This window comes from Bos indicus, chromosome 7 (assembly GCF_029378745.1).
Source record: "Bos indicus isolate NIAB-ARS_2022 breed Sahiwal x Tharparkar chromosome 7, NIAB-ARS_B.indTharparkar_mat_pri_1.0, whole genome shotgun sequence".
Lineage (NCBI taxonomy): Eukaryota > Metazoa > Chordata > Mammalia > Artiodactyla > Bovidae > Bos > Bos indicus.
The window spans coordinates 4,485,638-4,612,751 of NC_091766.1; the positions used below are offsets into that span (position 1 = coordinate 4,485,638).

The 127,114-nt window shown below is 53.9% G+C and overlaps 7 protein-coding genes, 1 long non-coding RNA gene and 1 pseudogene across 21 annotated transcripts; 4 read left to right on the forward strand and 5 right to left on the reverse strand.

Annotated features, from left to right (window-relative positions):
• Window positions 1-1,261: 1,261 nt before the first annotated feature.
• KLHL26 (kelch like family member 26) lies at window positions 1,262-28,133 on the reverse strand. 6 transcript variants are annotated; one of them, XM_019963817.2, is made up of 5 exons: window positions 28,003-28,095; window positions 8,958-9,133; window positions 6,481-6,663; window positions 2,474-4,051; window positions 1,262-1,451 (listed from the first exon to the last, which is right to left on the reverse strand). In XM_019963817.2, the coding sequence occupies exons 3-5, from the start codon at window positions 6,660-6,662 to the stop codon at window positions 1,400-1,402; spliced, it is 1,812 nt and encodes a 603-aa protein (XP_019819376.2). In that variant the 5' UTR covers window position 6,663; window positions 8,958-9,133; window positions 28,003-28,095; the 3' UTR covers window positions 1,262-1,399. The 6 variants fall into 6 exon arrangements, with proteins under 6 accessions (XP_019819376.2, XP_019819379.2, XP_019819378.2 ...); XM_019963820.2 differs by having other exon boundaries at window positions 9,010-9,133; window positions 28,003-28,089; XM_019963819.2 differs by lacking the exon at window positions 8,958-9,133 and having other exon boundaries at window positions 2,474-3,949; window positions 28,003-28,133.
• Window positions 25,405-25,504, forward strand: LOC139184270 (U6 spliceosomal RNA; annotated as a pseudogene).
• Window positions 28,134-49,289: 21,156 nt separating the features above from the next.
• On the reverse strand, window positions 49,290-55,082 carry TMEM59L (transmembrane protein 59 like). 2 transcript variants are annotated; one of them, XM_019963821.2, is made up of 8 exons: window positions 54,841-55,081; window positions 53,763-53,922; window positions 53,576-53,679; window positions 51,999-52,151; window positions 51,321-51,423; window positions 50,373-50,490; window positions 50,155-50,272; window positions 49,290-49,913 (listed from the first exon to the last, which is right to left on the reverse strand). In XM_019963821.2, exons 1-8 carry the CDS (start codon window positions 55,003-55,005, stop codon window positions 49,785-49,787), a joined length of 1,050 nt encoding a protein of 349 aa, XP_019819380.2. In that variant the 5' UTR covers window positions 55,006-55,081; the 3' UTR covers window positions 49,290-49,784. The 2 variants fall into 2 exon arrangements, with proteins under 2 accessions (XP_019819380.2, XP_070648581.1); XM_070792480.1 differs by lacking the exon at window positions 51,999-52,151 and having other exon boundaries at window positions 54,841-55,082.
• Window positions 55,083-61,101: 6,019 nt separating this feature from the next.
• CRLF1 (cytokine receptor like factor 1) lies at window positions 61,102-71,951 on the forward strand. Of its 2 annotated transcripts, none has more exons than XM_070792481.1 (9): window positions 61,102-61,329; window positions 66,412-66,693; window positions 67,014-67,143; window positions 67,294-67,463; window positions 68,455-68,612; window positions 68,703-68,871; window positions 70,782-70,969; window positions 71,079-71,126; window positions 71,621-71,951. In XM_070792481.1, the coding sequence occupies exons 1-9, from the start codon at window positions 61,218-61,220 to the stop codon at window positions 71,639-71,641; spliced, it is 1,278 nt and encodes a 425-aa protein (XP_070648582.1). In that variant the 5' UTR covers window positions 61,102-61,217; the 3' UTR covers window positions 71,642-71,951. The 2 variants fall into 2 exon arrangements, with proteins under 2 accessions (XP_070648582.1, XP_070648583.1); XM_070792482.1 differs by having other exon boundaries at window positions 71,084-71,126.
• A 306-nt stretch (window positions 71,952-72,257) lies between these two features.
• Window positions 72,258-75,016, reverse strand: REX1BD (required for excision 1-B domain containing). Of its 2 annotated transcripts, none has more exons than XM_019963824.2 (5): window positions 74,802-75,016; window positions 74,625-74,707; window positions 74,125-74,329; window positions 73,117-73,196; window positions 72,258-72,498 (listed from the first exon to the last, which is right to left on the reverse strand). In XM_019963824.2, exons 1-5 carry the CDS (start codon window positions 74,901-74,903, stop codon window positions 72,480-72,482), a joined length of 489 nt encoding a protein of 162 aa, XP_019819383.1. In that variant the 5' UTR covers window positions 74,904-75,016; the 3' UTR covers window positions 72,258-72,479. The 2 variants fall into 2 exon arrangements, with proteins under 2 accessions (XP_019819383.1, XP_019819381.1); XM_019963822.2 differs by having other exon boundaries at window positions 72,258-72,479; window positions 74,802-75,015.
• Window positions 75,017-76,514: 1,498 nt separating this feature from the next.
• Window positions 76,515-78,991, reverse strand: UBA52 (ubiquitin A-52 residue ribosomal protein fusion product 1). Its single transcript, XM_019963827.2, has 5 exons — window positions 78,885-78,991; window positions 77,854-77,967; window positions 77,487-77,573; window positions 76,793-76,895; window positions 76,515-76,711 (listed from the first exon to the last, which is right to left on the reverse strand). Exons 2-5 carry the CDS (start codon window positions 77,954-77,956, stop codon window positions 76,618-76,620), a joined length of 387 nt encoding a protein of 128 aa, XP_019819386.1. The 5' UTR covers window positions 77,957-77,967; window positions 78,885-78,991; the 3' UTR covers window positions 76,515-76,617.
• A 12-nt stretch (window positions 78,992-79,003) lies between these two features.
• Window positions 79,004-82,382, forward strand: LOC139184029 (uncharacterized). 2 transcript variants are annotated; one of them, XR_011567448.1, is made up of 3 exons: window positions 79,004-79,341; window positions 81,207-81,284; window positions 81,669-82,382. It is a non-coding gene; the product is annotated as an uncharacterized lncRNA (long non-coding RNA). The 2 variants fall into 2 exon arrangements; XR_011567449.1 differs by lacking the exon at window positions 81,207-81,284.
• Window positions 80,141-87,732, reverse strand: KXD1 (KxDL motif containing 1). Of its 3 annotated transcripts, none has more exons than XM_019963825.2 (5): window positions 87,581-87,732; window positions 84,906-85,027; window positions 83,748-83,900; window positions 81,929-81,975; window positions 80,141-81,100 (listed from the first exon to the last, which is right to left on the reverse strand). In XM_019963825.2, exons 2-5 carry the CDS (start codon window positions 85,004-85,006, stop codon window positions 80,871-80,873), a joined length of 531 nt encoding a protein of 176 aa, XP_019819384.1. In that variant the 5' UTR covers window positions 85,007-85,027; window positions 87,581-87,732; the 3' UTR covers window positions 80,141-80,870. The 3 variants fall into 3 exon arrangements, with proteins under 3 accessions (XP_019819384.1, XP_070648584.1, XP_019819385.1); XM_070792483.1 differs by lacking the exon at window positions 87,581-87,732 and adding an exon at window positions 86,873-86,896; XM_019963826.2 differs by lacking the exon at window positions 87,581-87,732 and adding an exon at window positions 86,481-86,728.
• Window positions 87,733-105,816: 18,084 nt separating this feature from the next.
• On the forward strand, window positions 105,817-116,067 carry FKBP8 (FKBP prolyl isomerase 8). 3 transcript variants are annotated; one of them, XM_070792484.1, is made up of 9 exons: window positions 105,817-105,912; window positions 107,266-107,576; window positions 110,508-110,677; window positions 110,798-110,886; window positions 111,184-111,404; window positions 112,223-112,395; window positions 114,406-114,483; window positions 114,982-115,113; window positions 115,548-116,067. In XM_070792484.1, the coding sequence occupies exons 2-9, from the start codon at window positions 107,291-107,293 to the stop codon at window positions 115,632-115,634; spliced, it is 1,236 nt and encodes a 411-aa protein (XP_070648585.1). In that variant the 5' UTR covers window positions 105,817-105,912; window positions 107,266-107,290; the 3' UTR covers window positions 115,635-116,067. The 3 variants fall into 3 exon arrangements, with proteins under 3 accessions (XP_070648585.1, XP_070648587.1, XP_019819388.2); XM_070792486.1 differs by having other exon boundaries at window positions 105,878-106,016; XM_019963829.2 differs by lacking the exon at window positions 105,817-105,912 and having other exon boundaries at window positions 111,187-111,404.
• The last annotated feature ends 11,047 nt before the right edge of the window (window positions 116,068-127,114 follow it).

Below are 127,114 nucleotides of genomic sequence, written 5' to 3' on the forward strand. Positions count from 1 at the left end.
TTTTCCTTTCTTTGGGGATGGGGGGGTCCGTGGGTGGGTGTGGAGAGGGAGGGGCAGGGGGCCCCGGAACATTCCACGAACCAGCCCAGACGGTTATGCACAATCGACCCGGTTAGATACGGCAGCCCCCCAGCCCACCCCCTGCTCCGTGCCGGCACCCCTGCCAGCTCGCTGGGGACAAGATGTTCTAAGGTGTGAGCTGAGCTAGGGGGGACTTGAAGCTGGCAAAGGCTTCTCCCTGCCCCCCTGAAGGGGCCGTGCCTCTAGCAAAGAAGGGTTCTCTTTGGGGGAAGCTCAGGTTGGGGGGTGGGGATGAGAAAGGGCTGGAATGTTCTGGTAAATCCCCGAGGGCTGCTCTTTTCATTTCTACGCCACTGGCAGTGTGGACTCATTACAGGTTCCCAATCAAGTTTCTATTTCAACCCTGTCCCCCGACCCCTACACAGACTCAGCTTCACCCCCGGACCCTGATGGCCATGGCACAGGAGAACCAGGCCTGTGGATACATTTTGAGGGTGATCCCAGAAGCCGGCCCTTTCAGAAGGCTGTCAGAAAACTACATTCTCCACAATGCAGCAGTGGGGTTTGCAGCAAGGCCTGCTATAGGAGCTGGGACTGGGGGTTAATTCACGGAGCTCTGGGGCCCACACGATCATTCCTTGAGGACCCGCCCTGCTTCTCCCCTATCCCAGCCTCTGGGGTGAGGGCTCCTGGCTGCCCACCCTGGAGTCCTGCGACTGAGTGGATGGAAACAGAACCGCCAGGAGCTCTGGGGCTGGCTGATGGCAGGGGGCTGGGCTACAGGCACAAGGAGCAACATGGACAGAGTCTCTCCAAGGCTGCCCCTCCTGGGCCGGGTTTGCCCTCTGTCTTCCCCACTGGAAGTGGGAGTCCTGGCTGCACGCCCACATCCGCTCAGTCGTGTCCGACTCTGCGACCCCATGGACTATAGCCCTCCAGGCAGCCTCTGTCCATGGGATTCTCCAGGCAAGAATCCTGGAGCAGGCTGCCATTTCCTCCTCCAGGGATTTTCCCGACAGGGATCAAACCTACGTCTCCTGCATCTCCTGCACGGGCAGGCGAGTTCTTTGCCACTGCTCCACCTGGGAAGCCCACTGCCCCCTGGCTCTGAGCCGAAGGCTGGTCCTGCTCCTCTGCAAGGCTGGAAAACGGGGAGTGGAGAGAGAAGCCCCAGACACGCAAGGCCACGAGGAACCTGCGAGCCGTCACGCCCCACAAGCTCAACACTGGGCCCACTCCATCTTTTTACCATAACATTTTTATTAAATATAAGGAAAATAGGCGATGACGTCTGCTAAGGTCTGAGGTTAATTCTTCACATGGTGCGAGGGTCACAGAGACACGACATCAATCGTCCATTAGCAGCAGAAGAGACACTTTAAGTTGCCCCGAGGGTACAAATCTCGTTTATAAGACAGCAGTGCTGGCCTCTTAAGAAAAAGCAAAAGAGAACCAAACAAAAAAAAAGGTTTTGAGGTTTAGACTCCAAAACAAACGTGGCCACAGATGCCACAAATCCCTCGCAGGGAGCAGCCTCACAGCCTGCCTGACTCCCCGCACCAAGTGGGCACAGGCCTGGCGGCACGTCAACCTGCACACAGGGCGGGGGTGGGGGAGCAGAGGGCTAGAAAGGGGCAGAACTAAAATCACTGGACGGGCCTGCAGAATGCGGATGCGCTGTGAGATTCCAAGGCCAGCGTCCCCGCTCATTCATGGGACAGGGCCGGGGACGAGGAGCCTCACCCCCATTCTTGTTACAGCCCTGCACGTCACCCAGAGCCAAGTGGAAGGCCTAAGGCCCCTAAGGACCACCTCTGGGAGGTGGCTGTGGTTTTCCCTCCTGAGAGCAGACGATCACACACCCTGAAGGTGCCAGGACCCAGGTCAGGAATGGAGATGAGCACTGGGCCCCTCCCACTCAGCAGCTCGGGCTCACTGGGGAGGCAGAAACATGCCCTTCTGGCCCCAGTCAGGTGGTGCCCCAGTCAGGCACCTCCCAGCCACCGCTCCTGCTCCTGTGTGTCACAGAGATCTGGGGTGTGTTTTTTTAAAAAAAGACACATGCAACTCAGAAAGGGTGGGGGGGAATTGGAGGATCAAATGAGTTCACATCTGAACGTCTCAGACCTCCAGGCAAAGGGAGGGGAGAGAGGGGAGACCCCAACTCCCACCCACCAGGGGGAATACGAGGTGGGCAAGAAAACCGCGTTGGATGTGAGCTGGCAGCCACAGCACATCAGCCACGCTGCTGGCAGGCTCCCCCCGAGGGCGTGGAGCCAGAATCTGCTTCAGGAAGGAAGCAGGGGCGCAGAGGGTGCCGGACCCACATGGCAGGCCCCAGGAGGCCGGCCCAGGGGTAGGGTGGCCCAGCTCTCTGCGGGGACCCGCGCCCACCGAGCCCCTGGCAGAAACAGCAGACAGCCAAGCCGGTAACCGGGGTCCGGGGAGCTACCTGCGGGGCCCGGCCCGGGGCAGCAGCACGGGGGCACAGGCAATGCCGGCAAAGGACTCGGGAAAGTGCAGGTCGCGCTCCCACTCGTCTGTCTCGGTGTTGTACACCTGCACGAGGCCAGTCACGTTGTTGAGACGCCAGTTGTAGCCCCCAACAATGTAGATCTTCCTGTCCAGCAGGCAGCAGCCAGCCTCGGACTGGCCAGCCCGCATGGGGGTGACGCTGGTCCACTGGTCTGTCTCGGGCACATAGTACTCCACGGCCAGCACGTCGAAGCAGCGGTCCACGTGGTCCATGCGGCCGCCGAGAGCGTAGATGCGGCCGCCGGCGCCCACCATGGCGTGGAGCACTCGGGGCTCGCTCATGGGCGCCTTGAACTCCCACTGGTCGGCCTCAGGGTCGTAGCAGTGCAGGGCCTTCTTGTCCTCCACCGAGATGCCATAGCCACCCGAGATGTACAGGCGGCCCCCCACCGAGGCGCCCGCGTGGCCCCACGTGCGGCGCTTGAGCGAGCAGGCGTAGCCCCACTCGTTGCGCCGCGGGCAGTACCGCTCCACTGAGGCCAGGCTGCCGGCCCGGTTGCGCCCGCCCGTGGCGTATACCATGCCGCACAGCACGTTCAGCTGGAACTGGATCCGGCTCTCCTGCATGGCTTGCAGGCGCAGCCAGCGGTTGAGGTGGGGGTCGTAGCGGTAGCAGGCGTCCACAGCGCCCTCGCCACTGCGGTACTGCAGGTGCTGGCCCCCGGCCACATACACGAAGTTGTCCAGCACCGCCACGCACGTGTGGCTGCAGCCCACCTCCATCTCCGTCAGCTCACGGAAGTGGCGGGCGCCCGGCTCGGGCAGCTGGTACACCTTGCTGCTGACGGAACGGTCACTGTCGGTGTACGGGGTGCCCCCGAAGGCCACCAGCGAGGGCACGTCTGAGCGCACGGCGGTGCGTGACGACTGCATCTCGTGCTGCCGGAAGGGCAGCACTTGGTAGCTGAAAGCCTCCAGCAGGTATTGGCGGCACAGCACGTCCTCCACCATGATGTCCAGCGTCTGCACGCTGTCCACCAGGTCCGAGGACCGCATGAGTGGGAAGCGGATGTGGCAGAGCACATGGCTGGCACGCAGGCGCCGGGCTGGGTCATGCTGCAGCCAGCGCACGGCCGCCCGGAACAGGTCAATCTCAGCGCAGCTCTGCAGCCGGTTGCTCTGCAGGAAAAAGACCAGGCGCTCGAGCGGCAGGTGCAGGAAGTCCTCCTCCTCGGCTATCTGCAGGAAGTGCCGGAAGGTGAAGGCATCCACCGATTCCTTGAGCGAGGCCAGGCTGAAGGTGGTGGCCATGTGGCCGATGTGCAGGCAGGTCTCGACGCTCATGGCGGCCTTGAGGAACTCCTCGCACAGCTCCACCACGGGCAGCATCTGCAGGAACACGGCGGCGCCCAGCACATCCTGCACGCAGTCCAGGTCCAGGGTCACCTCAGCGCTGTAGGCGAAGTCGATGATGTGCCTCAGGCCGCGGGCCGACACGCCCTTCAGCTCAATGACGTCCTGGCTCGCCTCCCGCATGCCACCCGTGAACATGGCCCTGAAGGTCGGAAACACAGCGTGGGGCCTCAGGCCAGCCAGGGGCTGTGTGCTGCCCAGGAAGGCCTGGCCCCCTACACCCCGGACACTGCAAGCAGAGCATGACCAGTTGGGGGAAAGCAGGCTGGATGTTCATCAAAGACACGCAGAAAGGAAAAGAAAGATTTTTAATCTACCCCCTAGTCACGTATCTTCCTACAAACGGCAGCTCCCCACGAGGGGCCCTGCCAGCCTAACCCAGAGGTTAGCAGTGCTAGGGCCCACGGACTCAGAGGGTGAAGACCATGGGTTGTGTGCTGCGGGGTGGGTGCAGTTCCCCAAGAGGAGACCAAATCTTGGGTTTGGCTTTGACTCTGAGGACAGGACTTTCATCGGAAGGACTGATGCTGAAGCTGAAACTCCAATACTTTGGCCACCTGATGCAAAGAACTGACTCATTGGAAAAGACCCTGATGCTGGGAAAGATTGAAGGCAGGAGGAGAAGGGGACAACAGAGGATGAGATGGTTGGATGGCATCCCCAACTCAATGGACGTCAGTTTGAATAAGCTCCGGGAGTTGGTGATGGACAGGGAGGCCTGGGGTGCTGCAGTCCATGGGGTCACAAAGAGTCAGACACGACTGAGCGACTGAACTGACTGAGGACAGGTTCCCCTGGCCCACCTTAACACCCAGCCCTGGGAGAGCTCCCCCACGGCAAGTTCCGGAGACAAAGCAAGGTCTCCCAAGGCAGTATGCACCGTGGTTCACGGACAGCCTGGCCCACCAGGGCAGGAGGCTCCACCTTCCCCAGCCTGGGTCTTGGGTCACTGTCACAGGGGTTGGAGAGGGTGAGGGTCCCCAGGTCAGAGGGCCCGTCAGGAAGCTATGCTAGAGTCCGTGTCATCTCCAGAGGCCTAGGTGATCAGGGAAGCCCCCTGAGAATGGCCTAAAGGAACACCAGTCCATTGTGAGCCCCACCCCAGCAGCAAGTGACCCCGGCTGTCAGCCACGCGCTTCTGTCCCGAGAAGCGGTGTTCACGTGAGTGCTGGTGAGACACACGGGCCCTGGGTCCCAGCCCCACAAGGCTCCAGAGGGTCCCCTACCAGGAAGAGGGGTGAGAACCCCAGTGCCTGCTCAGGGCTCCTGGCAAGTTCTAGAAGATGGAGAGTGGCAGGGTCCTTTCATGGGACCAGCTGGCACCTCATCAGAGTTGTAACTCCCATCAGCACACATTCGTGACAGCCGCCTGAGGGGAGAACTTCAGACACCGCCTGGCAGATGCGCATCCCCTAGTCCCCCGCTGGGTGGGCCCAGCTCAGGCCAGGAGCAGAGACAGCCGAGCTGGGGGCAGCTGGGGGCCACCGACTAATCACCACCCAACCCTTGGCAGCAGCACTCCACCAGCCCCCAGACCCCGCTTCTTCTTGTCCCCACGAGTCCCATCAGCCCATCGAAGGCAGAAGTGATCACGGCGATGGGAGGGAGCGTTGCCTTTTAAGGCCTCTCGGACTGCAGTGCCAGCGCAGAGGAGCCTTTAAAGGGCATTTCTGGCTCGGCCGGCCCGCCCGTCCCCAAATCCAGAATAAAAATAGAAGCGGCGCCCCAGATGGCTTGGCTGCTCCAGCTCCCCAGAACGGCCTCTGTGAGACCATGGGGCGGGCAGCCAGGGGGCGCACCAGGCAAGGCACCCCAGTTGCAAGGACCATGAGACCTAGGGTGGGCACCTGGGCTGGGACTCTGAGAGACGGCCGGCAAAGTGGGGCTGAAGAACCACCCCCAAGTGGCACCCCAGCTCTCTCAGGCGGCAGGAGGAAGCTGACCAGTTGGTCACTGAGGGAATGAGGGAGACTGTCCCTGAGCTGTGATAGCTTCCCACGGGTGAGAATGGTTGGGTGGGACCCTCACTCCCCTGCGCAGCCGAGCTCTTCAGGAAAGAGTCTTTGGGCAGAGAGACCCGGACACCCAGCAAGGCCTCACTCATAACACGGCGTCTTGGACAGAGCCTGGTACCCACAGGGGCTGCCGACTAGGTCTACCATCCATCCCCCGGCCTGCACACAGGCTTGCAAGGGCAGAACTCGTGCCTTTGATCACCACCAAATTTCCAAGGCCCAGAACAGCGTTAGGCACAAGCAGGCATCAGACAGAATGAAAACCCAATGGCGCCCTGCCGCCTTCGCAGGGCACAAGCTGCTAAGCGGGCTCCCACCTCTGCCCCCAGGCATGCCCGGCTTGTCTGCTCCGTGTCCCCCAGGGTTGAAAAAGCAGCAAACCTGGTAAAACCTGTGGGCTTACTGGACATCTGGCTTCTCTCTAAATCCAGAGATAGGCGAACCTCAGCCTCTTTCCCTCAAAGCCATCCTGGGCTGGATGCAGCTGGAGGCACAGCCCTGGGATGGTCCCTCTGGGACAGGCGGTGCCCCCACTCCACCCCGGGGCCCTGCACACCTGAAGTAGTCGCTGCAGGCAGCCAGGACCACCTTGTGCGCATGGAAGGTCTCTCGGTTGACGGTGAGCACGACGTCCAGGAGCTGGCCCTGGGCGCGGAGCGCAGCGAGGCCCTGCAGGAGGCTGGTGCTGTGGCCGGGGGCCGAGAAGGTGCACTTGAGGGCCCCGTTCTTGTCAGCCATGCTGTGAGGGAGCAGAGGTGGGCAGGCAGCTGAGCGGCCGTGGAGCCATCTGCTCTCCACCCAGGGGCCCTGAGCAGGCTTGGCAGGAAGCTGCCCCTGGGTGGAGGTGAAGTTGCCAGAACCCATCCCCGAGAAGCGGAAGCCGGACCTGGGTCCCAGTGGTGACTGCCACCTGCCCGCTGGCTGGCCTTGGCAGCGGAGGCACATGTACAGACTCCAACTGTCACCTATGAAATAGGCGAGGTTTCATGCAAGACCCACAGAGGCTCCCACATAGCCTTTTCTTTCTAACTGAGGTGAGATTCATATAACAGTCATCATTTTGCAGTGTACAATTCAGTGGCATAAACTCCACTCACAAAGTTATGCAACCATCACGGCTATCAGCAAGGTGAAAGCAGACCCATACCCATTGCCAGTCACCCCCCAGGCCCTTCCCCAGCCCCCAGTCACCACTACTCTGCTTCCTGTAGCCATCTGCCTGCTCAGACCAGGGATCAAACTCGGGCCCCCTCCAGTGGGAGCGTGGAGTTCTGATCACTGGACCAACTGGGGCGTCCCAACCTCATGGCCCCAGGGCTGTGGAGGACACAGGAGGACTGAACCCGAGGAAACAGCAGGTTGCATGGGATCTTCCTGTCACCCTGGGGCCAATATAAAGAAGCAATAAAACCAAGTATAACTCCCTTCAAGAAGATGGATTTACCTGTGGGGGCAGCTTGCTAGGGGGATGGGAGAAGGAAGACACATTCTGGCACATCCCATCAAAATAAGGATGCACAAGGCAAAGGCTGTCTTACAATAAAAATAAAGTTTTGAAAAGGAGAGGGGTGGCCACAACCCAAATGCCCACCAGTGGATGAATGGATAAATGAAATGTGTATGCATGTGATGGAATATTACTCAGTCATGACAAAGAATGGAGCTGATTCAGGCTACCATAGGGAAGAAACTTGAAGACCTCAGGCTAAGTGAAAGAAGCCAGACACAAAAGGTCACATGTTGCATGATTCCATTTATATGAATTGTCCAGAAATCCACAGACAGAAAGCAGATCAGTGGTTGCCAGGGGCTGGGGGTGGAGGGTGGGGAGTGACTGCCCATCCAGGCTTCCCTTTGGGGTGATGAAAATGTTCTGGAACCAGAAAGACATGATGGTTGCACAACACTGTCAAAGCACTAAATGCCACTGAATTATACACTTGAAAATGGGGACTTTTATGTTACGTGAACTTCACCCCAAAAAACAAAACAAAACTCAAGGTCCTTGGAGCCTTCTCAGGGCCTGTGTGAAATGAGCCATGACCTTCAGGGCCTCACAGTACACGAGGTCCTCTGTGGCTCAGTCCCTATTGTTCCTACTCATTCCCCTTCATCCCCTACCTCCTAGCCACTGTCCCCTTTGCTATTTCATCTTGGAAAACTTTTGCAGAAATGCATCAATAAATGAAGAGTTTATAGAGAAGGAAATGGCAACCCACTCCAGTATTCTTGCCTGGGAAATCCCACGGACAGAGGAGCCTGGAGGGCTGCAGTCTATGGAGTCTCAAAAGAGTCAGACACAATTTAACAACTAAACAACAGTAAAGTAAAAAAAAATAAATAAGAGTTTAGGAGGCCCTAATGTATCACTTCATCTCCAAATGCAACAGAAACAGACAAGGCCTGGACTTCCCTGGCTAAGACTTTGAGCTCCCAATGCAGGGGGCCCACGTTGATCCCTGGTCAGGGAAGTAGGCCTGCATGCCACAACTAAAAGAAAGTTCACCTGTCACGTGCTGCAAGGAAGATCGGAGATCCTGCACGCCGCAACTAAGACCCGGCGCAGTCAAATAAATACATACATATTTTTAAAAACTCCAAACTTATAAAAAAGAAAGAAAGGCACATGCCCCTCAGCCTCCATGGACTCAATAACCTTCCCAGGACTCTCCCAGCACCCCCCGACCCAGGCAAAGGCCAGCGTCCCCAGTCCTCTGCTCACTCCCCATGGCCTCCAGCTCTCTGGAACGTGCTTTCCCATTCCTGGGACGGACGCCTGCCCACAAATGAGGGCCAGGAATGTGGGCACTGGTCTTTCCAAGAATGCAGGAGGAGAAAGAAGGATTCTTGGCTCCCACTGCCCACCAGCTCCCCAACCAGGGGTCAAGCACACGGCATTCAGTTGCTGCCGACAGGAGGTCCCCGACTCACACAGGCTGCCCACCTCAGTGGCCCTTCTAGAAGCCTCAAGAAAGGAGGTGAACTAAGTCAATGGGCAGAGGGGCTGCAGGGCCCTGAGCGCTGCCCACAGACCTGCAAGGTGCTCAGGACTCCAAAGGTGTGGGGATGTGTCGGGGGACACCACCTGCACTGAGTGGAAAGCCGTCCTGTCCCCGGAGGCAGGAACGCGTGCGACTCAGAGCATCTGCGCCGGAGAGGCCAGGGGGCCAGTGGCACCAGGAACCGGAGCTGGAGGCTGGGTGTGCAGACTGTGGAAGGAGGGAAGGAAAGGGGCCCAGGAGGACCATGAGTCTCTAGCCTGGCTGAATGGAGTGGACGCCCACCTCAGATGCCCCCCCGCCTCTCCCCAGTGCTGCTGCATCCAGGCTATCCTTCCTGGACGGGCCACTGCTAGGACCCAAGTCTCTGTTCTTTTGGTTTCCCAAGACCCGCGAGTGACCCCCATTCTGAAGATTACGGATCCTCGGGATTCAGAGGACCTCAAGCTGCACCCATCCCCTGGCCAGGACATCTCCAGGGACAGGGTCTCACTGTGTCCTCTCGCCGACACTCCACAATGGGCTCTGGATCGCCAAAGCCAACACTGTCCCACAGGAGCCTCCAAGTATCCTTGAGGTGCTCGGGTCCATCCCGAGATCCTCAGGGCTTTCTGTCAGCCCCATGGCCCCCTCCCAAGGCTGGGAGGACACAGTATGAATGAGACAGAGCAGCCGGCCCTTGCCAGGCACACAGTCAGGGAAACGGGGGCCCAACATGGTCAAATTATCCAGAACAGGCATGTCAGTGTCCCGTGGGAGGGAACAGGAGCTGGGAAAAGAGAGGGGCAGAGGCCAGAAAGTGGAGATGTCCTCAGCTTCTTCTCCTCCCAGCTCTGCCACCCCTGAGGTTAGACAGGGGCGCCCAGCCTCTCCCTGGGAGCAGAGGGGTTGGTAGCATCCTGGGTGTTGGCCCTATAGCCTGGCTTCCATCAGGGCCATCCCTGTGTGGGGTCACCTTCCAGCCCGCAACGGGCCTCCTCCTGCCTGGGGCCAGGCGCCCCCATCTTCCCTGCACAGCACAGCGGCCTAGGATCAGAGACGGCTGGTGGGAACCTCCCTCCTGGGGCCCGGCGGTGGAGAAGAGGCCCACCTCAAACCAGGGACGGTGTTAAGATGTCGACGCACACTCTGCTGGTCTGGGTGACCCCGGGGACGGCAGAGCCACTCTGCACAGACGCCACTCAGTGTGCACAGCGGGGCTGCGGGGTGAAAGGTGACGTGCAGGTGGCACCAGCACGCCACACGCACTGCCAGGGCCTCCTAGTCATCCAACCGGAGCCTGGCCCTGGGCAGTGTCTGGAGCGCGGGGCCAGGACCCAGAGCCCGGGAGCTCATCTCAGCCAGACCCACTCTAAAAGCCTGCTGGGCTGCACCCAGCATCTGCCACTCCAGGCCCCGGCACCTGGAGTGAGGCGCAGAGGGCAGGACTCCGAGGCCGCCCTGCTACCTGCCAGCCACGCAACTCAGGCACATTCCTCAGTCCTCTGAGTCTTGATTTTTCTCAGCTCTCAAATGGGGCAGAGGGCTGCCAAGAGGCTCCCGGGCCGCCATCACCTCCCAGGAAACGAGGGATGGCAGACTCCCTATTTTCCCCAGCTTCACTTTGGGCTGGCCAGGCCCAGTGGGGGGCTGCACCCTGCCACCACCCCTACAAGCTGCCCGCCGGCCTTTGAATGGGGCCAAGTGCTTGGGAACTTGAAGCTTGGAACCACCCACAGAGCACTGGCTCATGGCAGGTGCCAACTGAGCCTGGCTGGCCTCTCCACGGACACCTCGCCTCACACATTTTTACACTCCCACTACCCAGCCTTTGCCATTTTGCTTTTAGCCGGCCTTAGTTTTTTCTTCGAAGTTCCTCTGAGAGTGTGAGGCAAGGTGGGAGGATTTCCTGTGTCCACTGAGCCCTGGGAACTGGTACACCCATGCGTGTTTTCACCAGAAGAAAAATCTCACACCTGAGGTAACTTCACCCTGGGGCTGCTTGGTCCCTGAGTATATATTTACTGTGGTCCTTAATATATAAAGAGCACCAAGAAATCAATACAAAGCCAGCAATGTCACAGAAAGATGTGCAAAGGTTGTGGGCTGACGGTTCATGGGAAAGGAAGCACATCTCGTTGGAAGGACCTCAGAGCCAGCTTCACTTATGATAAGAAAAGTGTGCTTGTCAAAGGACTGGCTTCGCCCCTCAGGTGGACAGAGTCATCAGGCAGGCCATCTGTCAGCAGACACTCCTGTCTATTTCCAGATGGAGTTTGAAATGGGTCAACACCCAGGAAGGTAGTTTGAGAGACCTAGCAAAATTCTAATGGCTCATCTTCTCAACCTAGCAAGTCTGCTTCCGGGATTTTTCTGAGATACACTTACTTGCGCAAGTTGAGAGATGTGTTGAGGATATTCACTGGGGGCTGGAGATGGGAAACAAACTAAATACCCTTTAAGAGAGTACAAAGGGCTGCCCTCCAGCTGAGCATGGAGGCCGTGCATACTCTGAGCATTAAAAAGCTCCTATAGGGCTTCCCTGGTGGTTCAGAGGTAAAGAATCCGCCTGCCAATACAGAAGATGCAGGTTTGATCCCTGGGTCAGGAAGATCTCCTGGAGAAGGAAATGGCAACCCCCTCCAGTATTCTTGCCTGGGAAACCCCATGGACAGGGAAGCCTGGCGGGCTACAGTCCATAGGGTCGCAAAGAGTCGGCCACAACTGAGGAACTAAGCAACAACAACAATGTGGGGTTTAGGGCACCCCAGCCCAGAACACCCCTACCAAGCCCAGAGCACTGCCCCTTACAGGGTGTGGAGCCTACGCTGCGCCACGTGGGCAGGAAGCAGCCCCTCTCTGCGCATGCCTCGCCCTCCCCAGGCCCGCCTCCGTGTGCCGCCAGCAAGGCGCCCAGCACCTCAGGAGGCCGTTTTCCTCCTCCCATCTCAGAAATGGGACAACTGTCTCTGAAGCCCTGACATCTACCCCCACACACACCTCGCAGCCTCTGGGGAGCTCGGGGAGGGAGAGAGGCAGCCGGCCTGGACAGACAGGCAGGCGTGGCTGGGCGGAGGTGGGCAGCAGGAGGAGGGAGGGCCGGAGCCTGGGCCCGATGACTAAGGGAAGGCCCGTTACTCAGGCCGGCCCAGACAGGGGGCGGCGGCGAGGCGGGGCCACGGCCCCCAGGAAGGCGGCGGCGGCAGGCCTTGAGCTGGTCCGAGCCTCCAGACAGCCACCCGAGCCACGGTCACCCGTGCTGAGTCATCGGAGCCAGTGCGTCAGCAGCCGGGTCAGGGCGTCTCTGCAGGCCACCCCGGCTGCACCCTCAGCCTGGATCTGGCCACGGAGGGCATGCCCCTTGCTGTCCCGACCCCAGCCCGCACACCATGTCCCCCTGGCACTGTCATCGGGCGCCCTCGGGCATGTGCAGGCCCAGGCATGACACGGGACACGGCGGCTGCCTCCCTAAGGGTGTCCCTGCCCAGGGCTGACGGCTGGTGGGACTGCGTGGGGGAAGCCCCCCCAGGACACCCATGGCAGGATCCCAGGGCCTCCCCAGCCGGCCAAGCCCACCGCCCGCACCGTCACCAGATCCTGGCTAGCACCCCCTGCATGGGCTCCTTCCTTCCTCCTTAGTTGTTCATGAGGTCGACACCCCAAAATACACCATGGGCTAGAGCCATTGCCTCAGAACCTGCTTTGAGGGGACCCAAGTCCAAGGCAGAATGGCCTAGTGAGGGGCGGCCGTGTGAGGTGCGGGGCCACGTGAACAGTGACGGCCCCCCGGGGGCACTGAGAGCTGTGAGGAGCAGCACTCGGCACGGTGGGTGCTCCCCACCTCCTGCCCTCACCCGCCTGCTGGCCCTGGTCTCCACGATCGGTTTCCCAAGCTCACAGGAGAGATCTGAAGCCCCGGAAAGTTCTTTTCATTGGAATGTCCAAAAAAAAAAAGAGAGAGAGAGAAAGAAGAGGCAAGAACAAGAAAGAATTTCATGGAAACATTTCTTTGGGGTTTTGTAAAATCCTTTCCCACCCCCACATGGAGCCCAAAACTCAGGCCAGAACAGAGTCTGACGGTATTGCCCCTTTAACATACTGTTCTGACATGCAAATTCCCTCACTTCCCCTCAAAACGGAGAGCACTTCCACTTTCAAAGCCAATTTTGGTTTTATTGTCCATGTGGCTCGATGGAGCGCAGCAGCGCAGCACAGCTGGTTGGCTCGCGCCCCGGCCGACGCAGTACCAGGGAGTTCCAGGCCACTCCGCCCCAGGGTCCTGGGTACAGCAGCAGGAAGACGCTGCACTTGGTGGGGGACACAGGGGGCCAGAGACCCCGAGAGGGAGTCAGAAACACACAGAGAGAGACAGAGGCCAGAGAGAGAGAGAGAGAGACCCAGAGAGAGACAGAGACCAGAAAGAGACCCAGAGAAGAAGACAGAGACCAGGGAGAGAGAAAGCAACCAGAGAGAAAGAGAGAGCCCCAGAAATGGGGGAACAGAGACCCAGAGAGAAAGAGAGACCCAGAGATGGGGGACAGAGACCAGAGATGGGGATGGGGGTTGGGGACGGGGCTGGGCTGTGGACGGAGAAGCATCGGCTACCCGCTTGCCACTTCTCTGGCCTGGCTCTCACACCACCACCCCTGGCCTCCTGTCCAGCCATACTGGAAGCTTCTCTGGCTCGCTCCTCCTGCCCGCTTGACTCCTCACACAGCAGGCTCGTTGACAGAGCACATGGGCACAGCCCAGGAGGGCAGTGTGGCAAGTGTCCTCTTCAAGATGGTGAAACTGAGGCCCAGAGTGCCCCCCACCCCCACATCTGCAGGCTGCTCCCACTTCCTGCTCCTCTGCAACTGCTGACTCGGCCAAGGCCACTGTGCTGACCCCTGGGGTCGCAGCGCCACGGATAAAAGGTGCGTCTGAGCCAGGGTCCCACATGGCCCCCAAAGGCAGACACTCGCAAGCTGCTGTTGCTGTGGTTACCACAATATTTCACAGCTCTGGGTCCTGCGCCCCCAGCCCGAAGGATGGAGTCACCGTGTTTTGGCACCTGGCAGCAGCCCTCAGACGCGCGGGCTGGCCTGCGGCCCCCATGCTAACGTCAGTTCCTTCCCTCCTGGGACCACTCGCCCCAGGCCAGCTCCGCCCGCCTCACCCCCAGGCAGCCGCAGGCCAGCAGTAAGGGGCAGCCTGCGGTCCTCTGGCAGAGCTGGAGCCCCAGCCTCTTTGGGCAGCGGACCAAGGAGCAGGGCTGCTGGGTGGACAAGTGGAGAACCCAGGAGCAGATGAAGGTCCTGAAAGCAGTGTCCCAGCAGGCCGGGATGCCAAACCTCTGAGAGAGACGGTGCGGGGACAGAGATCCAGAGAGAAAGAAAATCTGGCCAGGGCCCAAGACCCCATGTGCCCCTGAGCCTGGGCGCTCTCCACAGCATTAGCAGTTATGTTGTTTATTTCTCCCTGCTGGTCATCATGCTCGTTATTTCCTACATCTTCTGCTGTAATTCCAATCAGGATGCCCAGTGCCAAGGCGGATCTGTGCACCCTGCGGGAGGCCAGGCGGGCCAGGCAGGGGCACAGACTCATCACGGCTTCCCACCTGTTCTGCCTCCTCCAAGAGCCAGGCCATGGGCACAACTGGGGCCCCTGTGAGCTCAGCTTGGGAGCACGGCACCCCCAGAGATGCTCGCCCTGAGCCCCGCAAAGCAGTGCCAGGCCACACCTGCCCACCTGGCCTTCAGGGCATCAGCGTGCAGGGCCACCCCCGCCACGTCTGTCCATGGCTCCTCCCTGCCCATGCCTGCGGGACAACGCTGAGGTGACAGAAGAGAGGCGCTGCTGGGGCGTGCAGGCAGGAGGGAACCAGGCAACCTGCGGGCACCTGGGACTGGTGACCCTTGAGGGCCCTCACGTGACAGCCAGGAAGGCTGGGGGTTGAGCCCGTGGCTGGGCAGGCAGATGGGTTCTAGAACCCACGTCCACCGCAAAAGAAACATCATGACTCCTCCCAAAGACCCAGGCAAGTAAAAAGAAGCAAATTTCCAGGGGCTTGGAGCAGAGGTGGGGGTCTGTGCGGCCCCACAAGTCACCAGCCTCGAGAGACCCTGGCGAGATCCCACGCAGAGCCTGGCGCCAGACGGCCTCACTCGGTGCTGGCTCTGTTCCAGGCTGAGGGGAACGTGCTGCCAACACCGTCCTCCTGCCCTTCTGTGGCAGGGACACACTGCGTGGGTCCCTGCACTCCCCCGGCACTCACTGGGGTGTCGCCGAGAGCCCCGCAGACACGGCCCACTCTCCCACCAGCAGCAGGCGACGCCGACGTTCAAGGTGACTCCCTGCGGCTCCCCACGCTTTGCTCCTCAGGGCCACAGTGCGTGCAGGGCCCCCCAAGTCCCGCTGTGCCTCCTGCTCAGGCCCTCTGGCCTCAGCCCAGCCTCTCAGTGGTGCCGCAGGGAGCCCAGGACGTGTGGGGTCTGGCCACTGCTGATGGACCAAAGGACCCTGTGGGCAGCAGTTCCTCAATCCCAGACCGGCCCAACTTCAGCAACTTCTCAAGGCGACACATAGACCACCCCCTTCCCTCACCAGCAGCAAGCACTCTGCCTACAAGGTACCCCCCTCCCCCTCCTGGCAAGCAAGCACCCACTCTATGCAGGCTGGAGAAGTGCCGACCCGGGTCCCAGCTCATCTCTTGGTGGGCAGCCTGGAGAGGGATCCACCACGACTGCCCCATCTTATAGATAGGGACACTGAGGCACAGAGAGGTTCAAGCACCCACCCAAGGCCACACGGCACATAAGAGGTCAGTGTCAGCCTCTCTGCAGCCCCAGATGGATGGCCCCCTGATCATCTCCATGATGCAGATGGGAAACTGAGGCTTGGAGAGCAGGGACCACTCACCAGGAAGGCCGAGCCAGGAGGTGCATGTGGAGCCAGACACCAAGGAGGGCAGGACACAGCTCCTGGGTGGCAGCCGGGGCAAGGGGGTGGACGAGCCTGTTAACTCCCCAGCTGTTATGAGGGGGGAACCCCACTCTGCCAGGTCACCAGTAGCAAAGCCCCACCCAAGCCTGCACACCACTCTGACCCCCCAACCCAGCTCTTTTTGTCTTGCCTGCCCATCACACCATCCAGTAAACCATCCGTTTCCAGTCTGTCTGTCTCCTCCAGTCTGAGTCAGGAGTCTCAACAGGCAGGGCAAGGTGGGCTCTGTCTCCTGCTGTGTTCCAGCACCTGGCACCGTGCCCAGCATGTGTTCAGAGCTCGGTCATGCCTGTTGATTAGATGGCCGGATGGCTGAGTGCATGGATGGATGGATAGATGGGTAGATGGATGATAGATAATGAGGGACGTGGTAAATTAATTAGACGAACGAGCAGATGGATAGATGGCTGGATGGATGAGTGGATGGAAGGGTGGGTGGGTGGAAGGCTGGCTAGATGGAGAGATGGACGGACGGATAGATGATGAATGGGTAAGGGGGCAGGTAGACGGCTGCTAGGTGGCAGCAGTGGCTGGGGCCTGACTCCCATCTCTGCCTGTCCCATATACCTGCTGCTATCCCCTCCACTCAACCCCCTGGTCCAACTCCTGGGAACGGGTATGTTATCCTTGACTGGGCTCAACCAGGAAGCCCTCAGCAGGCTTTTCTCTGGGATGTCGTACCTGCACACTTTGCTCATGCTATGCCCTGAGCAAACAGCCAGCTCCTTCCGTCCCCTTCACCCTTCCTCCCCATGCTGCACTCTCCAGCCCACCAGCTCTGCCACGCTCCTCCAGCATCCACCCTTCCAAGCCTTCTCGAAGGAGAAGGTCTCCCCCAAGGCTTTCCTTGCCCTCACGGCCTGGGCAGGGCTCCCTACAGCCTCCACGACCCCTCAAAGCTCAGCCAGGGCCCCCATGCCAGGGACGGAAAGGGTGGCTAATAAGCAGATCTCGGGCTGAAGCTTCACTTGTTTTGTTCCCACCCACTGACAAGAGGCTGATCCCAGTAAGTCCCCATCCCCCCACATTATCCCTGCTGCCCTGGGCTTGGAGATGTGGCCACATGAATGAGCACAACCTCTTCCCTCTACACATCAGGCAAGTAGGCACAAGACTGCCTGGCCCCAGAACCCTGCTGGGAAATCCCGTGAGATTCCAGCACTGAAAATTCCAACATCTCAGGACCCAGCCCAGCTGCCTCCCCTGGCAGGGAAGGTGTGAGGCTCTGAAAGGGACAGTTCTGCCAAATGGCACATGCTCATGCCCAGTGATGCTAGGTCATATACAAGCAGACAAAGATACAGGTGTGGCTCAGCAAGGATCTTCTAATAGCAGCATAGACTTAGGCAAGAAAAGGGGCCAATCATGAATATCTTCATTTGGGGTGGGGGAGTGCAATATCCCTTCCTTCCTCTAATAAGGAACCCCTGATTTCCTCCTTCACTCTCAGCCCCAGCGGTAAGGATAAGCAGACCCACCCCTGAGCTGAAAAGGGAGACTCACAACCCACCCTGGCCAACCAGAGCCTCCCAGGACCCAGCCTGGTCCCAGGAGAGGGGGTGTGACCCATCTGACCCAATCAGAGCCTTCCCTGGGACTTTTGCTGCAGCCACCAGGATGGAAGGCTGTCTTCCCCCTAGGGTTGCCAGGATGGTGGGAAGCAAAGTCACCTTGCCCAACCAGGAAGGAAGTCAGAGAGCTGAGGGACGGGAGACACAGATTGCAGGGGAATCATCTGAGGCCTGTATGTAATGTACCTAAAACTGGAATTCTCCCTGAACTTATTTTTTACATGAACGATGAGCTTTTATTTTTTAACTGAAGGCAGTGAGCTGAGGTTTTGGCTCCTGGAACAAACGGGGGCCTTTGATGTCAGAAGTTTCAAATCCGGGGCTTGAACTCCAGACGAGCCTCTGGAAAAACCACTGTGGAGTCAACACTTTTCCAGCTACCATCTCTCCCTGCCATGCACACAGCTTTCCTGCCCTGGGAGTGGAGGCGAGAATGCCTCGCGGCTCTGCGGGCCAGTGAGCGGTGACCAAACAGACAGCCCAAGCCCCGCCTGCCTGGAAGGACACAGCCAAGGTCAGCAAGCTCCCCGTGCCCCTTCTGTGAAAGTTCAGCAACTCTAAACGCTAAACTGCGGAAAGCATGCCTAAGGCCGGAGCTGCAGGGCCGCCCGATGCCATCAACCTCAGCAGGGAAAACACCACTCAGAGCTTCTGCAAGTGACTCACGTGGAGCATAAACACTTGTTCCCAGCCTCCCCACCTTACGGGCACAGGGGCTGCCATTACCCCTCGCATGACAGCAGCGGGGAGAAAAAAGACCACAAGAAGCCCTCCGGGACCAGACTCCACCACGGCAAGCACACAGTTATGGCTTTCGATGACAGTCCTGGAAGTTTTTTAAGTGGAGTCTGCCTCAGGGTCTACAGTGGGCCCCCTAGATGCCTGCTGCTTCGTGGGCACTTTGTCACCACCCCCCCAGATGCCCCACTCTTAGCTCCAGCCGTGGAAGATTCTGGGTGACCATGTCTGCCTGCTCCCGCTTCCTCCAGCAGACTGTTTCAAATTCTAACATCCCTTTGAGAGGCAAGCTCTCCGGATATCCAGCCCAGCCCAGCCCAGCCCCGCTCGGATCCCGTCTTTGACCCCTGTGGAATTTTGCAGTTGTGGCGTCAGAAAACGTCTTCGGCGCTCGATCCTCGGGTGACCCCCCCTTGAGGCCTTTAAAAGCCCAGAGGTCCACCCCTCAAGATTTCCTCCAGGCCGAGTGTGTTCAATTCCGGAAGCTGCTTCCCTCACAGGAAAGGTCTGTGATTCCCCCCAGGTGCCGGTTACTTCCTCCCGAATCACAATATTTTCAGTGTGTGGCGAGGTGGTCCACGGGAAGAGCTCAACGGCTGGGCTGCTCGGCGAGGGGTCTGAAATCACCCTGGATGCGCCCCAAAACCCACTCCGCAGAGGAATGTTAGGGAAACGCTCTCCTGGCCATGGGGGGATGAGCTGTGAGAGTCCTGAGCAGCCCTCTCTGGAGGGAGACGGGGAGGGGCGGGGGAGGAGGAAGGGACTGGAGACTCGGGGTTAACAAGTGTTAAGAGCCGTCTGCACAGCTGTGGAGCGGCTACCACAGGAGGAGGAGGAGGGCCCCAGCCCCCCACTTCCCCCTGCAGGCAGCTGGACACGGAGAGCGGCGGGACGTTTTCTCGTCTTCAGCGCAGCACTGTGACTCTGGCTGTGAACCCCATGAAGCACATGCACAAGGGTACTGCCCACTGGCTGCTCTCTAATGGAGGCGGATTCCCTGACCGCACGCCCGTGACTTTCTGTTTCTCTGCCTGAACCATGGCGCCACCGACCCAACAGACATGAGTCTGAGCGAACTCCGGGGGATAGTGGAGGACAGGGAAGCCCAGCCCGCTGCAGTCCATGGGGTCGCAAAGAGTCGGACACGACTGAGCGACTGAACAACAACATTCCTGCCATTAACTCAAATCAGGAGAAGCAGAGTGATCCTGGCTCAGCCGGAGTGGAGGGCTGTTCCAGGAGCCTCCAGTCAGGCCAGCTCCTCTGGCAAGTCCATCGCAGACTGTGGGGAGAATACCTGCTAGGCTGTATCAGGGCCTCCACCATGAAGCCCTGCCCTCAGGGAGCGCACATTCCAGGGGACACAGAATGGACCACAAGCAAGGGCCAGAGAACAAAGGGGCAGGCAGCGGGGTCACAGTGGGCAGAGTGGCCAGGCCCCGAGGAGGCAACCCTGGAGCTGTGCAAAGCCCTGGGACAGGTCACTCCAGCCAAGGGAGGGCGAGGTCAAAGGCCAGGAGGGGTGCCAGTGTGCGGTTGGAGACGCAAGCTCTGGAAGTCTGGGGAGCAGTGGCAGGGGCCAAGGGGCTCACGTGGAGAAGCGGACTTTGTTCTGACATTGTTCTGAGAGTTAGGAAGCCCCTGGCACGTGTCAGGCAAGGGAGCAGCCCAGTCTGATGCCCGCCTTGGGAGGGTGCCACCAGCGGGAGTCGGGGGACAGGAAGCAGGAGGGCAAGTCAGTGGGGGCTCAGGGCAGGATGAGGAGAAGGTGGAAGAAAGGGCCGGAACTAGATGTGGCTCAAAGGTGGAAACATCACCGTGTGTCAATAGATTAAAGGAAGAAAGAGCAAATCAGTGCATGCCTGGTGAGTGCTCTTAAGGAGGAGGTCAGAGTGGAGGCGGGAACCAAACTGGGAAGGACCAGGTCCTGGTTGGTGGGAGAGCAGAAGCCCTTGAGCAAGGAGAGGTGTGAGGACTTTCCAGGAGAGGGGGGGGGACCTTGAGCCATCCAGGCCAGATGTCTGTCTCTGCTCCCTGCCTCCTCCGGTTGCTCTCAGACAGCAGAGACTCTCAAGCCAAGTGGGGCCTCCTCCTGCCTGAGGGGTACCCCTCAGCACTCACTCCTTGGTCCATGGCAGAAGCCTGAGAACTGGTGATGCCCCGCCTGGCTGTCACCGTGGGTCAGCATGTCACACAAGACTTTCCACCTTGAATCCTCCCCAAACCCATTCACAACTCACCATCTCCACGGCCTCCCGCCTTGGCTCATCTCTCGCCAGAAGGATCCTTCCGAAACATGAATCTGACCCAGGCACCCCCTCACCCTAACCCTACGCCCGTGCCTCTGTCTCCCCCTCCTCCCTCTCACCCTCTCCAGTTCCTCTCTGCCCTCAGGAACCCTAACAAGCCAGGCTCCTCCACCTTTAGAATCTACACGTGCCACTTGCCTGTACCCAGAAAACAGTCCACCTCCGGAGCCTCCCTTCCCCCAAGCTGATGGCCCTAACCTTGAGCCTCTGGTCCACCTCATTTGTAAGGGGGTTCCCAGAACCTTCTGGAGAAGACAGGAATCTCCAACTCGGCCTCGGGATCATTTATGGCAACTGTGGGGAAATGATGGCCCAAGAGTTCCACATGCTGGGGTGTGAGCAACCCACATGGGCCCACACCCTCTGTCCAGGGGCCCGTATGTCCAACACCACACAAAGCGGTGGGGACACAGGAGGCAGGTGACGACTGCCGGCAGAACAAACAGGCGCCAGATGAGTGCTGAGTGCTGTCCGCAAGAGAAAGGACGTGCTGAGAAGCCGCCCTCCCTGCTCCCTTCTCCAGGGCCTTCAACCCCGAGCCTGAAACATGCCCAAAGACCACAGGGCGGGAGTGCAGAGAAGCCCCTCCTTAAAGTGGGCGGGGAGACAGGCACAAACCTCCGACCTGGCCTCACTGAGCTCTCCCATGAGGATCAGTAATAAAAAAATAACCAGTTAAGGAAAGTTAAGGATACTGAGCCCACTCCCTAGAGACGGCACAATGATAGCGGAGGCTAATAAAACCTTCCTACCCCATAAGAATGGCCGACGAGAAGGCTGTCCCCTGGGGGTTGCAGCTACCGGCTGGAAGCAGTCCAGCTGTGAGATAATCGGGCTGCACAATTCGGGGCGAAGTGTGCAGCGTTCAGAGCTATTTCACATCATGAGCTCAAGGGACCCTGCCGGCCAGAAGGTGAGGAAAGGGCGCCTCACTCTCAGAGGCGGCCCTGCGCGCCTCCAGCTCCGCGTTCCCTCCCTCGCCCCAGACTCAACTGCCCCCACCCTTGTACTCTGCCAAGGCCCACCAGCTCAGGCTCCACTCTGTTTCCAGCGGTAGGCTCACGTGCTGCCATCTGCACTCGTGCTGCTGCAGAAGCAGCTCAGACTTGACGCGTTCCGTTCTCCCACTGACCCTGCTACGTGGCCACCAAGTAAACATATGAGTGTCCTTCAAACTGCTCAAGCCAACTACCAAAGACTGAAAATTCATATGTGGAGACCTATGTGATGGTCTAAGGTGATGGTATCAGAAGGCAGGGCCTTTGGGGGGTGATTAATTAGGTCATGAGTACGAGGCCCTCATGAATGGGATTAGTGCCCTTATAAAGTGACCCCAGAGAACGGCGTAGAGCACAGCAAGGAAACTGTGTCTATGAACCAGGAAGTGGCCTCTCCAGACACCAAATCTGTCGGCACCTTGATCTTGGACTTCTCAGGCTCCAGAACTTTGAGAAATAAATCTCCGCTGCTTAAAAGCCACCCAGTCTATGACATTCTGTGTGGCAGCCTAGACTAAGAGACCAGCTTTCTCTTCCCAACCTGCCACCCCAGCTCAGTAACAAAACCAGCAAACACCCCAGGGTCCCTTTGTGGCCACGTGGGCCGTGCACAGAATGCTAACGGCACGAGGACTGCAGGACAACCCTGCCACCTGCACACTCACACACACACGTGCAATATGCCGGGTGCCCTTGAACACTTCCCAAATGAAGGCTCTAACACCCAGAGGGTTGCAGACATGCCCAAGGCAGGCAACAAGCAAGCGGGTCTCACAAGGTGCCTGACGCTGCCACATTCCCAGAACTCCTAGGAGCCCCTGTCCCTGGAGGGTCAGACTCCTGCCTCTCCCTCTCAGCTGAAAAGATGACGAGGCCAAAGGAACAAGAACCTTCTCAGAAGGCCAAATGATCTCCAGTCTTTCACACAGGGGTTGGGGGGGCTGGCTCTCCCAGAGCCTTGGGGATATGTGGAGAAGATCTAGGGTGCACCCAGAGAGGGCTGGTGAAGGACGTTTAAACAAGCAAAAACCACCAAGCCAGGAGCAGATGCCGCAACTGAACCGTGCCAAACCCACTCTCGCGGTACCCCAGGTATGGCTTCCCAGGGAAACAGCTGTGGCTGGCGTGGCCCTCTACAGATGCTTCTGCCTTGTCCCCCAGAAGCCGCGTGAGTCAGGGAGACCGGGCCCCATCCAGACACCTGTAGGAAAGACGGGCTGAGGAAAGAGGAACGCCAAAGGCCCAGCATCTGAAGAGCCTCTGTGGCGAGAAGGCTCCTCCTGAATAAGCCAGCCGGGTTCCTCACAGCAATGGAATTTTAGTTGTGGTGGTGCAACTCCCAGGAGAGTTCCCCCTCCTTCTCACAACACCCCACAAACGTCCTCTCTCTCTAGGAGTCTAGACTCCCGTCACAGGCCTGAGGTGGAGCTGGGAGGGGGCTGCCGCAGAACAAGGATCTTTGGTGTGACGGAGCCTTGGAGCTAGGATCCAAGGCTGAGCTAGGATCCCCTCAGCAAGCCCCCAGCTAAGGCGGCCACGCTCTGTCCATCCTGGAGGTTCGGCTTGGTCATTAACGACCATCTCTACTAGGCAACGGGTTTTTTTGTTGATCCCTCGAGATAGGAAGGAAAGAGAATAAGCTTTTCTCTTTCTTTTTCCTCCCCACTGGTTGCAGAAAAGTGAACTCGGAACAAACAAGTTACGTAATGCTGGGGGTGTTGTTGGGTGGAGGGGGAACGCCATCACTCCTAAGGACAGTTCTCTGAGTTGTGGGACTGCTGGAAGGGCTAAGGGAAACACAGGAACCGCCCCCACCCCTGGCCAAGTGACAAAACCCTTCACGGGACAACAAGGCAGATGCAGGCACCACCTGGAAGGCTGGGAAACCAACCACCCTCACAGACAGGGCCAGCCTCCCCCCAGTCCTTGGCAGCCTCACAAGTCTCCCCAAGAAGACAAGGGACAGACGTGACCACCTAGTAGGGACTTCAACCAGCCAGACTGCAAGCCCTAGAGAGCTTTTCCACACTCCACTCATTCATCCATTCGTCCCGCCCCATCCCTCCCTCCCAACCATATTTTTTGAACACTTCCTTCCTCTGGGCTGCCCCTGCTCCAGGCATACAAGACCAAGAGTGGACAAGACAGACATGTTCTCCACCCTCAAGGCATTTCCACTAACAAGCACACCAAGTAGTGTTGGGTGGTGAGTGCACGTTCCAGGACACACAGCAGCCGCAGGACCCAGCAATTCCACTTCTGGTACAGACCCCCAAAGAAGTGAACACAGGTGTTCAGGCAAAAACCTGTATATGCATGTGCACAGCAGCATTATCCAAACCAGCCAAAAGGTGGAACCAACCTAAACGTCCTTCCACCTAGTAAGTGGATAAACAAAATATGTCCACACAATGGAATGGTACACAGCCATAAAAAGAAATGAAGTACTTATACATACGACCTTGTGAATGAACTGCAACCCACTGCTAATGGGAAAAAGATGTCCTTTTCGGCTGATGGAGGTGTTCTGGAACTAGACAGAGGTGATGGTTGCACAACACTGTGAATATGCTGGATACCACTGAATGGTACACTTTAAATTGGTGAGTTTTATGTTACATAAATTTTACCCCAAAAAGCCAACACAACAAAGTGACCAGAAAAAGTGTTCCCGGGGCTAGCTGAGCTCAGGGGAGTCAGGCAGGTGCCTCTAAGGGGCCATGATCTTAGAATGGAAGGATGAAGAGGTATGAGGTACAGGCAGGTCATGTACTGGTATGGTTGGTTTGGAATAAATGAAGGAATGAATAAATGACCAACCCTACAAGGGCCTCTACATCTCAGAAGGATCCTCGGGAGAATCTTGTGTGCAATCTCTCTCCAATTCTGATCTCCATCTCACCATATGAAGGATTCTTGCTCTTTTCCCGCATGAGCATCTAAGGGATAAGACCCTCCCCGCGTCAGCTGCTCCAGACAACAGATTTTTCATTGGGATGGATGGTAGGAGGCAAATGAACATCTGAGAGATGAGGGAGATATCTTTTAATAAAATGACTCCAGGGGACTCACCTGGTGGTCCAGTGGCTAAGACTTCGCCTTCCAATGCAGGGGGTGTGGGTTCAATCCCTGGTTGGGCAACTAAGATCCCCCATGCCCCAGAGCAACTAAGCCTGAAGGTTCTTTAACATCCAAAATTAAATAATAAATATTTTTAAAAAGAAAATGCCTCCAGGACTTCCCTGGTGGTCCAATGGCTATGCCACTGCACTCCCCACGCAGGGGGCCCAGTTTGACTAAAAGAGCCTGTGTGCCATAATGAAGGACCAATGATTCCACGTGCTGCAACTATGACCCAGCACAGCCCAACAAGTAAACATTAAAAAAAAAAAAGAAAATGCCTCTGTTTAGAAAAAATTTCTTAGATATGAAACTAGAAACAAGATCCATAATGCAGAACTAGATAAAGGAGACCTCCTCAAGATGATAAAACTTTTGCCCGATAAGAGATACCATTAAAAAAACAAAAAGGCAAGCTACAGGCTGGGAGACAATAGTTGCAAATAGTACATCTGATAAAGGACTTGTATCCAGAACACGAAAAGAAGTCCAAGTCAAGAAGACAAGCCAAGGAAACAATGAACAAAAGACTGGAAAAGACACTTTATCAAAGACCTGCGTGGCCACTGAGACCAAGAAAAGATATCCCACATCATGAGTTAATAAGGATATGCAAATAAAACCAAAATAAGATACCAACGTACACTTAGAATGGCTAAAATTAAAGACTGGCTATGTCAGGTATTGGGAGCAACTGGAACTCTTGCACATCACTGGGAGGAGTACAGTCAGGGTGCAGCCACTCTGGAAAACAACTTGTCAGTTCCTTAAACCTACAAGAGCTGCTTTGGTAACACATGTACTAAAACTGGAACAATATTGAAATTCACATGGCTCCTGAACAAGGATGACACTCAAATTTGTGAAGCATTCTGTACTTTTTAATCTAATCTCAAAAAAAGGAAACAAAAGTACAAAGATGTGATGAACTATTTTTTACATTTTTCTGGGATACAAAGGCCCTGCTTGTCAAGGACCTCAGTTGTTAAGGTGAAGGGCTGCACCACAGAGTGCTTCATGGATTCCTCTGCCATTTTGCTCTGTTTTATTACCACTCCTATTTGTTCATCACTCTAGTATTTGTGGAAAGATGTTCTGTATTTTGCCACATCATGATAATAATAGTCCTAGTCTGACTGGTTGGTTTATAAGTTTAAGTACAAATAAATAAAAGACCCATTTTACCTTGAAGAAAAAGAAAAAAATACTTAACCCTGCACCTACCATAGGACCCAGACATTCCACTCCTAGAGGATGAAAGTGTATGTCCACACAGGGACTTTCCTGGTGGCCCACAGGCTAAGACTCTACACTCTCAGGGCAAGGAGGCTGGGTTCCATCCCTGGTCAGGGAACTACATCCCACGTCACAACTAAAACATCCCGCATGCTGCAACTAAGGCCCACTGTAGTCAAACAAATAAAAATAAATGTTTTTAAGAAAATTTTTTTAAAAAAAGAATGTGTATGTCCACACAAAGACGCATACCCAGATGTTCACCACAACTTTATTTGCAATTGTCAAAATGGAAACCACTCAAATGTCCATCAGCCAGTAAATGGACAAACAAATCATGTCCATCAGTACAATGGAATACTAGGCAGCAGTGAAAAAGAATGAACTTCTGATACTTGGGACACATATGAAACTTCAAAAATGTTCTGTTAGGGGACAGAAGCCAGACACAAGAAGCTACATATTACATGATTCCATTCATATAAAATTTCTAAAAAGACAAAACTACAGGGAGTGACAGCAGATCAGAGTGTACCTGGGGCCACAGCTGGGAGAAGGATTGACTGCAAGGGGCTTGAAGGAATTCATTGTGGTGATGGACACCTTCTGAAAACTTGGATTGTGTTCATGGATACATAACTCTATAAATTATTAAAACTCAATGAGCTGTTCAGGTAAAATGAGTGAACTGTACAGCATGTTACTAATTATACCTTGGTTTTGCCCCAGGTTATCTTTACTCAGGGCCCAAAGCAGGGACTAGGGTTCATGTTACCTCTTATCTGTCCATTACATGCCACCTCCTGCTGGTCACCAAGTCCTATCCACTCTACCCCCCAGAATGTCTTCCCAAATCTACTGATTTCTCCCTGCTCCCCACTACAGGCCTCTAAAGCCCAACTCAAGCACCCAGGTCCCCACAACGAGGACTGACTCTGTAACACACCAGTATTAACCACTTTATCATTTATCACGTTGGCTGAAATTATTTGCTCCCATAAGCTCACAAGCGAGAAAAAGGCCAAATTACTTGCTCGGCCAGCCAGTGGTAGTAGGCTGTCCTGGTGGGCCTGGATGAAGAGATCTAGACCATGCTGGCCTTGGGCAATGGAAAGACAGAGGAAGGTCTTGCATCGTAACACAGGTGTTCTTTCCCTCTGAGAACCCAGAACAATGCATATAAATACCTTCAATTACTACGCCAATTCTGGGGTTCAAACAACCATTCTTAGGACTCGGCCAAAGATAAAGGGGGCCTCTCTCAGACCAAAAGGGGTGAATTCTTCCACCATGATCTGAAGGCAAGACCTTGCTTCAAGTTTTTTGCCCTAGGGAGTGGGAATTTACACCCCAAGAGGATTAGAGGGAGGAGCCCCAAGATGGACCCTCCTCATATATTTTTTTTAAAAACCTTCAGGCTTTTTAAACCATTCTCAGGCTTCCCAAGACCCACTTCAGCCCCTTAGGATCTCCAGAACCCCCAGACCCCTCCCTGCCCATCAGAACTCACTGGGACCACCAGCTTCCACTTTCAGATTCTCCCAGATCCCTTGGGTCTCTTTCAGGCCCTCAGGTTCACTTGCACCTCCTACTCCCAACCTTCTACAGTCCTCACCCACCCCAAATCCCCTCAGCACGTTCTCAGGACCTCAGGACCTCAGGTTCTTAGAAACCTCAGGGTCCTTCAGCACCCTCCAGGAAGCCCTGGGCCTCAGCCCTCCAAGCTCCCCCAGTCCCCTCTTCACAGTCCCCAGGACAGCCTCAACAACTGCAAGATTGCCTATGGCCCCTACTCAGGACCTCCCTGCCTCCCAGACCTCTTGGCATCCTCAGTTACTCATGGCCATATCACAATCAGGAACCCCTGGGATTCCCTTCAGATCTCCATGTCCCTCAAAGCCCTCTCTGGCCCCTAAGGACACATGCAGATGCCTGGAGGTCCGGGGGCCCCCAAGCCGCCATCAAATGCCCCATGAATAGCCCTCAGTCCCCCCAGTACTCCATGGCCACCTAAAGCCCGCAGCCCCCGTAAAGATCCTCGAGCTGGTCCAAGCCATCCCGCACCTCTCAGGACCCCCAGGACTCCTCATAGGCCACTCTTGCCCTGGGGCAGGTGCAGGTCCACCCTGCGGGCTGGGTCTCACCTGCTCGGGCGCTCGGGGCCCGGACCGGCGCCAAAGCCGCCGCCACCAGCGCCACCGCTGCCGCCGGACTCCGCCATCTTCCCGCCGCCGCCACCGCGCGTGCTAGTGACGGGAACCGCGCGCGCCGGCTCGGGAGACCAAATCGCGGGGGGTGGGGCGGGGCCTGCTCTGCGGAAGGGCGGGGCCCTAGGCGAGGGGCGGGGCCGGGTCTGAGAAGGGAGCGGGTCCTGGCCCGGGAGGGGGCGGGGTCTGAGAATGGGCGGGGGGGGCAAAGGCAGGAGCCGGTACTGCTCTGGGACAGGAGGGGCGGGGCCTGGGGAAAGGGGCGGAGTCTGGGAAGAGGTGCAGGCATGGGTCTGAGGAGGGACGAGAGATTGGTGGGCCAGGGAAGGGGCGGGGGGCACGGTCTACGAAGAGGCGTGGCCCGGGTAGGGGGAGGGGCCTATCTTGGAGGGGCGGGGCGAAGGCAACCTGTGCGTGTCCTGGAGTAGCCTCTCGGGAGGAGTGAGGCGACAGTGGGATGCGGGAGAAGTGGGTGGAGAGGGAGAGTTCACTCACAGGAGTAGGAGCTGCCCGATGGTGAAACACTGCACTTCAGAAGCGGGGTCTGTTCTGGGAAAGGCGAGTGGCGGGCCCCGAGCCAAGATGAGAGGAGGAACTTGGAGAAACTGATCTAAGAAAATCTGAGACCCGCTTTCTCTTTCCTTCCAGGGTCACTCCCTCCCCGAGACCTCCCTAGGTCTCAGGAACTCACCTAGAGCCCAGGCATCAGACTTCCAACCCAGCTTTGGGTCCCAATCCTCCCCCATCTTCCCAGAGCCACCTCTCCCACACCCGAGAATCTCCACCCTCGGATTGCGCTCAGATCACCAAACCTCCTGCTGAACCCTCAGTTCTGGTTCCTATACCCCCAAACCCCTGCCCTCAAGTTATCTCCCCCATCCTCCACTCAAATCCCACTCCCTCCCCCAGATCCTTGCCTACAGACCCTTCAAACCCACACTTACACCCCCAAAGTCCATTTCACCAGACCAAGCCCGCTTGGACCTCCCAGCTCGAGAGGCCCAAAAACCCTAGTCTTCAGCCAGGGTGCAAAGACCTGCATCTGTTTCCTTCCTTTTTCTCTTTGTTATTCTTTTTTCTTGCCTTCCTTTCCTCTCCTCCTTTCTGAACCCCATGGAGCTGAAAGCCAAGAAGGCTTCTGTAAAGCTTCCAGAGATTTCAAGGCCACTGAAAGCCTAGAATCTTCACCCTGAAGGGGTCCAAGCTTCCAGAATTTTCTTTTCAGGGTTGAACCCATTTATTTTTTCACCTTCTGAGTTAGAAAGCTCTTCCTTGTGCAGCCACAGGCAGGGTTGTTGCTGTTGTTCAGTTGCTAAGTCATGTCTGACTCTTTGTGACTTTATGGACTGCAGCACACCAGGCTTTCTTGTCCTCCACTATCTCCTGGAGTTTGCGAAGATTCATGTCCACTGAGTCAATGATGCTGTCTAATAACCATCTCATCCTCTGCCTCCCCCTTCTCCTTTTATGCTCAATCTTTCCCAGCATCAGGGTCTTTTCCAATGAACTGGCTCTTTGCATCAAGTGACCAAAGTATTAGAGCTTCAGCATCAGTCCTTCCAATGAATATTTAGGGTTGATTTCCTTTAAGATTGACTGCTTTGAACTCCTTGCAATCCAAGGGGCTCTCAAGAGTCTTCTTTAGTACTACAATTTGAAAGCATCTGTTCTTTGGTGCTCATACTTCTTTCATGGTCCTGCTCTCACATCCGTACATGACTACTGGAAAAACCATAGCCTTGACTATACAGACCTTTGTCAGCAAAGTGATGTCTCTGATTTTTAATATGCTAAGTTTGTCAAAGCTTTCCTTTCAAAGTGCAAGCGTCTTTTAACTTCATAGCTGCAGGCACCATTTGCAATGGCTTTGGAGCCCAAGAAAATAAAATCTGTCACTGCTTCCACTTTTTCCCCTTCTATTTGCCATGAAATGATGGGACCAATGCCATGATCTTAGTTTTTTGAATGTTGAATTTTAAACCAGCTTTTTCACTCTCCTCTTTCACCCTCATCAAGAGGCTCTTTAGTTCCTCTTCACTTTCTGCCATTAGAGTGGTATCATCTGCATATCTGAGGTTGTTATTGTTTCTCCCAACGATCTTGATTCCAGCTTGTTATTCATCCAGGCCAGTATTTCAAATCATGTACTCTGAATATATTAATAAGTTGGGTAAGCAGGGTGACAACATACAGCCTTGTCATACTCCTTTCCCAATTTTGAAAGGGAAAGTAACACCTGTGTCCGGTTCTAACTGTTGTTTCTTGACCCACATGCAGGTTTCTCAGGAGACAAGCAAAGTGTTCTGATAGTCCCATCTCTAAGAATTTTCCACAGTTTATTGTGGTCCACACAGTCAGCGGCTTTCGTGTAGTCAATGAAGCAGAAGCAGAAGTTTTTCCGGAATTCCTTGTTTTCTCTATGATCCAGCAGATGCTGGCAGTTTGGTCTCTGGATCCTCTGCCTTTTCTAAACCCCGCTTGTACATCTGGCAATTCTCAGTTTACTGCTGAAGCCTAGCTTGAAAGATTTTGAGCATAATCTTACTAGCATGTGCAATGAGAACAACTGTACAGTAGTTGGAACATTCTTTGGCATTGCCCTTCTTTGGGATTGAAACGAAAACTGACCTTTTTCAGTCCTGTGGCCACTGCTGAGTTTTCCAAATTTGCTGATATATTGAATGCAGCACTTTAACAGCATCATATTTTAGGATTTGAAATAGCTCAACTGGAATTCCATCACCTCCTAGCTTTATTCATAGTAATGCTTCCTAAGGCCCACTTGACTTCACACTCCAGAATGTCTGTCTCTAGGTGAGTGATTACACCATCATGATTATCTGGGTCATTAAGAACTTTTTTGTACAGTTCTTACATATATTCTTGCCACCTCTTCTTAATCTCTTCTGCTTCTGTTAGGTCCTTAGCATTTCTGTCCTTTATCGTGCCCATCCTTGCATTAAATGTTCCACTGATAGCTCCAATTTTCTTGAGGAGATCTCTAGTCTCTTCCAGTCTATTGTTTTCTTTTTTTTTTTTTTGTATTGTTAACTTAAGAAGGCCTTCTTATCTGTCCTTGCTATTCTCTGGAATTCTGCATCCAGTTAGGTATATCTTTCCCTTTATCTCTTGCCTTTCGTGTCTCTTCTTTTCTCAGCTATTTGTAAGACCTCCTCAGACAACCACTTGGCCTTTTTGCATTTGTTTTTCTTTGGGATGGTTTTGGTCACTGCATCCTGTGCAATGTTGTGAACCTCTGTCCATTGTTTAGGCAGGGTCCAGGGGTCCAAATGGGGCTCAGAGCCTTCCTGCAGTCAGTGCTGGGGAAAGACAGTGGACACAGGGTTGGAGGTCCCAGAGGTAGAACCAGACGGAACCGATCCATCTCTAGCAGAGGGTCTGTACGCAGTGGGTACTCAATCATTTGTGTGTGAAGTGTTCAGGAGTTGACACTGTGAACGTTGATAGATACCAGGTGCTGAAGGGCCTTGCTGACCCCCACAGCACACAATAAGCACTCAAATAAATACTGAATGTGTGGGGGCATGAGCAGCTCACGTTCCTGCTAGCTCTGTACACACCCCCTCACCCTCCCGTGGTCTGCCTGCCACTTGAGCCTTTGTTCCAGATCAACCACATGCAGGCGTCAAACCCCACTCAGCAGAGACCTACAGCTCACACGCCTGACACACATACAGCTGCAGTCAATGGCATCCAGATGCTCGCACACTTCATAAACACCCAGATTTGACCCATATGTCAGACCCACAGTTGAAGATAAGCACGAAGAGGTTTGCTGGGCCCCTGGCTGTGTACTCACACGTAGCACACTGCAGACACGTGATCTGTGGGCACACTAGGTACTTCAAGATCACATAGCACAGGAGAGTCGGTGCAAAGGCCCTGGGGTAGCATGCCCAAAGTATTGCATGTTGGGAAAGGGGGAGGGAGAGGGGAGGAGAAGATGGGGTGGGCAGCAACGAGGGGTGCCCTAGGTCATGGAGAGGCCTATGGACCACAGTGGAGGCATTTCCCCTGCGTGAAATGAGGGTGGGATGGGGGCACTTGTGAGCAGAGGGAGTATAACCAACACTGCAGTTGAGGCAGTATCTTAAATTAGAGACATTATTTAGGAAGCAAGATTTCCTGGCCAGAAATGGTGCTCATCCCAGGCTGGTGGCCAGGGAGGAATGGGATCCTAGCCAAGATGTACTTTGCAGGTGGAGCCAACAGGAGATACAGCAGGTGGGATGTGGCAGGGAGGCAGAGCAAGGCCACAGATCTCTCCAAGGTTCTTGGCCTGGCTGTGATACCTGGAATGAGACACAGGCAACTTCGGACAGAAAGGACCCAGGAAGGTTACTGCTCAAGTGCTCAGTCACTCAGTCGTGTTGGACTGTGTGACCCTATGGACTGTAGCCCACCACGCTCCTCTGTCCATGGGATTCTCCAGGCAAGAATACTGGAGTGGATTGCCATTTCCTCCCTCAGGGGATCATCCCAACCCAGGGATCAAACCCATGTCTCCTGCATCTCCTGCGTTGCAGGCGGATTCTTTACCACTGAGGCACTAAGGAACCCCAGGTTACTGCACACCATGGTCCAAAAATGATGACCTGTGGTCTGGCAGAGTCCACAGGCAGGGACATGGCAGGCAGCGTCCGCAGGCCTGGCCGCCATCTGGCCCACAGCTGGCACGGCTCTCCCAGAGGCAAGGGCCTCACCACCTGCTCCCCGCTCCAGACCAGCTGTAGAACTCACGGTCCCAGGTCTGAGCTGGGAGGCCTCCTTATAACCCCCAGGTGTTCCAGAGGAGGAAATTGAAGCCTGGGACCTAGGGGATGTGTTGGTTTCCTCCAGCCACATGCTGAGGCCTTATCCACCCTGTCTGCCCTTCACCGCTGAGTCGTCTCAGAGCCTGCTGCTGGAACTCCTGGCATCACCTTCTGTTTCTCTATAAACTAGACGTGTGTGTGTGTGTGTGTGTGTGTGTGACTCAGTTGTGTCCAACTGTTTGCAACTCCATGGACTGTAGCCTGCCAGGCTCCTTTGTCCATGGAATTCTCCAGGCAAGAATACTAGAGTGGGTAGCTATTCCCTTCTCTAGAGGATCTTCCCGACCCAGGGATCGAACCCAGGTCTTCTGCATTGCGGGCAGATTCTTTACCATCTGAGCCACCAGGGAAGCCCAGAAACTAGAGAGGTAACCATGAAATCGGAGAAGGCAACGGCACCCCACTCCAGTACTCTTGCCTGGAAAATCCCATGGACGGAGGAGCCTGGAAGGCTGCAGTCCATGGGGTCGCTAAGAGTTGGACACGACTGAGCGACTTCACTTTCAGTTTTCACTTTCCTGCATTGGAGAAGGAAATGGCAACCCACTCCAGTGTTCTTGCCTGGAGAATCCCAGGGACGGGGGAGCCTGGTGGGCTGCCGTCTATGGGGTCGCACCGAGTCGGACACGACTGAAGCGACTTAGCAGCAGCGGCAGCACAACCATGAAATAAATGCTCTTGATGTTTGTTGCTACTGCCTTTAGTTCTGCACCCACTGCTGGTTTTTTGATGAAGTATTTTTTATGAATTTTCTCTTCTTTTGGCTGCACTCGGTCTTTGTTGCTGTGCAGGATTTCTCTAGTTGCAGTGAGCAGGGGCTACTCGTTGCAGTACACAGGCTTCTCACTGCAATGGCTTCTCTTACTGCAGAACGTGGGCTCTAGGTGCAGAGGCTCAGTAGTTGTGATTCAGGCCCTTATTTGCTCTAAGGCATGTGGGATCTTGCTTGCTCCTTGGAAGAAAAGCTATGACAAACCTAGAAAGCATATTAAAAAGCAGAGACATCACTTTACCAACAAAGGTCCATCTAGTCAAAGTTATGATTTTTCCAGGAGTCATGTATGGATGTGAGAGTTGAACCATAAAGAAATCTGAGTGCCCAAGAATTGAGGCTTTCAAACTGTGGTGCTGGCGAAGATTCTTGACAGTCCCCTGGACAGCAAGGAGATCTAATCAATTAATCCTAAAGGAAATCAACCCTGATTATTCACTGGAAGGACTGATGCTGAAGCTGAAGCTGAAGCTGAAGCTGCAATACGTTGGCCACCTGATTCGAGGAGCCGACTCAATGGAAAAAAAGACCCTGATGCTGGGAAAGATTGAAGGCAAAAGGAGAAGGGGGTGGCAGAGGATGAGATGGCTAGACAGCATCACCAACTCAATGCATATGAATTTAAGGAAGCATCAGAAGACAGTGGAGGACAGAGAAGCCTGGCGTGCTGCAGTTCATGGAGTGACAGAGTCAGGCATGACTTAATGAATGAACAAAAACAACAATATATGGGCTATTCCTAGACCAGGGGTTGAGCCTGCATCCCCTGCAATGGCAGGGGTATCCTTAAGCACTGGACCCCCCCAGGGAAGTCCTGCATCTACTTCTTATCAGTCTTCATGCCTTGAGTGGGTTGCTCCAGCTCTACACATTCGTTTTTCCATCTTTAAAATGTCCTTGAGGGACTTCCCTGGCCATCCACTGGTTAAGACTCCATGCTTCCAAGGCAAGAGGCATGGGTTCTATCCTTGGACGGGGAATTAAGATGCCACAATACCATGGAGCACAGGAAAGGGTGTTCCTGTAACTGTGTTGGTCGCTCAGTCATGTACGACTCTTTGTGTCCCCATGGACTGTAGCCTACTAGGCTCCTCTGTCCATGGGATTCTCCAGGCCAGAATACTGGAGTGAGTGAAAGTGAAGTTGTTTAGTCGTGTCCAACTCTTTTCGACCCTATGGATTGCAGCCCGCCAGGCTCCTCCTCCGTCCATAGGATTTTCCAAGCAAGAATACTGGAGTAGGTTGCCATTTTCTTCTCCAGGGTATCTGCCCGACCCAGGGACCAAATTCAGGTCTCCCACATTGCAGGAAGACTCTTTACCTTCTGAGCCACCAGGGAAGCTGGCAGGAGTGGGTGAGGAACCCATATATAAAATGTCTTTGTGAGACAGAGCAGGGGCCATGATGAAACAAACATATACAACACTCAGGGCAGTTCAGGTCGTAGGCCCTCACTCCAAGTCAGCTGTGGGCATTTCCTCTCTCCCACACCTGCCCTTTGACCTCCTAGCCCTGCTTGATTTTTCTATCTAACAAACTCTGTATTTTAGGTTCCTTTTTTTTAAAATTCAGATACAATTCCCATACCATAAAACTCATCATTTTACAGTATACAATTCAATGGCATTTAGTGCATTCGTGGTGTTATGCAATCAACACCTCTGCGTAAGTGTGTGCTAAGTTGATTCAGTCTGTCTGACTCTTTGCAACCTTATGGACTATAGCCCGCCAGACTTCCCTGTTTACGGGATTCTCCAGGCAAGAACTTTGGAGTGGGTTGCCACACCCTCCTCCAGGGGATCTTCCAGACCCAGGGATCGAACCCGCATCTCCTGCATTGGCAGGCAGGTTCTTTATCACTAATGCCACCTGGGAAGCCCAATCAGCACCTCTGTCTAGTTCCAAGACATTTCCATCACCCCAAAAGGAAACTCCATCCTCATTAGCGATCACTCCCCTTTCCCTGCCCCAGCCCCTGGTAATCACTAATGTTTCCCGTCCCTATGGATTTACCTATTCTGAACATTTCATATAAATGGAATCACATATGTCCTTCTGGCTTATACTTATCAGCATGATGTTTTCGAGGGCCATCCGCGTTGTAGAATGTGTCAGTGCTTCATTTCTTTTTATGACTGGCTCATATTCCATAGTACGGATGGATCACATTTTATTTATTCACTCATCCATTGATGGGCATTTCAGTAGTTCCTCTTTTGGCAACTGTGACTAGTGTTGCTGTGAACACACGTGTACAAGTGTCTGTCAGGCCTCTGTGCTCACTTTTGTAGGGGCACATACCTGGGAGTGGGCTTCCCGAGTGGCGCTAGTGGTAAAGAATCCCCCTGCCAGTGCAAGAGACATAAGAGATGGGGGTTTGAGTAGAATTGCTTGATGAGGAATTTTTTGAGGAACTGTCCTGCCTTTTCTTTGTATTTTTTTTTGTTTGTTTTTACCATGCCTTGTGGGATCTTATCTCCCCCACCAGGGATTAAACCCCAGGCCCTTGGCGGTGAAAGCCAAGAGTCCTAACCACTAGACTGCCAGGGAATTTCCTGCAATTTCTTTTCTTCCTTGTCATCTGTCATCTCCACAAGGGACAGGGACTTTCTTTTCTTCCTGGTCACTCCACGGAGCCCTGGGCAGCACCCAGCACGTTAAGTAAACACACAATGCATAAACAAATCATCATGACTCTCGGCTGAACAATAAGTCTTAGGTTCTCCGGGATCTCAGTTTCCATATCTGCGAAGTGAGTATGAACACAGTCCTTCCCTTGGTAAGAATTAGTCCCCTCTTCCTCCAAAAAAGGCTCTGAGCCTATTACTCAGATGTCCTCAGAGTAAGCACCACGGGCTGCTAACTGTCCCCGAGCAAAGAATCACCAGTTCTGCATTTCTTCCTCCCACTCCTGCCTCCACTGATGCCCATGGCTGGGATCCGAATGGCCGAGAAGGTCAAGGGCAGAGAGGGTGAGGGAGCGCTGCAGTCACCCAGGGAGGGCTTTGGGCTCTGCACCCTTAGGGAGTGGCCCATATGGCAAGCTGAGGCAGAGGCGGCTCTGGGGACCCCCACCTCGGTTGGAACGCTGGGGACAGATGCCAGTCCACAGCCAGGACTGCTGCCTGGAGGTGAGCCAGCCCCTGGGGACCTCATGGAGGGTGGGCAAAACAGGCCCCAGTAACTGATCCCAGTGGCCTCTGGGTGAGGGAGGAGGTGGGGATCTCAGTTTTCCCTGCTGTTTTTTTAAAGACTTTTGATATGGACTTTTTTTTTTTTTTTGGTCTTTATTGAATTTGTTACAATATTGCTTCTGTTTTCTGTTTTGTTTTTTTGGCCCAGAGGGCATGTGGGAATCCTAGCTCCCCAGTCAGGGATTGAACCTGCACCCCCTGCATTGTGAAGCAAAGTCTTACCCACAGGATCACCAGGGAAGTCCCCTCCTCCACTGTCACTATTAATAACGCAGTGGCCAATATGGACCAAGCATTGTGACAGGTCCTTCCAGAAGCTTCTTCCTATGAGCTAGGGGTCCCAGTAAATCCCCCAGCCCAAAGTCACATGTGAGTCCCCCGCAGAGCCCTGCCTGAAGCCAGATCCAAATCTCACTTCATTCCAAATCCACACTCTTCACTGCTGACTCATCCTCTCCTAGCCTCAGTTTTCCCATCTGTATAATTGGCTTACACCCAAGAGAAGTGAAATCAGATGTTTAAACAGATACACATGCACACAAGTTCGCAGCGGCATTAGTCACAATCGCCAAACAGAGGAACCAGCCCAAGTGTCCATCCAGTGATGAATGGGTAAGCACAACGCTCTCCATCCAAACAATGGACTATTGCTCAGCCGAGAGAAGGAGTGAAGCTCTGACACATGCTATTAATACAACGAGATGAACCTAGAAAACATGCCGAGTGAAAGGAGCCAGACACAAAAGGTCCCCTTTTGTATGATTCCATCTATAAGAAATGTCCAGAACAGGCCAATCCATAGAGACAGAAAGCAGATTAGCAGTTGCCAGGGGCTGGAGGAGGGGGTGTAGGGAGTGGCTGCTAATGGGAACAGGGATGGAAGTGTTCTGGAACTAAACAGAGGTGATGGTTACACAACATTCTGAATGTACTAAATGCCACTGAGTTGTTCATTTTAAAGTGGTTAATTTTAGGGAATTCCCTGGCAGTCCAGTGGTTAGCAGCTTCCCTGGTGGCTTAGTGGTAAAGAATTCACCTGCAATGCAGGAGACATGGGAGAGGTGGGTTCGATCCCTGGGTCAGGAAGATCCCCTAGAGGAGGAAATGGCAACCCAGTCCAGTACTCTTGCCTGGAAAATTCCATGGACAGAGAAGGCTGGCGGGCTGCAGTCCATGGGGTTGCAAAGAGTCAGACATGACTGAACGACTCACCCACTCACGCACCAGTGATTAGGACTCCACCCTTTCACTGCCGAGAGCCCAGGTTCAATACCCAGGTGGGGAAATAAGATTCTACAAGCCGCAAGGAGAGACCAAGAAAAAAAAAAAATGCTAATTTTATATTATGTGGTTCTCACATCAATGAAAAAAAAAAAAAGAAAGAAGGGGCATATAGACCACTTCCTTCCAGGATCCTGAGAAGGGCTCAATGACAAATAAACACAGGGGCCCTTGATCTTCTCTCTCGCTGTCAGCCCAGCTGGCCGCGTCGCAGCGCCCCCCTGAGGTCTCCACTGGATCTGCCCTTTCTAACTTTACCTTCCGGCCTAGAGTAGCCCTCCCCCACACCACTATAGCTGCACCTCCTAAGATCCTACCAGGTAACTTGGAAAACTCTAGACTTTGACATTTATCTCCACTATAGCCTTGCAAAGTGGGTAAAAGTGAGGCTCAGAGAGTGGAAGTGTCTTGCCAAGCAAGGCTCAGGAGAAGGAAATAGGACCCCTACTCTCTGATCCCAAAGCTACGCCCTCTTCCAGTACCCCATGCTGACTCCCTCCCCTTCTGTCTTTTTCTTTGAATATTTATTTATTTATTTGGCTGCGTTGGGTCTTAGCTTCGACAAGTGGCGTCTTCGATCTCATTTGCGGTGTGCTGAAAATTTAGTTGTGGCATGTGGGATCTAGTTCCCTGACCAGGGATCGAACCCAGGCTCCTTGCCTTGGGAGCACAGAATCTCAGCCACTGAACCACCAGGGAAGTCCCTCCTCCTGTCTTTTATTCAGGCATTCAGCAGCACTTATTGACAGCCCCCTGTGCCCCAGACCCTGTGACAGGCACAGAATACAGGCTTCAGACAAGGCAGAGACAGCCCTACCCACGAGAGAACAGTCCCACTGCAAATAAACTGAACAAACACTCTCAATGTACTGGGTTGAATGGTGACCCCTCCCCACAAGACATGTATGCCTGGAACCTCAAAATAAGGCCTTTTTTGGAATAAGAGTCTTTGCAGATATTATTAAGGTAAGGATCTCGAGATGAGATCATCTTGGGTTGGGTGAGGGAGCTAAATGCAATGATTGGTGTCCTTGAAAGAAGAGTGAAATCCAAACAGAGAGACCACGTGGAGATAGAGGCAGAGATTGAAGCGATGTGGCCACAGGCCAAGGAATGCCTGGGTCTATCAGAGTTGAAAGAGGCAAGGAAGGACCCTCCTCTAGAACCTTCAGAGGGAGCACAGCTGCCAACACTTTGATTTCAGACTTCTGGCATAGCAGAAAGGATGGTCAAGCTGGTCTTGCACACCTTCTCACATTCTTCAAATCCAGCTCAGGTCTCTTCCTCCAGGAATCCTTCCTGGCTGCTCAGTAGAGCTCCCATTTCCCCTCTGCCCAGTCTGGCTGCCTAGCCTGTATTTATATTAGGGCCTTTCCGGGGTACCAGCCTCTTGAATCAAGCATTGACTGGCAACGAATCTGTTGGTGAATGAAAGAATGACATTTTCCTGTGCTGGTTCTGCTCTGGCTTGCTTTCCTTAGTTGCTTTCAGCATTGCAGTCTCTCTTGGGTCTCTCAGGGTCCTCACTATCACCCCAGAACCCAGCCCTCACTGGGTCTTCCTATAGGGGGAGAGGGTCTCCACCCTGAACTCCTTGTATATGACTTCTTCTGGGAAAGAGCAGAAAAAGTTCAATACTGAAGACATATGGAACTGGATTTGCACCTTCTCTGCAACTTTTTTTTTAAGTTACCATTTACAGAGTGTTTTCAACTCTTCGCAACCCCAGGGACTGTAGCCTGCCAGACTCCTCGGTCCATGTAATTCTCCAGGCAAGAATACTGGAAAGGGTCGCCACCCCCTTCTCCAGGGGATCTTCCCAGCCCAGAGATTGAACCTGGGTCTCCTGCATTGCAGGCAGATTCTTTACCACTGAGCCACCAGGGAAGCCCCCACACTTCAACGCCCAGAACTGTGCTTTCTCCTGTATTCTCACCACACCCGTGAAGAGTTATTACTGTCCCCATTTTAGAGATGAAGAAGCGATGGCTCTTACACTCATGGTGGGAATGTCATTTGGTATAACCACTTGAGGCAGCCGTTTGGCAATATTTGCTGAAAGGGAGTGTTCCTACACTCTAGCAGTTCCATCCGTGGGCATTTTATGAGTATCCTGGGGCTGCCTAACAAATGACCACAAAAGGGATGGTTTAAAACAACAGACACTCACTCTCTCACAGTTCAGGAGGCCAGAAGTCCAAAATCAGGATGTTGGCAGGATTGGTTCCTTCTGTGGGTCTCTAGGGGAGAATCGTGTCTCTCTCCCAGCTTGTGGAGTTGTCCGCTATCTTTGGCATCCCTTAATTTGCAGCTACATCACCCCAGTCTCTTCCTCCATCTTCATGTCGCCTTCCTATTGTGCCTCTCTGTGTATTGATTTCTGTCTCCTACCAAGACACTCTCACTGGGTTTTTGGTCCGCCCTCATCCAGTTTGATTTCATTTGGATTCTTAGCTAAACTCCATCTGCAGAGACACTATTTCCAAATAAAATCACATTCTGAGGTTCCAGGTGGACATGAATTGAGGGTGGTAGGGGTACCACTCAACCCACTACAGATATTCATCCCACAGAAAAAGGGACATGATCTCATCCAAAGATATAAACATAAATGGTCATAATAGCCTCGAACGGGAAACAGCCCACAGGTTCATCAACAGGTTGATGAATAAACAGACAAGGACATGGCCACTGGTGGAATACTACACAGCAAAGAAAAAGAATGACCCACTGCTATTAATACATGTATCCCACAAGGGACTTCACCGACACTGAGCAAAAGAAACAAAGAGACACGTGTTGTGATTCCATTTATGTGAACTTCACAAGTAAGCCACACTAATCTATGGAGATAGAGGCTGGGCCGGGGGCTCCTGCTGGAGATCGTCAGGGAGCAGAAGCAGTGGCCACACAGGGGCATGTGGCCCTGGGGTGATGCAAATGTCCTATATCTTGAATTATGGGGCAACAGCGGGGGTTACATTTGTCAAAATTCATTGAGCGCTTAAAACAGTTGCATCATTAAATGTAAAGTTTGCTTCACTAAAGCTGGTTTATTAAACAGAATAGGAAGCTCCCTGTGGCCTAGTGATTAGGATTCCAGGCTTTCACTGCTGTGTCATAGGTTCGATTGCTGGTGGGGGAACTGATCCGCAAGCCACACAGCATGGTTAAAACAACAACAAAAAACAAGTCAGATGGAGCCTAGGGGATAGAGGTCAGACGTGGGACTACCCCTGGGAGGTGACTGGAAGGGGCACAGAGAGCCCCTGGGGACTAGGAGTACTCTGTATTTGGATCACAACAGTGAAACCAGTGTGCTTTGTTTATAAATTACACTTGGATTGAAAAGCAAGACCCTGGGGCTCAGAGAGGTAAGGAACTCACCCAAGTTTCCAGCAGGACGGTGTCAGAGCTGCCTACCCCAGAGCGCATCACCACCTCCTGGTCTCTTCACCCCTTTCCTCCATCCAACCAACAAGCACTTATTGGATTTCCCTGGTGGTGCAGTGGTACAGAATCTGCCTGCCAATGCAGGAGCCACAGGTGCCACCTCTGATCTGAGAAGATCCCGCATGCCTTGGAGCAGCTAAGCCCGTGTGCCACGATTATTGAGCCTGTACTCTCAAGCCCAGGAGCCACAACTATTGAGCACATGTGCTGCAACCCCGGGAGCCCGCGTGCCCTAGAGCCCCTGCTCCACAAGTGATGCCAGCGCAACAAGAAACCCGCAACCAGAGAGCAGCCCGTGCTTGCCACAGCTAGAGAAAAGCCTGCACAGCAACGAAGACCTAGCACAGCCAATGCGTCGTTAATTAACTTTAATGGTTTTAAAAAGCAAGAACTTATACATCAGCTATGCACGAGGGGCTAGGGTTTCAACTGTAAGCACACCAGACATGATCCCTACCCTTCATGTTCCAGAGTATTCTGGAATGTGTATATTGTTATGGGAAGGACAAACCTGAGACATACGAACCAATAAAGGGCCGAGATGATTTTAATTGCCACGAAGGCCATGGGCTGAGAGTGACCCAGGGGGGAAACTGTTTTAATCCGGGGGTAGAGGAGAGTCTCTTTGAGGAAGTAACGTTCCAGCTTTAATAAAAGCAGGGAGAGAGAAGCAGGGAGGGGTGTTCTGGGACATTCCAGAACATTGTGGAAGGGCCCGGAATGTTCCAGGACATTTCTGGTGGACGTCATGGGTATGGACCAACTGGGTGCAGGAAAGAGCCCCAGGGATTGAGAGGAGACCACATTGGCTGTACTGATGTGGAGCTAGGAGGGAGCGTGTTGACAAAGATGTATTGAGGGCAGCCTCCTCAGTGTGTGGGACACAGCTGTGACCGAGACTGCTACAGTGTCGCATCTGGCAGAGGGAACATTTATTAAACCAATCATCACACAAGCAAAAAAGCAATAACTTAATTGTCAACATGATAGAGGCTTAGGGTATAGTGATTTAGCAGGGCTAGGCTGAACCAGGAGGCCAAGGAGGGACACTCAGTGTGAAGACTCAGCTGGGAAGAGAGCAGAGCCTTCCAGCCAGAGGGAACAGACTGTGTGGGGGCACTGAGAAGGGAGCATTCCAGGAGCCGCCTAGAGCCTGATGGGACTAGGCGTGAAGGGGGTGGTGGGCAGCCTCCTGTGACACAGGACCCCAGAGGCTTCAGCTTCCCTGTTGGGCTCACAGCCTGGCTCGGAGCAGGGACCCCAGCAATACTCAGCTGGGGTCTGGCCTGAGCCTCCCTCTTCACAGGAAAGACATGAATCCCCATCCTTCCTTCCGAGTACTTGCAAAGTGTCTCCAGGGACACCTCCCTCGCTCCCCTCCCACCCCTAAGCCCAGAACTCAGGCCTGTCGCCAGGGAACCAGGACTGCCGGTTGCCATGGCAACCCTCACTACGGACACATGGGCGCTCCTGCTTGTTGCCATGACGCCAGTCACCCACCCACCCTCCACCAGGTCTGCATTGGGATGTGAGAGGAAGGCAGAGGGAGGCGCAGAGAGGGCGGCTTCCCAGATGCCTTGTGGAGCTGGGGAGGGCAGACAAGGAACCTGAGGTTCAAAGAACTGCAGCGAGTCAGGAGTTATCCTCAGGTCAGCTCCCTGGGAAGGAGCCTCAGATGGAGGTGAAGGGCCCCCTCTCTCCTCAGACTCCAGAAGAGTCTTCACTTGGCACTCAGGGCCCCTTCCCCAGTGAAACCCTGAGAGAGACAGGTAATGTGACTAGATATTACTTTTCTCTGAATGCACACATACACCTATACACCTGGGACACCCTCCGTTGTCCCTGGATTCTATCCATTCCATTCTTCAAAGCCCAAGTCAGCTGCCATCTCTTCCAGGAAGCCATCACTCACCACCTGCTTGGAAAGGACTCCTCTCCCACCTCCACACATCCGCAGGACTCAGTTTCTACCGGCACCATCTGACATTATTCATTCCATACCTATGAGGCATCTACTCTGGGTCCAACCCTGGGATGCTCACAGGGGTTTCAAGAATTAATGCATTAGGAAAATTCCTTGGTGGTCCAGTGGTTAGGACTCCATGCTCTCCCTGCCAGGGGCTTGGGTTCAATCTTAGGTCAGGGACCTAAGATTCTACAAGCCAAGCAGCACAGCAGAAAAAAGAAAAAATAACCAATGCGCTAGACACATGAGTGAGTGAGTAAAGTCGCTCAGTCATGTCCAACTCTTTGCGACCCCATGGACTACCAGTAGCCCCCCAGGTTCCTCCATCCATGGGATTTTCCAGGCAAGAATACTGGAGTGGGTTGCCATTTCCTTCTGCAGGAGATCTTCCCGACCCAGGGATTGAACCCGGGTCTCCCGCGTTGTAGGCAGATGCTTTATAGCAGCATACAAACAAAACTCTGTCCTTGCAAAGCTCTGTCTTGAGGGAGGACAAAGAGACAGGGATCAGTCACAATTTTCAGTTCCAAGGAGCCCCACACAAATGGGATTAAGCCAAAAATCAAGGACAGTTCAGTTCAGTCACTCAGTCATGCCCAACTCTTTGCGACCCCATGAATTGCAGCATGCCAGGCCTCCCTATCTATCACCAACTCCTGGAGTTCACCCAAACTCACATCCATCAAGTCGGTGATGCCATCCAGCCATCTCATCCTCTGTCGTCCCCTTCTCCTCCTGCCCCCAATCCCTCCCAGCATCAGGGTCTTTTCCAATGAGTCAACTCTTCGCATCAGGTGGCCAAAGTATTGGAGTTTCAGCTTCAACATCAGTCCTTCCAGGACTGAACACCCAGGACTGGTCTCCTTTAGGATGGACTGGTTGGATCTCCTTGCAGTCCAAGGGACTCTCAAGAGTCTTCTCCAACACCACGGTTCAAAAGCATCAATTCTTCCGAGTTCAGCTTTCCTCACAGTCCAACTCTCACATCCATACATGACCACAGGAAAAACCAAAGCCTTGACTAGACGGACCTTTGTTGGCAAAGTAATATCTCTGCTTTTCAATATGCTATCTAGGTTGGTCATAACTTTCCTTCCAAGGAGTAAGGATGGCTTTATTGTTTCAGGACTTCCATCAGTGGCATGAAGACACTGTCTTTCTCCATGCCTCTTGCTTCAGACAGATGCTTCATTCTCCCAAGCTCAACAATCCCAGTTAACAGGGCATGTTTCTCTCCCAATATATCCCATCATACCTGAGGAGGCTGGGTCATGCTGCTCAACTTCCCCTAAACCACATAGGTGTGGCCAAACCAAATCAGTTCTGTTAGGAAAGAAGAGATGACTGTGCCAGGTGCCAGGCTGATTCCTACCAAGCCTATGACGGTATCTGAGCGGAAAGTCTTAGTTGCTCATCGAGTCTGACTCTGTGACCCCATGGACTATAGCCCGCCAGACTCCTCTGTTCATGGAATTCTCTAGGTAAGAACACTAGAGTGTGTAGCCATTCTCTTCTTCAGGGGATTTTCCCAACCCAGGGATCGAATCCAGATCTGCTTTGCAGGCAGATTATTTACTGTCTGAGCCACCAGGGAAGCCCTGAGCAGAAAGTAAAAGTGAAAGTTGCTCAGTCGTGTCCTACTCTTTGTGACCTCATGGACTATACAGTCCGTGGAATTATCCAGGCCAGAATACTGGAGTGAGCAGCCATTCTTTTTTCCAGGGGATCTTCCTAACCCAGGTATCGAACTCAGGTCTTCTGCATTGCAGGCAGATTCTCCACCAGCTGAGCCACAGGGAAGCAAAAGAATACTGGAGTGGGTAGCCTATTCCTTTTTCAGCAGATCTTCCTGACCCAGGAATCAAACCAGGGTCTCCTGAATTCTGAGCAGAAGGAGAAGCTATAGCAAAGGTCTGCAGGCTAGAACATTGATGCCCCTTCTGTCTTCAGAATGAAAGGTTGGAGGAATATTGGAGGTGGTGGCTGCCAGCATGGTGGATTTTAAAAACCCTTATAAGGAAGGCAGAGGAAATTAGGTGGTATCCAAGGGCAACAGGAGCTTGTAAGAGAGGGACAAGGTCAGAGCCCACATAGGGAATGGATTTGACTGGATGATGCTGCTTCTGGGGTCTGAGAAGGAAGCAGGAAGATACCCAATCAAGAATAATTACTGATTACCTGCTCCATGACAGTTTGCACGTGAAACCCTAGGGAGCTGACTTCACGGAGCTCGTAAGATTATGTTAAAGGAGGCTGACACTGAAACAAATAATCATTAATCAACCATAAATGTGGTCAGCACAGGGAAGACGAACAAGGAGCTGAGCATTGGTGTAACAGGGGATGCTGACCCAAACTTGGGTGGCGAGGATGTGATTGGTTGAGGAGGAGTCCTTTGTGCTGAGAACTTGGTTAGAGTAGGGATTCAGGGGTGTTCCTCCCAGAGAGAAATGCAAGTGCGAAGACCCTAGAGTTGGAAGGAACAAGGTAAGTTCAAGGAATCTAGAAAGAGCCTGTGTGGCTGGAGCATAATGAGCAAGGGACACAGCTTCATAGAAGTGGTTGGAGATGCTAATTGGGCCAAGTCATGGGGGTACCTGTTGGATCATGTGGATATTTGGGCTCCTCTAGAACCCAGAAGCAGGTGATGTCTAGGATTAGATATACTTTATACCAATGGCTCCCCAGCTGTTGCCTGGAGCTAGAGGGTGGCCGGAAGGGAAGCAGGGAGCCCCAAGAAGAGATGGGCACATTTGTTGGGCAAGAGATGAGGGAGGTTGGACCTTGGCTATTGCCAAGGAAAGCAAAGAGAAGCATGTGGGCTGGAAGCCAAGAGGAAAATCACTGCTGAAGCAGCAACATGGAGTGAGGACAGAGAGGAGTCAAGGTGCCACTCAAGCATCTAGACTCACTGAGATGGGGAGGCCAGGGGCAGGGCGGATCTACAAGCGCAAGGGCAGCCAAGCTCCCCTTTAATCTGGGCTAAGGGATTACAACCACCCTTTAAATAGATGATGGTGATAGCTCCACAACACTGTTGCTGTTGTTCACTAGCTCAGTCGTGTCCAACTCTTTGCAGCCCCATGACCTGCAGCACACCAGGGTCCCCTGTCCTTCACCATCTCCCAGAGCTTGCTCAAACTCATGTCCATTGAGTTGGTGATGTCATCCAACCGTCTCATCCTCTGTCGTCCCCTTCTCCTCCTGCCCTTAATGTTTCCCAGCAGCAGGGTCTTTTCTAATGAGCCCAGCTCTTTGCATCACGTGGCCATAAAGAACTTCAGCTTCAGCATCAGTCCTTCCAGTAAATATTCAGGACTGATTTCCTTTAGGATTGACTGGTTTGATCTCCTTGCTGTCCAAGGGACTCTCAGGAGTCTTCTCCACCACCCACAGCTTGAAAGCAACAATTTTTCGGTGCTCAGCCTTCTTTATGGTCCAGCTTTCACATCACTACATGACTGGCTTTGACTATACCAAAAAACCAGTTGCTTTGACTATACATACCTTTGTTGGCAAATTGATGTCTCTGCTTTTTAATACACTGTCTAAGTTTGTTATAGCTTGTGGGTGTACCTATTGTCACTGAATTGTACACTTAAAAATGGTACAATTTTTAAGGGGGAGCTTCCCTGGCGGTCCAGTGGTTGAGAATCCACCTGGTAATGCAAAGAACACTTGTTTGATCCCTGGTAAGGGAAGACCCCACATGCCATGGAACAACCGAGCCTGTGGGCCACAATTAATGAGGCTGCACTCTGGAGCCCGTGAGCTGCAACTGCTGAGCCCACATGCCGCAACTACTGAAGCTCACACGTTTCGAGCCCGTGCTCTGCGACAAGAGAAGCCACCGCAGAGAAGCCCTCGTACCACAACCACACAGTAGCCCCCAGCTTGCCGCAACTAAAGAAAGCCCACGAGCAGCAACAAAGACCCAGCACAGCCAAAAAGCAAAACAAAAAGCTGGCTAAGGGACTTCCCGGGCAGTCCAGTGGTTAAGACTCCACGCTTCCGCTGCAGGGAGTGCGGGTTCGATTCCTGGTTGAGGAACTAAGATCCCGCATGCCGCCTAGTAAAAAAAAAAAAAAAAAAAAAAAAACCTGGCTAAAATGCCATATTTTACATGATGCGTATTTTTTCACTGCCACAAAGGAAAAAAAATAGAGGAAAAACCTTAAACGTACATCAACGCAAATGAAAGAAAATGAGGAACACAATCGAGTCGCATTAGCCATATTGCGAGAGCTCTGCAACATCGTGTGGCTGGAGATGGCACAGACAGAACACTTCCATCATCACAGAATGTTCTACAGGGCAGCACTGGCTTGCCATCACTTCTCATTTCTGCCCAGGTTGTATTTCCTGGTGACACTCCTAGGGGCTTCCCTCAAGGGCCTAGATTGCCTTTTGATTGAATCCCGATGTTCATGATATCAGGCAGGGTCCAGGCAGCAAGCAGGAGTCAGTCAGAATGGACAGTGCAGGAGAGTGGTAATAAAGGTGATATTTGCAAAGTGCGGCAGGGGCAGGCAACTGACATGGCGTGGTGCAGCACACAGGAGGGCAACAGTCAGGAGCCTTTAACATGCCTAGGCTGACAGTCCAGTTGGTGGAGCTGTCATCTTGGGTTGGGGGATATAGAGAGAGAAATGGGGAGAGAACACTCCCCGCCCCCCCGGGCCCCGGGGAGTTCTCATCTCTCTTTCCTTCTGCCTCCTGCTGGTGGCCCCCTCTGGCCGACTCTAGCAGAAGGCTGAGGGTCCAAGTGAATCAGCTTCTTGGGACACAGGGCAGGATGAAAAGTGGAAGGGCACTAGCCTCACTCAGCCTAATTCACCTCCCCCCAACCACCCACCCACCACCCACAGGCCTCCATTAGCCCTTGGAAACGTCTGCCCCACTGACCACCATGTCCATCATCCCAAACTCTTCCCAGGAGATGTGGCCTCCACCAAACAAGACTCTCTGGTTGCCAGCAACAGAAACAACTCTAGCCTACTCAACCAAAAGATTTATTGAGAGGCTCTTGGGGAGTCTGCAGAATCGACAGGAAGAATGGAGGGTCATGGCTACCGCCTCATCACGGTGGGCTGCTCCTGTCCTACAAGACTCCTCTTGATTATTTATTTATGACTATGCTGGATCTTCACTGTTGCACTTGTGTTGTCACTAAGTTGTATCCAACTCTTTGTGACCCCATGGACTATAGCCTGCCAGGTTCCTCTGTCCACGGGATTTCCCAGGCAAGGACTCCTCTTGAATGCAGAGTGCAGGGAAAGAATGCCAGCTAACCAAAGCTGGACCCCCTGGGTAGGGAAGTGGGGAGAACCTGTGGACAGGGCCCTAAGACTGCCTCCAATGGGACAGAGCTCCATCCCCAAAAGAAAGGGGGATGGAAGCCAGCTGGTGACAAAATTAACAAATGTCCTCTTTGAGATGTGCCCTGTCCATTTCACAGGAGCAATACGGAGGCCCGGGAAAGGGCACTGACCCACCCGGGCCAGGCAGGTGGCAGGAGCCACTTTGCCAGAGTCACCCCTAGCTAGGAGTATGATGTGTGCTGGTTGCTTTCAGGTGGCAGCTGGTTCGCACCACTCAAGCCATGGGGAGTTCCTGGGGTCCCACATCTCAGGAAGGGCCTGGTGGGCAGGAGTCATGGCCACACTCAAGTCTCCCCCCAGGAGGCAGACAGAAAGACCAATAGCAGTAAGCTCAGTCCAAGATGGCTTTATATACATGGTTTATTCCTTCTGACCCCGATGTTGCAACACCAGCCTCATTCACCCTCCCAGCATGGAGCTACCCACCGCCCCTTCTCTTGGGGGGACCTCCTCTCACGGGGCACTGTCTCCAGAGGTGGGGTGGGGAGAAAAGGGGGAGCCTTAGCACAAAGTGGCTCCCCTGTGGCCTCAGCCCCCCAGAGAGGGGAGAGAGGAGGAAGGAGGAAGGCAGCACAGAACTGGGGTTCAAATACTCAAGAAGCTACAGAATAGAAGACAAAATAACACACGGTCTGGGGAAGGGGGACAGGGAGGAACCAAGGTAGATCCTGCCCCCCAGCAGGGGCACAGCACCCCCAGGATCCAAGAGATGAGGGGCGGGGCTGGAGAGAGAAGAATTTGGGGGAGGGAGGAGCCCAAGGATGGTCCCACCTTGACCTGGACGGTAGGCACAGGGCAAGTGAGACCCCCGGGACCCCTGAACTTGGCAGTGGAGGCCTACAGCTTGGTCAGGTCCAGTTTCAGCTTGTAGGGCGGGGGGCTGTCTGCATAGGTGTGCGACGGGGGAGGGTACAGGGACCACTCTGGCTCCACCATATAACCCTTGTGCTGCTCCAGAGTCAGGGGCTGTAGGGGAAAGAAGAGAGAGAGAGGGCCATGAGTCCCCACCCTGGCAAGGCTCCTTCCCACCCCAAATCTCAGGTTGCCCCTACTAAGGGTGGGAGTCGTTCCTCTCATTTCATGAGAGTGAAGAAACTTGCCTAATGTCACATAGCAAGTCAGGGGTCCCTGTCTCCATGGGAAAGGGGTGGCCCCATCCAGATGTGGAACAGTTTTCTTCCCCTCTTTGCCCGTGGGCCCTGCCCACCTGGAACTTAAGGTGCTGGCCAGGCGCAGTCACCAGGGTGGAGCAGCTCAGCCACAGCATCACCAGCACGGACAGGAAGAGGCAGCAGGCCAGGATCCAACGAGGAAGCCCCGAGCGCCTGCCCCGCCCAGCAGGCATGTTCAGGGGCCGCGGTGGGACCAGACAGCCTCCTCCCTCAGGCCCCACCCCGCCACCATCCCCAGGGTTCTGCCACCCACCGGGACATGCAGCTGAGGAAGTCATTGTCCTGCAGCTCATCGGACTCCACCTTTGCCTTGCTGCTGGTCTTGACTCGAATCTTGGCCTTCCTTACCTTGTCCAAGGGGCCTACAGGGTCTGAGAGAACAAGTCACTTTCAGTAGCCTCCAGGTCTTAGCCAAGAGGTGACAGCAGCCATGGAGAGTGAACAGGGGGCCAGGACCTGAGGCAATGGGCCATGGGGTCTTGGAATAAATCAGAACCCTGAAAGATGGACCATGGAACCCAGGGAGATGGACCATGGAACCCAGAAAGATGGACCATAGAACTCAGGGAGATGGATCATGGAACTCAGGGAGGAAGACTACGGAACCCTGGGAGATGGGCCATGGAACACAGGGAGATGGACCATGGAACCCTGGGAGATGGACCATGGAACCCTGGGAGAGGGACCATGGAACCCAGGGAGATAGACCATGGAACCCTGGGAGATGGATCATGGAACTCAGGGAGGAAGACCACGGAACCCTGGGAGATGGACCATGGAACCCTGGAAGAGGGACCATTGAACTCTGGGAGATGGACCATGGAACTCAGGGAGAGGGACCATGGAACCCTCGGAAAGGGACCATGAAACCCTGGGAGAGGGACCATGGAACTCTGGGAGAGGGACTACAGAACTCAGGGAGATGGTCCATGAAACTAAGGGAAGTGGACCATGGAACTCTGGGAGAGGGACCAGGGAACCCTGGGAGAGGGATAGAACTCAGGGAGATGGACTATGGAACCCTGGGAGAGGGACCATAGAACTCAGGCAGATGGACCATGGAACCCAGGGAGATGGATCAAGGAACCCCAGGAACTGAGGAAATGGAAATACCAATCCTCAAGGGTTCATTTGCCAGGAGAACCCCTTGTGACAGGGGAGCCACCTTTGGAAGGAACACCGGTCTAGGTTTGAACCTTACCAACATGCACCTCCAAAGCCTCAGGGTGGGATCCCCGCCAGGTCACCTCCACTCGCTGCAGACGGGCTCCCTCATGCCCCAGGCTCTCTACCACAGGCTGGGTCTGGGCCAGGAACAAGACAGCACAGAGAAGCCCTTTAGAAAGGCACCACCTTGACCCTAGCAGGCACCTCTCTGCGCCCCATGTAGGTTACGTTATCCCATGCCAAGCTGGTACCTAGTTCCACTGGGGACAGAGAGGACACAGCTGCAGGCTGTGATATCAGGGATAATGTTCCCTGCTATTGTGGGATCCTGATTTGTCTTGACCCCATCCTCCAACACCTAAGATAGGGACGTGATTCAGGACTAGCCAATAAAATCACAGGGACTGGCTAAGAGGTCATCACATGACTCAACCAGGGCCAAACAACTTAGTTAAAACCTGAGAGGTTGTAATCTAGAGCCGTAGGCATCCACCTTGCTGTGAGGAGGGACATGTTTGACTGAGAATGAAGCTGCTGAAGAGGACAGCAGAACCCAGGGGTGGAGAGAGACACAGAACCCCTGGATCCAGCTGTGCTTGAAGCTCACTGACCTGTAGACTGCACATCCCATGAGCCAAGAGCCAATTCATCCCACCTCCTTACCCTGACCACCCAGCCACTTCTCTGGTGTGGCCCCTGCCAGAGCCCTCACCTGGAACACCACCACCTTCCCATTGTCAGTCTGCAGGTAGTATGTCCAGGTGGAGGAGACGAAGCCCTGGGCCGAGTTGACAAGGTCATTGCAGAGGGTGGAAAACAAGTCCAGGAGCGAGAGGGCCCCACTCGGAGCTTCCAGGACCTTTCTCTGCCAAGGGGAGGCCCAAGGCACAGAAATGTCACCAGTGTAGGGTGTTAAGTGGGAGGGGAGCTGGGAAAATTCACTGTGATCAAAATTCACTAAGCGGTTTGGGGCAACAGGGCTACATACTATGAACAGAGATCTCAGCACTGCATTGTCTGACTGACTGTGTGCCCTTGGGAAAGTGGATTGCCCTCTCTGAGTCCTACAATGGGAAATGATTCTCTTCCCTCAGGGATCTGCTATGAAATTTCAATTAAACAATAGCACAAGGGCTTCCCTGATAGCTCAGTTGGTAAGGAATCCGCCTGCAATGCAGGAGACCCTGGTTCAGTTCCTGAGTCGGGAAGATCTGCTGGAGAAGGGATAGGCTATCCACTCCAGTATTCCTGGGCTTCCCTTGTGTCTCAGCTGGTAAAGAATCTGCCTGCAATACAGGAGACCTGGGTTTGATCCCTGGATTGGGAAGATCCCCTGGAGAAGGGAAAGGCTACCCACTCCAGTATCCTGGCTTGGATAATTCCATGGACTGTACAGTCCCTGGGGTCACACAGACAAAAAAAAGCACAAGTGCCTAATATATAGTAGCTGCTATGATTAAAAACGTTACCATCATCATTGTTCTTGTTTTAACAGCATCAGGAGAGAACATGGAATGGAAAGGAATGATGGTGCACAGGGCTTTCATGAACAGGGAAAGCCTGGGAAGGGTGCAGGAAAATGAGCGATGAGAGGAGAGAGCTTTCTCTGGAATCCCAGCCCAAGGGTTTCTGACTGGAATGAAGGATGTCCTGTGCCTCAGTTTCCCCTGGTGCAGCACTGTCTAGACTCACGGGGTATGATAAGTGTACAGTTATTATTTCTCCCTGGGGTGGGGAAGGAAGAGCTATGTGGGCTTGGGAGGCTCCTCGTCCCTACACTTCCGTTCTGACCACCTGTTCATCACAAGGACAGGGCTTAGACCAGGAGCTAACATGTAGGTGCTCAGAAGTCAGCTCTGAAGATGAGGGAGGTGAGGAGTGATCATAAGCCCTCGTGGCACTGGCTTTAAATGCCACCTCTGCACAGCCCTGGGTGACCTTGGCCAGTTGCTCCGTGGGCATGAAATGGGGATGACACTGTCTCAGGTGCCTCGGGTGGCACAAGAAATTTGGGACAGGCTGAAGTTAGGCCTGGAGCAGGACAAAAGCTTGCTAAATAATGTAAATGGTGGCAGTGTGGGTGGGAGAGGCGGCGGGGGCGGGGGAGGACTTCCCATGTCACAGAGATGACAATTGAGCCTTGAGATGTCATATGGCTTAATCCAGGACACCCAGGAGGCCCGGAATGGCATGGAGAGCCTGGGAGAGACTGGATATGAGTGCAGATTTGGGGAGGGTGGTAGAGGAGAGGCGGGACAGGCCTGGGGCCGCAGGTGGGAGGGCGCCCACCTTCTGCTCCAGCTCGGGCTCAGGCTCCGGCTCTGGGTTCTGACTCCAGCAGCCCTCGCTGCAAGCTTGCTGCTCTGTCTCCTTCACATAGGCCTCCACACAGGCTGCAGGGGCAGGAGGGGGTAACTGGGGGACAGTCCGTCCCAGACCACCTCTCCCCACCCTGGCCCACCCAGCCAGCACTCACCTGCTTCACACTCAGCCTGGGTGGCATTGGGCTTGGAGCTCCTGGCCACGAATCGGCAGATGGAGAAGAGGCGGCAGCCTCGCTCGCAAGCGCTGGTCAGGACTGCCCTGTCATACGCCTTCGCTCTCCTGGATTGAATGGGGTCCTCCCCCAGCTCCTCCTGGAAGCGAAGCTGCGGGCTCAGGCAGGGGGAGGGGCAGGAGGCGGCCAGCGGCGCAGGAAGGCCTTGGGGAGGTAGAAGACTTGATCTCCCCAAATCTTCTAGGGGGTTTGGGGTGAGGCTGATGAGGAGATTAAGAATACTAGTGGGGGCTGTTAGCTCCAAGGAGGAGAGGCGGGGGCTTGAGGGGAGTAAACAGTGGGTGCTGCTGGGTTTGGGTAATGGTTGAAAAACTGGAGAAGATGAAGGGCAATGATCCTCCCCTCACCCAAAAAAAAACCCTTCAAAGAGGAGGGGTTCTTGGGCCTGAAGAAGGAAGGGGAACTCAGAGGAGGTTCCGTCATCCTTCAGGCCTGGGAAAATTGGGATCTGACTGGGGGAGGGGTGGTCAGGATCGGGGTGGGACCTGGTAGCTCTAAGGGGGGTAGGGAAGAGGATGTGGAAGATGCTTGAGTAGAGGGGGAAAAGGGGACTGTCGGGCCTGAGGGAGGTGGGGGTTGGGCGCCCCCAAGGCCCTGGCCCAGCAGAGGGGAGCCAGAGCCCGCTGGGTAGCAATAGAGCCTCAGTCCCCTCCCGCCTCCGGCTTGGAGGGACTCCCGGAACCCCGAATTCATCGGAAGGACTGGCATCACTAACCACCACCCCCGTGTCAAAAGGACCCCACGGCCCCTCTCCCCGCGAGAGAAACATCCCCACCTTCATCGGAGGGACCTCTGATCTCTGCGCTCGCCCCCGTCGAAGGAACGCCAGCCCTTCCCCCACCACAGGGGCCCACCATCATTGAAGAACCCCCTTCCTTGACCCCTTCCCCCTCCGAGGAACCCTGGCCTCCCGCTCCCAACGGAAGGAGCTGCATCCTCAACCCATCCCCCACTGGAGAGCTCTCAGGTCCTTCTGCTGGCGCTGCGCGCGCCTCACCTGAGCAAGCTGAGGTTTAGGGTAGCGGTCTCGGCACCGCAGCTGGCAGTTCTGCGTGTCCCCAAGCTGCAGGGCGAAGGGGTCGCGGACAGGCGGCGCGGGGGTGGCGGGCGGAGGCTGCAGCAGCAGCAGCAGCAGGAGCGGCATCAGCGCGACGGAATCCATGGCCAGGCCGAGCGCAAGGAGCGCGGGGGACGCCGGCTCCTGGCGGGCGCGGAGGATGCGGCGGCGGCGGGGACCGGGTCGCTGACGTCACCCGAGCGAGGCAGCCTGGGAAGGGGGGGTGGGGGATGCGGAGAACGGGCGGGGGCGCGGCGCTGCGGCACCGTTGGGATACCCGCAGGGCGAGGCAGGTGGATCGTGGCCCCTGCTGTCTGTCCCACGTCGGGATCCCATGACACCTCACTAGTATCCACAGACGAGGGGATCTCAGTCATTGCTAGGGGCCAAAAGGAAACAAATAGGGTGATAGAGTGGAGGAGAGATCTACTCGCCTGGGGATCAGGGAAGGCCTCCCAGAGTAGGCGTTATTTCGAGCTGGCGACTCGAGGAGGCCGCCGAGGAACAGCGAGGTCCGGACGAGCTTGTTGGAAAAGGAAATAGGAGGGCGGTGGGGCTGGCTGGAACCCAGCCAGAGTGTGGGGATGGAGGGTCATGAGGGTCGCAGAACTGAGTTAGAGAAGCTTCATCTTTCTGAAGCTTCATCTCTTTTGATACCCAAATCAGAGAGCCGGTAATTTATGCGCAGTTTGGCTTCTGTAGGAAGCTCTCCAAGTCCCTCCAGGGTTCCCCTAGCCTCGCCTCTCTCTGGCCCAGCCCTGATCCGCAGACCTGGGGGTCTGGCCCCTGCTCTCCCAGACTGGGAGTCCTTCGACCTGGGTCTGAGTAGGAGGGGGCACAGACGGGGCGATGGGGTCCTGCTAAAATTTCTAATTCTTGTGGGAAAACATGGGACAAACAGGAATACTTATGGCTTTCATAACTGACGCACTTCAAGCTGACAAAGGGTAGCCCCGTGAATCTTGACCTAACTTGCTCTTCGCCGGGCATGGGGGTGAGGACGCCCGTCTAAGTTCGAGAACCTGCAAAAGCGGCACCCTCGCCCTCGCTGGTGTGCCGGGCGCGCAGGTGCCTGCCGCCCGCGCATCCTCCGTCCACTCTCCGCCCCAGCAGACTCGGCGGCAGCCACCCGGGGTCGGCGGGTCAGAGGGCGCCGCAGATTCCGGCCGAGGAGGAGGGGCCGGGGTGGGGGGGCTAGCGCACCCTCCCTCCCCCGGCCGGCCGCCGCGCTTTCATCTCCTCCGCCTCAGCCAGCCCCCACGTGGCTTAATCAGGCGCGGCTGTGCCTGGCGGACCCTGAACATCTGGATCCCCGGGCGGCCCCTCCCCCGCCCCGCCCCTCCCGGGCTAGGCCGCCGCGACCCTGCGGCGAGGGCCTCCAGCCTGCGGTTTGTGCGAGAGCCAGGGAACCCCGCGTTTAGCCCACCGCGCTCCAGGCCCGCGCTTTGGGGAACAGCCAACGGTTCTGACCAATACTGTCCTCCGTTTCACAGGTGGCAAACTTAGTCCCCAGGACCCCTCTGCAGAGCCAGGATTCAAGCCCACACATGTCAATTCCAGAGCCCCGCTCGCTGAAGCCTTCCACAATTACTGTTATTCATTCATTCCAAACAAAACACTTCCGCAGTATTTTCTTGCAACAACCCTATAAAGAAGAACTGGTAGCGTTATCCAATTTACAAATGAGGAAGCTGAGGATCAGATGGTCAAAGGGGGTCGGCCCAGGTGACAAGCGAAAGAAGCAAAGAGAGGTGGGCAGACCCCCGCCAAGACTGGGAGGTGGGGCGTCAGGGTAATCCGGCTTCAGAGGCGTCTCTTACGGCTCAACGGAAAGGAAGGACACCCGCGGCGTGTGTAAAGTAGAAGGGAAACTGAGGCTGGAGGAGTTGGGACGCTGGCCTAGGTCACGGCAGAGGAGTAAGAAGGTTTAATTGCCTCCTACTCACCCCCTTTTCCGCTGCAAAAGGCCGCCTGGGGCGGGAGCGGAAGGAGGACTTGACCCCGGCCCCCAGGTGAGCCCCCGCGCCCCTCCTGCCTTTCCCGGGGGAGCTGGTCCAGGTGAGGGGCGGGCGGGCCGGCGGGCGGCCGGGGTCGGGTTTCAGGAAATCCGCCGACATTCCTTCGGGGCTTAAGAGGGAAAGTTGACTCGGCGCCGCCCCTCGCCCCCCCCTCCACTTCCTACCCCCCGGGGCGGCCCGGCCGGGGCGGCTAGCGGGGAGTCGCTGCGGCCGGCCTGGGCGTGAATCAGAGGCGGGCCAGGCGTCCGAGAACCGGCGGCCGAGGTCAGGGCGGGCATCGGACAAGCACCCTTTGTCCCTTGCCGCCCTCGCCACGACCCCGCTGACCCCCACCCCCAAGCCGGGTACAGCCTGGGGAGTTAGCAGGGCACCATGGCGCCGGCGACTTGCTGACAGTGGGTGGGGGGAGGGGAAGAAGCACAGCTGTCACCCCCCGACATAGCTGGCGCCGCCTGGACCCGAGACATCGGAGGTTTTCCAGGGTGCAGAGGGCAGGGAACCCAGACCTCCCAGGCAGGGTGAACACCGGTCCTGATTTGGACATAGGCAGCTCTGCACTCCTGAGATCTCACTTCCAATGCCTATGGGGTCTGGGTTTATAAATTACATACTGCACAAAGCTTGGGACCCCGGAATCCAAGCTCCTCCAGCTGAACCTCCAGGGTGGAAATGATAAAGCCCCACCTTCTCCTGCATACAGGTCTGGAACTTGGGTTCTGCTGCTCTAAGCCCACATCCAGGCTAAACCCTCACTGTCCCTGCTCCCTGGGAACACTGGCCTGGAACACAAGGCAGTTAATCCCATACTGAGGGGCCCTGACCATGTGGGTCTCAGCATGGGAAAGGCAGCTCTATGCCCTCCTCACTCCCTAGGGGACTCTGAAGGTGCTGTTACCACTGCCCATCCCCAGGGGCCCCTCAGTGCCCTGGAATTCGGCAGGGAGCTGGGCTGGAGGGTCTCCCCCAAGGTAATTCTTAAGTGCAAAGACTAAGGAGGAGCCCCTCCCCCTGGGGGCCCTCCCTTCATCCGCCACCTCAGTACATTCCCAGCCACCTTCGAGGACTTGGGTCAATATTTGCCAGAAGTTCCACCAGAGCTGGTTCCCCTTCCTGCACAGAGAGGCAGCGGGACTGATGAGGAAGGGGTTAAGCTGCCTGGAGAACCAAGGGCAGGGAAGGATGCACCTAGAGGTCAAATCACTTTCCTTAGAAAGTCAAAGGTTTGAGGTTAAGGTCACCCTGAGGGCAGAGGGCATGCTCCAGGGAGGGAGTGAGCCAACAGTGCATACCCTTCTACAGGTTAAGGACCAGAGAGGGGTGGCTACCAGGTTGGGTCACAGAGCAAATCTGGGGCCTGGCTGGGACCCAAGACAGCATGATTCACTGGGACTGAGTTTTCTTGCTACTCCAAGGGACTGAGAATTCTCCATCCTTTCTCTTTCTTTCTTTCTCCTTCTTCTTCTTCTTCTTTTTTTTGTAATATACTCTCACCTCCACTTCCATCCTTTCATTTCTGCTAATGTTCACTGAGCTCTTCTCCCGTGGACCTCCCTGGGTGCAGGCTCTCCGGATGCCCACAATGTAAAGAAAATGTCTCAAAAGAAGATGATGTTTGAAGAATTGTGTTACAAAGATAATTTTAAAAGAGGAAGGGGACAGAGAGTACCTGGAAAGGTTGGGGGGCCCCCTCTGAGAAAACTTGACCTGTGACCTGATGGAAAAGAAGGTGCTAACTGGGGGAAGAATTGGGGGGGAACTGCATCCCCGCAGAGGGGAACAGCAAATGTACAAGCCTCGGGGCTGGAGCAGCGTGAGGGAGAGGAAGAGGAGAGAGGAGAGAAGGAGTGGGGAGAGGGTGGCAGGACAGAGAAGACCTGCTTTGCTTCTTTTAAAAGCTCCTTCTTCCCAATGTACAAACAAGGGCAGGAGGGTTTACCCGGGAATCCTAGGAGGCTGGGCAGCAAGCATCCCAGATGGAGATGGTGGGGCCTGGACCCGGATGGGGTGGGGAAAAGAGGTCCGAACCTCAGAATGGGGATGCGTTTTGGAATCAGAGCCAACAGGATTTGCTGATGGATTGGACGTGGGAGATGAGCAAAGGAGAGAGTTGTCACGCGCACCTCCAGGTCTCTGGCCTGAGTACCTGAGTGGATGGGGGAGCTTTTTCCCGAGACTGGGAATGACTGGGGTGGGGGTGGGGAGGAGCAGAGATGGGGTGGGGGAATATTGAGATTTTTTTCTCCAGAAGCCTGAAGCCCTCCAGGTGGAAGTCAAACGTTGCTGAACCAAGGCTGTGGGGGAGGCTTGGGATATATCCTGAAAACACAATTCCAGCCAAGAACAGCCACCTTCACTTAATTCTCTGGCAGGTGGGACTGTGGCCCCATTTTTCAGAGGTGGCACACTGAGACTCCAAAAGAATGTGCCCCAGTGCCAGGCACTGTCCTAAGTGTTTAGACCGTGGAGCCTTCTGCTACCTGACAGATTCCCACAGAAAGGCGTAGGCTGGCTAGGAGTCCCCCATGGTGCGCAGGAGGAAACTGAGGCAGAGGGGCCTGATTTTCCCCAGGAAATGATAGTGCACCATGCCAGGGCTCAACTCTCTCCTTCACAAACTCATCCAGCCCAGATTGGGCTTGCGGGGTGGGGGGCACACCCGGGAGTCCGGCCTTCAATCCTCTTTTTTGATAGTCTGAGGTCTGAGTTGGGGACCTCAGACTACTTACTTAGCAGGGGTGGTGGAGGGGCAGCCTTAGCCAAACGAGGCGGGAACTCCTGAGCCCTCCTCAAACACTTTTACCCCCTTGGCTAGTTAGGGACCTGGAGGGAGGGTCCAGGTCTCTAAGGGAGCCCCTGAAGGGGGAGATAGAGCCCTTCTTCTCTGAGGGCACATGGCTGTGGGCGGGGCTGCGACTCCAACGATTGGGCAGGAGGCAGCCCCGGAACTCTCATTTCAAGCTCCCCCCTCCACTGGGGCCTTGGAGTCCAGGAGCCCTTTTATCGTGGGCGCCCGAATCGGGTGAGGACCGAGAGAAGGAGGGTGAAGCAGCGGGGCCGGGAGGGGTCCCGAAAGCCAAGCAGTGGCCAAAAATAATAACACGGAGAAGGATCCCTGCGCAAAATAAAGGAAGACAAACTATGCGTCGCTCGGGGCAGCCGGCGTTACCTGGAGTCGGCGGGCGGCGGCCGCCCCAGCGATTACTCACTGCGTGGCGCACCCCACCCGCGGGCCGCTGAGCGGATTTTTCCGTGGGGGGGGGGTGTTAGCGAGTCGGGGGAGGGCCTGCTTACCGCTCTCCTCCTGGGGGATCCCTCCTGCCCGCACACGGGACCCGCGCAGGCCCCCGTCTCCTTTCCCACGGGGCCCATTTCTCCCCTCTTGCCCACGCGAGAACTCCCTTCTGAGGCCCCCGGGCGCCCCCACAGAATCCCGGCTCGGACCCGCCCGAGGGGGACAGCTGAGCCTGGGCGAGGTCCGGGGACTCCAAGCCTTGCAGTTTTTGCTCCGTCTTCCCTCCAGCAAAGCCTGGGGCCGAGGCTGCGCGCGCGGAGCACCAGAAGAGGCGGGATGAAATGGGAGGGGGAGCGCTGGGCCAAAACCTGTGGGACCCGCGCGCCGAGGGCGTGGGGCGGGACGGAGGGCGACTCTTAGGCCCTCGGGGAGGAAAGGGGCTGGAGATGCGAGCAGGCGGGGCTCAGGGACCGCTCAGTGGGGGGGGGGGGGGGGGGGGGGGCGGGGCCAGAGCTGGGGTGGGGGCCGAGACGGAGGATGGGGGGGGAGGAGCGGACCAGGGCTAGGGGCTGCAGGCGACGCTGAAGGGACACACGGCTGAGGGCTGGGTGCGAGGAAGTGGGCGGGGGGTATGGAAACGCGATTGGGGGCCGCCAGGTCCCAGACTGGGGGTAGGGAGCCTGGAGCTGGCAGGGTCGGAAAGGGAGGTCCCAGGTCGGTAAGGGTAGAGTTGGGGGGTTTGGGGCCGCGGGAAAAACGGCGCGTGCGGTGCGCGGCGGGGCGGAGGCCGGACGGGTGGGGCTCGCGGTGCCCTCCGGCGGGCGGGCGGGCGGGCGGCGGGGAGGCCGGTGCGGGGCCCGCCGCCCCCCCGGGGCCGGGCCGGGGGCGGGGCCGGGCGGGGCCAGCGGCGTATTAGCGCCTTGTCAATTCGGCTGCTCAGACTTGCTCTGGCCTCCGCGCCCGCGCCCAGCGACGTGCGGGCTGCTTGGCCCGCGCCCTCCTGCGCCCGGCCTGCGCCCCGCGCCCCTCGCCGCCTCCCGCCGCGCGCCCCCGGCAGCGCCGGCCCCATGCCCGCCGGCCGCCCGGGCCCCGCCGCCCAATCCGCGCGGCGGCCGCCGCCGCCGCTGCCCCTGCTGCTGCTCTGCGTCCTCGGGGCGCCGCGAGCGGGATCAGGAGCCGGTGAGTACACGGCGCCGTGCTCCCTCCTTCCCGCCTGGGCCGAGAGCGTGCGCCCCGGGGGCAACCGCGGGGGGGAGGGGGCGCGGGCGCCACCTGGATGGCCCGGGAACAAAGGAAGGCGCCCCCGGAGCGGCCCTCGGGGCGCCCTCACCTGTGGGGCGCACGGCGCCGAAGTTCCCTGGCCCGAGGGTCCGGCTTCCGCTACCGAGGCCTTCTTACCTGGGCTGCCCTGTGGAGGACGCCCGACTCGGCCCCAGGGGGTCGAGGAGCCGCGGCCTGGGACCCTCTGCACGGCGGGACGCGGGGGGCGCACGCGACAGCGTCTGCTGACTTGGAGTCGCGGAGACTGCGGGTCACCGCACCCGGGCGGGGGCGCACGCAGTAGGCGCGCTGGGTGCCGGCCCTGAGCGGGGCCCCCCCGGGTGGAGGGATGAGCCCCGTGAGGAAGGCGGGGCGGGAGGGGGCCGCTCTGGCCGCCTGGCGCGCGGCCCGGGGTCCCCGGGGACGCGCCTCTCCGCGGGCCGGCGCCGCGGCCCTCCCCCGGCGGGACCCCGCGCGCGGGGCTCTACGGAGTCCCCGCCACCGGCGGCGTTTAGAACAGTTCCCGGCCACGCTGCGCCGGACTAGGAGACTCCAGCGAGAGAAATCTTTGTGAGAGAGTGGGTGAGAGGGAGAGGGAGCGGGAGCCAGCGAGTCCGGGCACCGTGGGCCCAGCCTGGGTGTGTGTGTGGGGGGCAGTCACCGGGAGCCCCCAACCCCTGCAGGCCGAGAGACCCCCACCCTGTTGGGAGCTCCTGGCCTCCGGCACTCTCCGGTCCCCCACCCGATGCACACCCTGGCCAGGACACCGTCTCCACATCCCGACCCACTCTGGGACACACCCAGAGACACACAAAGACTCACACTGGCTTGTGGCCCATCACCCTCGCCCTCGGATGCGTGCACACTGCATCCCAGATGCACATTCTCACACCATCGGGGCGCGCACACACACATTCCATCCCTGACACACACACATTCATGGTCACACACTCTTTCCAAGGGGGAGGCGACACAGGGCACACACGAAGGCACAGCCTGCCCTGGATGTTCACGGTCACCCCGAGGGCCCCATGCAGGCTCGCAAGTCGACCAGGAGGAGCACGTCCCTCTCCCCTGGTGGACCTACACTGCACAGAGCTGTTGGCAGGCTCCCTGCGGTGCTCCTCCAGAAGGCTCAGGGTCCCGTGCCCTGGGGGCACTTGCTGAAAGCCTAGCATGCCCAAGGCTCCTGGACAGGTGAGGGGCTGCCCCAAGGCCCTCCTCGGATTCCTGACAGCTCTGCCAGGCAGTGGGCAGCACTCGTGAATGCCACCTTTAGTGGCAGGCTTTGTTTTCCATCCAGCAGAGCAACAAGCAAAGGTGGTGGTGGGATTGTTGTGCGTGTGTTTTTTCCTTTAAGGGGGAAGAAATTAAATAAAAGATTCTCACACCTCAGCAATATGTTTCTACTTACGGTGTGTCTTAGCACCTGACCAGCAGGCGAGCAGGTCGTAAAGTGTCTGCAGGTACCAGCAGGACAGGAGATGGGGACCCCAGGATGGAGGCCACCCTCCTGCCTTGCTTGCAGAGAATCTCACACTTTTCGCTTTTAAAACACATGGTGTTCCTTTTTAATAACGGCAGTGGCTCCAGATTGGGAAGGGGGAGAGGAAAAAACTTTTAAAGGCCCCAGCTCTGCGGGAAAGGGCGGGGAGGCAGGGAGCATGGGATGGGGGTGGGGGTGGGGTGGGGTGGGGGGTGCTGTCCAAAAGCCTAGCCCAGGGATCTGCTTGGGGAGCCTTCTAGGAAGCCCCCAAACTAGGCCAGGCACCACCCCCCCAACCTCAGTGGACTGTCCCCAGCTGCTTTGCCGGGGCTGGAATGTATGCATCCCAGTTCTGCTGAATGCCTTGGCGCTTTGTTCGTGGAGGACTGGAGAGAGTGCACCAGCCAGCCAGGACCCCAGAGCCGGGAGGGGCCCTGATCCCAACAGCTCCTCTGCACTTCAGTGTGTTGGGCCCTCTCGACATCATGAGCTCATCGCATTCATCTCCCCAGCAGGTAGAATGGATTTTCCTCCCATTTTACGGAGGAGGAAACAGAACAGGAGAAAGCAAGCCAATTGCCCAGGTGCTCCAGCTGAGATGGGCACCCACATCCTCAGGAGAAGGCCTCCCTGTGACCTTTCCTGCTGGAGCTTGGGTTGGGGGACCGGCCTGTCCAAGCCCGCCTGGCCTTGCCCTCTCGCCCCGTCCCCCGCCCAGCCCCGGGAGGGCAGCTGCAGCTGCTGGCAGGCAGGCCACACCAGCCCAGGCCAGGCGGGTGGGGCAGAGGGGCATTGCCCCCGCCTCCAGCCAGGACCCCCCAGAGCGCCCCCTTCCTGCCCTGGCTGTGGTGGTGAGTGGGGGACGGGAGGGGCGGGACCCACCCCTGAGGGTTGAGGATGGGCCTGGGGTCTGGGCAGGCCTGGCCGTGCCTCCCACCCTGCTGGGGGGGCCCAGGCAGGAAGCGGTGGGTGGGCCGGGGCAGAGACGCTGGCACGCCCGAGTTCATGCCTAAGGAATTCCGAATTAGCGGGCGGCTGGCTGCCTGGGACCTCCGGGGCGGCCCCCTGGCCCCCCGCCCCCGGCCGCCCCCGCCTCCTCAGCTCTGGCCCGCTCAGCCGGCTCCTTCGCACGGACGCTGAGACCTCCAGCGAGCCCTGGGCCAAGCCCCAAATGCAACTGCGATCCCAGGCTCTAGCAAGACATGGCCCTCCAAGCCAAGTTTGCCCGGGAAAGTCATCAGGGCCGGCCTCGGAACTGCGTCCACCCCATCTCACCCATGTGGGGCAGTGGGGAGCCAGCACAGGGCAGCTGCTGGGGGCCAGCACAGGGCAGCCGCTGGAATGTAGGAGGCCTACAGGGGGACTGGGATTGCCCTGTCCTTGGCTGCCAGGGAAGCTGGTCTGCCCCCCGCCCCTCTGTCCCCTCTGAAGTCCCCTGTTACAGCTGCCTGGTGATCCTTTTAAAACACAAATCCCTCCCCTGCTCAACTCTGGAAGAACTCCTCTCTGAAGGTCTGGCCCCTGCTGACCTCATTTCCTACCACCTGTACCCTGGGATCTTTGCACTTGCTGCTCCACTGTCTGAACACCCTCTTCTATATATTGTCATGGCTACTTCTTTCATTTCATGCACTTCCCTGGTGGCTCAGACAGTAAAGAATCTGCCTGCAATGCAGGAGACCCGGGTTTGATCCCTGGGTCAGGAAGATCCCCTGGAGAAGGGGATGGCAGCCCACTCCAATGTTCTTTCCTGGAGAATCCCATGGACAGAGGAGCCTGGCGGGCTGCAGTCCATGGGGTCACAAAGAGTCAGACATGACTGAGCGACTAACACTTTCATTTTATTCACATGTCAGGTCAAATGCCACCTCCCCAGACAGGCCTCTTGGGTCAATTAGCTGCCACCATTGATTCGTGCTTTATTTTCTCCCTTGTTTGTTCTTTTAGATACTTGTGCTTTTTCCTGCTGCTCCCTGGGCTTCCCTGGTGGCTCAGAGGTTAAAGCGTCTGCCTGGACTGTGGGAGACCCGGGTTTGATCCCTGGGTCGGGAAGATCCCCTGGAGAAGGAAGTGGCAACCCACTCCAGTACTCTTGCCTGAAGAATCCCATGGAGGGAGGAACCTGGTGGGCTACAGTCCACGGGGTCGCAAAGAGTCGGACACAACTGAGCGACTTCACATTCCTTGGACTCAAGTCCCACAAGAGCATGAATGTTGAGTGTCTTGGTGACCATTGTGCCCTCAGATCCTGACGCATTGTAGGTGCTCCTTGAATTAGTGAGTGAACAAATGAATCCTTACAACCACTCTTGGTGGAGAGAGAGCTTCTCAAAGACTCAGAGACGTAAAGAAACTGGGTCAACTTCCAGAGTGAGCTGAGGGCATTCGAAACCAGGTCAGCCTGGCTTAAAAGTCCCACAGAGTTGTCCTTAAAATTTTCACTCTTCTCAAACAACCCCATGTGGTGAATACCATGATGCCCATTTCCCAGATGGGGAGACTGAGGCTTAGAACGACATCTAGGACTTGAACTGGGTACCCTACTCCCTGTTCTGTGCCTTGATTTCCTCCTGGATAAAGACAGTTTCCTTTTAGATTCTAATCTTCAGAAGGAGAAGCCATGGGCTGCCCCAGTGGCAGTCGGGAAGAAAGGCATCAACCATGGCCTCCCCGAGGTTCCTGTGCTCAGAACCCAGTTCACACACAGCCCAGTTTAGGAAGTCACTCACTTCCCATCTGATCTTTCCAATGGCCCTGAGGACTGTGAGCTTTCTTGTTCCCATTTTGCAGATTAGGAAAACTGAGTTGAGGGGGAGGATGATGACAATGGCCAGATCTTTGGGATGAGGGTTGGGAGCATAGAGCTTGCCACAGCCACCTTCAGTTCTGGTGGCGGTGCAGAGCAGAACTTTAGAGACACGGATACAGGTTTAGTGTGCCTGTCTTCTATTTGGTGACCATAGGCAAGGGCCTTGATCTCTCAGAGCCTTGTTTTTTTCCATCCATAAAATCAGCAGGATTCTAGTAGGGCACCTCTTTTTGGAAGTGCTTTCCTCCCCCTAGAGACATCTACTATGTGTGAGGTTCTGAGGGATATCAAAGAAGGAACACACAAATCTGTTATTTCTAATTGCCAAAAAATAAAATGAAGTTTAAAAGAAAAAAAAGAAAAAGCAGAGTGCAGTGGTTGTCAGAAGTGTGTGCAAAGTAGGAGTTCCTTGGATCTGAATGAGGTTTGTCACCGATCAGAAAAAGCCCTGAGCAAGTCAATAAGGAACTGGCTTGGAAGGACTGAATTGTGGAATCAGACAGTCCTGGGGCTGAATCTCAGCTTTGCCACCAACCTTAGGTTGGTCATTTGACCTGACTGAGCCTCAGTTTCCTTCTCTGTAAAATGGGCGGCAATCATAAACAGCTCCTTTGCAGGACTGCCATGAGCCTTGGAGGTCCTAGGCTGGTGGAAGGCCCAGGGCAGCTCCATCCCAGCCCTGACAGGTGTTCCTCTCTGACCCCAGACACGGCTGTGATCAGTCCCCAGGACCCCACGCTCCTCATCGGCTCCTCCCTGCAGGCCACGTGCTCGGTGCATGGGGACACCCCAGGGGCCACCGCCGAGGGCCTCTACTGGACCCTCAACGGACGCCGCCTGCCCCCTGAGCTCTCCCGAATGCTCAACGCCTCTACTATGGCCCTCGCCCTGGCCAACCTCAATGGATCCAGGCAGCAGTCAGGGGACAACCTTGTGTGCCACGCCCGCGATGGCAGCATCCTGGCCGGCTCCTGCCTCTATGTTGGCCGTAAGTGGACACCCAGGGGCAGATCTTGGGGGTAGCATCTCCCTCTGGAGAGGGGTGTGAATCGTGGGCCCTCTAGTCTTGGCCTGAACAGTGGGTATACTGGCACAAGTTGAGGGGCATGGGCCCCCCGGGTGGGCATGAGATCCTGGAGGTGCCCATACACCATTCTCAAGAGAGCTATGCAGGTGGCACTGCCCACGTCCACTCTGTCCATCCTTCTTCTGCTCCAAGGGTGGGGGGCCCCCGTTGGCAGCCAACAAGTCCCCCTTCCACCTGTCCGTGGCCAGCCCAGACCTCAGCCCCCATACCCGCTCCCCCAGTGCCCCCAGAGAAACCCTTCAACATCAGCTGCTGGTCCAGGAACATGAAGGACCTGACATGCCGCTGGACGCCGGGGGCCCACGGGGAAACCTTCCTCCACACCAACTACTCCCTCAAGTACAAGCTGAGGTTGGTGGTGGCCCTTGGGTGACATGTCCCAGCCCAGCTCTGTGGCCTGGGCCACCCTCTCTGAGCTCTGGGGTCCTGTCTGCACTTCTGGGCTGGGCTGGGGAGGCCTGGGGGCCCCTCACGTGTCCTCCTCCCTGCCTGTCCCTGCAGGTGGTACGGGCAGGACAACACGTGTGAGGAGTACCACACGGTGGGACCTCATTCCTGCCACATCCCCAAGGACCTGGCTCTCTTCACGCCCTATGAGATCTGGGTGGAGGCCACGAACAGGCTGGGCTCAGCCCGCTCTGACGTGCTGACGCTGGACATTCTGGATGTGGGTGAGCCCCACCCCCTACAGAGGCCAGCGTGGCCCACCTGCAACCCTCACCTCCAGGCCTCCCCCACCGCCTGCAAAGGCCCAGCCACGGCTGCAGCTCAGCTGAGGTCTCAGGGACCAGGCTGGTTGGGGATGGGAGGAGCGAGGCATCCACCCACTGGTCCCCAGCCCCCTGCAGCAACCAGGATACCCCTACTCTGCGGAGAACACCTGGCCTGGCTGCCTCCCCCATCAGCAGCCCAGGTGTGCGGGGAGAGGGCCCAGGGGAGCTGGGAGGGGGCGCCCAGGTCGGGAGGCGCCCCAGGAAGCCACAGCCTGGAGCTGAGAGGGGGTGCAGGCAGGAGGCAGGAAGTGGATGATCCGCGAGCAGAATTGGGCCTAATCTAATTAGGGTGTTTCTCAGCCCCGAGCAGGCCTGTGCCTTAACTCTTTCAGCCCCTCACCAAGGCCTCAGGGGAAGAGGCCAGCCCTCCTGCGGCCCAAAGGACTCCCTGAAGGATCCCTGGAAGGCTTGCAGCAAGTCCCTCCTCTTGCTCCCCACTTTATTTCCTCAAATCCTGAAGGGGCTGTGGGCATGTCCCAGTTGTCCCTTGCACCTTGCTGAAATCGGAAGGAGCAGGAGGTAGGCAGTGGAGGGGTGTGTCAAGGGGAGCTTCCCAGGGCTCTGGCAGCCTAAGGGCCCCCTGCACTCCTGGGCATAATAATAATAATATCATCATCCAGGCAGGGTCTGCTTTTTACATAGTTCCCTGAAGATAGGATTATGTTTCTCCTGTCACAGATAATTGTGGTGATAACAGCTAACATTAATTGAGTGCTTCTGGGTGCTGAGTGTTACCCGAATATTATCTAATATAATCCACCCGTCCCAAGTCGGGGGAGGGAGAATGGAAGCAGGTGCCATCTAAGCCGCGTGCTCTGGTACTTGGACCCAGAGGGTGCCAGCCAGGTCCAAAGAGATCCTGGTGACGAAGGCCTGCCCTGCCCCCTAGTGACCACCGACCCCCCGCCGGACGTGCACGTGAGCCGCGTCGGGGGCCTGGAGGACCAGCTGAGCGTGCGCTGGGTTTCACCGCCTGCTCTCAAGGACTTCCTCTTCCAAGCCAAGTACCAGATCCGCTACCGAGTGGAGGACAGCGTGGACTGGAAGGTGCCTGCCCCGCCCCTCCCCGGCCGGCTCCTCCCTCCTCCCATCCCCTGCCGCGCTGCCCCCGCCTCTGACCCTGCGCTGGCCGCCCAGGTGGTGGACGATGTGAGCAACCAGACCTCCTGCCGCCTGGCAGGCCTGAAGCCGGGCACCGTCTACTTCGTGCAAGTGCGCTGCAACCCCTTCGGCATCTACGGCTCCAAGAAGGCCGGGATCTGGAGCGAATGGAGCCACCCCACTGCTGCCTCCACCCCCCGAAGTGGTGAGCACCCCAGCGGGGCTGGGTGAGCCTGAGACCAGCTCCAAAACGGCCGGAGCCTCTGTTTCCTTATTTCCTTTGGGAGAGTCCAGGTCTCAAACTCTTGGTCCTGCGGTTGGGGGGAGGGGGGCAATTGTGGCCCTTGAATCTATTTTCTTAGCCTGTCATTTGGGGGCGGGGGGAAGTTTGAACCACTTGCAGACTTTTAAAAACAGTCACAATACTCTAGATTCCCTAGAAAAAGTTGTCTGTAAGAGGACAGAGTTACTCCACAGCCCTCCTCGGCAGAGGCTGCCCTCAAGTCATGGCCCTTGCTCTTTTGGTTGCGTCATCCCCACTTGGCCCCTTGCACCCACATGGACCCCTTCCCTAGCGCCTAGGGGCAAGTGAACTTGAGACCCTTGCTTCTCTAAGACCGTGGGCTGCCAACTCTCCCTACAACAGGCTTTGGTTTCCCCTTCAGATCAAGGTAGGGGGATGAGATGATCAGACGCCTGGGTCTGATTCCCTTTGCCATCTTCTCTCCTCTGTGAAATGGTATGAAATTTTGCTTGGTACTTCTGGCCTCAGCTTTCCCATCTGGAAAGTGGGGATCACAGTCATGCCTGCCTCAGGCTATTATGAGGGCTAGATGAGAGAGAACCCACGGAAAGTGCCCTCATGGTGGGTGCCACCCAAGTGTTTGCAAGTAATAGTTACTGAGGCTCCTATCGCCTGCTCCTGCCATGGTTTCACCCAAGGGAGGCCCCCTTTTCTCAGACGAGGACCCCAAGCCCCCAAGAGGTGCACCCAGCCCCCCAAAGTTACACAAGGATCTGAACGCAGTTCCCTCGAAGTCCAGGCTCACGCTCTTGGAATGATGGGGAAACCAAGGCCCAGAGAGGGTCCCAGAGTCAGGGAGTGGCAGAGCAAGGCTCCAACTAGTTCCCCAGCCCCCATCCGGGGCCCCTCCAGGTTCAGGGGTGGGCGGGAACTAGCACAGCCGGGAGGGGCTTGAGCCTTGGCCCCTGCTCGTGCCCAGCACCTGCGATTCTTGCACGGGAGCCAGCAGGCGGCTGCGTCCGCTGGGGAGGCTGGGGGAGGCCAGGGGAGGCCGCCAGGGGCAGTGGGGGCCGGGGCTGTGCCAGGGCCTGTCAGCGGGTCCCCGGCATTATTTATGACGTGAGGCCGATGTCCTTATCCGCCGGCCCGCTCAGGCTGCTCAGGGCTGGCTGCGGCTGGCGGCTGGATGGACAGGCCGGCCTCCCACCTGGCCCTCCTGGCCCACTCCCCATCCATCCGGCTGTACTCTCAGGCCTGTCCTGGGGACTGTCCCTCCCCTCAGAGTCACTTCGAATTGTCTACCTCCTTTCATCTGTTGCTCACTCTCTTTCCCTGTGTCTGTCTTTCTGCCTTTTTTGGTTTCTGCGTCCCTACATCCCCAGTGTCTCTGTCCCTTCCTGTTCTGGCTCCCTCTCCATCTCTCCACCCTCTGCACCTCCTTGGCTGCCCCCCGTGGCTTTCGCTCCCCCTGTATCTGTCTCTCTTTGCCTCCATCTCTTAACGTCTGCCTTGGTCTCTCCAGCTTTCTCATCAGCGTCTCTCTCTCCTTTCCCCTGCCTCCTGCTCCGGCTTATCCCTCTGGCCCTGGCCCTTCTCACTCCCCCGCTTTCACACACACCTGGCTCAGGGTGCCTGGAGATGTGGAGGAGGAACCCCTTCCTCCCCCTGCCCCCTGTCTCCTCGGGGGCGCAGCTGGGCTGCAGTGCTGGGCCGGGCCGTGGGGCGGACCGGGTCGCGCTGAAACAGGGACGGGCGCGGGGGGCGGGGTCCCCGAGGAGAACGCGGTCCTGCCGCGCGAGGGAACCTCCCTCTCCTGCCCGCGCGCGCCCTCTGCTGGCCGCGCCCTGACGCTGCCGCTCCGACCCCATTAGAGCGCCCGGGCCCGGGCGGCGGGGCTTGCGAGCCGCGGGGCGGCGAGCCGAGCTCGGGGCCGGTGCGGCGCGAGCTCAAGCAGTTTCTGGGCTGGCTCAAGAAGCACGCTTACTGCTCGAACCTCAGCTTCCGCCTCTATGACCAGTGGCGAGCCTGGATGCAAAAGTCACATAAGACCCGCAACCAGGTAGGAAAATGGGACCCCTGGGAGAGGGGTGGAGGGGTGGGGCCGGGTGGGGGTAAAGGGGATGGGAGGTAGGCCCACAGCCCTCAGACACTGCCTCCTTCCTTCCAAGCACAGGACGAGGGGATCCTGTCCTCGGGCAGACGGGGCGCGGCGAGAGGTAAGGGGGACCCCAGGTGGGTGGGCAGGCCAGGAGTCAAGAGCCCTCCTGGTGACCACAGGCCGTGGGCCCTCCATCCTCAGCCTTAGAGTTGCTGAGGTACAAGTCTTTCCTCCAGCATTTATTTATCAGCATTTACCTAACACCTACTGTGTGCCTGACCCTGTGGCCTTTAGCCAAGTAAGAACACCTGGAACCCTTCAAAGTGTCCAGAGGGAATATCATTCTCAGGAATGAATGCACATAGCCACCTGCGGAGCATGTATGAGCACCTACTGCATACTGGCCCTGTGCCACGTGTGTTCTCTGCAGGACAACCCATGGGATGGATAGATATTACTCCTCAGATAGGAAAACCAGGGCCCAGAGAGGGGCAGCAGCCTACCGAGGGCAGCTGGCTGAAAGTGGTGGGCCCAGGACCTGGGCCTCATTTGCTCTGTGGTCCTGGCCCCTCCCAGGCTTCTTGCTAAGCCTGGCTTTCCCTCTGCCTGCAGGTCCTGCCAGATAAGCTCTAGAGGCTGGGGCTGCCCTCCCTGCTGCATGGAGATCCAGGGGCCACCCCAGACTGGGGGCCATCTCTGTACCCTCCCCTCAGGGTGCGCTAGCCCTGTCAGCAGCAGCGGGGGCGAGTACTCCGAGCTCTGAGGGCCACAACAGCTCTGGCCTCCATGTGAGGTGCACCCCAGTGGGGGGTGTGTGTGTGTGAAGGGGGGCTTTGCTTCCCAGAATGCTTGCAAGAGCTGAGTGTAAAGAAGGGTTATTACTCCCCCTACCCAGAACCCCCTCCAAGGAATCTTTTTAAATAAACATAACTATTTAGGTGCCCTGATTGTGAAGGTGAGTTTGGGGCTAGAGTGGCCTAGGGTGGGGGGCTGTGGGGCTTAGGGAAGGCACGTGGAATCCTGATGACCCTTTGGGATGGGAATCTTCACCTCCCAGAATTTCCAGCTCTCTCCATGATCTGAAATATCTGGTTCTAAACTCCTTGGAGAGTGGGCTTCAAAACACCAGAGTTTCTAGAGTTATGCAATAGGGGTTGGTGGGAGGGATTCTTGCACCCAGCATCCCTGACTTTGTGGGACCCCACCCCAGCACCCCAGCACACAAGAGATAGTGGAGCAGATGCAGACAGAAGATTCTTTAGGTTCTTTATTATGAGAGGTGAAGTGAACTCAAGGAGGGTCAGTGGTCCGTTGGGGTGTGACCCCAGCCAGCTGGGTGGTCAGGGCAGGGCGCCATATGCCCCATTTTCCATCTCTCTTGTCCCTGCGGAGCCACCATCACTCGGCAGATTCCGCATCAAACCTGAGGTCCTGGAGAACCTCACTGATTGCTTCCATGGTTTTAATTACCCTACAAGAGTGGATGGGAACTATAAATAAAACCCAGATGGGGTGAATTAGCCGCCGCAGTGCAGCTCCAAGGGGGCTGTGGCAAGCCCCAGGCCCTCCTGCCTCCTGCCAAACCTCCAAGCAGCACTAGCAGTGGGAGGATCATTTAGGTGCCTGGGAGAAGGGGTGGTCCTGTGGGTCAGAGTGGCAGGAGGAAAGGTCATCTTGGTGAGTGTGGGCCATCAGGAAGGTGTGCAGGGCGACTGTGGCAGATGTCTAGTGGGTGTGCACATGTGTGTGTCTGAGAGGCGAAAGGCGGGAATGTGCAGGTGTGTGCCTGGTAGGGCCTGGGCAACCATGTCCAAGCTCCGAGTGGAGCCATGTGAGCAGGATCGACAGGTGTGAGGTATGCAGCTGTGTCCTGAAAATACACAGCGAGTCTGGTGTGAAACGGCAGGGCATATGCACCGGGGGAAGGTGGGTAGTGCATCTAAGGTCACCAGGTGAAGGTTCTGGTATGCACAGCCAAAGGCTTGTGTGCAGGTCCAGAGGGTTGGGGTCTGACCTTGCCAGCCCTGGGGCATGCCTGTTTGGGGCTGGGTGCCCAAGCATGCCTACGCAAATCTAGCACGGTCAGCCCACAGGGAGGCAGCACTCACTTCATCTTCAGCTGGTGCATCTGCAGGCTGTCCTCCTGCCCAGTCAGCTCTGGTGTCCCCATCAGCTGCAGCAGGGCCACCTGGTTGGGGGAATGGGCAGCGAGGAGGACGTCACGGTTGGCAGAGGCCGTGCCCTGACCTCCCACATAGGAGGGTCGGGGAAACACTGAAGCCCCCAGAAAGGCAGCACAAGGGGGAGGAGGGCAAAGCAGGCAGGAGTCTCAAGGGCAGTGGTACTTTTAACGCTGGAGGAATCTAGGATTAGGTTTAGAGGGGCTCCTGACCAGGGGGGCCGAGTGGGCGGGCCCTAGAGTCAGCGCAGTGTGGGTGTGGCCTCATGTAGGTGGGGAAGGGGAATGGGGTAAAATCTCGGCCAGGGATTGGGGGACAGGAGTGGTGCAGTTGGAGGTATAAGTAGGCGGAATCTTAGTCTCAGAGACCAGCCAGGGCGTTATAATCCCAATTTGGAAGTAGGCCAAAAACCTAGACTTGGGTTGGGTCTCTAAAAGAGGGTGGCCTGGGAATCCCAGCGGCGAGTGTGGTGTGGGCGTGGCTTCACGTGGCCTTGTATCTCGATCAGGATTGGCTGTGAAGGCAAAGTAGGCCGGGTCACAGGCCCACAATTTAGGCTGGGATCTAGGGTTATTAAGAAGGGGACTTGACCTGGAGTTTCACTGCACCCAATCTGAGGGTTGAGTAACAGATCTGGGGCACTGGGACAAGCCAGAGAGGGGAGGAGCGCGCTGTAGAGGTGGGGTCTGGGATGGAGCGGGCGTGTCCTGGATAAAAGTGGGGGCAGAAAGGAGGGGGCTAAGCCTGAGACTCTCAAGTGAAATCTTAATGGACGACTTAGCTGGGACATGTAGAGGGGACTGCTGGGGCGCCAGGGGCGGGGTTTGCAGGGACGGAATGTGGCCCCTCCCCCAAGGGGTGCACCGTGGGCCAAGCCCCGGGAGACACAAGCCGTAGAGTGGGCGCGGGGGAAACGGCCGGGGGGCGGGGCCTCACTGTGGTCAGGCGCGTCTCCTCCAGCTGCTGCAGGCTGCGCACGTGGCTCGCGAGCAGCGGCTGCGCTCGGGGTCCGGCTAGCTCGGCCTCCACCGCCAGCACCTCTCTCGAGGCGGCGGCGAAGACCTGGGTCACCTCGTGGACCGTGCTCCGGTAGCGCGGGAAGTCGTAGGGCGGGCCGCTGCTCAGGTACTGGCGGTGGCCTCTGCGGCAGGTGAGGGTCCTGAGGCTACGGCCCCGGCTCTCAGGCCCTGCACCCGCATCGACCGCCTGAAAGCCGCCCAAGAAGTGTCCCTCGATCCCAGAGTGTGGAGGCTAACCCGAGACGAGCGCACCCCAGCGCATAAGGAAGGGAGCGATCTGGTCTCCTCGCAAACCCCGCTCCACCTCCGACACTGAGGCGCACGGGGACCCAGTTCCTCCCTCAAGGCTCGCCCATCCCCAGAGTGGGCTGAGGGCCGAACATTGGGACCCCTCCCCTCCCATACGCCCACACTCACTCCTCCAGCCGGCGGAAGGCCTGCGCGCGCTCAGCTTGCAGCTGGTGGATGCGCTGCACCAGCTCCCGGATCGGGGCATCTTTCTACGGAGCGGGGAGCATGGCTAGGGCATGAAGCTGGTGCCCCCGGGCCTGCACCGCCCGCCCCACTCATGTTCCCGCTCGGGCTCGAGCTCACCCAGGGCCACACCAGCTCCTCGCGCTCTGGGACTCCAGTGGCGGCCGTATCACCCGGCACCGCAGGGACAGTGGACTCTGATGCGGCCTCCGCTGTGATCATGACTGCGCAGCTCTGGCCCCGCCCGGGATCAGGTTGCTCCGATGCGCCTGGCGCCCCCTGCAGGCCGGGAGGCCTCGGAACGTAGCCTGTGGTGAACAGTCAACCTGGAAGAAACCCCGGGGAACAATGGGAAGCGAATACTGGAGGGCTTCTCAGGTCTGACACCCTCTACCCACCCCACCCCGTGTTTATTCCTGTCCAGCGCTTGCCTTCTTAAAGTTTTTGATCTTGAATATAAGGTTCTATATACAGCAAGGTTTTGTTTCTATACAACTGTCAACACCCGACTTCACTTCCTCACATTCCATTCCCACACAAAGAAATCTGGGAAGTGATATTCGTCATCAGAGGCCACAAGGCTGTGACAAGAGTGGGATCTGAACGCAGGTTCTGACATTGGAAAGCTCAAGTCGCTGGAACCCAGCCTACAGCAGATTCACTAGCAGGTCCTATGTGAACTGGTTGGAAAAAGAAAGTGAAAGTGACTCAGTCCAGTCTCTTTGTGGCCCCATGGGACTCTCCAGGAATACAGTCCATGGAATTCTCCAGGCCAGAATACTGGAGTGGGTACCCTTTCTGTTCTCCATGGGATGTTCCCAACCCAGGTCTCCAGCACTGCAGGTGGATTCTTTACCAGCTGAGCCACAAGGAAAGCCCAAGAATACTGGAATGAGTAGCCCACTCCTTTTCCAGGGGATCTTCCCGACCCAAATCCAACCAGGGTCTCCTGCATTGCAGGTGGATTCTTTACCAACTGAGGTATCAGGGAAGCCCTGATTGGAAGTGAGCTGAAAAAAAAGCCCCTGAGATGGGAGTCCAGGGCAGGGCAGGGAGATGGTGGTGGTAGTGTTTCATATTAAGAAAAGGCCTGAGAGCTGGATACACACAGCCTAATTTGAACTTCAGAACCTCCCTCCTCTAGTAGACCAGGTAGACCAGGAAAATGGCAGCCTGGCCACAGGGAGGAAGGGGCAGCTAACAAGAAACTCAACTACCTGAGACATGAAGTGACAGCCTTTAACTGGCACTCCAGGTCTCAGCTATTCTCAGGCATCACTCTAGGCCTGAGTTGTCACCTACATCAAGCCCCAGTCATCCCAAGACAAATAAAAACACAGCCTTGCCAGGGCACTGCAACCCTCACCCAACAGACATCAGTCCTGGGTGGAGCCAGGAGGGCTAGTGGTCAGGCAAAATGGAGAGAAGGTGTTATTACACTAGGGGGTATGCTCCAGCCTATCCACCCATCCACCCACACCCAAACACCTCCAGGGCCCAGACATAAGGGCTGTTAAATGTGCCTGACCAGGTCCCACCGGTCACTTGGTGAAGGTCTTTATTCTCTATTTCAGATGATAAAACCCAAACGGGTGGGCTCACTAGGTTATGTGGCAGAGGGCCAGGTCTGAGACTTCCTTGTGCTGTGGTTCTGACAACTTCAGATGTGAAGGGCAGGGACCATGGTCCAATTTACAGATAAGACAACTGGAACTCAGGACCCAGGACCCCCAAGGGCTATGAAGAGCTGAGTAACATGAAGTCCCATAGGTGTCCACATCTCAGTCACCGCCCCCCCCCCCTCACTGGACAGACCAGCCACAGGGACACCAATTACTGCTCCAGTCAACGAAAGGGAAACTTTATTGAGGCCCAGGACCACGGGGCTTGGGCAGGAGGCCGCCCTGCGGGCAAAGGAGAAGCAGGTGGAAGAGCTTTATTTGACCTTCTTCTTGGGGCGCAGGTTGTTGGTGTGGCCGCACTTCTTCTTGCGGCAGTTGACAGCACGGGGGTGCAGGCGGGCGTAACACCTGTGCAAGGACACCAGGGAGGGTGAGGGCGCATCCGGCCCATGCCCAGGGCGGCCCCCGCCCGCATACGTGAGCACATACTTGCGGCAGATCATCTTGTCGCAGTTGTATTTCTGAGCGAGCTGGCGGAGGGAAGGCTCGATGATGCCGCCTCGCAGACGAAGCACCAAGTGCAGGGTGGACTCTACAGGAAATGAAGGGCAGAGACACTGTCGGAGCCTAGCCTCACCACCTCAGTCCCACGGGTGGAGGGCGGCCTCCAGGGCCCTCCAGACCACAGCTTATCAAGTATGATGGGGCTACATCAGAACCCCTTGGGTATGTGCACATGGACATGCCACCCCACAGAACCTGCACCTTGTCATGTCACCAGTCCTCACGAAATCGGAGACTAATATAAATATACACCGACAGTGGTATCCACCTCAGTTTCCCCACAGGCAAGGCAATTTCTAAGAGATGCAAGGATAACCTTTTATTTTGCTAGGGAAAAAGTGGTGATTGCCTTTACAATACTTGTAACATTAATACACACACAAAGGCCTTAAAAGAAAAGTGACTAAGAACATGAGAAACCATGGGCATTCGGAAAACACTGATGGAGACGCTTTTCAGCGATGAAAAGAGCACTTTACAGAGCAACACTCCCTAGCGCCATCTGATCCCCACCTTAAGGACCACCCTCCTCTACAGCTCCCTCCTAGTGACAGACTGTCAGCATTGCATCCTGGGTCCTAGGCCTCGCTGAGGCCCTGCTAGCCACCGCACCCCATACCTTTCTGGATATTGTAATCTGACAGAGTGCGGCCATCCTCCAGCTGTTTGCCCGCGAAGATCAGCCGCTGCTGGTCAGGTGGGATGCCTAAGGAGAGAGGACCTCCATTACAGAGGCTCTTGCAAGCACACTGCTGGCAGCTCCCGCCGTGCCCCGCCCACCGGCACCACAAGGCTGTGCCAGGATTACCCCAATCTGTCAAAAGGGAAACTGAGGTGGGGAGGGCAAGCTGCCTTCCCAAGATGACACTGGGAAACACTGGCATGGCTGAGATCTGTTGAAGCCCAGCACCCATTGCACACAGGATAGCAGAAACCCAGGGCTGAGGTTCCTACTGGGCGCAGCACTCAGACTCAGCCCAACTCACCCTCCTTGTCTTGGATTTTGGCTTTGACATTCTCAATGGTGTCACTGGGCTCGACCTCAAGGGTGATGGTCTTGCCCGTCAGGGTCTTCACAAAGATCTGCATCTCTGCGCCTGCTGGGGAGACAGGGTTAGCATGGATGGGGGGAGTGGTGATCGCTAAAGGTCTGAGCAGCCCCAGCTCACAGGCTGACCAGGTTTAGTCCAAGCCAGCCCCATGCATGCCTCGACCTCAACTGCAGGCCCACCTCACTGCCTGGTTCCTTCTGCCCATCTGAGCCTGCACCTTCAACTTTAGGGCACCACCCTGCCAAGCATATTTTCTCCAAGCGTGGTCTGAAGGTCCCACCCTTCCTCTCCTCACCAGCCCCTGCTCTTCCTGCAGCCTGGGTGGGAATCTCATCTTAGTAGCATCCCAACACACACACCTTCCTCCCTACAATCCCTTTTCCTCTCCAATACCAAGCTCAGACACCCAAAACTCCGGCTTCCTTCTGGGTTACACCCGAATGCTCAGACCACACTTCCTGCGTTTTATCCAATCCATAAATAACAACTGCTAACCACGTGCCTGGTACGTGTTTACAGAGGTATCGTTTTCATTTTCCAAGTTAAGAAAACAGTTGCTACTACCAGACTCTCTTTACAGACTTAGAAAAAGGCGACAGAAACCCAGCTGAGGGGCTTCATATTTTCGAAGGGACTGGCACGGTTTCCGCCACGAGAAAAATTTAGTTAATACCCCTCCGCATTAAATTAGATCATACCCGAAGGACACACGCTCTCCCCAAGGCCTCCTCAGATAGCTGGGGCCGGCAGAGCGGGCAAGCTCCCCTTCCAAATGCCGATTTCCCTCGCGGGGCCCAGTTCGGGACCGGAACCCGGCCCAACGTGCCTTGCTAAACCACCCCGCAGAACCTGGCCCGCCTACACGGACTTCAGGCCGCCGCCTCCGTCCCCTGGGCCCCCATAGTCCCCCGCACCCTACAAACCAATCCGGCCCAGCGCCAACCCGCAAGGCCTCCACCACCAACCTGCTCGGCCGCCTGGTTGAAGAGAAAGAGGGCGGCGGAACCGGAAACCGCCGATTCGCCGCCGAAAGCGCCTGCGCACCGAGCACGCTGCGTGCTTGCGTCACAATCCGCGCCGCGCGTCGTGCCCCGCCCCGCCCCCATGGTGGGTGCTGGCGAACGAAGTCGCGGCGCCTGAGTGGGACCTTGGCCCGCTAGCTTCCGGCTGTGAGCCCCACCCATCGGGTCACGTAGTAAGACGACCGCACCTTTCCAGGTGTTACTGCCCTGTCTCCAAACCTCCTGGAAGACGGCCCGCACATAGCGGGTGCTCCGGAGATATTTAAACAGATTAGGAGAGACCTTTGTGCTGAAGGAAAGGAATTAAGCCGCAGGTCCAAAGACGCAGGGGTCGAGGCGGGAGGCGGCGCGGGGGCTAGACCCCTGGAGCCACTGGAGGCTCTCTGGCTGCTGTGCATAAGTGGGTATCAGGGCGGGTGCGTACAGGAGCACCGAGGGCAGGTGGGGTTGGTGCATTCCCTCAAGGAAATGAGGTGGGACCCAAGGTCTTGTTTCTGGGACGGAAGAAGTTAAAAAGTGCTGAGCGCTGGGAACAAGTGAGGACGAAGTTACCCGTGGATTTGGCAGCGTGCTGTGCTAAATCGCTTCAGTCGTGTCTGATTCTGTCCCTGTAGACTGTAGCCTGCCAGACCCCTGTCCATGGGATTTTCCAGGCAAGAATACTGGAGTGGATTGCCATGCTCTCCTCCAAGGAATCTTCCTGACCCAGGGATCGAACCCACGTCTGCACTGTAGGGGGCTTCTTTACAGTGGAGTCGTTGCTCAGGGTACCTTCTTCATTGACCACTTCCCGGCGCCCCCTATGGACCAGGCAAATGTAGACACTCTGAGGTCTGGGAAGAGACCTTTAATAACTTAATGGAAAGTGCTTCAAAGATGAGGGGACTCTGTGACAGTGTCTGATGGGGAATGCGACCCCATCTAGCTTCCTGAGGAGCCCACTTTGGGGCTGAGATTTAGAGGAGTTATTCAAGGAAGTAAGGAAATGATGTGAGCAGTGGGAAGGCCTCTGTGGTGATAGGAAGTGGGGTCTTTGTGGCTGTCACCACTGGGGACCCCCACCCAAAGCAGCCCCACCTCCTCCTAGGCCAGTGGTGCCTGGCGCTCCACAGCCAGCCTGTCCCACGTGCAGCACCTGTCCCTGTTTAGGGATGCTGGGCCCAGGGATGGAAGGAAGTCACTGTTAGATGCACCTCCCCTTTTTAGTAACAGAGTCTCTTTATTGATAACTTCCCAACAGCATCTGTAAACATCGGGTACAAAAATATTCCACTTAACTCTGTTCTCCAACGTTGCTCGGCTTGCTCCACAAAGGCCCTAGGAGAGGCTTGTTAGGCTCTAGAGGTCTACACCTCTGGTCAGAGAAACAGGCTTGGGGCTGAGTGGATGGCTAATCTCTGTCTTGAGCCTTCTACAACTGTTTCAGAAACCTCCTTGAGATAATGATTGGAGAAAGGATTCAGTACTCTCATTGGAGGAAGGGGCAAGAAGACCAGAACCAGTAGGCGCAGGGGTGGGCTGGGTGGACTCGGATGACAGTGCTTGACTGTCTTGAGGGGGCTCTGACCAGGGGGCTGGGGCAGGGGACATCTGGCTCTGGTCTCTGGGAAGCTTGAAGTGTTGTTCAGAGTAGACCTAAGGCCTGACTCTGGAAAAGCTCCCTGTGCCCAGCCCAACTCCAGATGGACTGGTCATCCCCAGTTTGATAGAGGAATCTACAGAAAAGATGTTCTCAGTGAGGAAGGAGCAGGAATGAAAGATCCCCAGGAATTCTAAGGAGGGAGCCTTGTCCCCTCAGCAAGCCCTAAATGACAGACTAGGGTGGCAAAGCTGAGTATCTCGAGGCAGGGTTCTCCATTGCCACTTCAGACATCTGGGGAGTGACGCTGCTGCTGCCCTGAGACCCCCTCGGAGCTCCTGGGAGCAGGGCTACTCGCCCGGCATCTCCTCGTCATCTGTATGGCTGCGACCGTTGATGGCAGGGGAACCAGGCCGGATGTGGGACAGGTCCTCGAAGCCAGGGCTGAGGGAGGGCGAGACAGTGTCAGGACTGGTGTCACACGAGCCTGTGCTCTGTTCTGAGGTGGCGATGGTGGTGGTGGTGCTAGGCGGGATGGGGTCTTCATCTTCGTCCTCCAGGAGAGATGCCTCTGGGATGTCTGGGGGAAGACGACCCAAGAGTTGGCTGAGTCACTGTCATCACTGGGCACTGTGACGAGGGATTAATTGGGCCCATGACCCCTGACAGCTATCTCCACCCCACAGGACAGGACTTTGTTCATTTTACAGAGGAGGAAACTGAGGCCTTGGCAGGTGAGAGGCCTCTCTTCAAGGTGAAGTGAGGTAAGGACTCAGGTTCTCCGGAGTCTGGCCTACATGGGCCCTGGGCGGTGAGCCTGAGCCTGGCTCTGCCCTCTTGACTGTGTCACCTGGGCCTGGCCCCTCACCTGCCTGTGCCTCAGCTCCCCGCTCTATAAACTGGGAAACGATGGCATTGCCTTTGTGCCTGTGGTTTCAGCAGCCCTGTGGTGGGGAGCTTTTGGCCCATTCAGCAGACTGGGTAAAGTGAGGCTCGGCATGGATGATGCTGTGCTTCCGCTGCCAAGTCACTGCCCCTCTGGGCACAGCCCCCACCTCACAGGTGGCTACGGGTAACAGCCTGCCTCGCAGTGGGTGCATGACACTCACTGGGCTAAGGACTGTCATCCTTTCTTTTTTTTTTTTAAGGACTATCATCCTTGTCAACACCCCGTTGTTATGACCTCTGCCGAAGGAGGAGATTCTGATCTCAACACTTGCTCTGCAGGTTGCCAAGAAGACCAGGCCAGACCCCTGCCCCACGTCTCTCTGGACCCACGACCCACCAGGGCCTGGGCCTGCTGTCAGCCCTTGGGGTACATTCCAGAAGCCAGCCCTGGGCTGAGGGCACTGACATCAAAGGGTGCAGAGCCCAGAAGTGGGATGCAGGAGTTCTGGGTGACACTTACGGCTGAAGGCCTCCGGGTGCTGTCTGGCCAGCTTCCCTTTCAGTGTCCTGTTGGGGAAGGGAAGGCACACAGGGCTGAGCCTGCTGAGGAGACAGGCTGGGCCCGGTGCAGGCCAGGGCCCCCCTGCTCACTGCTCCAGGCTGGAGGGGGCTGGGCGCTCAGCCTGCCCTCCGACCCCCATGATGGGTGGCAGCTACTGTTCTGCTGTCGCCCAGCTTCCACACGGCCTTAGTGCTGGGTCCGGCCCCCACCTGTAATGCCTCATGTCTCACCCTCTTCTACCAGGACCACCTTCCAGGAGGCTCCCCTTCCCCTCACCTCAACAGCCACTCCTCTGGGGACTTGTCCCAGCCTGTCTTTCCATCCTGGGGTGAGGATGTCTGTACAGAGGCCAGGAGGGCCTGCCTGTCCATGCCCCAAACACCGGCACTCATTAAACTGAAGTTCACAGAGAGGCACCTGTTGCCCTTTTTTAACTGCTGGTTTTTTCTTCGTACCTGAAGTAATGCAGTTCTGCTTGGGCTTCCCTGGTGACTCAGATGGTAAAGAACCCGCCTGCAATGCAGGAGACCTGGGTCGGGAAGATCCCTTGGAGAAGGGAATGGCTACCTACTCCAGTAACCTTGCCTGGGAAATCCCATGGACGAGGAGCCTGGCGGGCTGCAGTCCCTGGGGTCGCAGAGTCGGACATGACTGAGCAACTGAGATTTTCACTTTTTTCACTGCAATTCTGTTTACAAAGAGTTACAAAAGGACCTTCAGAACAGCCTCTCAGCCTTGACTCTGGTCAGCCAGCACCGTGCCCCAAACCGTCCCCCAGAGTATCACTGCTGCGGCGTCCCTGCCTGGGCAGACACACTCATCTCCTTCCCGAGGGACATCAGGGCTTCCCTGGTGGCTCAGACGGTAAAGAATCTACCTGCAATGTGGGAGACTCGGGTTCTATCCCTGGGTCGGGAAGATTCCCTGGAAAAGGAAATGGCAACCCACTCCAGTATTCTGGCCTGGAGAATTCCATGGACAGAGCAGCCTGGCAGGCTACAGTCCATGGTGTTGCAGAGAGTCAAACACAACTTGCTGACTAACACTTCCACCTTCACTGAGTGACCCAGATACACGTCAACCTTTGGGGTTCCTGCTCTAGCCCCATCCCTGCGACACCACACGTGGGCGGGCAGCCTGGTGAGAAGCCCCAGAAAACAGGCCCTCTTATGTAGCATCTATCTGGCCTGTTGCGTGATTTCTGCGTAGAGCTTGCTCCAACCTGTTGCCCTCAATCTGTGGCACCTACTCTGCCAGCAGACGTGGCTGCTCCTGAAATAGCAGAAGCGGCACGGTCGGCCAGAAATGCCACTGTAGCTGGTTCTGGGCCCAGGAGCCCAGGCTGTCAACAGCAGTGTGAGCTCTGGGGGTGCGGGTGTCAAGCGTTCTGTGTGGCTGGGGACTTGGACAGTCTTTCCCTGTCCTCATGGAAACCGGCTCGAGGAGCACCCACAAACCCCGGGAATCTCATTTTTCTCTTGAGAGAAGACCTGGGTGGAGGCCAAGGCGGACAGGAGGCTAGCCTTTCACTGTCTGCTCTGGCCTACCTTTTGCAGTATGGGTCTGGTGCAATGTTGCATGTTCAAAAAGAAATAAAACTTAAGTTCAGAAACTCTAAGGTTTTCAGTCCTTCTCCAATACTAAGTGTGCGGTGAAGCCTTGTAAAACAAACAAGCTGAGTCTCCCACCCTGCTACGTGGAGAGGACGGCCCTCATCGAAGAGGAGAGGAACCTGAAGCATGAAGTGGGAGGCGGAGGCTGGAGGGGGAGCACCCACCTGATCCTGCGGAAGATGCTGTCCAAGTCCCGTTTCATCTCCACCAGGGTCCTTGTGTGGTGCAGGAAGCGCTCGTTCATCTGCTGCAGGCGGGCACTTGACAGGTTGTTGAAGTTGAGCAGCATCTCGTTGGTCTTTTCAAAGCGGTCCAGCCTGGCAGCAGAAAAAGGGCACCGACTCCTCTGCTCAGCCTCCAGGGCCCTGCCAACTGATCCTGCTAGGCCTTTTCCTGCTCCGTGACCTCGGTGTACATCATTCCCGTGTCCTGCAGAGCTCTACCTGGTGTCTGAGACAGCTAGCAAACTCCTATTTAGCTTTCAAAACCCTCCTCAAGGGTGCCCTTCTCATGTAGCCTTCACCCTCTCCCTCAAGCAGACTCTTTGACTCTCCTGCTTCCCCAGGTTCTTTCTCTGCTCCGGTCCTGATACCCTGAGGCCAGGAAGGTTCAAGTCTGATTTTGTCTCCTCTCAGCCTGGGGGTCCCCCAGGGCCAGGTCTGAATCTGGCCTTAAGACCCAGGAGGGAGATGGGCGCTGCCGAGACCAGGCAGAGTCAGCACCCTTGTCACAGGACGAGAAAGGTAAGGTATCAGGTCCCTGCTGTGCCATAAGTGGAATGAAGAACTTTTAGCTTCAAGACACAAAGATAAAGCCCCAGGAGACTGATTCCACCCCAAGATTGTGTCAGAGAGCATGCTGGAATTAGGGGGAAGTTGTGGTGGCTACAGTGCCAAGCCCCAAAGAGGGCAAAGGTCATTCCTAGAGCTTCCAAGTGACCCCGCATGCACTGCAGAGACAGCCTTGGCTCTGAGAACAGGCGCCCAACAGGAAGTGAGCCATGGCTCCCTTAAATCCCACAGCCCCTTCCTTATCCTCCCCCCAACCCAAGTCTCCCCACCCCAGGCCTCAGGCTAGGAGCTGCTGCGGCCCCCGCCAAACTGTCCACAGCTGCAAAACTGTCCCAGGGCCCCGCTTCCTGTGCCAAGGCCTCGCCTCCAGGCCAGGAAGGAATTTTACTTTGGAGCCAGCCAGAAGATTTGCTCACTTCCTTCATTTTATCACCAGTGTGGGACCAGGGTAGAGGCGGGCAGGGCAAGAATGTTGGCCAGCAAGTGGATTCCTTCCCACGCCGGGGACCCAGGGCCCCTGGCCTCACTCACATGTTCTTCTGGGCCAGGATGATGGCGCTGACATCGTCCGCATTCACCATGCTCAGGATGCGGCTACAGAAGACCCTCGAGGCCGAGTCCGGGGGGTCCATCTCTTCCTCCTCCTCCGCTGCCTGAAACAGGCAGGAAGAAAGAATTTTTGGTCTGCATCAGAAGTGGGGGAGGTGGGATGGATAAGAGGGTCTGGCTACCCCGCAAGCCACATGAAGTGGGTCATGCCACCTGAGCCTCAGCTTTGTCATCCCAGAAATTCAGAAGTGTTTTGAGAATCACTGGAGTTCATATTTATAACTTGTACCCAAGCACATCAGAATCCCATCACCCCTTCTACCTCCACATCCCCAATTCCCATGTGCCCAAAGTCACAGGCAACTTCCTCCTGCATAGATCTGCCACCCTCCTCCCACACGCCCCTGCCTTTGCACCTGCTGTCCCCACTGGGAGAACATATATGGCTGTCCCCTCATCACCCCCCCCCGCAATGCCTTCTCTCCCAAAAGACCCCCCACTCTGGTCACTCTCATCACTTCACCTTTTTAAATGGTTCCACTGTCTCATCTCTTCCTGAAATTATTTTAGTTATCAGGTGACCCATTTGCCAGTCACCCCCACAGTGTCAGCTGCAGCAGAACAAAGGCATGTCTTTCTGGCTTGCTGCTTTCTCCAGAGCCAAGCCCAGAACCCAGCTCACAGCAAGGCATTGCCAGAATTTAATTTGGTGAGAGCAAAACAGAAACTTTCAAACTCAGCTCTGAAGCTGGACTTCTATTAGCAACTTAAAGCCAGGCAGTGAGCCCCAGCAACCCAGATGGCTCTGCAGCTCCCAGCTTCTCTGGCACACAGATTACACCCCAGCAGGTGGGGACTTCCAAGACCATGCTAGGGCAGGAGGGGACACAGCTTCAGCACTGGCCCTCCTGAGGAGATTCAGGAAAAACCCAGAATCCTGACATAGCTTGGCTCTGGGATCTGCACATTTAATGGCCAACAGAAAAGCCCACTTGCAACTGGTTAAGATTCATGCACAGGATCAGGAAGGGCTTTCAGAGTCCACGTCTACCCTCCTCTTTATTGAACATCAACTCTATGCTAAACAAGACACCAATTTCAAACACCAGCAACTGCTATCATCCTTATTTATGTATGAGGAAAATGATGCTCAGAGACTGAGGTACTGGGCCATTGACACACAACCAGTAACCACGGGTCACAACTCAAATGCCCGCGGCCCACAGGATCCACAAATGCGAGACCTGGATGTTCAGTATCTACGTCTGACAAGACAGCTGCTTCTTACTGTCCCTGATTCCTGCCAGACTTCTGATTCTTTCCAGAAAAAAAAAAGAAAAAACCAAAACATGGATTTCTTGTCCCTGTGAAATCACCTCATTTACAAATGTCAACAACTAATATTTACCCCATAGAGGCCAAGAGTACATTTCTCTTTGTGCTGAATCTGGCTATTGGTTTGCAGCCCCCATGTGCCTTCTCAAGGTAAACTGTCACACCTGATGAAATATAACTCCCCCCCTCCCCTCACCCTCCAGCGCCAGTCACCATGCTTACTGAGCTCCTACTCCGTGCCAGGTATGGACACCAACACCCTCCACATTTCCAAAGAAGATCATGTATAAAGGGGACACTTGGGCTCTCAAAGGAGAGTCGTGTGCTAGTCGTGTGCAGCTAGAGCCTGGCAGGCACAGCATTTGGACCTGTGGAAAATGGTTCTGCTTCAAAGCAGGGCTCTTTCCTGTCTCTGGCTCCCAGATGTGAGGGCTGAGGGATTCAAGGCACACTCTCCCACCAGATGCCTCGTGGAGGAAGCCTTCCCCAACTGTTAGTCTGGCCTATACACAGAGTGGAAATGACCCAGCATAGGCTCTGGTCCTGCTCCAAATACATTTATGGGGAAAACACGCAGAGAGGGAGGCTGTGTGACCTTGGAAAAGTCATCTCACCTCTTAAATCTGTCATCCACAAAGTAGGAATAACAAAGAATTAGAATCTCACAACGCTGTTTGTGAGACCGAAACCAACAGTGATAAGAGGCGCTGGGTTCCGGGCAGGGAGCTTCTCCGAGGGCAGAGTGAAGAAATCTAAGGATGGCCTCCCCAGTGCTTCCAAAAATAAGAACAAACACTTGTACAGCACTTCATTTAATCCCCAATTCCCCCTACAAGGCAGACACTACCCCTCCGAGGGCAACACAGGGGTGGGCTCCATTGCGCAAGGTCACACACCAGAGCGGGAAGGGGCCGCTACTCCACCCAGGTCTTTTAACAGAATTTAAAAGGGCTGCACAAGCTCAGCAAAACCCGCGAGTGGGGTGGGGCTCCCCAATCCTCTCATGCCCCGCCCTTGTGAAACCGGGAAACTGAGGCCCAAACAGGCCAACGCCCGGTTTTGGAGACAAGGTACAGCCTGAATACAAGTGGCCCCAACTCTCGCGCCGCGGATCCGGATCCTGCCCACAGCGCCACCCGCGCCTCCACTGCGCAGACGGGGAAACTGAGGCCTGTGCGCAGGAGGGGTGCCCAGATGTTGCCAGCGGCGCGCCCCACCCCACGACAGCCCGGAGACCGCGCCCAACCCGGCCTGGATCCCCAGAGGCCCCTGCGTCCCCAGCCCCACCCAGAACTCGGCCCGGGCGTCGCTGGCAGTAGCACCTGCACATCTGGCGGCCTTGCTCGCGCTTCCGGGATGGCGCCCGCGCCGCCGTAACGTCACCACGCACCCTGCGTGCGAGCGCGCGCGTGGCGGCGACGTGCCCAGGGCCAACTTGCGTGAGTGGAGGCGTGGCAGGAAGGGGTGGGGCTTACATGTAGCTTCTATTTGCGGGCTCAACGCAACAAATAGCCAATCAAACAGTCCCTCTCGCGCCGGCGTAGTCTGCAGAAGCTGAACTCTGCGGCAGTCCAGAACCGGGAAGGGACGTAGGAATAACGTAACCTTTTCAATAAAAGGATATAATCAGCTTCCTTCTTAGGAAAACCATGCCTTTTTGTAGTCTCTAAGTTCGTATTGGAGAAGGAAATGGCAACCCACTCCAGTACTCTTGCCTGGAAAATCCCTTGGACGGAGGAGCGTTGTAGGCTACAGTCCATGGGGTCACAAAGAGTCGGACACGACTGAGCGACTTCACTTTCACTTCAAGTTCGTGTAAACAAATTGCACATGGCGACCCCTCCCCCACCTAGCTGGTTCACGGTTCTCGCCCGTCCCTTGAATTAGCCAATCGCGCTAGCTTGTGAAACCACGCTAAACAGAGCGGGCTTCCCACTCAGTGTGCTCGCCGGTCACACATGCTGGTTGTGCATCCTTCTGCAAAAGTAAAGTTTGCCTTGCCAATCCATTTTCGGAGCGCGCGGCTCCGGCGGAGGACATTTCCAACTACTTGGGGGCTCGTCTGGGATCCATGTCATCTGGAGGGGTCGAATGAACGCTCCTCCCCACCCCAGGAGATGCATCCCACTGTTTCGTTATGGTGGCCTCCAGGGAGGGGAAATCTGCTACCCCTTGGGTTGACAGTGGACTCCGGGTCGGAAGTCCATCGGCAACGCAGGGGAGGGGCCCAGGCAGGCACACTGGCGACCAGGTTACTCCCTGCAGGGACCAAGGTAGGAAACGTCACGTGCGTGCTAAGTCGCTTCAGTCGCGTCCGACTCTGTGCGACCCTATGGACTGTGTTGCCCTCCAGACTCCTCTGTCCATGGGGATTCTCCAGGGAAGAATACTGGAGTGGGTTGCTATGCCCTCCAGGGATCCAACCGGAGTCTCTTAGGTCTCCTGCATTGGGATGTGGGTTCTTTACCACCAGCGTCACCTGGAAAGCTCTAAGAAACGTCACAAGAGGTGACAAAGTATTTCCTTGGTGGCCGGATCATCCCGGAGGCTGTCTTGTGTGCATGGGACCTGTGAGTGGAAGCGAGTGTGGAGTCCTGATCCATAGTTCCCTTAATATCCTTTGGTGATTTCATATGGCATAAGGCAGTCTTTTCCGACCTAATCCGGGGCTTATACCAACCAGCCAGTAGCTAAGAAGCTAAGAGCAGAAATATACTCTCCTCTGGCATAGTTCTCCCTTGAGGGAAACGACCAGAGACAGTCGAAGTGACTCGGGAAGAGTGCAAGAAACCTCCGAAGAAAGAAAAGGGGGGTTGAGGCTCTAATCAAGAGCACACAATCAGACAATAGGGATGGGTAATAAGAATTTTCTTTAGGCAGGAAGGATTCCGAGGAGAGAAAGACCAACAACGAGATTCCCCTAGACAGTCCCCTAGGACGCACATTCCAATACTGGGGAGATAGTCCTATGATGAAAGGGAAAAAGAAACAACAGATGATAAAGTATTGCTGTTTCTTTTGGACTCAAGAACCTATATTGAAACCAACAGTATTTTGGCCTAAGTTTGGGTTTGATGAAGATTGGATCTGCCAATTGCTTGTACAGTATGTTAATGACAAGAGTCCAGTTGCCCAGGAAGAAATAGATTATGCTCTTTGTTGGAGAAAGGGGCTGGTGGTTCTATTCCCCTTAAAGATGGAACTAGGTTAAAACAAGGAGAGGGAAAATAGTAAGTGGGATCCTCTGGACTATGTGCCTCCTCCTTATAACTCAGGAAGCCTATAGCCTTAACTGCCCCAGGAATAGCCTAAACTGCCTCAGGAGAGGAAATAACAGAAGAGAGAGAACTCAAGCTGGCCATCATAGCCTCGGAGCCCTCTCCAGCACTACATCCCTCACTTCCTCAGTTGAGGAAGGACATAGAACAATGTAAAAGGGACATTCAAAATTTACCCTTCCCTCCTGAAAGACAGGAACCTTAGGCCCTCTAACCCCTCCAAGAGGGTCCCCTAGGAGGAAGAGGAAGTGGATTTGTGAACAACCCCTTCTTAGGAGCTCTGAGGTTTGAGAATTGAAGAAAGAACTGAAGCCCTTATTAGAGAATCCCCCTGGGGTCGCAAACCAGTTAGATCAATTTTTAGGCCCTCAAATTTTCAAGTGGGCTGAGCTTATATCTATTTTAGGCATTCTGTTTTCCAGAGAGGAAAGATCAATGATTTGGACAGCAGTGATGGCCACTCGGGAAAGGGAACACTTAGCTGGCCCAAATGTCTTAGCAGCTGGAGTAAAATTTCCTAACCAAGAACCACAATGGAATAATAACAGTCCTGAACAGAGGGTCATACGAGAGATCTCAGGGACCTAATTATAAAAGGGATCAGAGAGTTCCCTGATTCCAAAATGTTACTAAGTCCTTTGATATACAGCAAGGAAAAGATGAAGGGCCAGCTGAATAGATTGAAAGACTAAATAAGAAAATACTCTGGATCGAATTTAGATGATCCTCTTGGCCAACGTATGTTAAAATTCGTTTTGTAACTAACAGTTGGCCATATATGTCTAAGAAATTCCAGAAATTAGACAATTGGAAAGATAAAAGTTTAGAATTATTAAGAGAAGCCCAGAAGTATATGTATGGAGGGATGAAGAAAAACAGAAAACTAAGATTATGCTTACCACCATAGAACAGGTCACTCAGGGAAGAGGTGGCCCCAAGAATCAAAAACAAAGACCACCTCCAGGAAGATTTAATGGAAGCGGGATCCAGGGGAAATCAAGTGCTACAGGTGTGGGAAGGAGGGACATTTCAAGAGGGATGCCTTTGTCCTCAGTCGAGGAAAAAAGAAAAAGTGATACCTCTCATGACTTTGATGAGGAATGGAGGGGTCAGGAGCTCTTATACATTGAAGGGTCCTACCAACAGCTCTTGATAAATTTAGAGGTAGGACCTGAAAAAGAGGAGGTCACCTTCCTGATCGACTCTGGAGTGGCACGTTCCTCTCTGACATGTCACCCTCCTTACCTACCTCTGTCCAATGAGCATTTGTTAGTCTCAGGGGTAAAAGCGGAAGGTTTCAATGTTCCTGTCTTTAAAGAGACTCAAGTATAAGACTATGCAGACTCAGACAGAATTCCAAGGGGACTAATTTAGTCCTAATGACTAAACTAGGAATCAGTTCAGTACAGTCGCTCAGTCGTGTCCGCCTCTTTGCGACCCCATGGTCTGCATCACGCCAGGCTTCCCTGTCCACCACCAACTCCCAGAGCTTACTCAAACTCATGTCCATTGAGTCAGAGATGCCATCCAACCATCTTGTCCTCTGTCGTCCCTCTCCCGCCTTCAGTCTTTCCAGCATCAGGGTCTTTTCCAAGGAGTCAGTTCTGCGCATCAGGTGGCCAAAGTATTGGAGTTTCAGCTTCAGCATCAGTCCTTCCAATGAATATTCAGGACTGACTTCCTTTAGGATTGACTGGTTTGATCTCCTTGCAGTCCAAGGGACTTGCGACCGTCTTCTCCAACACCACAGTTCAAAAGGATCAATTCTTTGGTGCTCAGCTTTCTTTATAGTCCAACTCTCACATCCATACATGACTACTGGAAAAACCATAGCTTTGACTAGACAGACCTTTGCTGGCAAAGTAATGTCTCTGCTTTTGAATATGCTGTTGGTTGGTCATAGGTTGGTCATAGCTTTTCTTCCAAGGATTAAGTGTCTTTTAATTCCATGGCTGCAGTCACCATCTGCAATGATTTTGAAGCCCCCCCAAAATAAAGTCTGCCACTATTTCCCAACTATTTGCCATGAAGTGATGGGACCAGTTGCCATGATCTTAGTTTTCTGAATGCTGAGTTTTAAGCCAACTTTTTCACTCTCCTCTTTCACTTTCATCAAGAGGCTCTTTAGTTCTCCTTCGCTTTCTGCCATAAGTGAATCGTGTTAACAATCACTCACAAGAAAATTCGAGTCTCACTTAACTTTCTATCTGCTCAGGAGGAAAAGAAGATTCTCCCTGACATCTGGACCAGGGAAGAAAACCACAGGGGACTAAATATTCCCCCTATTCACACTGAGCTTAAGGATAAAAGGGAAACAGAAGACAGTATCCTACACCCCTGGAAGGGAGATTCAGATTAGAACCTGTTATAGAAGGCCTGCTCTGTGATGGCCTCCTTGAACCCTGCATGTCCGCATTCAATAGTCCAATACTACTAATAAGAAAACCTGATGGATCCTATAGATTATTTCAGGATTTGAGGGTAGTAAACCGAGAACTACTCTGAAGTAGACACCCTGTGGTTCCCAACCCTTATATACTCCTCAGCAAAATATCTCATAATCATCAGTGGTTTAGTGTTGTAGACCCAGAAGATGCCTTTTGGACTTGACCTTTAGCTGAGAACGGTAGAGACCTATTTGCCTTTGAATGGGAAGATCCTCAAACCCGGAAGGGAGCAACAAGACCACTGGAGAGACCTTTGCTAAGGATTTACCGAGTCACCCAAGTTTTTTGGGTAAGTCCTCGAATAGGTACTAGAAAAACCTGAGGTACCCCCTTCCCTTAAGACTCCTTCAATATGTAGGTGATGGGAAAACAAGGAAGGGGTCACCAGTACTAACACAGGCTTACTTAATTTTCTAGTACAGCAGGGCCTGAGGGTCTCCAACACCAGATTACAGTTTGTTGAAAAAGAAGTCAAGTATTTGGGACATTTGATCAGTGAAGGGAAACGGAGACGGCCCGAAATGACTCTCAGGGAGTACCCATATGCCCCTTTCAAGCACAAAAAGGGAACTCAGGAAGTTCTTAGGATTAACTGGGTACTGTAGGTTACGGACAGATTGCTATACACTCAAAACCAAAGACCTATATCTCAATCTCTTGGAGGAAGAAGCTGACCCTGTCCTCTGGAGGCCTGAGGAAATACAGTTAATCAGTTCAGTTCAGTTTAGTCGCTCAGTCGTGTCCGACTCTTTGCAATCCCATGAATCGCAGCACGCCAGGCCTCCCTGTCCATCACCAACTCCCGGAGTTCACTCAGACTCACGTCCATCGAGTCAGTGATGCCATCCAAGCCATCTCGTCCTCTGTCATCCCCTTCTCCACCTGCCCCCAATCCCTCCCAGCATCAGTCTTTTCCAATGAGTCAACTCTTCCCATGAGGTGGCCAAAGTACTGGAGTTTCAGCTTTAGCATCATTCCTTCCAAAGAGATCCCAGGGTTGATCTCCTTCAGAATGGACTGGTTGGATCTCCTTGCAGTCCAAGGGACTCTCAAGAGTCTTCTCCAACACCACAGTTCAAAAGGATCAATTCTTTGGTGCTCAGCTTTCTTCACAGTCCAACTCTCACATCCATACATGACCACAGGAAAAACCATAGCCTCGACTAGACAGACCTTTGTTGGCAAAGTAATGTCTCTGCTTTTGAATATGCTATCTAGGTTGGTCATAACTCTTCTTCCAAGGAGTAAGCATCTTTTAATTTCATGGCTGCAGTCACCATCTTCAGTGATCCTGGAGCCCCGAAAAATAAAGTCTGACACTCTTTCCACTGTTTCCCCATCTATTTACCATGAAGTGATAGGACCAGATGCCATGATCTTCATTTTCTGAATGTTGAGCTTTAAGCCAAGTTTTTCACTCTCCACTTTCACTTTCATCAAGAGGCTTTTGAGTTCCTCTTCACTTTCTGCCATAAGGGTGGTGTCATCTGCATATCTGAGGTTATTGATATTTCTCCCGGCAATCTTGATTCCAGCTTGTGCTTCTTGCAGCCCAGCGTTTCTCATGATGTACTCTGCATAGAAGTTACATAAACAGGGTGACAATATACAGCCTTGATGTACTCCTTTTCCTATTTGGAAGCAGTCTGTTGTTCCATGTCCAATTCTAACTGTTGCTTCCTGAACTGCATACAAATTTCTCAAGAGGCAGGTCAAGAGGTCTGGTATTCCCATCTCTTTCAGAATTGTCCACAGTTTATTGTGATCCACACAGTCAAAGGCTTTGGCATAGTCAATAAAGTAGAAATAGATGTTTTTCTGGAACTCTCTTGCTTTTTCCATGATCCAGCAGATGTTAGCAATTTGATCTCTGGTTCCTCGGCCTTTTCTAAAACCAGCTTGAACATCAGGAAGTTCACGGTTCACATATTGCTGAAGCCTGGCTTGGAGAATTTTGAGGGTTACTTTACTAGCGTGTGAGATGAGTGCAATTGTGAGGTAGTTTGAGCACTCTTTGGCATTGCCTTTCTTTGGGATTGGAATGAAAACTGACTTTTCCAGTCCTGTGGCCACTGCTGAGTTTTCCAAATTTGCTGGCATATTGAGTGCAGCACTTTCATAGCATCATTTTTCAGGTTTTGAAATAGCTCAACTGGAATTCCATCACCTCCACTAGCTTTGTTCGTAGTGATGCTTTCTAAGGCCCACTTGACTTCACATTCCAGGATGCCTGGCTCTAGGTCAGTGATCACACCATCGTGATTATCTGGGTCGTGAAGATCTTTTTTGTACAGTTCTTGTTAATAGATACCCTCAAACAAGCCTTGATCACTGCCCCTGTGCTGCTACTCCCCTCATTAGAAAAACCTTTCTGTCTATATGTTAATGTAGATAAGGGGACTGCCTAGGAGTCTTGACCCAGGCACACGGAGGTGAGAGGCAACCGGCGGTGTATTTATATAAGTTACTAGACTCAGCAACTGGGGGTCGGCCTAAATGTATTCAATCAGTAGCAGCAACGGTGATATTAACTGAGCAAAGTAGAAAATGGACATTTGGTGGGGCAGTGATTGTCATCACACCACATCCGGGCAGGGAAATTCTCCATCGGAAGGTAGGAAGGTGGCTAACTGATTCCAGGATACTGAAGTATGAAGCTATCCTATTGGAAAGAGATAATCTAGCCCTCACTACTGACACCTGTCGAAACCCAGCCGAATTCTTGACCAGAGTTGAAACATGGGTCCTGTGGAACATCACTGTGTAGATCTCATAGATGACCAGACTAAAGTTCGACCTGACCTCAAGGAAATTCCTTTTTCCACAGCGTTTCAGCTCTCTGTAGATGGCTCCTCCCAGTGCTGGAAGGGAAAAGACACAACGGGTACTCTATTACAGATGGGGAACGATCCACAGTTATTGAATCAGAAAGATTACCTGACACTTGGTCTGCCCAGATATGTGAATTATTTGCCCTTATCCAAGCCTTAAAATTCCTAAAAGAAAAGCGGAAACCATCTACACAGACTCTCAATATGGCTTTGCTGTGGTACATACCTTCAGAAAGATTTGCACTGAATGTGGCCTTATTAATAGCAAGGGATGGGACCTAATTCATAAAGAGTTAATCACCCAGGTGCTGGAAAGCTTAATGTTACTCAAGGGAATAGCAGTAGTACATATACCTGGACACCAGCGGGGACATTCTATGGAGACACAGAGAATCAGATTGGCAGATGGAGTTGCTAAAGAGACGGCCCTCAGGTCAGAGGCCCCGAATTTCCATCCTATCCCCGTCCATCCTCCTCCTTCCATTGCCCCGGTTTTCAAACCCCAGGAAGAAGAACAATTGGCCAAGCTGGGAGCCTCTAAAACCTCTGAAGGGAAATGGCTTCTACCTGACGGAAAAGAGATGCTCTCAAAACTGATTATGAGAGAACTGTTAACTCAAGTTACATAGAGGAAGTCATTGGGACCCACATGCCCTGTGTGAATCTGCCTTAAGAGTTTATGGATAACAAAGGTATATATACCATAGCTAAACAGCTGAATGAAAGTTGTATTACTTGCAGAAAGGTAAATAAACTAGTGTTAAAAAAAAAACAGCCCTCGGTGGGGAAAAACCTGAGTCTGAGGCCATTTCAGAGTATCCAGGTCGACTATACAGAGGATGCCTCGAGCTGGTCGCCTCAGGTGCCTCTTAGTAATAGCAGACCATTTAACTAATGGGGTTGAAGCCATCCCGTTGTCAACTGCCATGGCTAGCAACGTAACTAAGATACTATGAGAGGTCATAATTCCCTGCTTTGGATTAATTGAGAACATAGATTCAAATAATGGAAATCATTTTATTTCTACTCCTGTTAAGGAGTACAAAAAGTCTGGGGATAAAATGGGAATAACTTCCTAAGGAAAGGTAGAAAGGATAATCCAGACACTAAAGAAACGAATAACTAAATTAATGTTAGGAACCGAACTTCCCGGACCAAGTGCCTCCCAGTTGCTCTTCTCAGAATCAGAACTGCCCCTTATAAGGATATTCGATGATCCCCGTATGAGATGCTGTATGGGTTACCATATTTGGGTCAAACTGCTGACCTGTCAACCGTGGAAATAAAGACCAATTTCTGAGAAACTATATACTTGGCCTCTCCTCTACTCTGTCTTCTCTTAGGTTGCAGGGCCTCTTGTGTCAGGACCCACCCCTTGGATTTCTGGTGCATCTTCTTTGGCCTGGTGATCATATCCTGATAAAGACCTGGAAGGAAGACAAACTTGAGCCGCCTGGGAAGGACCTTACCAGATGCTGCTGACAACTGAAACAGCTGTTTGCACTGCAGAGAAAGGTTGGACTCATTACATGCAAGTCAAAGGGACTGAATCCCCTAATCAAGAGGAGCAACGGTCCGTGGTCCAACATCCCAATCCTACACAGCTGACTTCGAAAAGACTTTAATACCCGTCTTGGTCATTCTGTATACCAAGATGCAGATTGTTGGGGGCAGCCCTTACCTGATCAACTTAATTATTAATGTGACCACAAGCAGAGATCCCCTAACTGTGAAATCTGATGCTTGCCAGGTCTTCCCTTGTGATAACCTACACAGCTATCTATAGAACATAAGTACCTTTGTCCTGAACCAGTATGGGGCATGTCAGGAAATGATCCACACCAACTCCCCTGCTCTAGTTGGGCCAAAGTATGGTGGATTACCCAGAATGGGGGTTATATGGCTGAGCCACTTAAAGCAGCTCTCACCCTAGCGGAACTAAAAGATAGATTATCCCTGACAAGGAGGGGTACCCAGAGATGATTGTGGGAATCTACAACATAACCCACTCCTATTAATGACGAAACCAGGGAAAACCAGTCCATCTCTTGAGCATTGGTATGGACTGTGCTGTGCTTAGTTGCTCAGTCTTGTCTGACTCTTTGCAACCCCATGGACTATAGCCCACCAGGCTCCTCTGTTCATGGGGATTCTCCAGGCAAGAATACTGTAGTGGGTTGCTATGCCCTCCTCCAGGGGATCTTCCCAACCCAGAGATTGCAGGCAGATTCTTTACTGTCTGAGCCACCAGGGAAGCCCTGGTATGGGCTAGGGGCAGACATATCTGGGAGAGATCCACTGGGAAGATTAACTATTAAATTTGTTAAAAATTACCTTCTAATTAGTGCCACAGATGCAAAACTTCTGAAACAATTCAACCCCCAGTTCCCAATGACCCTACTAAGGTCACCATGGTAGAGGTGAAGGATTTACACCAAACCACAGAGATCAAGACTGGATATGGGAAAACAAATGCCTGGTTGGAATGGATTAAATATTCTGTCCAAGCCTTAAACAAGAGCAGTTGTTACACTTTCATGGCAGGTAAGCCAGAAGCCCAGGTGGTACCATTCCCACTTGAGTGGACTTCAGACCCTATGGGCGTGGGATGCATGATATCCCTTTTTCAGGACAATACAGCTTGGGGCAAGAAATCCTGCAGGACCTTGTCACTGTTGTTCCCAACTGAAAGGTTCCAGTAGGACCCCAAAGACTGTCAGACCCCCATTCCATGACGCTAATCACACCTCGTTCCTCTCTCTGTTGGGAGAGCAATTAGCATTCCCGGGCAATGTATCTGGGTGCAGAGAAAGCCAGTTCTTTGAGAGCAGCAATCCACCCGCATCGTCGTTGGCTCAGATGGATGTCTGGTGGTACTGCGGAGAACCATTGCTCAGGATTCTTTGGCTGACTGGAGTGGGACTTGCACTTTAGTTCAACTGGGGGTCCCTTTCACTCTGACATTTCTACCCCCTGACTCAACCCCTGTACAAACCAGACATGGAAGCAAGAGAGATGTCACCAGCTGTGGTGGGTCATCTGATACACATGTTTACATGGACTCAATTAGAGTTCCCAGGGGTGCCCCTAATGAATTCAAGGCTAGAAACCAGATATCGGAATTTGAATCAATATTATTCTAGCGGTCCACCATCAGTAAAAATGTGGGTTGGATAAACTACATTTATTATAACCAGCAGAGTTTTGTCAACTGTACTAGAGACACTGTCAAGGGAATAGCAGAACAATTAGACTCAACCAGTAAGATGCCCACCTGGGAGAACCGACTGCCTTAGACATGATCCTGGCAGAAAAAGGGGGAGCATGTGTTATGATAGGAAGTCAGTGTTATACTTTCATACCCAACACCACCACCCCTGATGGCACAATAACAAGAGCCCTGCAAGGTCTGACCACCTTGGCTAATAAGTTGGCGAAAAATTCAGGGAAAATGATCCTTTCTCCAGTCTGATGGAACAATGGTTGAGGGGTCAAATGGAAAGGTATAATAATGATCTCTGTCCTGACCTCCCTAATCATTGTATTTGAAGGAATGGCCCTAATAGGATATTTTATAATCCCTTGTATCAGAGGTCTTCTGTTAAGATCAATAGAAACTACCCTTACTAAACAGTTTGCAGAAGCCCTATCAGAACAATCTCTTACTATTAGACATACCAGAACATGAGAGCCATCTCATGCTAACTGAATTTGAAAGAGTAAAAATGTATCATAAAAGAGGGGAAACTTGTAGGAATAATGTAATCTTTTCTATCAAAGAATTATCTTAGCTTCCTTCTTAGGAAACCCAGGCCATTTTGTAGTCTCTAAGTCCTGTGCCTGAAGAATGATGGATGGAGGTTCATGACATTGTACAGGAGGTGGTGATCAAAACCATCCCCAAGAAGAAGAAATGCAAAAAAGCAAAATGGTTGTCTTAGGAGGCCTTACAAATAGCTGAGAAAAGAAGAGAAGCAAAAGGCAAAGGAGAAAAGGAAAGATATACCCAGCTAAATGCAGAGTTCCAAAGAATAGCAAGGAGAGATAAGAAAGCCTTCCTCAGTGATCAATGCAAAGAAATAGAGGAAAACAATAGAATGGGAAAAACTAGAGATCTCATCAAGAAAATTAGAGATACCAAGGGAACATTTCATGCAAAGGTGGGCACAATAAATGACATAAATGGTATAGACCTAACAGAAGCAGAAGATATTAAGAGGAGAATATTAAGATATTAAGGCAAGAATACACAGAAGAACTATACAAAAAAAAAAAGATCTTAATGACCCAGATAACCACGATGGTGTGATCACTCACCTAGAGCCAGACATCCTGGAATGTGAAGTCAAGTGGGCCTTAGGAAGCATCACTGCGAACAAAGCTCGTGGGGGTGATGGAATTCCAGCTGAGCTATTTCAAATCCTAAAAGATCATGCTGTGAAAGTGCTGCACTCAATATGCCAGCAAATTTGGAATACTCAGCAGTGGCCACAGGACTGGAAAAGGTCAGTTTTCATTCTAATCCCAAAGAAAGGCAATGCCAAAGAATGCTCAAACTACTGCACAATTGCACTCATCTCACATGTTAGCAAAGTAATGCTCAAAATTCTCCAAGCCAGGCTTCAATAGTACGTGACCCGAGAACTTCCAGATGTTCAAGCTGGTTTTAGAAAAGGCAGAGGAACCAAAGATCAAATTGCCTACATCCGTTGGATCATAGAAAAAGCAAGAGAATTCCAGAAGCATCTACTTCTGCTTCATCAACTACACTAAAGCCTTTGACTGCGTGGATCACAATAAACTGTGGAAAACTCTTAGAGATGGGTATACCAGACCACCTTATCTGCCTCCTGAGAAACCCGTATTCAGGTCAAGAAGCAACAGTTAGAACCAGACATGGAACAACAGACTGGTTCCAAACTGGGAAAGGTGTACGTCAAGGCTGTATATTGTCACCCTGCTTATTTAACTTTTATGCAGAGTACATCATGAGAAATGCTGGGCTGGATGAAGCACAAGATGGAATCAAGATTGCCAGGAGAAACATCAATAACTTCAGATATGCAGATGACACCACCCTTATGGCTGAAAGAGAAGAACTAAAGAACCACTGGTTTTGTTGGAATACCTATGATTATGGACTTCTTTAATATTTTCTCACGATTAGACTGAAGTTGAGCCATTTGGGAAAGAACCCCATAAAAGTGACATAGCATCCTTCTCAATGCATCCTGTATCAGGAGGCACTGGGATGTTGCTGTCTCATTGTTGGTGATGTTGACTTCAATTACTTACTTAAGGCAGCATCTTCTTGTTTCTCAACTGTCAAGTAACTATTTTTTTGCAATTAATAAGTATCCTATGGGGGGATAGGATATGAACCATTTGAACACCCTTGGCTTTTTAGTTGTGTTTTCTGTTGTTGTTTAGTTTTTAACATATTTTTTTGCCTTTTAGTTTTAGCACTCATCCGTCGCTCCTGGAAGCAATAATTATTACCATGGTTGTTTGCATAAAGGTGCCTTTTAATGTAACTCTATTGTAAACAAGTGCTGCCCATTCTTCTTAATTATGTATTTATTCAAGTATTTATATCACCATGACGTCATGAGTATTCTGTGGCTTATAATTAATTTCTATATTATTTATTTTGCTTCCCCTTTAAGTTCGCTCCTGTGTCCTTTTAATATGTTTCAGTGTTTCTTTGAGTATTTCCTTACTTTTGGCACCACAAGATTTTCTGTGCTTACTTTGGAATATCCCTGCTATCAGTCTTCTCTCCAAGGAGCCTAGTTCCTTTTCTTGGAGAATGGTATTTAGACACCAAGATCTAGGCGCTGGGTGTGCTCATTGCTACCCAGGTATTATTGCTTAGAAACTCGCTCATCAGTCAGAGTTAGGAAGTACATGTATGTCTAAAAACCCATGCATGAAAGTGAAAGTGAAGTCTCCCGACTCTTTGCGACCCCATGGACTGTAGCCTACCAGGCTCCTCGGTCCATGGAATTTTCCAGGCAAGAGTACTGGAGTGGGTTGCCATTTCCTTCTCCAGGGGATCTTCCCAACCCAGGGATCAAACCCGGGTCTCCCGCATTGCAGGCAGACACTTTACAATCTGAGCCACCAGGGAAGCCCTGCATACACACACCTATTTTTAGTTTTCTGTCCCCTTGTGTCTCTACCAAAAACCACGATTTATACTGAGATAGGATGCATTCTTAAGGTAGATAACCCAAGTTAAACACATAAACAAAGTAGAGCAAATAGCAATTGCTAGATAAGTGTTGTTGTTTAGTCACTCGGTGGTGTCTGACTCTTTTGCGACCCCCATGGATTGTAGCCCACCAAGCCCCTCTGTCCATGGAATTTCCCAGGCAAGGATACTAGAGTGAGTTGCCATTTCCTTCTCCAGGGGATCTTCCCAACCCAGGGATCAAACCCATGTCTCCTGCATTGGCAGGTGGGTTCTTTACTCTGAGCCACCAGGGAAGCCCTAGATTAAGTGTTAGCAAGTATCATTAGTTACTGAGGTCTTATCATGTGTATGCTCTGTATTACATGTCTAATTTTTCTGGGTCTCAATTTGTTAACTGTGAGTCTGGGTGACACAGCATCTGTCTCTTATGGTTGCTAAGAGCTTGAGAGATACACACATGCCCTTAGGCACAGGGAAGACTCTTTGAGAGCCCTAGAACAGGACATATCTGAGTTAAAATTCCAGCTGTCACACCCTAGCTGACTGTCCTTGAGCAAGTGGCTTAACCTCGTGATTCCTTCAGGATTAATTCCTTGTAACACTTGGCCCATTGTAAACCCTTGATAAACTGAGGGTTATCTGTGGGTAAACTGTATTATTACTCCCATGCTCTCCTGCCTTCATTCATTGAAAAGTTAATGCTGGTGAGGATTCTTATGCATTCTTATAGTTTAACCAACAATTTAAAATATTATTCAGTAAATTCTAGCCACCCTTTCAGGCTTTGGCCTGTATTCTGAGGATCCAGAAAATACTCAGTCCCTGCCTAGCCTTGGGTAATGAAGCCGAGTCCAACACGGACACTCCCAGCCCTGAAGGAAACAGTGCTGGGCTAAAGGGAGGAGAGACTCAGAGCTGGAGGAGCCTGAAGAATTGGGTGTGAAGACTTTCAAGGCCAGGAAGCAGGTACATCTGAATGTTTGTTTGGCAGCTTTGGGACTTCCCTGTGGTCCTGTGGCTAAGACTCTGTGCTCCCAATGCAGGGGGTCTGGGTTAGATTCCTAGTCAGAGAACTAGATTCTGCATGCTGCAACTAAGACCCAGCGTAGCCAAATAAATATTAAAAAAAAAGAAAGAAAGAAATAGCAGCTTTAATGTGCACATTTTGTTCAGAATAAGAACAAAAAGGAGGCAGACTCTTCAGGAATCTTTCCCCTGATTTCCTAGCTGGGGTCTCAAAAAGCCATTTCCAAGCATCTTTATGGGATAGATCTTGGGGGTTGGGGAGGTCAGTATGCAGGTTCTCCAGATGCAGGGGCCTGTGGGGGACACTGGTGGTCCAAGATGGTGAGCCCTGCCTGCAAGCGTGTGCTCACTGCTGTGTCCCATAGAGAGCCTGGTGGCCAGAGCAGCTCTGCCAAGTCTTAGCTGCAGTGCATGGAATCTTCAATCTTCGGAGCAGCATGCAAAATCTTAGTTGCAGCATGTAGAATCTTAGTTGCGGCGTGCAAACTCTTAGTTGTAGCATGTGGGATTTAGTTCCCCAACCAGGGGTTGAACCCAGGCCCTCTGCGTTCAGAATGTGGAGTCTTAGCCACTGGACCACCTGGGAAGTTTCTTGGATGGAGTTTTGAGGTAGGATTAGGAGTTTTCTGGGTGCTGACAATCATCCAGGGCTGAAGGGATCACAGGAACAAAGACAGGATGGTGTGAAAGCATGTAGTGTAGATTGGATCTTTTACGAATATTGGAACTCCATGAGTCAGACAGCAGCCAGTGCTGAGAAGAGTCTGGGTGATGGCTGCTGGGAAAAGTAGAACCATGACTGTGTCTGCAGGCTGTAGCAGAAGAGGTCCAGACTGCAGAAACGTTTCAGTAGGTCTCTTGGGCTTTGTTGGAGGCCAGGAAACATTTACAAGGGTCCTGGAAGGGGTGGGAGCTGCACATTGAGGCCAAAAGGGACTTGCCTGGCTCCAAATGTTCTGCGCACAGTGGAGTAGAGACAAGAAAATATTTTCCTCTTTTGTGTATTTGAGAGAGAGGGTGGGAAGGGGTGGGAATGCTCAGTCAGCTCAGCGATGGTGACATTGGTTGGGGGGAAACCTAAGGCTGGGGACAGGAAACCTTTCTCTGCTACTTTTTTCAGTTTTATTTCCTGCACAGCGCTCACCAAAGCTGCAATTAGATATTTATCTACATTATTGTTTGTGCAATATCTGGCTGCCTGGCTGGAAGAGAAGTTCAATGGGTAAAAAAGACCTGGCCCATCTTATCCTTCATTAGTCCGTGCCTCAGTTTCTCTCTCTATAAAAATGAGGATAATAAAGAGTCTTACCAAAACATTCACATCCTATCTTAAAGAATACAAGAGAGAGAAAAATTAGGTGGCAAAAAACACATAAAAAGGCAGATTTAAGTCCAAATATGTCTATAATTACATTAAGTGTAAACAGACCAAATGCCCTAGTTAAAAGGCAAAGATGGGCAGACCAAATCAAAAAGCAAAACCCAGTTCTTTGCTGCTTACAAGGGGCACATGAATAACACAAGGATACATAAAGGTGGAAGGTAAAAGGTGGAAGAGAATGGAGCATTTAAAACATGCACCAATGGAGAATAGGTGTGTGATTTTTATATCAAAGTCCACTCTAAGGCAAGAAGCATAAAGAGGGGCATGTCATAATAATAAAAAGCTCAGTTCACCGGGAGAATATGACAATTGCAGCTTTATACACAGCCAATGACGTGGCTTCCAAATATCAGAGTATTTGGCTCACAAGGCTGATGTGAGGATTTCACTAAAGTGAAAGTGAAGTCACCCAGTCGTGTCCAACTCTTTGTGACCCCGTGGACTGTAGCCTGCCAGACTCCTCTGTCCATGGGATTTTCCAGGCAAGAATACCGCAGTGGGTTGCCATTTCCTGAGGATTAAGTACACGTAAGGTGTTTGCCTCTGTGGCACCTGTCAGTCACTATTACATTACCATAATTGATGTTATCACTTTATATTTGTTCATTTTAATTGTTTTTGTATTATTGTTGTTTGCTACAGTTCCTTCTGCCCCTATAACAGAGGTGGGACTGGTTGGGTAAATGACTCCATTATGCAGATGAAACAGATTCAGAGATGAGCAGAGATTAGTCCAAGTCCCTCAGAACCAGGGTTGGCCCAAGGTTTATTTGATATTCCTTCCCAGGCAATTTCACATAATCCTGCTACCTTACCACCTCTTCTGGCTGGCCAGCCTTCCTTCCTTCCACAATGATTTCCCTGAATACCTCTCCCTGTTTTGTGCCAGGCACTATCACTATGTAGGTCTCAGGACTAAAACGATGAGAAACATTATATTCTTCCCAGATTTGGTGGTGGTTTAGTTACTAAGTGGTGTCTGACTCTTGCGACACCATGGACTGTAGCCTGCCAGGCTCCTCTGTCCATGGGATTCTCTAGGCAAGAGTACTGGAGTGGGTTGCCACTTCCTTCTCCAGGGGAATCTTCCTGACCCAGGAATCGAAGCTGGGTCTCCTGCATTGCAGGCAGATTCTTTACTGACTGAGCTATCACTATGTAGGTCTCAGGACTAAAATAATGAGACAACATATTCTTCCCAGATTTGGAGGGTCTTAAGTCAACTGATGGCACAGACAGAAGTGAATCACCAATGAAGTATACCAAGACTGCACCAATCAAAACACCTAGTCTTGCCTTGGGGAGGTCAGGGAGGGCTTCCAGTAGGAGGTGACCTCAGAGCTCCTATCTGACAAATTATCTCCAAAAGTGAGTTACCTCCCACAATCTTAGCTACCTCCAAAAGCCAGCGTTTCATTTATTCATTAATTCAGTTACTCATTCATCTATTGAACTCCCGTAGACCCTAAGCATCATTCAAGAAGGTGGTAAGGATAAAACAGGCAAAATTCGTTGGAGAATGGAGCAGAGTTGGGGGAAGCCAAAGAATTAGCAAGATCATTCTGGAAGGGGGTAACTGCCAGGAAGAAAAAAAAAATAGAGTGAAGGAGGAGTAAGTGCCCCTCCTTTCAAAACACGAGCCATGAAAACCCTTCTAATCAAAGCTGCCACCTTCTCCTTGGGGCCATGGGCACCTTATCATACTCCAGCAGGGGAGGAAGGGAGGCGGGATTCCTCCCAGTGGCCCTGCTCTTTCAGCAGTTAACCTAGCCATTATTGAGTTCCTCCAGTTTGCACCAGGCAACCTTCCCGGGATTAGACAGACCACGTTGCGCCGGGGGTGGGGGTGGGGGTGGGGTGGGGGTGGGGGTGGGGTGGGGTGGGGTGGGGGAGGGGTACCAAGGTTCCGTGTGCCCTTGGGCACGTCGCTCTTCCTCGGAGCCTGTGATCTACAGAAGTAACTAGGGATTCATGGTGGGTTATCCAGCAGTCTCAGAACTGCCCTGACCCGCAAACCTGAGTTCCTTAAGAAAGTACCATTTAATGCTGTCCTCCCAACATCCCTCAAGGTGAGAGTGCGTCGAAAGAGGTGTTTATCCCCATTTCGCAGATGAGCCGAATGTCAGACAAGCGGTTAGTCTGGCCAGGCTGCGCGGTGCTGACCTGTGAACTGACTAGGATCTACAGCACCCCCACCCTAACCCCGCCTCCCGCCCTCGCCCTCTCCCCCGCTCCCGCCCCCGTTCGGGGGGTGGCGCGGCGGCCTCTGCCCCTTTAAGAACGCCCCGCTGATTCAAGCAGGAAGGGGGCGGTGCCTGTACCGGAGACGGATGTGCGCGCAGACCAATGGACGCTGTATTCACTACGGCGGCGTCCAATGGGTGCGGTGAGGGCGGGGCTGGGCGCCAGAGCCTGGTTCCCGAGGCGCGGCGGTCGCGGCTGGGGGCGGGGAGGGGGGCGCAGGACCCCAGGCTGGGGTCCCGGAGCCGGAGGCACGTGTCCCGGGGCGCCAGCGGGGCCGCGTCGGCCCGAAGCACTGCCCGGGCCTGGGCTAGTCCAGGGCCCGGCGCGGCGGGGGCTGCGACTGCTAGGCGGGGTGAAGGGCCGCGGGGGAGGCGAGCTGGGGGGCGCGGGGGGTCGGAGTGCCCGAGGGGGTGCTACCTGGTGGGGGCGACCAGGAGTGGGGGCCACGGAGGGTCAAGAGCAGCGGGTCGGGGCGCTGCCGGCTGAGTCGTGCAGGGCCAGGGGTGCCCGAGGGTTGCGGGGGGTCGGGAGCCCCAGACTGGTGGCGTCAAATAGGCGTGGGGCGTTGGGGACTGGCGTGGGAGGTTGACGGAGGGCCAGGCTGGGGCAGGGGGCGTCTGGAGAGCGTAGGGTGTTATGGGATTGGGAAGGGGGCGTCTGGGGAGATCAAAGTGTTTAGGGGCGACAGACCAGCTGTGGGGGAAGCTGGCCCGGGCTGGGGGCGGTGGTTGGGGTGGGGGGAGGGCTATTTATGCGAGCGCAGGGGATTGTGGGGGTTGGGGCTGGGAGGGTCTCAGAAAATGGGACCTGAGCCCGGAAGGAGCAGGCAGGTGATAGTTAGGGAAGAGATGCTGTGGGCTATCATGACGGCTTTACCACCTCCAGAGCTTGGGGCCTAGGGGAGGGAGTCAGTTCTTGATGGTCCAGGGAAGAAGCCGTGGGGGTCTCGACCACTTCTCTAAGGGGCAGGCTACTTCGAAGGTGGTCAGAAGGCCTGAGGAGAGGAGAAGGGGCTCTAGGGAATGGTTTGGGACACGGTCCCTGGTGTTGGGGGGTGGTTTGCCTTGGGGTTTCTGGGAGGCTCCCCTTAGGAGACGGGACAACTGAAGGTGGGGAGCCCTGGTAAAGATTCACTTTATTTTTCTCTTGGGCTCTAAAAATAGCCTCCCCAAAATCTCGGGGTTGTCCCCCAGAAAAAAATCCCAGCACCCACTCTGGGCAGATAAAGCCCCAGGTTCCAAATCCTGCATCCTGTGGTTGCCTTGCTCTGTGACCTTGGGCAAATGGCTTTGCCACTCTGGGCCTGAATTTCCTTTTCTGCAAGGGGATGTTCTCTACTTCCCAGGGTGTTTATAAAGATTAAATAATAATTAACTCTAATAATAGCTACCGCTGTTTGAACCTGATGCCAGGGTTTGGTGAGTGGGTTGTTAAATCCTTGGAACAAACCAGGATTGTTACTCTACCCACTGTACAGATGAGGAAACTAAGGCCTGGAGCCCCTGAGTCACACAGCAAGTGATGGGCACTGTGGGGAATGGAGGCAGAGGAGATTTGAGGGGTGTGGTGGGATTCTTACCCCCATCCATTCCCCCCACCAGGGCCAGTTCCCATCCCCCCAGCAGCATGGCATCCTGTGCTGAGCCCTCTGCTGCAGACCCTGAGCCCACTGCTCCGCCACCTGCTGGGGTCCCACCACTTGAGGACTTCGAGGTGCTGGACGGGGTGGAAGACGCTGAGGGCGAGGAGGAGGAAGAGGAGGACCTGAGTGAACTGCCGCCACTTGAGGATGTGGGGCAGCCCCCACTGGAGGAGGCTGAGCAGCCCGGGGCCCTGGCCCGAGAGTTCCTGGCCGCCATGGAGCCCGAGCCTGAGCCCGCCCCGGCCCCCGACGAGTGGCTGGACATCCTGGGTAAGGAGCAGGGGTGTCTCGGGTTGACCCATGGTGCCCAGACAGCTCAGGTTTGGGAGTGACCTTGGCCTAGGCCTTCTCCTCTCCTTAGCCTCGGGTTTCCCCATCTCTGTCCTGAAGGAGATTGGAAGTAAAACGTGGTAACCACGGTGATCACTAGCCACAGGCAATTGCTTGAGACACTTCATGTTTATAAGCCCTTTTCTTGTCTCTCTCTCTGTCACATACACACACACACACACACACACACACACACATATGACTTGCTTTCTCAGAGCTGCTAACAGGGCTCAGAGACGCTGAATCACCTGCTCAGAGCCACACAGAGCTCTCAACCCCCATTCCTCTTCTTGGCATTTGTCTGACCAGTGCCTGACCCACGCCCCCCAAAACTGTGTTCTAAGGTCAAATAGATCTGTAGAACATCCCATTCATAGTCTTCAGTAGTGTGCTCAGTGTTGAGAAAAGCCCTGGAAGAGGGAAACTAGGAGAACCCATATGTGCCGCACCCTCCACCTCCACTCCATCACAACAACTCTGGAAAATAAACAGTACTGCTAGTTCTGCTACCGAGAACACCAAGTAATGCTGATGTCCACACAAATGATGGCACATCGCTGCTATCACTGTTAATGATCCAACGATACAGACACCAGTAAAACCAAGCTGGTACTGATTTCACCTCCACTACAGATACAGACTTTAGTATGCCTAAAAAAACAAACACCAGGTGATGTTTACTAAGCAGTGGTTCTGTGCCAGGCCTGTGCATCCTCTAATTTTATCCTCACAGCAACCCTGTGATGTAATTCCTACCATATCCCTGTTTGACAGTTAGGGAAACAGGCTCAGAGAGGTGAAGGCACTTGTCCAAGGTTGCACAGCCCCCTTGGCTCTGTTAAAGTTTGGGAAGTTCTTCTCTACTGACGGGAAGGACTGCCCTGCTCCCTCTATGAGCATGAAGGTGGCTCTGTTTGTTTATATTCGAGCCAGCCACTCTCTGAGGCCAGAATTCAGGCTTCTAGTCAAGGAAACAGGCCTCGAGAGAAGCTGTGATTTACCCAGAGTTTCCCTGGGCAAGAGACAATGCCTAGTTGAGATCCTACCAATATATCCACTATTAGTGTCCAGAAGCCTCAAGACACGGGATCCCTCGGCATCCACTGGATAAGTGATTCTGAAACTGGATGCAGGAGCAGGTATAAGTGTGGGAGCACTGCAGAAAATTGGAACACTCTAGAATATTCCACAATATGAATAGATCTCCCTGCCCTTTATCTTTAGACTGGGGTCTACTCAGACTCACGGCAGTGTTTTCCAGACGTGGGGACTTACAGAATACAGGTGCTTCTTGTGCACTGGGTGGCTGCAGAGGACGTCAGTCTCTTGTGCCCCATAGGTATAAGCCCTCTATCACCCCAGCAGTTGTAATGACTGTGGGTGTCATCATTGTGGGGGCTCCTTGAGTGGCTTTGTGAGGGTCTGGGGCCTTGTGCCTGGTACTCAGTAGGTGTTGGCTGTGGCCATCTGGCCATCCCTAAAATTGTTTGGGGTATGGGGAGGAACACAGTGGTCTCCTTGGTGGCTGGAGGGGGGAACTAGGGGTTACTTTTGCTTTTAGGTCTTTCCGTGTGATGTGGTGCTTTAGTCGGGACACACTCCTGGCATCACAGGTACTCTACTAACCAAGCAGGCTACTCACTGGGTGTCACCAGGAGAAGCCCCAGCCACCCCATTTCATGGCTGGGTAAACTGAGACCCAGATGTCTCAGGGCTGAGATTGGAACCAAAGGAGAGGGGACAGGGTAGTGCTCCAGAGTCTCTTTTCTGGGCATCCCTGCTGCCTTGATTGTGATAGGCAGGAGGGCTTTTCTCAGCCCTTTGCCCTCACTGAGCCGAGACGTTTTTTCTTCTTCTCCTTTTCTTTTGGCCGCTTGTGGGATCTCAGTTCCCTGACGAGGGATTGAACCTGGGCCCCAGCAGTGAAAGTGCAGAATCCTAACCATTAGGCCACCAGGGAACTCCATTTTCTTTTTAAAAATTATTTTTAATTTAACAATTAACTAGATTTCTTTTTATACCGAAGTTTTCTTTTTAATTAATTTGTTTTTGGCTGTGCTGGGTCTTCATGGCTGCTCTGGCTTTACTCTAGTTTTGGCGAGCAGGGGCTACTCCCCAGTTTTAGTGTGTGGGCTTCTCATTGTTCTGGCTTCTCTTGTTGCTGAGCACAGGCTTCAGCAGTTACAGCTCCCGGGCTCTAGAGCACAGGCTCAATAGTTGTGGCGCACGGGCTTACTTGCTTTGTGGCATGTGGGATCTTCCCAGATCAGGGATTGAGCCCATATTTCCTGCATTGGCAGGTGGATTCTTTACCACTGAGCCACCAGGGAAGCCTCGTTTATTCATTCTTAATTTTTGGCTGTGCTCGATCTTCACTGCTGTGCACAGATTCTTCTTTGTCGTGGAGTGTGAGCTTCTCTAGCTGTGGTGAGCCGGCTCAGCAGTGGCAGTCCATGGGCTTCGCTGCCCCGCAGCATGTAGGATCTTAGCTCCCCAACCAGGGATCAAACCCTGCATTGGAAGGTGGATTCTTAACCACTGGACCTACAGGGATGTCCCCTCCCCCGCCCCCGCTTGATTTTCTTAAGATAACAGACCAGCCAGCATTCACTGAGCCCATCCCAGGGCCAGTATTGTCAGTCCCCAAATCAATACTTTCATGCCCAGTGTCCAGCCAGGGACACTGGGGCCCAGAGGCATGGTGTCCCCTGCCCAGTCAGTGGGAGAGGGGCCACTGAAAACTCAGCTTGTGCCCTGGTGCTGTGCCCCGCCAGGAGAGGCAGAGCTGCCGGTGAGGGGAGAGTTTGCCCAGGGGGCAGCCACTTGTCTGAGCTGCTTGGTGACAGGCTGTTTGTTCCCTCTCCTTGGCAGGGAATGGGCTGTTGAGGAAGAAGACGCTGGTTCCAGGCCCACCGGGCTCCAGCCGCCCGACCAAGGGCCAGGTGGTCACCGTGCGGCTGCAGACGTCGCTGGAGAATGGCACGCGGGTACAGGAGGAGCCGGAGCTGGTGTTCACCCTGGGCGACTGCGACGTCATCCAGGTGAGAAGAGGGGCGGGGCGGGGGTGAGCTGGGGGATGCGCTGGTCGTGGTGGGGTGTGCAGGCACTGCTGTGCTGCGCCTCGACCCACTCCACTAGTTCTGCTCCCCCCACCCTCCCAGGCCCTGGATCTCAGTGTCCCGCTCATGGACGTGGGGGAGACGGCTATGGTCACTGCTGACTCCAAGTACTGCTATGGCCCCCAGGGCAGGTGAGAACCTGCTGCTTACAGGGGTCCCTGTGGGGATACAGGAGTGGGTGGGACAGGTTGTTCCCCATCTCATCCCATCTGCTTGCACACTTTATAGAAAAGGAGTCTGAGGCTCAGGGAGGGGAACTCCTGCCCCAGGTCACGGAGCTCAAGGGGAGCAATAGTTAACTTTCCTTGTGTTTTACTGAGGATGGGGTGACAGCTCTTTCCCGCCCGCTCCTGAGCCAACCCAGTGTGCCTGGGGGTTCAGTCACGGCGGCCGCTGGGTCTGAGTGCTATCCCCACCCCATCCCCCAGCAGGAGCCCATACATCCCCCCACATGCGGCCCTGTGCTTGGAGGTGACTCTGAAGACTGCTGTGGATGGGCCTGACCTGGAGATGCTCACGGGGCAGGAGCGTGTGGCCCTGGCCAACCGGAAGCGGGAGTGTGGCAATGCTCACTATCAGCGGGCCGACTTCGTGCTGGCTGCCAACTCCTACGACCTCGCCATCAAGGCCATCACTTCCAGTGCCAAAGGTGACCACCAGGTCAAATCCCAGCACCTCCCTGCAGAGCCATCCCCACTAGTGCTAGAAACGTCAAGCCACAGAGGGCCCCAGATTCAAAATGTTCTAGAAAATTCTAGAATCTGGGTAGATGTTCAACTATGCCTAGCCTATAGATATCACTGGTGGTGGAGGTTTAGTCCCTCAGTTGTGGCCAACTCTTTTGCGACCCCATAGACTGTGGCCCACCAGGCTCCTCTGTCCATGGAATGTCCTAGGCAAGAATACTGGAATGGGTTGCCATTTCCTTCTCCAGGGGATCTTCCCAAGCCAAGAATCGAACCTGCATCTCCTGCTTGGCAGGCAGATTCTTAACCACTGAGCCACCTGGGTGACTAAGCCTCCTTAGGTATCTCTAGACTTATATCCCAGGTCAGTGGAATGTTATGGAGTGCAGACAGATGTTTAAAATGTGGTTGACTGCAGAAATTGTCAATCCACGTGTCCCGTGATCAGGCCCTTGTTCACTTAGGCTCCATTTTGTAGACTCCTCAGGAGTGCCCTGAGGATGGTGCTGGTCTTGGCCTGTGTTAGGATGGGAAAGCTGAGGCCAGAGAGGCCTGAGTCCCCTCAAGGAGTAGGTGGTAGAGATCCCACGGCATTGGGAGCTTCGAAATCCCTGCCTCCTGTCACTGGGACACTCAGAGACCCTTCCCCTAAGTCTCCTCCACCACCAGGTGCGGAGGAGTGGGCCTGGCCTGGGTCGCTTAGTCCCTCTGCAGCTGGATGGCTGGGGGGAGGGCTGGAGGCATGATCACAGTAGCTGTGGCTGCGTGCTGTCCCCCTCAGTGGACATGACATTCGAGGAGGAGGAGCAGCTCCTGCAGCTGAAGGTGAAGTGTCTGAACAACCTGGCGGCCTCGCAGCTGAAGCTGGATCACTACCGCGCAGCGCTGCGCTCCTGCAGCCTCGTGCTGGAGCACCAGCCTGACAACATCAAGGCTCTCTTCCGCAAGGGCAAGGTGAGCTGCAGTTCACAGGCTCCCAGCGGGCAGGCTGGCTCCTGATCCCAGGGCAGTGAGGCTGGTCTCCCACCCCAGACTTGAGAAGGGCGTAAGCATCAGCCAACCAAGTTCCCCGGGGTACAGATGGGAAAACTGAGGTTCAGATATGTGCACGAATGTGGCTTGGGTCACAGCAGTTCCTTGACTGAGGCCATGTTTGAGCCGAGCCCTGGGTCTTAGGTTCCCTCTGTTCCCCGGCACTGCCACCTGGCCCATCCGTAATTGTTCCTCGCATATAACTCTTTGTGAGTGCCATTTCCCTCAGTAAAAGCTGTGTTCTTCTCACGGACTTCAAGGCTGTAAGCCATCTGGTCTTTCGCCCTGCCGTCACCTTCCAGTCTACTCTTGGTTGTTACTGGGCTAGGTCTGCTGCTGCCCCAGTGCCTTTGCATGGGCTGTCCATACCCTATTTACTCCCATGAGTCCTTCCCTCATCTCCTTAAAGCCTTTGCTGTGATGTCACCTCCTCAGGAAGGCCTCCCTACAACCCCTCTGCCCTGTCTTCCTGTGTCCCGTGTCACTGTCAGCATGGGAGGTGTCATACCTCTTGTCCATTTCCCTTCCCAGAAGGCGGGGATTTTGTATGTCGTATGCGTGCGTGCTAAGTCGCTTCAGTCGTGTTCGACTCTTTGTGACCCTATGGACTATAGCCCACCAGGCTCCCCTGTCCTTGGGATTCTCCAGGCAAAAGAATACTGGAGTGGGTTGCCATGCCCTCCTTCAGGGGATCTTCCTGACCTAGGAATTGAACCTGCGTCTCCTGTGGCTCCTGCATTGCAGGGGGATTCTTTACCATTGGGCCATCTGGGAAGCCCTTTGTATGTCTCATTCACTGCTACATCTCTAGTGCTGCAAATAGAGCCAGGCACACAGTAGGTGCTGAGTAAGTGCAGGTGGAGCATGGCGGGGAGCTTGGCCTGAGTGGACCTGACCTGATTGCTTTTGTCTCTATCTCTGTTCATCTTCTGCTGGGAGAGGGGGTGCCTTCAGTATTTCTTAGCAGTAAACTGAGGAAACTAGGCATAAGCAAATGCTGGGTCACTTAGTGGGTTTGTCAGAGACCTGGAGAAGGAAAGGGCAACCCACTCTAGTACTCTTGCCTCGAAAATCCCGTGGACGGAGGAGCCTAGTAGGCTACAGTCCATGGGGTTGCAAAGAGTTGGACACGACTGAGCGACTTCACTTTTACTGAGCAGGCCAGCCAGCGTTTTTAAAGTACTTTCTGGGTATAGAAACCTGAGGAGAGAAAAGATTCTGTCCCTGTTTTTCAGGGTTTAAAAGAATCCTCTTGTGGGAAATGAGACTGTTTGTTCTTGTAGCCTCACACCTGTTTGGGTCTGCTGGTCGAAGGTGATGGAAACCCACTCAGATTCAAGCAGAAGGCATCGATGGCTTGTGGAACTGCCAAGTTTCAGGCCTAGCTGGCTTCAGTCGCGGCTGGATCCAGGTGTTAGCAGTGTTGTGGAGATACCTGTGTCTGCCTGCTGGGTTCATTTCTCAGGCACACCCCTCTCTCCAGATGCTCCCTCCTGCTCTGCCAAAAGTGCCAGGTGTCCATCCTTTCCACTAAGCAACTGGCCTCCCAGTGCTCCCAGCGTAGTTCTGGCTGGATCTCATTGGCTGGCTTGAGTCACACGCCTGGCTCTGAACCATTCAATGTGGCCAAAGCTTTGGCAGCATCCGGTTGGCTTCTCGAATCAGCCAAGGTGGTGAGGGAGGAGAGAGCAGTGCCTGGGCGCTTGCCCACGGTGAAACCAACATTCATGGGAAGGGGCACCGAGCCTGGCGGGCCGCTCAGGTAGTTGAGGGCTCCGGGGAGCAGTGTAGGGGTGACTGGAGCCCTGGGGCAGTTGCTGGAGATAGATTTGGAACTAGTCAGATGACCGGGAGCCTGGCAGGGCTGGGTCTCTTGAAGGAGAAGGTGGCCCAGCTTGGGTCCAAGTGATAACTCCCCACTTGCTCCCGCAGGTGCTGGCCCAGCAAGGCGAGTATAGTGAGGCCATCCCCATCTTGAGAGCAGCCCTGAAGCTGGAACCTTCCAACAAGGTGAGCAGAATGGGGGCACCCTGAGACTTGCCATGCTGACCTGTCGGTAAGTTCCTCTTGTGGTCTGCCCCTTATCTTTCTTGCTGTGGCTCTCCCCTATAGAGTTTCTGTCTGGGCAGTAGCAGGGGGTACATGACTGAAGGGCCCCAGCCTGCCTGCTGAGACCTTTTTTGACCTCTGCAGAGCCAGTCTGGGCTCTCACCCTCAGCAGGGGTTCCAGAGGTCAAGGGCACTGCCAGCCTGGCCAGTGTCAGTGTTTTCAGCTTCTTTCTCAGAATATTTCTTCTCGGAAACCTTCTTCTGGCCACCCTTGCTCCACCTCATCTTCTGGCTTCCTCGGAGGATGCAGACAGCACCCCCCACTTTGCTAATGCTTGAAGAGTAGTAGACAGCTCCCACGTCCCAGTGGTTCCAGCCTCAACGAGCCCTGGACCCCAGGGAGGCAGGCTGCTAGCAGCAGTGGTTGCCCCTGCTCTCACAAACACCCTTCTCTCACAGACGATCCACGCAGAGCTCTCAAAGCTGGTGAAGAAGCATGCGGCCCAGAGGAGCACGGAGACCGCCCTGTACCGGAAGATGCTGGGCAACCCCAGCCGGCTGCCTGCCAAGTGTCCTGGCAAGGGTGCCTGGGTGAGCAGGGGTGGGCAGGCACAGGGAAGCTCCCAGAGGAGGGCTGTGTGCAGGGTACACCATGCAGAGGGAGTTTCTTCATTTTGCAACGTCAGTGTCTTCCTGAACTGGGTCATGCTGGATCATGCTTGGGACATGGACACAGAGAATCCCCAGGACTGTGTGATCAGAGCCAGAGCAGAAGATACAACACAATCAGGAGGGCTCGGGCAGAGGAGTGCTGGCTCCCTTCAGAGGGGAAGGGGAGGTGTACCAGAGGAGGGGAGACTTGGCTTGAGTTTTGATGCAGGTGTAGGAGTTTTCCAAGAGGCAGGCAAGGCATTTTCAGGCAGTGGTTTCCTGGGAGGCCCGTTGGGACCGTAGTTTTTAGCTGAGGTGCAAGCCATCTGTCTTGACCACTGTCTAGCCTTCTTCTCCCTCTCCTTTATCCACAGTCCATCCCATGGAAGTGGCTGTTTGGGGCAACTGCTGTCGCCTTGGGGGGCGTGGCTCTCTCTGTGGTCATTGCTGCCAGGAACTGACCGCCCAGGTGGCCACCATCCCCTCCACTCACCGTGGACCCCCACCCTGTGCTCCCTAACACCCCCAGGCTCCCTGTCCACTGCCCTAACTGGCCTAGCCCCCTCCTCTGGGGCGGGGGCAGTGAGGTTTGGGGGTCACATGGCCCCGCGAGCAGGAGGGACTGAGCCCTATTGGAGGAAAGCAAGGCAGGGCCCTGACCTCACATCCAGCCCGGAGCAAGGGGCCCTCATTGCTCCAGACCCGATTCCCACCCCACCCCCGGGGTGAGGTCCCAGCAGGGATCAGTCCCAGTATCCTCTTCCCAACAGGCCTGGGGGCAGCCCTCCCCCTGCCCAGCCCCTTTCCACCCTCCAGCCCCTCCTGCCCTGCCTGCTGCCCTCTCTCCAGGCCCCTTCCACCCACACACAGTGAAATAAAAGCCTCCCACCCCGCTCCCTGCTCGTTCTGGAACCTTCTTTTAGCGTCACTTGGGGCTGAGCCAGAGGCCTTTTGTGCCACGTCCAGGGTCACAGAGGACAGTGGATGTGGCCAAGCCGGGACTAGAGGGGGCCCGTCTGCTCCCAGGCCACAGCAGACCCTCTGTGCCGAGTGGGAAACAGACCTGGCCTAGCGGGGCCTTGTGCTCAGGGTGCCTGGTCAGACTCCGGAGTTCACCGCTAGGTGTGCTCCTTGCCCCACCTCTCAATTCTGCCGCCTCATCTGCAATGGGGGACCCTGATGGGACCTCACTGGGGACTGTGCTGAGCCCGCAGTGACCACAGAGGTCTGGTCGTGCAGCAAGCAGACAGACCTGTATCTGGGCAGCAGCATAGCCGGTGCAAAGGCCCCGGAGCAGGATGGAACCGGGTATGTTCAAAGGTGATAAAGGTGGGTGCTCAGCAGAGCCGGACCCTACAGGGCCTCTGGGGAGGGGTGGGGTTGACTCCAGGAGCTGCGTCTCATCTCTTCCCGACAACCCAGGGCTATAGGAGCTTCACCCCAAAACGCTGCCCACCGTCCCAACCAGGATAGCCAAAGCCAGTGTTTGGCATCTTTATCAACCTGAGTTCCTGCTTGCTGCTTTAGCCTGCCTCCAGGAAAGGAGATCTCTGAGGTAGACCACACAAGTGTTTGGCTCATGCCCACCCCCTTACTAGTGCTTCCCAGGTGGCGCTAGTGGTAAAGAACCCACCTGCCAATGCAGGAGGTGTGAAAGAAGCAGGTTTGATCCCTGGGTTCAGAAGATTCTCTGGAGGAGGAAATGGTAACCCACTCAAGTATTCTTGCTTAGAGAACCCCATGGACAGAGGAGCCCAGTGGGCTACAGGCCATAGGATCACAGAGTTGGACGTGAATGCAGCGACTTAGCGCACACCCCCTTACAGTCCAGGAGGAGAAGCCACTGGCCACAGCCACCCAGCTGAAAGTGGCCGTCAGGCCTTGAGACTTGATCTTTGCCCTGCTTGCTCCAGGCCCTCTCGGGGCCACCTGGATTACTCTGAGGGCACATCTGGCCATGGCTTGGAACTGATCCTACTCTGCACCATTCAATCCCCTTGGGTTTCTGCCTTGGCCTCTGACGGGAACGGGGTTCTGTGGGAGGCTCTGGGGTGGGGGCCGTGGGTTGGCCAGGCCTAGGAGGCCTGCATCTCAGGCAGGATGCCCCCTCTCTGCTCGGTCTCTGTGGTTTCAGGCTGGGAAGGTGGCCTGAGGGGGTGGCCAGATGGACTATGGGCTGGCTGGGGCGACTTTATGGCCTGGCTGTGAGGGGTGTCAACCGCTGTCGCTCCTGAGTGCTGGCTGTGCAGCACTGGCGTCCGTCCACCGTGGACCCGCAGCAGCCTTGTTCTGTGCCCGTTTCATCATCATATACTCGGGGCAAGTCTTTCGTCAGGTGTGTTGTGAATATATTTCCCACCTTGTGTCTCACTTTTCATTTTCTTATCATTTATTCATTTGGCTGCACCAGGTCTTAGGCGCAGCATGTAGGATCTCTTGGTTGTGAGATGCTAACTGTGGGTTGTGGCATGTGGGATCTAATTCCCTGACCAGGGATTGAACCTAAGTCCCCTGCACTGGGAGCATGGCAGTTTTTAACCACTGGGCCCTCAGGGCAGTTCCTTACTTTTCATTTTCTGTTCATTCAAAGAACAGACATTTAAACTTTAATGCAGTCCAATTTGTCATTTTTTCCCCCTTCATTCTACATGCTTTTTGTCAAAACTTTTTGAGCCACCTGTAGAGATTTTCTGGGTTTTCTTTTAAACCTCTTATGGCTTTAACTTTTACATTGAGATCCAGGAGCCACTTTGAGTTAACTTTTCTAAGTGGTGTGAGGTTGGGGTTGAGGTTCAAATTTTTCCAAATAGCCATCCAGTTAGGCTTCCCAGTGCAGTTAGTAATGAATCTGCCTGCCAATGCAGGAGATGCAAGAGATACCGGTTCGATCCTTGGGTGGGGAAAATCCCTGGAGTAGGAAATGGCAACCCACTCCAGTATTCTTGCCTGGAAAATACCAGGGCAGAGGAGCCTGGCAGCTACAGTCTATGGGGTCACAAAGAGCTGGGCACAACTGAACACACATGCATGTGTCCAGCTGTGGCAGAAACATCTGTGGGGAAGACTTTGTTTCCTCTAGTGAGTTACTATGATAGCTTTGTCAAATATCAACTGAGGGACTTCCCTGGTGGCCCAGTGGCTAAGACTCTGCATTCCCAATGCAGTGGCCCTCGTCAGTGAACTAGATCCCACAAGCTGCAACTGAGAGTTTGCATACCACAACTAAAGATTCTGCATGCTGCAACTAAGACTGGAGCAGCCGAGTAAATAAATATTAAGAAAAAGCACCTGACCACACACCTGTGAGTCTTTTCTGAGTCTGCTCCATGCTGAGGGTTTCTGTGTCCCCTTGGCAGGTTTCACGTGTCCTGAAGACTAGCTTTTTAGTGATGATGGAGTCAGGCTGATTGTGCCTCCTTCCTTTGCCCCTCTTGTGCACGGTTACTCTGGTTGTGCCCATTATTAGCCGAGCAGATGAAAGCTCAGAGAGGAGACAGGTCCTGCCCAGGGTCCCACTACCTGGAAGTAACAGGCAGGATTTGGCCCAGGTCAGCCTGCCTCCAGAGTCCAGGCAGCTGTTTCTGCATCTTACTGCAGGTCAAGGCCAAGAGGTGAGAAAGGCCTTGAATGCCAGGGCCAGGTGGGGACTTTAGTGTATCCATCCCCTGGGTCATCCCATCCTCAGTGGTGTGAACAGGGCGGCGGTAGGGAGCCAGAGGGGCAATGAGGTTACCCTAAGGATACAGGAGGCCTGTGGCGGGTGTCAGATGGTGCTTGCTCCCGATTCAGGCATGGTTATGTGCAAAGGTGTGCTGGCTGGACAGCGTGTGCTGTGCTCAGAGATTGGATGGATGGATTTTCTTTCTTATCAAAATGTATACCAGTGCCTTCTGTGTACCCTGTCTTGAGTGATGACTCAGCCTGGCCCTTGCCCTCAAGGGGTGCGACTTGTGGTAGGCCATGAATTGGAAGTGAACACGGAAGAATGAGCTTTGTGTGTGAAAGCTCACGTCTCCTGAACACTTCAACAGGGTGACCTTTACACGCCTCCATCTCACATCTTCCCTAAAGGACAACTTGAGTGCTGGCTGGGGTCACCCAGTGTAGCATCATCAGTGGCTTTGAATGCCTGTTCTCTATTTCTCCTCCTGGTAGAACTCAACTTTACTCCTTACCACACAGATGGGGCTGGTGCCCCACCAGCCTTCAGGGGTGGATCTGCATCTCAGGCCTGACCAATCAGAGCAGTCCAGCGGCCTGGCCACAGTGATTGGCTCCTGGGTGGTCATGTGACCCACAGTGACCCAATCAAGGCCTTCCCTGGTACCTCTGCTGGAGCCATGAGGGCTCTTAGAACCCCATCTGTAGAGCAGTAAAGAAGAAACTAAAGGCATGGGTTGTGCAAACCCTGCACATTTAAAGGACTGGCCCTTGACTGGCACCTGAGAGGTCACTTCTAGACTCTTGGAATGTCCTGACTGATAAGAGTATCAGTTTACCTGAGGCCATCAGTTCAGTTCAGTTCAGTCGCTCAGGCATGTCCGACTCTTTGCAACCCCATGAATCGCAGCAGGCCAGGCCTCCCTGTCCATCACCAATTCCTGGAGTTCACCCAGACCCACGTCCATCGAGTCGGTGATGCCATCCAGCCATCTCATCCTCTGTCGTCCCCTTCTCCTGCCCCCAATCCCTCCCAGCATCAGAGTCTTTTCCAATGAGTCAACTCTTCACATGAGGTGGCCAAAGTACTGGAGTTTCAGTTTTAGCATCATTCCTTCCAAAGAAATACCAGTCCATTCTGAAGGAGATCAGCCCTGGGATTTCTTTGGAAGGAATGATGCTAAAGCTCAAACTCCAGTACTTTGGCCACCTCATGAGAAGAGTTGACTCACTGGAAAAGACTCTGATGCTGGGAGGGGTTGGGGGCAGGCGGAGAAGGGGACAACAGAGGATGAGGTAGCTGGATGGCATCACCGACTCTATGGACGTGAGTCTGGGTGAACTCCGGGAGTTGGTGATGGACAGGGAGGCCTGGCGTGCTGCGATTCATGGGGTTGCAAAGAGTCGGACACGACTGAGCGACTGATCTGATCTGATCTTCTTCAGAATGGACTGGTTGGATCTCCTTGCAGTCCAAGGGACTCTCAAGAGTCTTCTCCAACACCACAGTTCAAAAGCATCAATTCTTTGGCGCTCAGCCTTCTTCACAGTCCAACTCTCACATCCACACATGACCACAGGAAAAACCATAGCCTTGACTAGACGAACCTTTGTTGCCATGGGCCATGCCAAATAGTCCACAATAACAATATGATTTAGGGTGGGGGGGACTTCCCTGATGGTTCAGTGGTTAAGACACCGCACTTCCAATCCGAAGGACACAGGTTCACTTCCTGGTCAGGGAACTAAGATCTCACATGCCATCTGCCCCCGCCCTGCACCCCCCCCAAAAAAAAAAGGGGAGAAAAATAGGGTAGGGGCTTTTGGTCACATGGTATCAGCTCAGTCTCTGGATGGGTGATTGGCCATATTTACATGACTGACCGCTCCTCCTCCACAAAAACCGTGGACAAGGCTTGAGTGTGCTTCCCTGGATGGCCGTATTCTGTGTGTGCTGTCATGATCGTTGCTGGGAGAATTAAGTGCTGTATGCAACCAGAAGCTTGTGCCTGGTTTCTCTTGGCTTCTGCCTTCTGCATCCTTTTCCTTTGCTGATCCTAGACTGTATCCTTTCACTGTGATCAACACAGCCATGAATATAAGAGCTTTTCTGAGTTCTGTGTGTCCTAGTGAATTACCAAACCTGACAATGGTCTTAGGGATTCCTGACAACAGGTGTCTTTGGCCTCATCCCGAGAAGAGATGTGAGTCTCCCTATTGCACAAATAAGCTCTGAGGCCCCCGAAGGGGGACTTGCTGGCTCTGAGGTGGCCAGCTAAGAGAGCGGTGGAGCAGACTGCTTGCTGGCCACCCCACCATGCAGAGGGGCCAGCTCCAAACAGAGTTCTCAGGGATCTTCATGTTCCTTCTGTTGCAAAACTGTTTGCTTCAAAATCCCCAAGGTCCACTTGCTCTGACCTAGCAACTCAACTTTCAGGAAGCTGTGGGACAGATGTGCAGCAATGCGTCTCTCAGGGCTGTGTGTTGCAGAAATTTTAAGGCGTTCCTGAGATTTCTCATCCTGCATCATCCCTGGATGGGGAATGCAGTGTATCTCGATCCCATGATTGTGTTGTCACTGGGCACGGTTGACCTTAAGATATGGGGATAATCTGGGTAGGCCCAACCCTGCTGGCTATAGAAGAGGAAGTCAGAGGGATTCAACACAAGGGAGGTTTCTATTACTGAGATGGAGGGGGCCACGTGGCCAGTGCCTGAGATTGCCCCCCAGTGACAGCAAGGAAGTAGGGACCTCAGTCTTACAACCACCAAAAAATGAGTTCTACCAACAGGCTGAAGGAGCTCGGACACAGAGCCTTCTTCAGGTGAGCTTCTGGGTGAGGACATAGCCCACCCAACATCTTGACTACAGCCTCATGGGCCCCTGAGCAGAGAACCAGTTAAAACATACCAGACTTAGCACTCAGAAACTATGAAATAATAACTGCTCCTTTATTAAGCCACTTTGTCATGCCTCAATAGGCAGCAATAGCTAACTAATATATATATTAGCAGTTGCCAGCTAATGAATAGTGGGGTTCCTCCCAGTGTGGCTTAAAATTCCATGAACTGCAAACAACATAGATGTCTAAAGGAAAGGGATTATGTAGATTAAACTCTTGTAAAACCATTAATAATGATCCCCATGATAATGGCATCTTCTTTGGTCTAGGCCTAGGCTCTTGGGTAAATGCTGTTATTGTCCCTCTTTTATGGATGAGCAAAGTGAGGAAAAGAGAGGGCAAGACACATCCCAGGTCCCATAGGGTGAGGGTCAGGCCAGGGTCATTGTTTCCATCACAGAACTAGAACATTTTCAATGGGCTTGCTACATGGACTATATGTTGAGAGACCACCCCAAGGTAATCAACTGGCTTCCAATTTTTTGGGTGACCTAGTTCTTAGAGGCTTTTGGAGAGCATGCCAATGCCTGATGATTTCCTCCATTATTGTTTCCAGGGTCCTCTTGGGAGACACTGGGGCATTCAGTGTAAAATGGAGAAATAATTATTGCCAAGCAGCATAGCCCATAGTTGCAGTGTTCTTAATTCTTTTTAACTTCGCTAAGCCCTCAGTTTCCCATCTGGCAAATGGGACCAAACCACAGTATCCACCCCAAAGGGCAGTGGTGAGTGTCACTGCGACAGAGCCTGGTGCATTGTAAGCGCTCATCGTGGGGTGGGTGGTATTAGTGCTGTCTTCCGTTTCTCAGCTGAAACCACTTTCAGCTCCAGGAGGGGAAGTGTCTTTCCTAATGGCACACACAAGCTGGTCAGCACTCAGAGCTGGCTCCTCCCATATTTCACTCTGTTCAGCAGTCTGGCTGGCTGTCACTCTCCATCCTCTAACTGCAGACCACCTGCTTCTCAGTTGCCCTTCCTGACCTTATGTGGCCCTTCTTAGGGGCAGTGCAGCCCTGGCCTGCTCCTATATTTACCTGGCCTAGCCTCCAGATTAACACTTGGGCACAGCAGTGGCCAAACTTGTCAGCATGTCTGATCAGTGATGATGGAAAAAATTTTGGAAATGCAACAATGGTGATGGTTGTATAACAATGTGAATTATTGTTAATGACACAGAATTGTATATTTTTAAATTGTATATTTTAAAATTATGAACTGATCCCAGATGAAGGGTGGAGGATCCCATAACTTCAGCCCTGAACTCAGACAGGCTGGAGTTGGAATCCCTGTAGCAGTATTCATACACAGTATGAATACACAGAACTATACATAAAACATCCCAGATAACCACAATGATGTGATCACTCACCTAGAGCCAGACATCCTGGAATGCTAAGTCAAGGGGGCCTTAGGAAGCATGACCACAAACAAAGCTAGTGGAGGTGATGGAATTCCAGTTGAGCTATTTCAAATCCTAAAAGATGATGCTGTGAAAGTACTGCACTCGATATACCAGCAAATTTGGAAAACTCAGCAGTGGCCATAGGGCTGGAAAAAGTTGCTTCTCATTCGAATCCCAAAGAAAGGCAATGCCAAAGAATATTCAAACTACTACACAATTGCACTCATCTCACATGCTAGCAAAGTAATGCTCAAAATTCTCCAAGCCAGGATTCAACAGTATGTGACCCGAGAACTTCCAGATGTTCAAGCTGGATTTAGAAAAGGCAGAGGAACCAGAGATCAAGTTGCCAACATCTGTTGGATCATTGAAAAAGCAAGAGAGTTCCAGAAAAACATCTAATTCTGTTTTATTGACTATGCCAAAGATTTTGACTGTGTGGATCACAATAAACTGTGCAAAATTCTTTAAGAGATGGGAATACCAGACTGCCTGACCTCCCTCCTGAGAAATCTGTATGCAGGTCAGGAAGCAACAGTTAGAACTGGACGTGGAACAACAGACTGGTTCCAAATTGGGAAAGGAGTACATCAAGGCTGCATATTGTCACCCTGCTTATTTAACTTATATGCAGAGTACATATGCGAAATGCTGGGTTGGATGAAGCACAAGCTGAAATCAAGATTGCCAGGAGAAATATCAATAACCTCAGATATGCAGATGATACCACTCTTATGGCAGAAAGTGAAGAAGAACTAAAGAGCCTCTTGATGAAAATGAAAAAGTTGGCTTAAAACTCAACATTCAGAAAAGTAAAATCATGGTATCTGGTTCCACCACTTCATGGCAATAGATGGGGAGACAATGGGAACAGTGACATAAGTTATTTTTTGGGGCTCCAAAATCACTGGAGACAGTACCCACAGCCATGAAACTAAAAGATGCTTGCTCCTTGGAAGGAAATCTATGATCAGCCTAGACAGCATATTAAAAAGCAGAGACACTACTTTGCCAACACAAGTCCACCTAGTCAAAGCTATGGTTTTTCCAGTAGTCATGTATGGATGTGAGAGTTGGACTATAAAGAAAGGTGAGTGCCCAAGAATTGATGCTTTCGAACTGTGGTGTTGGCGAAGACTCTTAAGAGTTCCTTGGACTGCAAGGAGATCCAACCAGTCCATCCTAAAGGAAATCAGTTCTGAATATTCATTGGAAGGACTGATGCTGAAGCTGAAACTCCAATACTTTGGCCACCTGATGCAAAGAACTGACCCTGATGCTGGGAAAGATTGAAGGCGGGAGGAAAAGGGGATGACAGAGGATGAGATGGTTGGATGGCATCACTGACTCAATGGACATGAGTTTGAGTAAACTCTGGGAGTTGGTGATGGACGGGGAAGCCTGGGGTGATGCAGTCCATGGGGTCACAAAGAGTTGCACTCAACTGAGCGACTGAACTGAACTGAAAGTGTACAATACTATGCCATCTAGTACATTCACACTGCTGTGCAGCCACTCAGCTCAGTTGAGTCCAACTCTTTGTGACCCCATGGACTGCATCACCCCAGGCTTCCCTGTCCATCACCAACTCCTGGAGTTTACTCAAACTCATGTCCATTGGGTCAGTGATGCCATCCAACCATCTCATCCTCTGTTGTCCCCTGCTCCTCCTGCCTTCAATCTTGCCCAGCATCAGTGTCTTTTCCAATGAGTCAGCTCTTTGCATCAGGTGGCCAAAGTATTGGAGCTTCAGCATCAGTCCTTCCAGTGGATATGCAGAAGTGATTTCCTTTAGGATGGACTGGTTGGATCTCCTTGCAGTCCAAGGGACTCTCAAGAGTCTTTGCCAACACCACAGTTCAAAAGCATCAATTCTTCGGGGCTCACCTTTCTTTATAGTCCAACTCTCACATCCATACATGATTACTGGAAAAACCATAGCTTTGACTAGGTGGACCTGTGTTGGCAAGGTAATGTCTCTGCTTTTGAATATGCTGTCTAGGTTGGTCATAACTTTCCTTCCAAGGAGTAAGCATCTTTTAATTTCATGGCTGCAGTCACCATCTGCAGTGATTTTGGAGCCCCTAAAAATAAAGTCTGCCACTGTTTTCCCATCTATTTGCCATGAAGTGATGGGACCAGGTGCCATGACTTTAGTTTTCTGAATGTTGAGTTTTAAGCCAACTTTTTCACTCTCCTCTTTCATTTTCATCAAGAGTCTCTTTAGTTCTTCTTCACTTTCTGCTAAAAGGGTGGTGTCATCTGCGTATCTGAGGATATTGATATTTCTCCCAGCAATCTTGATTCCAGCTTGTGCTTCATCCAGTCCAGCATTTTGCATGATGTATTCTGCATATAAGTTAAATAAGCAGGGTGACAATATGCAGCCTTGATGTACTCCTTTCCCAATTTGGAACCAGTCTGTTGTTCCATGTCCAGTTCTAACTGTTGCTTCCTGACCTGCATACAGATTTCTCAAGAGGCAGGTCTGGCGGTCTGGTATACCCATCTCTTTCAGAATTTTCCACAGTTTATTGTGATTTACACAGTCAAAGCCTTTGGCATAATCAATAAAGCAGAAGTAGAAGTTTTTCTGGAATTCTTTTGCTTTTTCGATGATCCAGCAGATGTTGGCAATTTGATCTCTGGTTCTTCTGCCTTTTCCAAAACCAGCTTGAACATCTGGAAGGTCACGGTTCACGTATTGCTGAATCCTGGCTTGGAGAATTTTGAGCATTACTTTGCTAGCATGTGAGATGAGTGCAATTGTGCGGTAGTTTGTGCATTCTTTGGCATTGCCTTTCTTTGGGATTGGAATGAAAACTGACCTTTTCTAGTCCTGTGGCCACTGCTGAGTATTCCAAATTTGCTGGCATATTGACTGCAGCACTTTCACAGCATCATCTTCCAGGATTTGAAATAGCTCAATTGGAATTCCATCACCTCCACTAGCTTGTTCATAGTGATTCTTCCTAAGGCCCACTTGACTTAGCATTCCAGGATGTCTGGCTCTAGGTGGGTGATCACATCATTGTGGTTATCTGGCTTGTGAAGATGTTTTTTGTACAGTTCTTCTGTGTATTCTTGCCACCTCTTCTTAATATCTTCTGCTTCTGTTAGGTCCATACCATTTATGCCCTTCATTGAGCCCATCTTTGCATGAAATGTTCCCTTGGTATCTCTTATTTTTCTTGAAGAGATCTTTAATCTTTCCCATTCTATTGTTTTCCTGTATTTCTTTGCACTGATCATTGAAGAAGGCTTTCTTATCTCTCCTTGCTATTCTTTGGAACTCTGCATTCAAATGGGTATATCTTTCCTTTTTTCCGTTGCTTTTTGCTTCTCTTCTTTTCACAGCTATTTGTAAGGCCTCCTCAGACAGCCATTTTGCTTTTTTGCATTTCTTTTTCTTGGGAATGGTCTTGATCCGTGTCTCCTGTACAATGTCGTGAACTTCCATCCATAGTTCATCAGGCACTCTGTTACCAGATCTAGTCCCTTAAATCTATTTCTCACTTACACTCTATAATCATAAGGGATTTGATTTAGGTCATACCTGAATGGTCTAGTGGTTTTCCCTACTTTTTTCAGTTTAAGTCTGAATTTGGTATTAAAAAAATTGTACACTTTAAATGGGTTAATTTTATGATATGTGACATTTTTTTAATGGGAGAGCTGGATAACCGCCATCTCCTCAAGGTCCTTTGGGAATGTAGGATTTTATTCTATAAAAAGTCTACTCTTAGAGAACAGCAAAGTTCACTAACCCCCAGGATTCCCCAACAGCCCCGGGCCCACCTTAGGGAAGAGCCACCAGCGCAACCCAGCGTCCAATTCGGGCTCGGTTTGCATAGACACGCCCACTCACCCAGCCAGCCCCTGCTTCCGCGCCCCCACGTGTTTTGCGCAGCCCCGTCCCTCCACGCCCTCGCTGGGGCTCTCCACAGAAGCCAAAGACGGAAGACTTGAAGAGACC

Excerpts from the sequence above, each read along its gene's own strand:
- KLHL26 (XM_019963814.2), bottom strand. The coding sequence starts at position 28,079 with ATGGCGGAGTCCGGCGGCAGCGGTGGCGCTGGTGGCGGCGGCTTTGGC. Across the intron at positions 4,052-6,480 it reads GCCTGCAGCGACTACTTCAG|GGCCATGTTCACGGGTGGCA; the intron begins GTGTGCAGGGCC and ends TCCGACCTTCAG. Across the intron at positions 1,452-2,473 it reads CCCCGGGCCGGGCCCCGCAG|AGGCCAGCACTGCTGTCTTA; the intron begins GTAGCTCCCCGG and ends CTTTTTCTTAAG.
- TMEM59L (XM_019963821.2), bottom strand. The coding sequence starts at position 55,005 with ATGGATTCCGTCGCGCTGATGCCGCTCCTGCTGCTGCTGCTGCTGCAG. Across the intron at positions 50,491-51,320 it reads GGCTTTGGAGGTGCATGTTG|ACCCTGTAGGCCCCTTGGAC; the intron begins GTAAGGTTCAAA and ends TTGTTCTCTCAG. Across the intron at positions 49,914-50,154 it reads GCCAGCACCTTAAGTTCCAG|CCCCTGACTCTGGAGCAGCA; the intron begins GTGGGCAGGGCC and ends TTTCCCCTACAG.
- CRLF1 (XM_070792481.1), top strand. The coding sequence starts at position 61,218 with ATGCCCGCCGGCCGCCCGGGCCCCGCCGCCCAATCCGCGCGGCGGCCG. Across the intron at positions 66,694-67,013 it reads CTCCTGCCTCTATGTTGGCC|TGCCCCCAGAGAAACCCTTC; the intron begins GTAAGTGGACAC and ends CCGCTCCCCCAG. Across the intron at positions 68,872-70,781 it reads TGCCTCCACCCCCCGAAGTG|AGCGCCCGGGCCCGGGCGGC; the intron begins GTGAGCACCCCA and ends CGACCCCATTAG.
- REX1BD (XM_019963822.2), bottom strand. The coding sequence starts at position 74,903 with ATGATCACAGCGGAGGCCGCATCAGAGTCCACTGTCCCTGCGGTGCCG. Across the intron at positions 74,708-74,801 it reads AGGAGCTGGTGTGGCCCTGG|AAAGATGCCCCGATCCGGGA; the intron begins GTGAGCTCGAGC and ends CCCGCTCCGTAG. Across the intron at positions 73,197-74,124 it reads AGGAGACGCGCCTGACCACA|GTGGCCCTGCTGCAGCTGAT; the intron begins GTGAGGCCCCGC and ends TCCCCCAACCAG.
- UBA52 (XM_019963827.2), bottom strand. The coding sequence starts at position 77,956 with ATGCAGATCTTTGTGAAGACCCTGACGGGCAAGACCATCACCCTTGAG. Across the intron at positions 77,574-77,853 it reads CAAAATCCAAGACAAGGAGG|GCATCCCACCTGACCAGCAG; the intron begins GTGAGTTGGGCT and ends CTCTCTCCTTAG. Across the intron at positions 76,896-77,486 it reads AGATTACAATATCCAGAAAG|AGTCCACCCTGCACTTGGTG; the intron begins GTATGGGGTGCG and ends CATTTCCTGTAG.
- KXD1 (XM_019963825.2), bottom strand. The coding sequence starts at position 85,006 with ATGGACCCCCCGGACTCGGCCTCGAGGGTCTTCTGTAGCCGCATCCTG. Across the intron at positions 81,976-83,747 it reads AGCATCTTCCGCAGGATCAG|GACACTGAAAGGGAAGCTGG; the intron begins GTGGGTGCTCCC and ends CTTCCCCAACAG. Across the intron at positions 81,101-81,928 it reads GCACCCGGAGGCCTTCAGCC|ACATCCCAGAGGCATCTCTC; the intron begins GTAAGTGTCACC and ends GTCTTCCCCCAG.
- FKBP8 (XM_070792484.1), top strand. The coding sequence starts at position 107,291 with ATGGCATCCTGTGCTGAGCCCTCTGCTGCAGACCCTGAGCCCACTGCT. Across the intron at positions 110,887-111,183 it reads TGCTATGGCCCCCAGGGCAG|CAGGAGCCCATACATCCCCC; the intron begins GTGAGAACCTGC and ends CCCATCCCCCAG. Across the intron at positions 115,114-115,547 it reads GTCCTGGCAAGGGTGCCTGG|TCCATCCCATGGAAGTGGCT; the intron begins GTGAGCAGGGGT and ends CTTTATCCACAG.